The 144,179-nt window shown below is 43.3% G+C and overlaps 2 protein-coding genes across 2 annotated transcripts in view; both read left to right on the top strand.

Annotated features, from left to right (window-relative positions):
• Window positions 1-54,566: 54,566 nt before the first annotated feature.
• Window positions 54,567-112,441, top strand: LOC130206762 (collagen alpha-1(XIII) chain-like). The gene is made up of 3 exons (XM_056434860.1): window positions 54,567-55,669; window positions 66,894-66,963; window positions 112,198-112,441. The coding sequence occupies exons 1-3, from the start codon at window positions 55,367-55,369 to the stop codon at window positions 112,272-112,274; spliced, it is 450 nt and encodes a 149-aa protein (XP_056290835.1). The 5' UTR covers window positions 54,567-55,366; the 3' UTR covers window positions 112,275-112,441.
• Window positions 112,442-123,047: 10,606 nt separating this feature from the next.
• Window positions 123,048-144,179, top strand: part of col13a1 (collagen, type XIII, alpha 1) — a 61,958-nt gene continuing 40,826 nt past the window's right edge. The window contains exons 1-11 of the mRNA XM_056434859.1: window positions 123,048-123,073; window positions 127,353-127,388; window positions 128,938-128,964; window positions 133,000-133,050; window positions 135,525-135,560; window positions 136,345-136,371; window positions 136,658-136,684; window positions 138,768-138,794; window positions 138,902-138,928; window positions 139,318-139,344; window positions 140,864-140,935. Of these exons, the coding sequence (XP_056290834.1) occupies window positions 127,368-127,388; window positions 128,938-128,964; window positions 133,000-133,050; window positions 135,525-135,560; window positions 136,345-136,371; window positions 136,658-136,684; window positions 138,768-138,794; window positions 138,902-138,928; window positions 139,318-139,344; window positions 140,864-140,935 (342 nt within the window). The 5' untranslated portion in view covers window positions 123,048-123,073; window positions 127,353-127,367. The remainder of the gene's footprint in view (window positions 123,074-127,352; window positions 127,389-128,937; window positions 128,965-132,999; window positions 133,051-135,524; window positions 135,561-136,344; window positions 136,372-136,657; window positions 136,685-138,767; window positions 138,795-138,901; window positions 138,929-139,317; window positions 139,345-140,863; window positions 140,936-144,179) is intronic.

The raw sequence follows: 144,179 nt of genomic DNA, 5'->3' as shown, positions 1-144,179 counted from the left end.
CAATATTAAAAGAATAAAAGGCTTGCAATATTTCAGTTGATTTGTAATGAATCCAGAATGCATGACATTTTTGTTTTTTTAATTGCATTACAGAAAATAAAGAACTTTATCACAATATTCTAATTTTCTGAGACATTCCTGTATATATATATATATATGTATATATACAACATATATGCATACACAATACACAATACTAATGACAAATTAAATTAAATATAAAAATATTAAATATAGACAGTGTGCAAAATGCAAAGTGTGTGTATGTGTGGAGTGTAAATGAAATGTGTGTGTATGTGTGTCGTGTAAATAAATGAAATGAGTGAAGTGCAGATCAACAGAGCGACAGAGCGACGGATGGCAAGTATGGAGCCTGTACTATCAGTGTGGATGTTGGAGGAGGCAACCTGTTCGCATCCCAAGCTACACTGAGGTGGAGGACACTCCTGTTCATCCAACATGACGAACCTATTGGAGAGGGGGGCTCTTGTTCTGGGGGTGGACATACAATCATGAACCGCTATCCACAGTGGCGACCGTCTCTGGAATTTTAAAAGTCATTGGGCTAATTCACGTTTAAGTCCTCTGGTCTTCTTCCACAGGGGATTTAGAAGCTTTGGTCCATGGCATCAAGGTATCCATCGGTGATCCGACCTGCAGCAGCAGCCATACTGGATTAACATGCTGTTCGCGAGTTGTTCATCCTTTCCAATCCGGCAAAGAAATGAGATTAATTTGACCATTTCAGCAACTTTCTGGAACAACTAAAGGCAGGCAGGCAGCAAATGGGGAGGCGAGAGGTGGCATGGTGCCGTTGTTTTGATCTTCCGATTCATGGTTAGCGTTAGCTGCTAGTGTTGGGCGGAAAGAGCGAACAGCTATGTTTGCTGGCTAAGCGCTATGCAGCATACATATACAAATCATTTAAGATGTTAAAAGGTTGTCAATGAAGCCACCATCTAGTTTAGCCAGTAGGCAACACGCAAACTAAATCAACCTACCCAGCGAAGCTCGCAGCATTCCAGTCGGTCTGCAACATCCAACTGTAGGATGTGTTATCACCCGCTCTGTTTGTCTATGAGATTAGTTTATGTGCATCGTAGCCCCCTGTAGTGTTTGTAGCAAGTTCTGTCGGATTAGCTTGCTGTGTTTGTTGTCTTTGTAATTGGGACTCAGTAACTCTTTCCTGCAAATCCTGTCAATCTTTTTCTGATGCTTTTATTGTATCGTCTCTTTTGCTTCCATCGGACGTCCTGTGGCAGTGGTAATATGTTGTCTTTATTGCTTGCACACTTTCCAATTATATGACCATGCAACACTGCAACCACTGTGACCCAAAAACAAGAACATTATATGGCAGGTATGCAAACTACGGCCCGTCAGATATCGGTCCATATATTGGAATATTGGTCATATTGAGCGTGTTTTCTGCCGGCGTCTCAGGCTGTGATTCCCGCTCATTCCCCTGAACCACTCCCCCCATCTGTAACTGAGCCTAACCACGCCCCACCACAACAACCGCATTTTTTCCTGCAATACCGCAATCCGAACACTCTGGTAAGCCTTCATTTAAAAAATATATATAATGCTTTTTAAGTGTTTAAAAAAACAAAATCCAGAATGATTTTCCGATGCAATAATAAACGAGCATCAGACCCCAAAAAAGTGATCGATGTTCAATGTGATAAATCTACGGCAATCCCTTTTAGTCCCATCCTAATACCTAATGCATCACTTCCTACCACTGGTCCCATAGTAACTGGAAGTGTGCATAATACAAAGCAGTTGTATATATTTAGCATGTACTGGGGGAAAACAAGTCAGACCTCCTTGAAGATTGCTATTATTTGGGGAGATTATATAGTGTACAATGTCATCCACAGAATGGGCCTCCAGTGAAACAGGTTGAGGAATCAGAGTGAAAGTCCTGTAATATTTTAGGCCGCCACTGTGGAGGGATGAAAGATGAGGCAGACAGCCTTCTTGGATCTTCTGGTTTCCAGGCCTGGGTCACCCAGAGTGCTCCCCCCCAAAGGACCAGCTGGTCTGGCCTTCTATTTAAAACCATGCAGGCTGCGAGTATGAGAGAGTGAAGATCAGCATGTTTATTTCCTCAGGTTTTGGTAAGAGAGAGTGTGTGTGTGTCTTTTTTATCCATCCCTTGATTATTGCATGCAAAATTTAGCAATTTACAAATACTGTAATATAAATGCTTTTGATCTGTACTGCTCATGTAAAGAATGGCAGCAATGGCAAATATGTATTGGGCTATATTTATTATTCTCATATTAATTGGTCTCTTTCTACATATTCTGTCATGTCTACTTTATAACAGCAATGTAATATTCGTCCCTATAATATAGATAATCAGGCGTCAACCTCCAGGTCAGATGGGTGAAGCCAATGCGGAAGGGTTTTAAAACCTGCATTCTCTCTCCTGACCTGCAGGGGGCAACTCCTCCGGTTGCAAAGAAAAGTCTGATTGTATTGAAGTATATAAGAAAATGACCCTACTTCTCACCAGATTTATGATATAAGTAGACATTGTAAACATGAGTTTGAGGTCTCAATCTCTAGTTTTAAATCTTCTTCAATGAAACGTGTAGAGTAAGTAAAGTATGCTCCATTTATAGTCAAAGAAAGGGCGGGCTTACTGTGAATGAGAAGTTGCTGCCGCGAACCAGAGACGTTTACGGCATCCATACATCCCTTCTCTACATTCACAATATAGAAATTTGTTGCAAAAACAACAACATGGTGACAGCCATAATCCAAGATGGCGATGGTGAAATCTCAAAGCTTCAAACCGGCAGTCCACAAACCGATGAGTGACATCACGATGACGACGTTCACTTCTTATCATACAATCAATAATTTGAACACTCATCGGCTAAAGATTAAAAATTAAAAATAGATAACCTGAAGAGATATTGTTTCCACAGTCTTGCCAGATCCTCCAGAGCAACAGAAGAAATATTGAAGGACGAGTGAACCGACCCATGTAAAAGAGTCTTCAGTCTTCTTTTATGCACTCGGCTTCAAACGCAGCGCTGTTTGTTCACCAAACTCAAAATATTGATCCTATGCGCATAGACTTCTTATGATGCTCAGCTGTAGAGCAAGCCCCACGCAACCGGTACAGTCAAGAACTAGAACAGGCACTCGGTAGAGCGCATACCTTCGCATATCACAAGATTAGGCATTGAATTATGAACATTTTGGCATTAGTTGCATGCCAATTGGATAGAAATTGACAGCGCTATGGGAAAAAGAAGATGTTGACCTTTTCATGACCTTGACCTTTGACCCGATCGAACCCAAAATCTAATCAAATGGTCCCCGGATAATAACCAATCATCCCACCAAATTTCATGCGATTCGGTTGAATACTTTTTTAGTTATACGAGTAACACGCATACAAATAAATAAATAAACTAGAATGGGCACTCGGTAGAGCGCATACCTTCGCATATCACAAGATTGGGCATTGAATTATGAACATTTGGCATTAGTTGCATGCCAATTGGATACAAATTGACCGCGCTATGGTAAAAAGAAGATTTTGACCTTTTCATGACCTTGACCTTTGACCCGATCAAGCCCAAAATCTAATCAAATGGTCCCCGGATAATAACCAATCATCCCACCAAATTTCATGCGATTCAAGAAGATTTTTACCTTTTTCATGACCTTGACCTTGACCTTTGACCCGATTGATCCCAAAATCTAATCAAATGGTCCCCGGATAATAACCAATCATCCCACCAAATTTCATGCGATTCGGTTTAATACATTTTTACTTATGCGAATAACACGCATACAAATAAATAAATATATAAATAAATAAATACATGGCGATCAAAACATTACCTTCCGCATTTTCAATGCAAAGGTTATAAATAAATACACGGTGATCAAAACATAACCTTCCGCATTTTCAATGCGAAGGTAACAATGAAGGCAGAAAGCTCAGAGCACCGTCTCACAAACGCACAACAGCTTCTTTACCAAATATGCAGCCGTTTCCCACTCCAACATCTGTCGTCCAGGTGTTGCAGGTCGCCGACGTGTTGAGGCAAAAACAACGTGACATTAAAGTGGGCAGCAGGTGTGAAATACTGCTGTGGTGAACCAGTGCTGCACAGGAGGCAGCGGTTACCGCTTCAATGATACAACTTCATACATAAAAAGTCACGCACGGCTTTTCTAGATGTGGCTTTCATTTGTTCTGGTCCTGCATATCATATTCAAACGTTCTCATAATCATGACATAAGAGCATCTTGTAATAGACATAGAATATGATAATCGCTGGATTACAATGTACAAATAATTAAACTGGGTTTTTAAGCGTTCAGGTCCTCCAAGACATGAATATTTCATAATAGACAACATCAATGAAACACAATGCAATATATTCACGCTGAATTCAGAGTACACAACCACACACATTTATAGACTTCAAATCCACCTCTTTTTTTTCTGGAGCTTCCAAATCATAGATAATTGTTTTCACGAGCCCTTTTATTTTCCAGTGATTGGAGTTTTTCTCTCTCGGTGTTTGTTCTTGGTCGATCCCTCCCATTCATGTATTAATCATGTGCTTTATTCTACGATTCTATGATGACATGATTTGGTTTTCAACTTTTCTCAATGTTGCAACTTGCACCCGGCCATCTTACAACAAGAGTGCGGATATATCCTGATAATAATAATAATTAATAGAATAATGTATTCATATCAAAACCACTGCTAGTGAAACTAGTTAATATATTGATTAATGATTAATTACACTATAGGAAAATATACATCCCACACTAGATAAAACAAGACTTAACTAGAATAACTGGTGACTTTTATTGTGAAGGATTTATGTAAGTATGATGTGTTCATTCACTGTTTTACAGCCCTCTTTTGACCGTGAAAGATATCCGATCACTATCCGACCGGGCAGGTCACACGCAGGTGTAAAGTGTGGACACAGCTGGGTTCTGACCTGGCACAGCCAATCATAGAAGTGGCATTGACGAGTCCAACGCCAGACAGCTGGTTTACTGGTTAGTCGGAATCCACTTGACTATGTTGTAGCTCCCCAGAGAATATGTTATATTTTACACGCTGTGGAAAACACCTCGAGTTCTGTGTCTCCAGTAACAACTCACTTCACTCTCTGAGCCTTTCATTAGCTCTTCTTGGATCTCTCTTTGAATGCACTTTAACTCTGAACACACACATTCACAAGCTGTTTTTTTACTTTTACGACAAAGTCTCCTTTCTCTTTTTTTTTTGAGTGCCCTGACATCAGCCGTTTCAAGCTGTGATGCCTGCAGCAGGCACTGGACGACTTCCAAGAGGCTTTACAGCTCTCGTTGTTGACTCATTCACGGAAATATCAACGGCAAAAAAGAATGTTTACGAGCAAATGATAACGAATCCTCGTCCATCGGAAGTTGTCAAATATCTTTATTGCAGCGGTATTCATCCTCCACCTTGATGGCTAAAATTAAGAGCATTTTTTTCCAGTGGGAGGTCCTGTTCCTATCGGACATGTAGCAGCTTACAAAAGCATTTGTGCGATGAGAGTCGTGTCGGCCTGCACAGCTGATACCCATCATAACAACACGGGCGTGAGTGCTGGTGTTTACCTCCGAGTCCCTGATTGGGTGCCTCTTGCTTATTCTAACAGAGCTGGTCCTCATTAAACACAGTGTTCTCTGTGAGCCAGCGCCAGCAGCTAAACCCACAATTAGCCAGCCGCCTGCTAACATTGGCTGCATGAGGAACGGATTAGTCCAGAGCACATTTAAAAAACAGGTGCATGTTCAAATGGGTGTCACATGGACACATATACCACTTTGACACATGTACGATTTTAGTAGGGAGTCATTTTAGTGCTTTTTTAAAACTTGTGATCCATATATGAGTGGATGGCTGCAAGTAATTATTCTAATTCTTCCAGTCAACTGCATTATGCTCAAGTGCACCGTATCACCTGACTTCTCCCTGTTGCCCTTCAGAATAACTGGGCAGTGAAACTTCGTCCTTGTAGTGCAACACCCACAAGCTGTTTACTCCTATGGACTCTGGACAATGTCTTGAGAATTGGTGTGGACATTGTCCAGAGATTCCCCTTCAGCCATGTAGCACGCAACCAGAGACAATCCGTGTCAGACGTGTTCCCAGCTACTGGGAATACACCGTCTGCTTTGGCCGAGGGGATGGCGGCCTGGGAAGAGAGCTTAGGAAGCACGATCTGACGGCGGTTACACCGTCACGATCAACAGTCTCTTACCGTTCCCTGAATATTTCTGAAGATTTCAGGGTTTACCGTGAATGACAAGTTAAGTTCCCGAGAAGTTCCCAGAAGAAGTTCTCAAGAGAAGTTCCTCAGAGAAGTTCCCAAGTGAAGTTCCCAATTGAAGATCCCAATAGAAGTTTCCAATTGAAGTTCCTCAGAGAAGTTCCCAAGAGAAGTTCCCAATTGAAGATCCCAATAGAAGTTCCCAAGAGAAGTTCCCAAGAGAAGTTACTAAGAGAAGTTCCCAAGAGAAGTTCTCAAGAGAAGTTCCCAAGAGAAGATCCCAATAGAAGTTCCCAAGAGAAGTTCTCAAGAGAAATTCCCAATACGTACTCATCTTCTCTCCAGTTGCGTTAGTTAGGTTTTAATTTGCTGTCTTTGTGTAATTGAGAATCCTTTTTTCATCCTCAGATGTTTTCGTTCCATATTTTGACTGAATGAAACTGTCTAAATGGAATACTGTTTATTAAATACCCATATAAAAATGCATCACTAATCTGTGTATAGTTTAATTGCACTTAGGTGTTCTAAGTATTCAAATCCTCCAGATGTTGTACAGTTCATCCTGCCGACAAGGCGAACTTCGCATTCCATGATTTGCTGGTTTTATACCAGCCACATGATAGAAACGCCATCAACACGCCCGCTCGCTGGTTGTGAATTCCGGGGACAAGGAGCAGCTCCATCCTCACACGGGCTCAATGAGACATTACACAGACGGAAGCAGGATCGATACAGTAACCAGGATGTGCTGACCCGGGGGGTGACATGTGATCATGGCGAGTGTGATGCTTTTCCTGCCTCCTGAGGAAAACCTAAAAACAGACACAGTACTTTGACTCTTGACTGCGTGTCAAGCAACTTGTGTTAGGGAGCAGAGGTCAAGGAAGGTCAAAGGTCTGTGAGGGTCATGGCTCTCTCTACAAAAAAAACCCTAAGCAGCAGAACAACTGCCATGATGGATGTGTCCACACCGACAACTGAAGAAAAGGTCAAGGCCTTGTGCTGCTGACCTGCCTGTTAAACCACACTATCATGGGATCTGTGTTCTTTGGTTTTCTAGTTGGAGGTGTCTGCTCGGCATCAACAGAGCCGTCGGCGTTGTGTCCTTCTGAGGCCCTCGAGCTATCAGAATGCAGGGGTCAGGGGTCAGTGCTCCCTCTCCAAAAGTCCTGACAGTCGAAGTACTAACCATGTTATTATTACAATCATATGATAATAATAGGAAATAACCCCATGTAAGGTTTATTGTTTGGGGTTTATTGCCTGTTTTGTATTTGGTTTTGATGTATGACTAGATGATACTGTCTTGTTTGAAGAATTTATAGAGGCTTCATGCTACTTTCTCTCTTTTAGATAAATCCAACTTTTATTTTGAAAAGGTAAAAGGAATCGCAGATTTGTTTTACGTTTGAATGCAAACTTGGGGGTACGGCCACAGATCTTGTTACTGAAAGATGTGCATTTACACATTTAAAAAAGTGTAATAGTTTAATGGACCCGTATGAGGCTAACGCTCTTCCGGTGGTGATAGTTTACCAGTTTTATTAATATATTGTGACCCAAAGGAAGAAAATAAAGGAGTAATTTCACCAGCAGTGAGTTTCATGCCACTTCATATACAGGGATCAGTTCCAGTAATAAATACAGATGTCTACACCGTAGTGGTTCACACACTCTCGACTTGAAACTGCAAACAAAGCATGGCCTTCATCTGACTGACACATGTCAACACGGTGTGCATCGGTCTGTAACAATACCTCAGTAACAACAGCAGTGTGGTTGTTGAGGGGATCCACTGACGGAGGACTAAAGGTACCGCTGTCACGAAGCAGCTGCTCATTGGTTCAGAGTCGGCGTTCCCACAGCACGCCGCTATCCCACTTATTCAAAAGGACAACGTTATCGATGGTATCTAGCACCTGGGGCTTTCTTTTTGTTTGGCATCACCTCGGTCGAGGTTCCAAGCGAGCTGAGCCGATACTAACCCTTAAAACACAGACGACCACCAGGAGGATTCTCATTAGCACAACATGTGACATCCTTCACAAACCCGTGGTTTTTAAATAGCCCAACTACCGTCAATACGTCTGTCAATTTGTATTCACTTGACCCAGATTATAAAAATAATGTCACTATCCTAGGCAGTACAATTGTGCAGCCGTTCCTGCAGGTCCTGAGGGTACACATTGGTTGGTTTATGTTATGCGGAGGAAAAACACGATTTTTCTTGGATACAACCAACAATTTGGGCCTGATGTGGAAAAGTCAGGTGGGTCATGAAGACCCATCTTGTGGGCACCATACACATTCAAAGCAAATTCGAGAGAAATGTTGTCATTCGGAGAACATTTGTTTTTAGCATTGGAATATGTATGGCAGATTTAGGAATGAGGGGGACAATTTCAGTCGATAAAAATACACAGGAAGTCCTATTTTGTGTCCTTCAGGAACCAGCCTCGCCTCTTTTATGGCGGGATCCAGGCTCTTCAGATTAAGTTCCCTGCTGCTGAGCAGCTGTCTCTCTTTTGTTCAGGTGGATTGTTTTTCAGGGGCCGTGGTATGAGTGTGACTGTGTCGCCGCCTCTGATGGACTTTTAAAATAGGTTTAAAAATCATAGGGACATTTTCAGGTTGAAGTTGGCAAATATACCTTATTCCAAAGTGTCTCACGGAATATCTTTTATTGTGTATAAGCTTGTTCTTTATGGCGGCACTAGATTTGTTCTGACATTTTACTCAATATTCAGCCTGGTTATGGGATCTGTGGAATCTCTCTCTCCATCAGAACGCACATTTATTTCGATTTGTTTACAAAGACATCACAGATTTTTACGAACTGGCCCACCAAAGGGACACTACGGTTCTTGCTGTGGTTCTGAGATCGACCCTGACATGACCCTCTTTGCTCCGGTCTTTAGATATACATTGTTTGTATTGAGTTATGTCTTTCGCCGTATCCTGTTACTATTCTGGATCAGTGCAGTTTGTCTACAGGGATCAGTTTCACGTTACTCCTTGAGATGAATACAGCGATTGTGTGTGTCTGGGTGGAGGGTGAAGCGACAGGTAGTGGGCGGTGTATGATTTACATTATCCCGACCGGAGGAAGTGGATCTCTGGGTTCAAATGCTTAAGCTGTCAAAATCCAATTGATGGTTATGAACAATTCACTATCTGCCCACATCCACTGGAGCAGATGGGATGGAACCGGGGCCCTGGGATATTTAAGATGGCTGGCAAACAAAAGTATTGTAATGACACAAATACATCAGTTTTGTCTTGATAGCAGTGGCACCTAAGAATGACAATGTCCATCACTCAGCACCGTCTATCATTTCACCAACTTGGTCCCCAAAGCATGACTCTTGTTGCTGTGTTGTACTCTCAAATGTATCTTGGAAATGAATAGCCGGATATCAGCGAAGTGTACATTTTAGAGGGTGAATACCATGTTTTTTAAAATCTAGTCACACCATCAGGCTAAACTTTCCACGCAATTGGTTTAATCTGCATGTTGGCATTTTCTCGAGTCCTTTGGAGTTTAATAATTTGTATTTTCTTTCGCGCAATCCTAAAGATACGACTTAAAGTATTACCTCGCCACAGGTAAAACTGTTTCCCTCTATAAAAGATTTATTTTGTAGTGAGAAAAGTAAAGAACATTGCAGCTTCTCAGTCAGATCTGTATGCAGGCTAAATGGTAGCTGCATAGATTATTGTCTAACAGTTTGCAAAATATTTGGATGCTTCCATCACAACTTTTTTTACGATTAGGCTGTTATTTACAAGTGTCTCTCAGTTAAAGAAGATAGAGTGTACCCAGAAACTATATCAGAAACTTGTCTTTAGCATAAAAAACAACATGAAAATCAAGAGCAAATGATCCATGCTCACAAAAATTGTTTCAGGACGAGCTAATCCAATGTGGCGTCCCACAAGGATCTATTCTTGGTCCACCCCTGTTCAGTCTCTACATTGACGACCTTCTCTTTGTTTGTGAAGTTGAAACCAAAAGTATGCAGATGATACTGTTACAATTTTGTACTGCACTGTCAGTGTCTTCTTGGAGATTCAGATAGCATGAACCTTGGCCAATAGTAGCTGACATGAAAGAACAATTCAAACTTGCCCAAACTAATTTGTCTCTCAAAGTCCACTCTCCACTTTTCTATTGTCGATAAGTTACCTATGGTTAGATGACCAAGATGCCTTTTTTATTTCCTGGTGCACAACCTCAACCTCTTCTACTTTGTAGACCAAGCTAAGCTTAAAACAAGTTTATTCGCTCCAAAGCGGTTGATGAAAACATTTTAAAAGTTTGCTTGGCTTGAAAATACTATGGAAACATGGCTTATGTGTTGTTCGTTTGACATTTTTCACCTGACACACACTCCATGATGCTAAATATTTTAAGTGTGATGCACCAAGATGCCAATTAACAAAGTATGATCGAGAGAAATGTGAAGAGATTTAAGAAGATGGGAATATATCCCTTTTACCTATGCTTTTGTTTTTGTAATCAAAAAATATTCAATGTCCTCAAGAAAACCTTTACTTTATCAATGGACTTGAAACAGAGTCTAAAATGGCAAAATTAAGTCAAAAGAACTTGAAGTGAATTAGACGGCGCATATGTACTTGTCTTCGATCAAAGTTCTCAAGCCTTATCCTTACGTCACTGCAGTAATAATGTTTATCTGTGGGTTCTAGGGGGCATCAAGGTACTTGAGGCTTGTTTACTTCCCTTTGAGCCTCTTTTCCATCTTTAATGGCTCAGGCATGATTACAACCACATGCTCTCTTGACTGCCGAATGCTTCAAAACAGTCTTTGTTGTGTCTCGTTTCACATTGCGCCTATTATCCATGTACACAGCCAGCCATTGACGGAAGTCTGCTTCCTTTGTCATGCTCTCAGCAGAGGTCAACGATGACAGTGAGGAGTGAGAGGCAGAGTTTGTATGGGCAGGTGGTTGGAAGAAAGGGATGTTTGGGGAATGAAGCACCCCCCTTCCCTCTCCAGCTCTTCCTCCTCTGCAGGGCTGTATTTGAACCCTTGAGGGTACGCATCTCTATGACCCCTTAAATCCAGCTTCCTGTTCCTGCACTTGAGATTCTCCTCTGCTGTTGTGTGGAATAGTGGACCCAGACACACAAATACACACAGACATCCCCATAGCACTTGGAGCATTTGGTCTTCTAATTTTTTCTGATAGCTGCCAGATGATGAAGCCAGGCAGGGGGGCCGTGGTGTGACTGACTGACAGACTGATAGACCTGCTAGCTCAGCCACATTACTGTGGAGGGGACAGGAAGTAGATTGGTCTGCCAGAAGAGAATTATAGGGAGGTTTTCCGAAAACTAATTCCCTGAGTTACTGTCAAGACAACTGCTCTTCCTGCAGTATCTCCGGCCCGGTATCATCTGAGGTCTGTCTGTGATGGTACTCAGCAGAGTTGTTGAAAGTTGGAGGAATCGCAGAAGCTGAGTCAGTGAAATGCTCCGTAGTGTTCTTCTGCTTTTTCTGAACTGAAATCTGAATCAGACATTGTCGACATTTAAAATGTTCGTTAACTTTCATTAAAAACACTTGTAAGGCGAGAGTATGGACAACTCCCAGACCAGACAATGCCTTAGTATCGACCTGTCGATCTCAAGATAGCCCCGCCCTAAAGCATGCAATGTCTGTTTGACTATTTTTATGGGACACTACCTTACTAAATGAACCTCATGCGGCATTGACTTCTAAACATTCTGACTTAATTTACAATCAAAGGAGTCTTCCCCTTATGGCCAATAGAAAGAATGCAGGTTTAGGGCACTTTCACAGTGGCTTCACGTTTCAGACGGGGAGATGAAACCGTTAATTCTGGAAATACTTGGAGGTGTGGACGAGGTTTGAAACACTTTAGCGTCTGTCTTTTTAATCCCACCCATCAAAAAAGCTCATTCTGCTCTGATTGGCTTGCGAGAACAATACACAAAGGTGTTGTCAAGCTTTGGGTGGAGGTATTCATGGGGGGGGCGGTATATTCAGACTGAAAACGTGTTTTTTTATTATCTGTCCCGTTTAAGTTGAAATGCTTTACATTTTTGTTGTATATGGTCTGAATTTATTTGGCATTAGCCACGAAGTGTATGTGCTTTTAACTCTCAAAAGAGTATAGTTGTCATTGTTAGTGACAGAGTCCAATGTTAATGTTTGGGAATCAAAAAGCACCAGTTATTATTTTATTTTTCTGATATTGCTCTCTTGCGTGGCCCATCCACTCGTTTTTGTCATCTTAAAAGTCCACTTGTTGTCAGGGTGACCGATGAAAAAACATAACTTAAAATCAGTTTTGCAGTTTTGTTGCATCTAGATAACTTTGACCTTTTCAACTATCATGCAGTCCTATGTCATAAAGTCACTATTATCATTAAGGAATCTGTAATTGTTGACCTAATTCTGTTACTCTTCAGGGTTGCCTCTTCACCTTGCACATGCTGTCTTAGTACTCTCTACAGGTCCCTTGAGGTCTCAGTTAGAAAGCATAAAATGAGGCATATCTGATTTTCCCATGACTGACGGCTGTTCTGCAGCCCCCCCGTGTCAGGGTTGATCATGTGAACTGTGACCATGACCAGGAAGCAATTTGTTAGGCTATGTTAGGCCTGAAGCATAATGGAGGCCTCAGGTCTCACATATTTCCACTTAGCTCTATCTGGGGGGTGCAGACCTGCAGCGGTTTTACCTTTAACTGCCCCAGTGAGTCCAAAAGTATGTGTTGTTCCATCTCACTGTTTCGCGGAACACCGACGCTCTTTATCTTAATCCAACTGCTCTGAGCCCTTCTCATCACTCCCTAGGACAATTTTGAGGGAGTGTGGGGGAAGCAGAAGAGAGCAGCCGTCACTACGCCTCAATGCCGACAAGCTTTCTGGGAGTTCAGAGCCGCTTCATTCAGACTGTGACTGGAAGCTCTGGGTGGACGTGACCCGAGCAGCCCTTTAAATGCTCCAGCAAACAGGTTTTACGACACCTCACAGAGGAATCACTGTAAATCTAACAGCAATTGCAAAGTGCTCAAAAGCAGAGGATGTGAAACATTATTTGAAGGGTTGGTTCCAGATTGTTTCCTCGAAGGTTTTCTGGCTGTCCAGCAGCTGTTTTACGACACCCTGGATGGTCAACAATAGGAGCTGATTTATTCTATCTCTGGATAGGCTCTGGTGCCAGATATATTAAAGACTTTTCATTTACCGTAAAACAAACACCATGCAGCAGTAATTGCCACACTCCGGCTAATTTATTAAAAGTGTCTTTTTTGAGGTATGAGCTATTTCTAGAGCTTTCAACTGCATCTCAACCTCATCAAGTAAAATGATATTCACTTGGTATCCCATTTAGAGTGAAAGACTTAAAGTCAATCTGCAACTCTTAGTGAAGGTCATTCTGAGGCTGCCCATTTTTTAGTGGTCCAATCAAACAACAATAATCTGATGTAACTATAAACTGCCCAAATATTTCATTTCATTGGGGAATTACAGTCCAGAAGCTAAAGATGCACCGTTTTCGATTTCACGGGGACTATAAGATTGTATTTATTCATTTATTGTTATAAAAAATTCTTAAATGTCCCCAAGCAACCAAAGTTGAGTTTTCTGCAACAAGAAGACAATCTGACAGACGGCAATCAATGTGCCATGATCGAAGACATTAAACTTCAAAGGGACTTCGACTGAGATTTGATACCCAGCCGACAGGAAGTGCGTTACCCGGTTCAAACGGCTTCTGGTGCCTGTGCTTGTTTGCCAGTTTCCCTCAGGTTTGTTTGGCCGCTGTCAATCAAACTTTTGTGCAGACTAAACAACCGGACCAAGACCACCTGAAAAAGTGGGTTGCGGTCTGCTTAAGTGGTGTTCTGCGGTTTGTATGTGGGATGAGAGCAAAGGAGGCCATCCACAGGATGTTGTAATTGTGGATATGTGAATTTAGCATGAATTTCCAAAGCTAAACTACAATTACATCCATCTACGATCTGCAATCTGTAAAGATCATATGAATAACTGGGCTAATATGATGCAGACACACACGAATACGACGAACTTGGATACAGACAGTATGCAGACGCATCTTCCAGTCATTAGTTAGTAAATTAAACCAAATATCAAACATTATAATGACAACAGTGATCTATAATCACTATGAAGTTAATCAAGGCTTCTTATAGATATGGAGGATAAATCAAAATGTTTTGCACGTGATTTACAAATACGGCCTTTCCAATCCATCCAAGTGTCCACAGAACGTTGAGAGTAGCCCAGTTTCGTCAAACTGGCCTACGACACTGTGACGGGTTTCTGGCCGTCACCCGTGGGTTTCCCCCCCCAAGCACCAAGGATAGCCAGACAGCCGCGAGGTTCCGTTGGATAACATCCTTTTATTTAACAAAACGCACAACACCGAGCAGACCGCAACACTGTGCCTCCGCTCTCTTCCCTCCTCCCTCCAGCTCTGCTGCCCTTTTATACAAGCAGCATCGGCTGCTGACTGATTACCAACCAGCCAGCAGCCGAGGCCAGATTGGGGACAGCTGCCACAGACACGATCATTTGAAGTCACTAGGCATGCAAACACGACTCAATCACGTAAGCGTGCATATGCTACACTCAGAGATAATGATAGAGTATAAAAAGTGAGAAAGACTTCTTATGGGGACCTATCAGGTAAGAACAGGCAGATAGGTGCATTGAGTGTGACACTTACCACTCCTCACAGGACCATGGCCAACATGAATATCTAGACATGCTCCATTGACTCATGGTAGTGTAACATCAAACATCCTCTCAGAGGAAGTAGAGCAGTCTCAGAACATTTGACGGCAGGAACTTGGATCTCTTGGACAAGCTTAACCCTCTTGGACAAGGCAAACTAAAAGAAAGACACACTGGGGACATGAGGTTTGAGTCTCTCCAGTCATCCCACCAGTATTTTTTTTTTAGCCTGAGAATGTCCAGCAGAAAAAACCCTGATGTATCCACAGGCTAAAAACAGCTAACTGGACTGAGGGAGAGAGCCAGCATGGCTTTTATTTATTCATCGAAACATTAAAGGTTGGTGCATATTTTAATCTCAGTGTTAAAGTTCCGACAAATGTTTTTGTTTCAATGATTTTAGACATTTCCTCGATGTGAACCTTTTGAGATGTTGCTCAATAGGATTTAGCTGGATTGGAAGCAGAGGCCCTTGGATTGAATCTTATCTCATTCTGTTCTTCAGAGTTATAACTGCCATGCAAACTGTTAGCTGTTAGTCGGTAGGCCAGTTCACCTCTGATTCAGAAGGGAACATCTCCACAAATATAACATTTTGACATACATTCATGGCTCCTGGACTATTTGTCCTATTGGCATTGGTGACCCGCTGACCTTTGTTTTACTGCAACCAGCAACGTTCAGTTTCAGAAAAAAGGTCTCATCAACTGGTGAGCAGATTGTCATGAAATTTGGTTCCAACATATTTATGCACCACTGAACATAACATTTAGTAACTTTAGTGACGTTTCCTAATTACCTTCGCATTGAAAATGCCGGAAGGTTATGTTTTGATCGCCGTGTATTTATTTATTTATTTATTTGTATGCGTGTTATTCGCAAATCTCAAAAAGTATTGAACCGAATCGCATGAAATTTGGTGGGATGATTGTTTATTATCCGAGGACCAGTTGATTAGATTTTGGGATCGATCGGGTCAAAGGTCAAAGGTCAAAGGTCATGAACAGGTCAAAATCTTTCGCAGAACTCAAAAAGTATTGAACCGAATCGCATGAAATTTGGTGGGATCATTATTTATTATCCGGGGACCAGTTGATTAGATTTTGGGATCGATCGGGTCAAAGGTCAAAGGTCATGAACAGGTCAAAATCTTTCAGAACTCAAAAGTATTGAACCGAATCGCATGAAATTTGGTGGGATGATTGTTTATTATCCGGGGACCAGTTGACTAGATTTTGGGATCGATCGGGTCAAAGGTCAAGGTCAAAGGTCATGAACAGGTCAAAATGTTCTTGAATCGCCTGAAATTTGGTGGGATGATTGGTTATTATCCGGGGACCATTTGATTAGATTTTGGGATCAATCGGGTCAAAGGTCAAGATCAAGGTCATGGAAAGGTCAAACTCTTTTTTTACCATAGCACGATACATTTTTGTCCAATTGGCATGCAACTAATGCCAAACATGTTCATAATTCAATGCCCAATCTTGTGATATGCGAAGGTATGCGCTCTACCGAGTGCCCATTCTAGTTAATTAATGTGATTCTTGATTGTACAGGGAGCCAGTGCAGAGCAGCTAATACAGAAGTCATGTGATCTCTTTTTTTAGTTTTAGTGAGAACACGAGCTGCAGCATTCTGGAGGGACCTAAGAGACGTATTAGAGCACTCGATAATAAGGAGTTGTAGTAATGTAGTTTAGAAGTAACAAATGCATGAACCAGTTTTTTTCTGCATCGCTTTGAGACAAGATGTGTCTGATCTTTGAAATGTTAAGCAACCTCTTTGGGATGAGGTCCAGGAGACAGGTAGACGGTTTAGAAGTAGAAACTCCACTTAAGGATAGATTGGCACTGGTTAAGTGCTGGGCTGAGTATAGAATCTAACATTAGCAGAAGTAAAGAATGTGAAAATAAGACTGTTGGAGAGATCCAAGTGTTTAAATATTTAAGATGAACAGCAGGCAAACAGCCATAAATAATATCACACAATTAGCTTGGTTTAGCTGGAGCTGAGGAAAGCGAAAACAATGATATTCCCATCAGCCTCAGCTGTACTTTGCATTTCTCGTGTTTATGAGCAAATTAGCAGCATTACCGTTACCTGCTAAGTATTCAATTCAATTCAATTCAGTTTATTTGTATAGCCCATTTTCACAAATTACTAATTTGTCTCGGAGTGCTTTACAATCTGTACACATAGACATCCCTGTCCCAGAACCTCACATCGGATCAGAAAAACTCCAAATAACCCTTCAGGGGGAAAAAAAGGGAAGAACCCTTCAGGAGAGCAACAGAGGAGGATCCCTCTCCAGGATGGACAGATGCAATAGATGTAATGTGTACAGAAGGAATCATTACACACAAATTAAAACACAGTCACACAATCAATGAATATGACAGAGTGTATGAATAGTTGGTAGTAGGCATATTCCACGATGGAGACCTCCACGATCCATCAGGGAGATGGAGGTAGAGAGGAGGAGTGGGCAGAGTCTCAACAGTGGGCGGAGTCTCAACAGGGCCATGGCGTAGTTGGTAGTCGGCATATTCCACGATCCAGACCTCTATGATCCATCAGGCAGATAGGATCTATGACGTCTCATAGCGTCTGATGGACCCTATGAGACGTGAAGTATGTTAGCATTACTATTGTATCACTGCGGGTTCAGGCCTCTCAAGTTGGGTACCCCACGTTTTTAGCTTAATACGTCTGTTTGGATTCAACAGTACACGTCTCTTTACTGTAATTGTGTGCATAAGGCTGTTGTGCTCATGCCAACCAGTGCTAAGGTCAAAGGTCACTGTTACAGATTGCACAGGTCTTTTGTTCCTTCAGTGCTTTGATGTTGGGTTCGTACTAAAGAAAAGCTTCTGATGATTACTCAGGAAGCAGAGAAGGCTGGAACTTGAACACAAAAGAAGTCCCAAAGTAGGAACACAGGTTCAGAGTCATTAGAGAGTGCATTAAGGGCTAATGCTTTCCCCATGTGCCTAATACTGATACAAGGAAAACCAATGTGAGTTTACCTTGAAAATAATGCAGTGAGCTATCATCAGCACACATTTGTGCCCCATGTGAACAGATCTATTGGTCATTCGTAGGCCTATATGTAGTTAACAAGTCTACAGGCCACCCTTAACACTCCTGTTACCTTGAGGGTCAATTTGACCCCATTCAATGTTTAATGTCGGTGTTCTTTCGGGTCAATTTGACCCCAGGCTGTTTTTCACTGTGTCAAACATATAAGAAATATCAACTTTTTTATATATTTAAAGGGCTATTTAGGTAGTCAACAAACAAACATAAAGTACCTCACACTTAAACTTGGGAAACAATATTAATTCTAATAATTTTCTGGAGGTTTTAATTGCTGGGGTCAAATTGACCCCAAGAGTAAAAGATGTCAGTAAATATAAAGGTAACAGGAGGGTTAAACATTGAATGGGGTCAAATTGACCCTCAGGCAACAGGAGGGTTAACTAATAGTCTGCACCAAAGCAGGAGACAACCTTCAAAAAGGAAAAACCACGTATTGACAATGGATGAATGGATGGAAATGAACTTGGAAATGTCCCTCGATTGACATTCCTCCTCTCATTACACTTGCAGCGTTTGTTGCTTTAACTCGACAAACGCAAGACGGAAACCTAAGTTCGCAGTCAAATTACCTGAGTGTTATTTTATGGAGTCCATGCAGTTAATGCTCACGAATAGTTGATTAACCACGACGCCCCGAGTTCGACGACTCGCCATCTCGGAAAACGGCCCTCGCCATGTTGTTTTGTACTTCTTTTTTTATTGTATTTAGAATGCGGAGGAGACATGTAGAGACTCGAGATGGACACTAGAGCTTGAGACCATAACATCATGTTTACATTGTCAACAAAATCAACTTCTATACAATCTGACTTCTTTTTGCAACCAGAGGAGTCGCCCCCTACTGGTCAGAAGACAGAACAACGTTTCAAGATTATACCAGGATATTTGTACCATCCTCTTTTTTGGACAGAACCACCTTTTAATCAGTGGAGAAAAGGGGCGGCTTCTCGTGCTCGCTGTAAAAAGAGGCTAAAGGACAATAATGCTCGAAATTAAACCCCCAGGATAGATTTAATGGACTCTTCCAATCGTTGAAGCTCACTTTCTGCACTGTCAGGAGATTTTCTTGCTGTCAGTCCAGCGGTGTAAGTATTAAAATCTTTTACTTAGATTCAGAAATCAGACCATATTTATTGACTCCACACGGCTCTCAACATGGCAGCTAACTGTGCTAACAACAAACACGGTATATTGACCGAGCTCACAGTGTTTACCTGCGGGGGAACCGGAGGGAGGGTTCGACGCTTCCACAATGACGTTGTCGGGACGGTGTCATCAGCTCCGACCACTGGATGAGAGCAGTTAAAATCTAATTCAGCAACTTTTAAGTAAGAGTAGCAATACCACAAATTATGGTCCTGAATTAAAAATATTAAAGTCAAAGTACGGTGCAAAATATAAATGATCAAGCATCAGAGGAATACAAATACAATACCCATACTAATAGTTAAGACTGGTGTTTCATATACTTATTATAAACCTCAGTATTTTAAGATATTTTGGGCTATCAAACGAGAAGAGAACACAATGAGTGAGTATTTGAAAAGGAAATGATATACCCTACAGCTGCTGACTCCACCTCTGAACACTCGATAGTGGACTTAAATAGAAGTTGATCTGACCTCAAGTGAAAGACGCTTATGGTATCTCAGGATATCCCCATTATCAACACGAGCGCGGAGGATATCCAATGTTTGCTCACTGCTTTTGTATTGCCAAGGATTTTATTGTCTTTCAGTACGTCACATGCAGTTTTTTATGGATTCTTTTAAGTTATCTTCCTCAAGTCTACTGATATTGTGACCATTTGGAGACACAAGTCTTTTTGTGGGCACAAAAGGCGGCAGCTGCTCTTCTGTTTCAGGATAGGAAGGTTTATTTCTCACGGTCAGTTCAAGGACACGATGCACGACGCCTCTCAGGCTGCACCCTGGTTGTGCTGGTGTTTCTCATCTGTATACTGAGTGAACTGCACTAAAGAGGCTTTTTAATCTGGCAATAGTCCGTAGCTAATTTGTGTCTTTATTTTCCGATTTCAATTTATGGAATCGACCTGTCAGGGAAAATGCTTGTTTGTCAAAAGAAAACATGAAATGTCGCCTCACAGCAAAAGTACCCGCGTTGGGATTCGGTCTAAACGGTCCTTCTGTGTGGAGTTTGCATGTTCTCCCCGTGTCAGTGTGGGTTCCCTTCGGGTTCTCCGGCTTCCTCCCACTGTGCAAAGACATCCAGGTTAATTGGACTCGAAATTTCCCGTAGATGTGTGAATGGTGGTTTGGCGAACTGTCCAGGGCGAAGCTCGGCTCCAGCGCCCCGCGACCGTAAACAGGTTAAGCGGTTCGGATAATGGAATGGAGTCCGAGATGGTAGCCCACCTCTCTTGTTTCTGGGTAGATAATAGAAGGCACACTCAAATAAAAATATAACAACATTAAGATTTGATCGAAGGAAAACACAGGGAAAAGAAGAAAAGAATTGAAGCTGGTATAGATATTTGAGCATGGTTGTTTGAGACGTTTAATAAGTGACACAGTTATGTAATTAACATCCTTGGAGTCTGTGTGTGTGTGTGTGTGTGTGTGTGTGTGTGTGTGTGTGTCATCATGACTAAATATGTTCCTGAATGCACCTGCAGTCCACTGAGGACTTGGCTTTTTGGTAATATGTTATTATGCAAGTATAGAATTTTCCTTTTGCTATGATGTGGTTGACAATGTGAGCTCAACTCACTCGCTTTTTGTTTAAGTGCACTCATTAATTAAAAATATATAATCAAATAACACATACAACCAAAACCCGACGCCTCAATTACAATACAGCAGTGTTGTATATTTAACTAGTTTTTGGGATATCTGTCCTTTACTTTACTATTTATTTTTCTGTTTACTTTCACTTCACTACATTTTGCGAAGAAAACTGATCCTTAAAGCAACAACTCTGTAGATGTGCAAAACCATCGTTTATTAGGTAACTACTTGTATATTATCATTATTGTGATTTATATGATAAAAAGTGTTATTTTCCATTTCTATTCTATATATAATAATAATAATTATTATTATTATAATGATATAATACATTTTATTTGGAGGCCCCTTTCACATCACCCAAGGTCACCTTACAATAAAATAAAACAGGATAAAAGATAAAAGCATGAAAGATAGAAACAACATTAAATCAGAACATCAACATAAAGACAAGTGAAGTGCACATGGTCCAGTTATAGAGAGTATGCCAGTTTGAACAGGTGAGTTTTGAGTTATATATATATATATATATACTTCATAATATTTCTGTAATGTAAATTTTTTCCCTACTTTTACTGTTTATGCAGTACTTTATAGCTCATGTTGGCTGCTGGAGTTGGACTATGTGTATCAATCTATGATTGTAAATGTTTGTTTCTTGCTCATTATTCTTTTCCGTATTCTATCATTGTTCTTCTCTCATTGTTTTCTTGCCCTCCACATGTATTATTGCCCCGTGAAGCGGCTAAATGTCGCTGCACCGCACCGACTGGTGTGAAAGTTAGCTTAGCACTGTTTGCCTTGGCTCAGTGCACCAGTGTCCACTGTCCGTCCACACAGTGAAGTAGCTGGTAACATCATTTACTGGTTCATCAGGCGGTGGCTAACAAATGTCCGCTCTCCTCAGAGCTGCTGCCATGTCCAACAACGCAACGGCTCACACCGAAATGAGTTTATGACCTGCCTCGAGGCGCGAGAGCGGAAGAAACGGCTCCCTGTGCACCTGTCCCACCAGAGGACACGGTCCGTTTCCCAGGACTTCTGAACGCTGCAAAAACAACTCATTCTCGCCAATCAAAGTGCGATTACTGTTCACTTTACAAGGCCACTGAACTGAAAGACTGTATTGTACAGTATCCATCCCTTGATTTGTGTTCCATTTGGCTCCTAACTCTACGTCTAAAAGGGCCACATTCGTCAGAGATGCACTTAAGTTGTCACTCAGGGAGACACATGAATCGACCTGCCCCGGCCAAAAATTACCACCCACACACTCCTGCAATGGTCGTTAATAAGACGAACACCACCTGAGTCAACAGAGCGAGTGCTCGGCAGTAATGAGAGGCTTTCAGAGCGTCTGCCCCTCCGCGGCATGGATGCAATTAGTTGGCAACGACATTCATTTAACACGACTGTGCACAACCTCATGCAACTGCCTTCCATGTAACAGAGTGGACACGTTTATCCAGGGGTCGCTTACTGCTCTGGGAAAACTGTGAATTTGATCATTTACAGGTCTATAAATGTTGGGAATTATAACTGAAAGTCAATAGAAGAGGGCCCGGAGGGGGATGAATGTGCCTTTTTGGGGAGGTTATGTCTACATCCAGTGTATATAATATGTAAGATGCATTTTAATGGGTTTAAAATCTGTGGATTGTATTTTTTCCCTGCATGTGACGCGAGCATGCTCAAGAAAACATGACTTTTCAAGTGCTGGTACAAAGGTGCTTGATGCTTTAAAGATTTTAAACATATATAATCAAACACTTACATCCCATTGATCACCGAGACTCGGAAGACTTGGTGAGGCGTAAGCAGACGCAGCAGAGCAACATGTCAGAAAATTCTAAAAAATCTTCTTCACAATTTCCAGGAGGTGAAGAGGATGTCTTTAAATGGCTTGTTACAAATATATTGAATTTAATATAATAGAAAATGAAATAAAAACTGCAAATATTGACTCATGACAAACTAATAACAGGGATTTTTTTTTAAAAATACTTGGAAATTGCCTTATTATTTAATATGGTTTATAGTACATAGACTGTAATGCAAAGTAGCTCAGTGTGAGGTCGGTATACTATTCCTGGACGTTTCTCTGTGTGCATATCAGCTGTTCATCCCCGGCTGTATCCATTTCCGTCTGGGCTGCTTTCGCCCACATTGTTCTGACGGGCGTAAAGTTTCTGTTCATGTTGGATTGTCCCGCTCGATGCACGCCATCACTTTGTAATCAGGTGTTTGTTGGCGGATCGTTTAGGTAAGGCTTTAACTCTGAGTGTGTCTTACCCTTCAACCCCATCCAGGCCCCTGCTGTCCAGAGAGCTTCATGCTATACAATAACTGAACCCAACAACCCGAGACCCAGCGGGTGTTTAAGGAGAGGCCATCGTCATCGTGACACTGGGGTGTCAGGAGATAGAGTGCATTCATTTTGAACCAGAGGATTCAATTCAGTTTATTTTATACAGCCCAATATCACAAATTATGAATTTGCCTCGGAGGGCTTTACAATCAGTACACATACGACATCCCTGACCTTTGACCTCACATAGAATCAGGAAAAACTCCCAGGAAGTAGAAAAAAACCTTTCAGGAGGATCCCTCTCCAGGATGGACACAAGACATAGATGTCATGTGACCAGATGAACAGAGTTACAACACATTTAATGAATATGACAGAATGCATGAATAACTAGAACGGGCACTCGGTAGAGCGCATACCTTCGTATATCACAAGATTGGGCATTGCATTATGAACATTTTGGCATTAGTTGCATGCCAATTGGATACAAATTTACTGCGCTATGGTAAAAAGAAGATGTTGACCTTTTCATAACCTTGACCTTTGACCCGATCGGTCCCAAAATCTAATCAAATGGTCCCCGGATAATAACCAATCATCCCACCAAATTTCATGCGATTCGGTTTAATACTTTTTGAGTTATGCGAGTAACACGCATACAAATAAATAAATAAATACACGGCGATCAAAACATTACCTTCTGCATTTTCAATGCGAAGGTAATAAATATAGCCGTGGACCACGATCCAGACCTCAACAATCCATGGCAGGAGGCCGGCCCACCAGGCAGGAGGCATCAGACACAGCCGGGACCCAATGAGACATGAAGTCACAAAGACTCCGGGGTGGAAGCAGAGTTAGTCACAGTGTGTTTGCCCCAAGTTGGTTGATACCAATAGGTCTATCTGCACTAGCAGACATGGTTAAACTGCATTGTCAGCGGTACTGAGAAAACATGTTGATCTACCTTTGGGTAACTTCCTGTCATCAGTTTGTGGATGTTCTAGAACCTTTGTGATTGATTCATCTAGTCGTGTGCGTCATATCCACTGTCCCCCAACCCTCAGATAGCCTTTTGTCGTCTCTTGCAGCGTCTTTTGTCCCTTTTCCTGACATCCATACATTTACAACACGTTCTTGGAAGGAAAGCAGAAGATGCCCTGATAGGTTAAAGAATAAGGTTCAAGGAAAAAGCCGGTTATTCCGAGCTGGAAGGGGATATGACAGACAGTGGTACAGACTTCCTGATCCGAGCTTCCTCCCCTCTCGGCCTCCCACCAGGAAATGTTCTGCAGAGGAGAAGCTGTGTGGAGGTCCGATGTGCCTCCTCTTTAAATAACTAGATTTACAAAAGTATAAAATATCCACCCGCAAACACTAGACTCTCCCTTGTATTTGCATTGATGGATAAATACATTGCCAGAAACATTTTGAGATAATACATATATATATAATATATACAATATATACACTACCGTTCAAAAGTTTGGGGTCATCCAGACAATTTTGTGTCTTCCATGAAAACTCACTTTTATTTATCAAATGAATTGAAAATTGAATCGAAAATATAGTCAAGACATTGACAAGGTTAGAAATAATGATTAATATTTGAAGTATTAATTTTGTTCTTCAAGCTCAAAGGAAGGCCAGTTGTATAGCTTATATCACCAGCATAACTGTTTTCAGCTGTGCTAACATAATTGCACAGGTTTTCTAATCAGACATTAGTCTTCTAAGGCGATTAGCAAACACAATGTACCATTAGAACACTGGAGTGATAGTTGATGGAAATGGGCCTCTATACACCTCTGGAGATATTTCATTAGAAACCAGACACTTCCACCTAGAATAGTCATTTACCACATTAACAATGTATAGTGTGTATTTTTGATTAATGTTATCTTTATTGAAAAAACAGTGCTTTTCTTTGAAAAATAAAGACATTTCTAAGTGACCCCAAACTTTTGAACGGTAGTGTATATTTGGGGTCTTGGTCTATTTTCAGCCCATGCAGCTTTCAGAAGTTCAGTTTCGTGATGAGTGACAATAAAACACAGATTCTATAAGAGACATAACTGATAATAAATAGTGATATTTGTTCTCTGCCTTTTACTGGATTTGTTTGTTAGTATCGGGGACTCTGGGTTTTAATGGTATCTATTTTGCAGGTATTTCTCAGTTTGAGGTATTGTTGCTGGATTAAGCGCTCTCTTGAATCATAGAGACGTTCCCACCGCTTTGGTTCCTGACAGCAGAGAGGTCCTTCACGTCAGGCGTGTTGCCGTACCTAAACATGAGGAAGCCAGGTGTCGCCTCTGGCCACATGCGCGTGCAGTGACCATGACGACGAGCTGACAGAGGGAGATTAACAAATGCCACGGCCTCGGATGGGTTCATTCTCCACACGAGCGCCAGCTCCCATGCCCGGATCACAGAGGGAGGCGGTCTCGGGCACAGTGCATACCTGCACAGGGACCGCCGAGACAATGTGGCTCAGCAGGTTGGGTTTCACCGTAAACCTACACCACAACTCCACCGTTCTGCCCGCGGCACTAAATATAAACATAGACAGCTGAGGAGGGCAGGACCCGACGGCCCCCCTGGGGTTCAACTTGTGATTTATGCCAAAGAAACACCAGCAAAGCCTCTAATTGAGGGGTCGCTGCTGGCACTGGGACTTTATAGACTAGCTGATCCCAGACCAACTTTATTAACACACAGATACAGCTGTGCTGGTCTTGGGACACAAAGCTATTCCACTCCTCATCGTAGAGCCGGAACACACCATGGACATGAAGGCACTCATTAGACTGTCAGTAGACTGTCAGTAGACATACCAGAGTGGACATCGTTCGGTGTAAGAATAATGAGAAAAACTTCTGGTTCCAAGACTTTAGAGTCAACTTAAGCGGCTAAATTACCTGTTGCATGATGATCTTAATGGCTCATGTAATTAGAAAGCCATTGAGTTTAGATGTGTAGAATGACTTTCACAGCAGACATAGAGATAACAGACGCAGCATCTGTTTCTGTCCATCTGCATTTAAGACAAATCCGTTGAGCTGGACGTCCTCTACTCGGCCGAAAGAGGCACACGAGCGTCTTCCAGAAATATTAAACTACATTGGAGCTATTGACGAAAACTACCTTGTTTGCCCGATGAAGGACTGGAAGTGCGTATATATTAGTGCTGTGAAAAATAACGCGTAAACGCATTATGATTACATTACAGGATTAATTAGTTAATTTTTGTAACGCATTTAACGCATGCGCAGAATGAGCTTCCAATACGTCTGTTGTTGGTCGTCTCTAACCAGCAGCATGTCATTCTGTCTGCACTGGTGAGCAAGATATGTGCACCCCTGTGTATAGATGTATATATCCGTCTTTTGTCATAAATCTTTATGTTCTCACAAAAATATACCGAGAATATCGGTAATATGTGATTAATCATGATTAATCCTCAGAAACCTGTGATTAATTTGATTAAAATGTTTAATCGTTTCACAGCCCTAGTATATATATATATATATATATATATATATATATATTATATATATAATGACATGCACATCCTCAGAGCTTGGGAAGTTGAATGTGTATTGTTTTTTTTTGGGGCAATTAAATATATCTCTTGTTCTGCCTGTTTTGTGATATACATGCCTAAAAGGTGCCGAACATTTCTATACTGAAATAATATCGTCATTATAATTATTAGATCCTGGCCAACTCTGCACTTTACTTTACTTCATTTTCCCCCTGTATATTTTGTATTATTAGGAGTATTTAGTTTTTAGTATTTAGTTTTGTGTTTTATATTTATTTTCATTGATGCTCTCATGTGCACCGCTGCTGTGATTTTTGAAATGTCCCCACTGTGGGACGAATAAAGGAATATCATATCATATCATATTATAACTATGATGATTTCTTTAGTAGTAGTGTGCCGCGGGGAGTGTAAATAACGCCATGAAAGATTTATTGTTTTGTGTTGATTGCCTGTTTTTGTATTTGCCTTATTGGTTTTGATGTATGCCTTCTATATTGTATTATTTTAACAATTTAAAGACGTTTTAATCTCCTTCCTCTTTATAGTTAAATCAGACTTTTATTTTGATACGTTAAAAAGAAGCGCACTTTTATTCTATGTTGAAATGCAAACTTGACGGTATGGCTACGGATGGACAGATGGGCATTTTATTTAAAGTTTAATAGTTTTAATGGACCCGTACGAGGCTAACGCTCTTACGGTGGTGACAAGCTGGTGATTATTTAAGAGTTTTTGTTCATGTATATTCACCGAAAGAAAGAAAATAAAGAAGTTTCACCAGCAGTAAGTTTCACGCCAATTCATATACGGGGATACGTTACAGTTAGTCTTCAATGAAATGTTACCACATTAAAAGGAGGGCAATGTTTCATGGTTTCAAACATAAAAATACTCAATAAATATAAAAATCCAAGCGTTAAATGATAGATATGTAGCTTATGACATAATAACCCTGTTTTTTCAGGAGCTCCACAGTCAGAAAGATGTTAACCGTGTTAGGATCTGGAGTTTGTGTCTCGTTTTGTGTCTTATTTTGAAGTCCTTGTGTCATCTGTCTCCCTGTGATTGTCTGCCCTGGTCCTGATTGTTTCCTTCTGTGTGATTGCTGGCCCCGCCCTCATTGTGTCCACCTGTGTCTCGTTCCCCGTTGTCCAATCACCTCCGCCTGCCTGTGTATGTAAATCCTGTTCGTCTCATTCCCCAGTGTGGCTTCGTACCGTTTGGCGTTCTGCCGTTCTGCCGTTCTGCCGTTCTGCCGTTCTGCCGTTCTGCCGTTCTGCCGTTCTGCCGTTCTGCCGTTCTGCCGTTCTGTCTAGTTTGTGGAATTAAATATTGGTTTTGCAGTTATGTCTGCATTTGGGTCCTCTCTCCACCTCATGACAAACCGACAAAGATTTGACTCGGCAAACGGAAATCACAGATATAATGACATGCTTTCAACTCTAAACCCGCCAACCTAACTCGACCAGTTTAACTGAACGGGTTGGCTGCATGTGGAAGATGGATATCCATCATCGTCTACATTCTCCTTTGTGTTGCGTGTTCATCGGAAAGGCTATTGCATGTGTGATGTGGCTCTCGATCCAGAAATAATCCAGGAAACAAGACAATAAAGGGCCTCTCAGTGGACTCACACCTGCAGGGAGCTCTCTCAAGCTCTCAATTTAAGAAATGTACATGAGATTAGATCCCATAGTGCTGCCATATTTGAAGGCCGTATTGATGCCATGAGCTGTGTAGGAATGGGCCCCTGACAGATTAGATGGATGTGATGTGGAACAGAACTTCTGCAGAAGGACCACGCGTGCTGGTCGCGATGAAAAGTGGAGGGGAATGAAGTGGAGGAGGGTTGTCGACACTGAAGTGACAGACGGCTGCAGCAGAAAAAAACAAGGTTACGTTATTGTAACGTAGAGTTGCAAGTCTACAGGACTCTATGGGTAGTGCTTTAGTCGTGAGCACCCGTTTGCATGAGCGTAGCCAGCCAATCAGGTTGTGCGTACCAGAATACACGCAGACTTCACTGTATATGAGGCCGCGATAATAATAAGTATGTAGCAGTAGAAGCACCAATAGTAGCAGAAGCGATAAAAGAAAACTATGACGGCATGTTGGCCAACGACGTTATAAAAGCTGATCAAGAGATCAAGATACTTGTTATTGTCTTATGAACAGTTAACAGACGTTCAATGACAATCTTAGTTTGCTAGGTCCTCCATCCACACAGAAGTACAATAACTTAAACTTTAGTAAACAATTACATTTAAAAAATGGAAATACTAAAAAAGGAGGTGAATAAGGAAATATATCAAATATGGCACAGAAATATGAGAACAGTATAACACAATCAGTTTCACATTGAGTGTATAAATGCGCTATGCATTGTTGAAAATATTGATAGTATTACAATATATAACTAGAATGGGCACTCGGTAGAGCGCATACCTTCGCATATCACAAGATTGGGCATTGAATTATGAACATTTTGGCATTAGTTGCATGCCAATTAGATACAAATTGACCGCGCTATGGTAAAAAGAAGATGTTGACCTTTTCATGACCTTGACCTTTGACCCGATCGATCCCAAAATCTAATCAAATGGTCCCCGGATAATAACCAATCATCCCACCAAATTTAATGTGATTTGGTTTAATACTTTTTGAGTTATGCGAGTAACACGCATACAAATAAATAAATAAATAAATACACGGCCATCAAAACATAACCTTCCGCATTTTCAATGCGAAGGCAATGAGGGGGTGGCTTGTTCAGGGAGCTGATGGCCTGCGGGTAGAAACTGTTTGTCATTCTCGTGGTTCTGGACTTCAGACTCCGACCTTCATCTCTCTGGAACTGACAACCCGCCCACATCAACAGACTTTGCACCTGTCCATCGCCACATTCTCTCCCTCTCTACCTCCTCTCTGGCCTCCTCTGTTCCATCTGCCCTTCCTTCAACTGACTCCTTCTCACTCATGCATCCTAACTCTGCCACAGACACTCTCCTCTCCACTCCGTCTTTATCTCTTGATTCTCTCTGTCCTCTTAAGACACGACCGGTTCGCAAGTCCTCTCCGGCCCCGTGGTTGTCCGACTCGGTGCAGACGAACTGCTCGCGTATCAATCTCTTCTCTCCTTCTTCTCTGCCTCTATCTCTGCAGCCAAAAGCTCTTAATACCGAACCAACATTCAATCTACTTTCTAACCCCAAAAAACTCTTCTCTGTCTTTTCCAACCTCCTACATCCCCCTGTCCCCTCCTCCTTCCACCCTTCTACCAAGCCACTGTGTCAACTACTTTACAAACAAGATAGATGACATAGGTTCCTCCTTTACGAATCCATCTTATCTTACTGCACATCCACCAACTTCTTCTTCATCCCCCTCGCTTTCCTCTCTCACCCTTCTGTCTCCTAATCAGGTTCCTACCTTGGTAACCTTTGCCCGCCCAATAATCTGCTTCCTTGACCCTTATTTCCTCCCCTCAGGACCTGGGTATCTCAGCCACTGATCTCTCCCTTTTCTCATCCTACCTCAACGACCGCACTTACCGGAAAGCTTAGAGAGGATCTGTGTTTGAACCTTGTCCACTCACTACTGGGGTCCCTCAAGGCTCCGTCCTGGGTCCCCTGCTCTTTTCTTTGTGCACTAATTCTCTCGGTTCTGTCATTCGCTTGCATAGCTTTTCCTACCACAGCTATGCTGATGACACCCAACTGATCCTCTCGTTTCCCCATTCTGAAACACAGGTAGCAGCACACATCTCTGCCTGTCTGACTGACATCTCTCAGTGGATTTCTGCAGACGACCTGAAAATCAACCCTGACAAAACTGAACTACTTTTCAGGGAAAGGCTCTCCTACCCACGACCTGACAAACTGACTCCCACTTTCAACAACTCTGTGTTAGCTCCAACCCCGACTGCCAGGAATCTCGGTGTGACACTCGGTCATCTCTCTCTGACTGCGACAACACGTTCCTGTAGTACATGCTGCACAACATCAGGAGAAAACGTCCTTCTTCTTACTCAGAAGGCGGCACAGGCTCTGGTCCAGGCTCTGGTCCAGGCTCTGGTCCAGGCTCTGGTCCAGGCTCTGGTCCAGGCTCTGGTCCAAGCTCTGGTCCAGGCTCTGGTCCAGGCTCTGGTCCAGGCTCTGGTCCAGGCTCTGGTCCAAGCTCTGGTCCAGGCTCTGGTCCAGGCTCTGGTCATTTCATACCTGGACTACTGTAATTCCCTCCTGGCAGGTCTACCTGCTAAGGCCATCAAACCTCTGCAGCTCATCCAGAATGCAGCAGCTTGACGGGTCTTCAACCTCCCTAAATGGAGAGTAAATATGTTAATTATGTTGTGAGTGGGGACAGACTAGTTTAAAGTAGAGAGGTTTCTGTCACAGGCCTCTCCATCTCCATCTCCATCCCTTTTGGGAGAATGGATTCACCACCTTGACGCCAATGAAAGAAGGGACTAAGGATACAGGTGAGAGAGCGTCTTAGTCCAACCCTGAACCTTTAACAAAAGCTTCAACTGACATCAAAGACAGTGTCAAAAGTGACAATAAATCCTGAAAAAAAAAAAGTGAACCACTTCACTAATGAGAGTACAATTTACAATCAACACGCTTAGTTCTGGAAGTTTAGCGTTGTTACATTTAGGTTGAAGGAGGAAGTGTGGGATGTAAAGTGATGCTGTAGATGGTGAAAGTGAGGCAGAGACAGAGGAGGGAGCATGAGGCCGGTATTCACTGATCCCTGCCAGGCTAAACTGTTTCTCGGAGCAAGTAATTGCAGCGATTACAAGAAGGACTTTCATGTTTTTACAGCTGACAGTTAGCTGCAGGCCAGCATTTAGACCTGTTTGCGTTTTAATGGCTAAAGCATTTACTGGTATAGAAGGGATGAAAATAGTCTTCTGAGCTCACAGAGCAAACATGTTCATGAACTAGATTTTATCTGTTAATTTAGCAAAGATTTGAGCTTTGATTCCCTTTAGGTGGCTCTGAATTAGTCTTCTAGATATTTTAGCTTCAGCTTTTATCATCAGCTAGACTCAATGGCAGCTTATAGACGACAGACAGACCGGGAGGAGTGAGATTTCAAAGGGGAGTCAAGGACAGACGTCACCACTCCGGAGAGACTCAAAGAGCAGGTACATGACGAAGGACAAAGGTTGTTATTTCATGAAAAAAATACAAATCTTCTTTCACGTGTGCCCGTTAAAACCTTTGCAACCTTTGTCATGAAATGTGTAATTTCTGAGTTAAACGCATGTGATATAAATATATGTAAAGACTAAGGAATGATTCGATAAAATGTGAGCAAATTTAAAATGATTCATTTTTTATGGTGTTTTGGGGTACTTCCTAAAATGACTGACGCTGGCGGTCATCAAGACTTCGTCGAACCTTCATGATGGATGTAACTTTTGTTATATCATTCTTCCTGACCCCCAAGAAGGAGAGCATCTCTGTTTGGACAGGCGTGCTCTCTTGTGGCCCCATAGCAGACCAACAGGCCATCATAGTGGTCAAAGTGCCAAGTTACCGCTATAATGGGAGTCAAGGGCCTCACCAGGAAGAGTGGTTCTGACAAATTAGCTTCTACTTCCTGGAAGCATGAGGGGTCAGGAGCTTTTGGGCTGGAGCCAACCTCTTTGGGAAGAATGATGGGTTCAGGCAAAGTTATAATGCAGTCCAATCAACACCTTTATCATTAAGTTTAACAAAAACTGAACGTGAGAACCAAAACTGTCGACTGCATCGTTGTAGCTAAAAACTGTAGATATGGCTCACTGAGTCAGCATGTGTCAAATATTACTTTCCTGCAACTCAACTTTCTTCTGCTTCCTCCAGAACCAACGTGCAAACGCTTCTTTGAAAGACTTCATGTTTCAGAACTTGTGTTATTATAGAATCTGAATGTGAACATGTTGATGTGAGCCCATCGCTGTACGTAAATCAGCTGTGGATCCCCACATGAGCCACGTCAGAGCAGAGAGGGGGAGGGGTGAGATGGAAAGCACCCACAGGAGCATCAAAGCGCTTCCTCTTTTTTTCTTCTTCTTTCCTCCAGAAGGACACTCCAGCAACGGGCGCGAGGGAGGCAGCAGCAGTCGTCACGCTGCTGGGGAACACGAGCGGACGCTTCCTGCACCGACCCACAGGTCCTGACTGATTGTCCCGCTCCAAAGCTCCCCCCAGACCCCTGAAGCCGGCGGTGCTGTTTCCTCTCTTTCTCCAGCGCCGGGTGATGAGCGCTCCTCGTGCTCGGCTCCATCCAGACGAGCTTTGGACTTTCACACGGTCGTTTGCTGTTATACTTATGGACCTTAAAATAAAGTCCATCAGACAGTATGTTAACAACAAGGGACATGTGCAAGTCACATGTTTGTGGCTCGTAATATTCCCACTTTCCATGCTGTGTTGAGGAATTTTATATATACATTTAAATGTCGATTAAATTACATTATAATTATAGTCACTTTTTAACTGCAGTTATTGTACCCCTGTCCTAGTATTGTTTTGTATTTTATATATTGTTGTTTATTAGTTTGTTGCTTTATGGACTCATGAGTCTGGAATATAAGAACATATATAATAAGTAAAAGGGAAAAAAATAATTTGATCCAATGCAGTGCTAAAGCAGACGAACAGTCAGCAGTTTACAGACAGATCCTTTATGGTGTTTTGTTTTATGTTTGATATTATAATGCTACTGTTATTAATTAAACACATATATTGCATGTGTTTCACAGTAAAATGTCCTTTAATCTGGAGAGTGTAGCATTTTATTTATTATTTTAACAAGAAAATGCTCACATGGTAAGCTAATGAAAGAATAATAATGGTATTGGATATCATTCCAATTAATTTACATTTAATTTAATATATATATAGATATACACTCTCCAGAAATATCATGAATATATATACATATATATATACTCTCCAGAAATATCATGAATACATATACATATATACTCTCCAGAAACATCATGTATATATATATGTATATATATATTTTAAAAAAATATATATACATATATATATATATGCATACTCTCCAGAAACATCATGTATATATACATATATAGGTGTATATATATTTGTGTGCATATATATATATATATGTATATGTTTATATATATATATTTATATATATATATGGGTATATATATACCCATATATATAAATATATTTATATGATCGTACAGGTCAAGTCTTCCATGATCCTGGATCAGTCTCCAGACCAGAAAGCTCAGGAACTCCGCTGGAATCAGCTTCCAGGCGGAGTCTCTTTGTTGGAGGCAAACTGTCCGGCCAAATGTCTATAAATATCCTGCTGGCCGTGGATCTGACACCAGGCTCCTCTGGGTTTTACTCTACGATGTTACGACCAAGTGTACGATATCTGGCAACTGTCTCCTCTCTGGGAAAATAGACGGAAATCTTGAACCGGTTCATGTCACTTTAGAAAAAAAACAGAGTATTTTTTAACATCACGGCTGCAGCTAAATCAGAATGAAAAGCTTCCTTTCTCAACAACTAGATTACACATCTTCCAGACGAAGAATAGATCTGAATCTGTGTCATCTCTGCTGGACGACTCAGAGGGGAGTCAGAGGAGAACAGGGGCTTTGCCTGGTGTCGTTTAGCAGGCAGCTGGTACAGCGGGCCGAGGTGCAGGGTGCGGCTGCTCCGCTGATTAACACTTTCTGGCTTCATCTCAAGAGCTGCCCTCACATTCCCAAGACGCCTCTTCAGGCTCCTGCTCCATGTTTCCAACAAAGTTCCTCTCCTCCCAGTTGTGATGAGCAAATAGGTACAAAACACTGGGATCGTCCTCCTCCCATCCAAGAGAGACCTTCATCTCAAGACTTCGTGAATAAATGAAGCATTACGCAAATAATGAAGTGCTGTCAGTTTTCGTGCCCTCGCTGAACAAGAAATCCTCAATATATATACAGAAGTTTTCTTTTTTCCCATTATTTTTTACTTTATATTTGACCGACACTAATAATGTGGCTGTGGGAATGTCAACGGTCAAATTGGTTGGTTGAAGACTTAAAGAAATCCAGGCATCTTTTTCTATTTCACAAAGTTATACCTTTCTGTGTGATACTTTATTTAGTCAACGTGTATCAATTTTACCAAATTAGCTTTTTCTGGAATTACTCATGGATTCTGATCATGGGTTCAGTTCAGACTTGCTGTCAGAAACACAAAAGACTTCCTTTAGAGGTTTCTAGACTCCTGTTATGTACTTTTATCATGTCTTCCCTTTATTTAATGAGTACTAAAGAACTGAGGAAAAAGACTTCTCCGACAACGTGTCAGCATGATATGCTGTCCAATGGGCCAGTGGGAGAATGAAAAAGAGGAAGGGAAAGGGTAAAGGTCGCCATGTTCATGGATGATAGAGTGTAGTGTTGGGCGTGTCACGTTCCCCGGCGGCCACCTGACACATCTCAGGAGCTCACGTATTCCCAAGAAGAAGAAAAAAGCTAGCAAACGCACAAGCTAGCGAAAATGAGAGACAAAACAAACGTCTTTGGAGAGCTTGTTTGGCGAGGGGGAAAGGCCAATAAAGAGACAGAAGAAGAAGAGCCTCAAAACAAAAGCTGCATTCAAAGACATTATCAGGAGTCTTAAAGTTTGGGTTTATCGCTGCAGGCGAGTCTTAGAACTACGCGCCGAACCCGCTGTGCTAGCGGCTAATTTCAGTAACAAATAATCTTAAAACATATTCAACCTGCTCAATTAACTCAATCTGTCACTTCAGGGGAATATCAACTGTTTTCAAGTTGGCCGATAAAGTCACTGAATTTGTTGGGAAGACGAGTGAACAAGAATATGAGACATGTTTCAAACATCGACCAGGATTTTAGAAGAGACTGAGCCGTCGTTCTCCAGCTGGAGCTCGATCACCTGTCTTTGCTATTTAAAGAGTTCGAGCGGAACATCCCGACCACAAAAGACCCGACTGGGAACGAATGGACCCGCGTCGACCCATTTGTGAACAAACCCGGTGAATCGCAGCCCGTCCGAGCCAGAATAATATCAACTGCTGGAGGTCGCAAAACACGTTGGCCTTAAAGGGACATTTCACGGAACAACTCTGCCGATGTTCTGGATCAAAATCAAGGAAGAATAACCCGAGATCTGAAAACCCTGCTTCCACTTCCAACGTCAATGACAACGACCAGAACTAAGTTAGGGAGCAGACCGGACTAAACAAGCACACGCCAGGTGTCGTTGTCTCATCACCCCGGGATGGGACCGGTTGTTGCAGGTAAACAAGCTCAGGACTCCCACTGAGTTGTATTTGTATGCACTTTATGCCGGTCGTATAATTTTATTACGTTATATCTATTACGTTATATTTATATGGCCTGTCCCTGAAAATATTTTCGGACACGAAACCGGTCCGTGGCTCAAAAAAGGTTGGTGGACCGCTGCTTTAGGTGGACCTTAAAGTGTTGCTCTTTTCAAAATAAAACCTGCCTCATGTGACAATTATCCGCAATGCAAAATAGTCACAAATGTCTGTTTCAAGACGTCTTGACCATCCGCAAACCCCGGCGTGCGTGGTTGGCTGTGGGATGGTCTTTAGCCGTGCGGGTTCGGGCCCCGGTCCGGACCGGGCCAAACCCCAGCTTCTAAATCAGTCTGCTGACTCGCTCGGAGCATGTCTGCAGCCAGCGGGCATGACCAAACTAAAGTGGTTGGCGAGCAGGAGCTGGTGCTGAAGGAGCACTTTCAATCACGTCGTCAAAAATAAACTGTCCTGGTTGGACAAATGAAATGCCTGTTTGTTTGTTTTGTGTTATTGCTTTCGACAATATTTGCAAAGTAACTAAGGGAAAGATATGCCGACTATATGATTAAATCAATGGTTCAAAATGTTGGGAACATATGGTTGTTTGCTGTTATTTCCCCTAGCCAGAGACCTCTTTCCATCCTCTAAAGATCACTAACTAACACTACAAATATGAATAAAGGGTAAAGTCGACAAGTACTAACTTTACCAAGGTTAAGGTTATATAGTATAAACCCGCATGAAAGTCTATCCACCACCCTTACTCTCCTGTAATTAAAGAGATTTGGGATCTTCCATTCCATGGGACCCTGGTGCTGGATTGAGAGTAAGAAGCTGTCTCCATCCAGAGCATTACATCACATTACATTAGGGACTTATTTATAATGGACTCTATAAAGAACACAATAATAAGAAGCTGGGTCTGTCAGTGGCTGAGGTCAACGGAAACCATTTTGGTCTTCTCAATTATTGGACCAATTTCAAAAGCCAGTGTCCCGTTTGATCAGCAAGACACAAAAACATAAATGAATGGGTAAAAAAACACAGAAGGTGTATTTATATCGCACTTTTTACAGTAATCTAAGACACTTTACATTCATACACCGTAGACACGGCTACAGGGAGAAATTAAGGGTTAGGAGTCTTGCTCAAGGACACATTGACTCGGGCGGTGATTGAACCACCAACCCCCCTGATTGACAGTCGGACCTGCTAACCACTGACCCCCAGTCACCCCCAGGTCCATCCTCATGAGACGTGAGCCACATCGACCCGACACTCAAACGATTGCTGTGGAAATGAGCAGAAAATCATTTACAACCGCGGGAGAAAAATAATCAGCAGACAAGCGATGGATGAAACATTCTTACCGGTGACCGGCCGACGCCAGTCTCAGCTTGTCTCTGCAAACGGAGCTCCAGCGATCAGCCCAAATGCTTCTTATGAAAGAGATCTGTACTCCACATGTGTCTTTAACAACTCTCCACTTTCTGGAGTAAAACCTCAGGCGAGCTGTTTCTAATTTGTCATCCCTTCCGTGTTATTAACCATACAAGCCTCAAAGAGGGTGGTGGGGGGGGCGTTCCAACCCAAACTTCACCCACTAGCCAAATATTTACTTGGCTGACCTGGTAACCATCGAATGTGTCAGAAGCCACAGCCCAATTGATGTATTCACACTGGAGGTACAAAGTCGGCCATTACGAGACGCTTTCAGTCGTGTTGGCAAAAAAATATATTTCTCAAGGACATTTTCAACATTTCCGCAATAGAAAGACGTGAATCCCTGCGAGTCGCATGTGGAAGCAGGAATTGGCAGTGAGAGTTTGGCCTCCTCCTCGTTGTTTTATATCTGTTTTAACTGTTTTTACATGTAGACTGTTGAGTGACGTCATGATTGAGTGTTCCTCGAGCTGCCGAAGTGAACGGATCTTCTTCATCCTCTTGCTTTGTGGATTTAATTCTGTTCTTTTATTGTTCGCCTGCTATCCACCAGAGACGCGCTGCTGTAACTCAACTGTGAGCGTTTCTTTACTCGTGGGACAGATATCACAGTACGGTTACTGGACTTCCATTTTAGCATTGGCACATATAAAGACAACCATTCAGGCTCACATTCACACCTACAGGCAATTTAGAGATTCCAATTAACCTGAGCCTAAGCTGCATGTCTTTGGACTGTGGGAGGAAGCCGGAGAACCCGGGAGCCATGCATCGCTGTGTTGCATAAATGACAATAAATGATAGTTGAACTCTTGAATCCTAATGTTGAGATTTGATTACCTAATTTAAGAGTACGACTTGGCTTCTGAGACCGGTTGTGTATGATCACGTGACGCTCTCAACAAACATGGAAAGGAAACACTTGAGTTTAAGTTTAAGTTGACCAACAGGAAACACATCGGACATTGTTGTTTTATCGTTCCACCTGTGTATAATAGTGAAAGTCTATGAGAATCCTCATTATTCATAGTTTCCCTTGCTGCAGATGACACCCTGAGCAGATGTAGTGCTGCTCTGGTCTAGTGTCCAGCTGACTGAGAAGCTAGATGACCTTAGCAGACCTTATTTGAGAGGATGTCAGCAATACTTTAATATGTGAAAAGAAAACAACATGAAGGGTGGAGCGAGCAACTAATTATAGTCGAGTGAGAAAACCACTCCACCACCAGAGGCTTGGGGTGAAGACTCAGACCACTGAGGCAACATGATGTCAGGGCTCAAATCTATCCATCATGTCCTGAGGGGGAGGTTGTTTAAGACCTGTCGAAATGACCTTTAGTTTCAGGAACTCTGGACAGAATGAGTTGAGGAAAGGTGGATGTGTCAGGGATCGATAAGACCCATGGCACATTATTACCCCAGCAAATTAATTGAATGCTTAATAGTCTAAAAATCTTAAGAATCATACCATTCAAGAGATCCTACACATTATTTTCCCTTAATGTGAGGAGTGGAAGTTAAAATGTCACTCAGGAAATGAGTGATATTAGATATTGTAGCAGGTCTCACGTCGCTACCCGTGGGTTTCTCCCACCAGCACCAAGGATCAGCCAGGCACCAAGAGGCTTCGTTCGATGACATGTTTATTTCGGCAACACACACACCGAGCAGACCGCCACACTGCGCCTCTGCTCACTCCTCCCCTCCCTCCAGCTCTGCTGCCCTTTTATACAAGTAGCATCGGCTGCTGACTGATTGCCAATCAGTCAGAGCAGCTGACTGATTACCAACCAGCCAGCAGCCGACGCCAGATTGGGGACAGCTGCCACAGATATCTATATATTCATCCATCAATCCATCTATCCATCTATCTATCTATCCGTCTATCCATCTATCTATCAAACATATATCCATATATCTATCTATCCATCCATATATTAATCCATCTATCTATCCATCCATCTATCTATCTATATATCTGTCTATCTACCTATCCGTCTATCTATCTATCCATCTATCCATCAATCCATATATACATATCTATCTATCGATCTATCCATCTATCTATCTATCCGCCGATCCATTTATCTATCTATCTATTTATCTATCTATCTATACATCCATATATCCATCCATCTAAACATGCTTATTTTGTCAATATTAAGTCAATAAAACGAATAAAAACATAGTTCTGAATGACATATTCCATTCCTGCCAATGAATCTCCCGAAATCGACAAACAGTTGTGAAGACATTCACCAACGCATATCAAGGTGGTGCTGGTGGTAGATATGTTAGGACCAAGCCAAGAGATCACCAAAGTTATTCTATCACTTCATTCTGCCTGTACAAAATGTGAAGGCAATCCATCCAATAGCTGTTGAGAACGAAAGACAGGAATATTGAGCATAGAAAACGAAGAGGTGGAGGGGGATGCACTGTGGAACCTGACATGAACCGGGCCTCTCGGGGTCCAATGCAGGCTTCTGGTTCCCTTTGAACATGTGAAGCCCGCTGTATAATAACACAGCACCGAGGGAGAGAGGCTGTAATTTTGATATTCAAAAAACCACAGCTGCTTGATACTGTGGTGACAGAGGAGCAGATGGAGAAAAAAAACACTAGAAGTTTCCTTGAAGGTTCCTTGTGCTCTGTCCACCTCAACCGTTCATCTCACTTGGTTTCATTAGAGCGGATTAAAAGGCCAATTAATGAAACCGAGATAGAGCTTCGGTCTATTTCTGTGTTCTGTTTTAGACGGTGCATTCACAATTAGAAATAAAAAGGTTGATGCCGATCAACAGCTGCTACTTCAGAAATAAACGGATTGTTACCTTCGCATTGAAAATGCGGAAGGTTATGTTTTCATCGCCGTGTATTTATTTATTTGTATGCGTGTTACTCGCATAACTCAAAAAGTATCAGCTGGGTGTTAGAAAAGCGATACTAATGTAAAATGCATATGTTTATGTACACTTGCTAAAAATGTGTCTTAATTGTACTTCATCCCGCCGTGTGTCACAACCCGTTGACCCGTGTGAGTCAGAGCGGAAACCGACTGGGAAGTGACTTATGGTCCGGTGCTCACGGTGGTCCAATCAGGGGCCAATTATCTGTGAGCTCTGATGCTCGGTGTCCTCTAGTGGACACACCTGTGTCCACTTTACCAGGACAGGGCTCTTCCGGTGATGAGTGTGTGTTCACCTCCAGGGCCCGGGGCCATCCCTTTGACCTCGGGACATTCCCCTAATTTCTTGATTGATTGCGACAGTACAAACGCCTCAGCAATGCACCGGGGGCCCAGTGAGTGTCCTCCGTTAGGGCCCCAGTGAGTGTCCTCCATTAGGGCCCTAGTGAGTGGCCTCCGTTAGGGCCCCAGTGAGTGTCCTCCATTAGGGCCCCAGTGAGTGTCCTCCGTTAGGGCCCCAGTGAGTGTCCTCCGTTAGGGCCCCAGTGAGTGTCCTCCGTTAGGGCCCTAGTGAGTGTCCTCCATTAGGGCCCCAGTGAGTGTCCTCCGTTAGGGCCCAGTGAGTGTCCTCCATTAGGGCCCCAGTGAGTGTCCTCCGTTAGGGCCCCAGTGAGTGTCCTCCGTTAGGGCCCCAGTGAGTGTCCTCCGTTAGGGCCCCAGTGAGTGTCCTCCGTTAAGGCCCCAGTGTGTGTCCTCCGTTAGGACCCCAGTGAGTGTCCTCCGTTAGGGCCCCAGTGAGTGTCCTCCTTTAGGGCCCCAGTGAGTGTCCTCCGTTAGGACCCCAGTGAGTGTCCTCCTTTAGGGCCCCAGTGAGTGTCCTCCTTTAGGGCCCCAGTGAGTGTCCTCCGTTAGGGCCCTAGTGAGTGTCCTCCGTCAGGACCCACACATACCTAAACACACACATACCTAAACACACACACACACACACCTCCACATAAAGAGAAGCTCTAAAGATCCAATGCATGTGAGGTGAAGCTTCTGTAGTTCCATAATAAACTCGTTCTCCTCTCTCTCTCCGCCAGCCGCCATGACGGCGGATCCGGCGCTCTTATTCTGAAAGAATCCTGTGATTGCAACATAGTTACCTTTCCTGGAGAGGATGCTTCCCAACGTGTGTTTTCCAGCTCAGAGAATTCTCAAAGCCAGCTGGCCCCCGAGCCCCCGCTGTAATTACAAGGACGCGCAGCAGATGGAGCGATGACGTCATGATCCTGGCCCGCCGGGCCGCCGTCATGAACTTGCGTGGCATCGTAAGATGTGGCCGACGGTCGGGGGAGGGGCATCTCTCGGTCCGACCGCCATTACGGCGCCAAGACACGCACGGGAAATGAGCCTTCTGCGGCGGACGAGACCGCGAAGAGAGTTTTTTTTATCGACGCTATTAGACGGCACGCTAATAGCGTGTATATATAATAATAATAATAATAATAATAATAGCGTGTATAATAATATTATGTATTACGTGTATAATAATAATAATAATATTATATATTATTATAATATATATTATTATATATTATTATTATTATCATTATTATTATAATTATATAATAATTATAAATATGACAAATTATAATAATTTTGTAATTTTAAAAATGCATTAAATTTTTTTTTAACAAATTTAACAAAATAAATTAAACATGTTTTTATTAAAAATTATAAATATTATAATAATATTATTATTATAATATTATTATTATATATTATTATAATAAACACATAATAATAATATTACATGTATAATAATAATAATAGCATGTATATATAATAATAATACTAGCTAATAGACGGCACGAGGTCGACCGTCTCGATCGTGAGCGGACGCTCGATCGTCGTATTAGCGAGGGTACGGCGCACCCCTCAATTATAGGGACTAATCAATTCAATTCAATTCAGTTTATTTGTATAGCCCAATTTCACAAATTACAAATTTGTCTCGGAGTGCTTTACAATCTGTACACATAGACATCCCTGCCCCAAAACCTCACATCGGACCAGGAAAAACTCCCAAATAACCCTTCAGGGGGAAAAAAAGGGAAGAAACCTGGAGGAGAGCAACAGAGGAGGATCCCTCTCCAGGATGGACAGATGCAATAGATGTAATGTGTACAGAAGGACAGATTTAGAGTTAAAATACATTCAATGAATATGACAGAGTGTATGAATAGTTCATAGTAGGCATATTCCACGATGGAGACCTCCACGATCCATCAGGCAGATGGCGGTGGGGAGAAGGAGTGAGCGAAGTCTCAACAGTAGGCGGAGTCTCAACAGGACAGTGGCGTAGTCAGGAGCAGGAATTCCACGACCCAGACCTCAATGATCCATCAGGCAGATGGGATCTATGTCGTCTCATAGGGTCCGATGACCCCATGAGACGTGAAGTCAAAAGGACTCCGGGGAGAAAGCAGAGTTCGTAACGTGTGATTGAGAGATGAAAATTCATCCTTATGGAGAGAAAAAAGAGGAGATAGGTACTCAGTGCATCCTAAAACGTCCCCCGGCAGCTATAAGCCTATAGCAGCATATCAAGGGGCTGGACCAGGGCAAACCTGATTCAGCCCTAACTATAAGCTCTGTCAAAGAGGAAGGTCTTAAGTCTACTCTTAAACGAGGTGACTGTGTCTGCCTCCCGGACTGAAATTGGAAGCTGGTTCCATAAAAGAGGAGCTTGATAACCAAAGGCTCTGGCTCCCATTCTACTTTTTAAGACTCTAGGAACTACAAGTAGTCCGCATTTAGTGAGCGTAGCTCTAGTGGGGCAATATGGTACTACAAGCTCCTTAAGATATGATGGTGCATCACCAATCAAGGCTTTGTACGTTAAGAGAAGAATTTTAAAAGTGATTCTTGATTTTACGGGAGCCAGTGCAGAGCAGCTAGTGCAGGAGTGATGTGATCTCTTTTCTTAGTTTTAGTGAGAACACGAGCTGCAGCATTCTGGATCAACTGAGGGACCTAAGAGACTTATTAGAGCAGCCTGATAATAAGGAGTTGCAGTAATCCAGTCTCAAGTAACGAACGCGTGAACCAATTTTTCTGCATCTTTTGAGACAAGATGTGCCTGATTTTGAAATATTACGTAGATGAAAGAATGCAGTCCTTGAGATTTGCTTTACGTGGAGTTAAAGGACAAGTCGATCAAAGATAACGCCAAGATTCTTTACAGTGGTGTTGGATGCCAGGGCAATGCCGTCTACAGAATCCACATCACCAGATAATTGATCTCTGAGGTGCTCAGGGCCGATTAAAATTACTTGGTTTTGTCTGAGTTTAACATCAAGAAATTGCAGGTCATCCATGTTTTTATGTCTTTAAGACATGCTTGAATTTTACCGAGTTGGTTGCTCTCCTCTGGTTTCATCGATAAATATAGTTGAGTATCATCTGCATAACAATGAAAGTTTATGGAGTGTTTCCTGATAATATTGCCCAAAGGAAGCATGTATAAGGTAAATAAAATTGGTCCAAGCACAGAACCTTGTGGAACTCCGTGATTAACGTTAGTGGTTATCGAGGCGTCATCGTTTACAAATACAAACTGAGATCGATCTGATAAATAGGATTTAAACCAAATTAGTGCCGTGCCTGAAATGCCAATCGACTGCTCCAGTCTCTGTAACAGGATGTCATGGTCAATGGTGTCGAATGCAGCACTAAGGTCTAACAAGACCAGGACAGAGAGGAGTCCTTTATCTGCTGCCATTAAGAGGTCATTTGTAATTTTCACCAGTGCCATCTCGGTGCTGTGGTGTTTTCTAAATCCTGATTGAAATTTCTCAAATAAACTATTATGATGTAGAAAGTCGCACAACTGATTTGCGACCACTTTCTCAAGGATCTTGGAGAGGAAGGGAGGTTAGAGATCGGTCTGTAGTTAGCCAACACCTCTGGATCCAGAGTGGGCTTCTTCAGGAGAGGTTTAATAACAGCCACTTTGAAGGAGTGTGGTACGTGGCCTGTTAGCAGAGACACATTGATAATATCTAATAGAGAGCCGCCAATTAAAGGCAAAACGTCTTTAAGCAGCCTCGTCGGGATGGGGTCCAAGAGACAGGTAGACGTGTTCGAAGTAGAAACCGTTGAAGATAATTGGTCACGGTTGATGGGAGAAAAGCCTCCAAATATACACCAGGGCATACAGCGGTTTCCAAGGCCATTCCACTTGAGGACAGATTGGCACTGGTTATGGGCAAGAGAATATTAATCTTGTCCCTAATAGTTAAAATCTTTTCATTAAAGAAGTTCATAAAGTCATTACCACTGAGGTCTATAGGAATACTCGGCCCACAGAGCTGTGACTCTCTGTCGGCCTGGCTACAGTGCTGAAGAGAAACCTGGGGTTGTTTTATTTTTCTATTACTGATGAGTAATAGGCTGCTCTGGCATTACGGAGGGCCTTCTTATATGTTTTAAGACTATCTCGCCAAACTAAGCGGGATTCTTCGAGATTAGTTGACGCCATATGCTCAAGCTTTGACGTTGCTTCAGTTTGCGGGTCTGAGGGTTATACCAGGAGCAAACCTCCTCTTCCTCACTGTCTTCTTCTTCAGAGGGCTATCGAGTCCAGTGTCATTCTCAGAGAGCCTATGGCACTGTCAACAAGATGATCAATCTGGGACGGACTAAAGTTAGACCAGGAGTCCTCTGTTATATTGAGTCGTGGTATCGAATCAAATACAGAAGGAATCGCTTCTTTAAATTTAGCTACAGCACTGTCAGTTAGACATCTGGTGTAGAAACTTTTGACTAACGGAGTACACTCCGGTAGTATAAATTCAAAAGTTATGAGGTTGTGGTCTGACAGAAGAGGATTCTGTGGGAAGGCGTTCAAATGCTCAATGTCAACGCCATAAGTAAGAACAAGATCAAGCGTGTGGCCAAAGCTGTGAGTGGGTTTCTGTACTCTCTGGCAGAAGCCAATCGAGTCCAACAAGGAGATGAATGCAGCACTAAGGCAATCATTATCAACATCCACATGGATATTAAAATCTCCAACAATAATAACTTTATCGGTTTTAAGAACCAAACTTGATATAAATTCTGAGAATTCAGATATAAACTCTGAATATGGACCTGGTGGCCGGTACAGAATCACAAATCGAATTGGCTGTAGTGTTTTCCAGGTTGGATGTGAAAGACTAAGAACAAGGCTTTCAAATGAGGTGTAGTGTAATTTTGGTTGAGGATTAATTAATAGGCTCGATTCAAAGATGGCTGCTACTCCACCTCCTCGACCGGTGCCTCGAGGAATGTGAGTATTAATATGACTTGGAGGAGTCGATTCATTCAGGCAGACATATTCTTCATGGCTCAGCCAGGTTTCAGTTAGGCAACATAAATCAATGTGATTATCTGATATTAAATCATTTAGTAACACAGCTTTAGATGACAGAGATCGAATATTTAGGAGACCACATTTAATAGTCCTGTTTTGTTGCACTGCTGAAATAATGGTGTTAACTTGTATAAGGTTATTTTGTACGACTCCTCTTCTGCTTACCTTTGATTTATTTAATTGAAGTGGCCGTGGGACAGACACAGTCTCTACTCTAAAGTCATGGGTGGGTAACTGCTCGAATGGAAGAGCAGAGATGGGTGTTAAACTACAACTCTGCTCCCGGTTCATGATCTGAACCCTGGGTTGTCATAGATTAAGTCCGGTGATCAACTTGGTCATATTCGCAGAAATGAGACGCGCTCCGTCCAACGTGGGATGGATGCCGTCTCTCCTAATCAGATCAGGCTTTCCCCAGAAAGTCTTCCAGTTGTCTACGTAGCCCACATTATTCGCTGGGCACCACCTCGACAGCCAGCGGTTGAAGCGACATTCGGCTATACAATTCGTCTGTCTGCAAATTTGGGAGAGGGCCAGAGAAAATTACGGTGTCCGACAACGTCTTGGCATAAGCACACACCGATTCCACATTAATTTTAGTGAGTTCCGGCGGCGGGCTCGGCGTCATTACCACCGTGTATTACAATCTGACTGTATCTCCGCTATCCTTAGCCAGCAGCTTCAAACAAGACTCCACGTCGCCCGCTCTGGCCCCCGGGAGGCACACGACGGTGGTCCGCGGCTTCGCTATTTTCACGTTCCTGACTATAGAGCTCCCGATAACCAGGGTGTGTTCCTCAGCGGGTGTGTCGCTGAGCAGGGAAAACTGGTTCGAAACGTGAAGTGGTTGGTGCACAGCGGGCTTCTGTGTAGACTTACTACTCCTGCGAACAGTTACCCACGATCCCGGCTGCTCGGGGACCACCGGGGAACAGCTAACAGCTGACTGTAGCTCCGCGCCGGCTACGGGAGAGGGCGGGCTAACTAGCATAGCTGTCTGAGCTTCGATAGCGCGGAGCCGTGCATCTAACCCACTTAGACCTGCCTCCAACCTAGCAAATAAACTACACTTGTTGCATGTATCGTTATCATTAAGGGAGGCAGGGGGATAACTATACATGAGACACACTGAGCAAGAGGGAGCGGGAGGGAGAGAAGAAGAAGTCATGCTCGCTGTTGAGCTGGCAACCAGAGCTTACCGGAAGAGTTTCAAGTTTCAAGTTTCAAGTTTTTATTGTCACATCCACTTTTATACAAGTATAATCGGTTCGTGAAATTCTTATGTGCAAAACACCCGACAGCAGTAGCAGACTAAAAAAAGAATAAGAATGAGAATAAACTATACAATATCCACACAAAAAAGAAGAAAGTATTAACAATATATATATAAAACAATGTAATAGAATATACATCATGGCAATATATATATATAAAACAATGTAATAAAATATACACTTTTTTTGAGACTATATATATATATATGTATATACATACAATATATATATACAATATATATATATATAAACAATGTAATAAAATATACACCATGGCCATAGATATTCACAGAATATGTTCTGGTGTGTAGTGTTAATGAGGGTCTCAGTCCTTGTTCAGCAGCCTGATGGCCTGACTGAAGAAGCTGTCCCTCAGTCTGTTTGTGCGGCACTTGATACTGCGGTATCGCCTGCCTGACGGTAGAAGGGTGAACAGTTTGTGGCCCGGGTGGTTATTGTCTTTCATCATCCGTTTGGCCCTGGCCACGCACCGCTTGGTGTATATGTCCAGGATGGAGGGAAGCTCACCTCAACGATGTACTGTGCCGACCGCACCACCCTCTGTAGTGCCCTACGCGCCAGGGCGGTGCAGTTCCCGTACCAGACGGTGATGCAACCTGTCAGAACACTCTCGATGGTACTGGTGTAGAATGTTCTGAGGATGCGGGGGCCATGTTGAATTTCCTCAGTCGCCTAAGGAAATACAGGCGTTGTTGGGCCCTTTTCACCACGTGAGTGGTGTGCGTGGTCCATGTGAGGTCCTCGGAGATGTGCACGCCGAGGAACTTGAAGCTGCTGACCTCTCTACTGCAACTCCGTCTATGGAGATGGGGTGTGCTCTCCTCTCCGCTTCCTGTAGTCCACGATCAGCTCCTTGGTCTTCTTGACGTTGAGGACGAGGCTGTTCTCCTGGCACCACTGTACCAGTGATCCAACCTCCTCCTGTAGGCTGTCTCGTCGTCGCCGGTGATCAGCCCCAACACTGTTGTGTCGTCAGCAAACTTGATGATGACGTTGGAGCTGTGCATGGCCGTGCAGTCGTGGGTGTACAGGAGAGGGCTCAACACGCATCCCTGAGGGGCTCCCGTGTTGAGGGTCAGCGGCTCTGAGGTGGTACTGCCCATCCTCACCACCTGGCGGCGGCCCGACAGGAAGTCCAGTATCCAGCTGCACATGGTAGAGTGCAGGCCCAGACCTCTGAGCTTGGTGTCGAGCTTGGCGGGAACAATAGTGTTGAACGCTGAGCTGTAGTCCACAACCAGCATTCGCACACAACAGTTCCTCCCTCCAGGTGGGAAAGGCGGTGTGAAGTGCCATGGCAATTGCGTCGTCGGTGGATCTGTTTTGACGATATGCAAATTGCCATGGGTCCAGCGTGGCAGGCAACATGGAACAAATGAAGTCCTTGACCAACCTCTCAAGCATTTACTGACAATCGAGGTGAGGGCTACGGGTCTCCAGTCATTCAGGCAGGTTACCTTGGGGTGTTTGGGGACAGGCACAATGGTGGACATCTTGAAGCTCTCAGGAACAACAGCCTGGGACAGGGAGAGGTTGAAGATGTCTGCGAAGACTCCTGCCAACTGGTCTGCACTTGGTCTGAGGCGCGCCCGGGATGTGGTCGGGACCTGCCGCCTTCGGATGTCCACCCGCTTGAAGGCTCTGCGCACGTCAGCCTCTGAGATGATCAGCAGGCTGGTCTCCTCGGCGGCGCTGCCTTGGCGGGCTGCCGTCACGTCGAACCGAGCAAAGAATGTATTTAGCTCGCCTGGGAGGGAGGTAGAGGAGTTCTCTTCACCGCTGGTTTTCCTCTGAAGTCCGTGATTGTCTGTAGCCCTTCCACACACCTCTCACGTCATGGCTCTTGAGCTTTTCCTCCACCTTGTTCCTGAACTCCCGCTTGGCAGAGCCGATGGTCTTACGGAGGTCGCAGCGGGCTCTTTTGTATTCCGCCATATTCCCGAGTCAAAGGCGGTGTTACGCGCGGAGTGCAGCGCGAACATCGCCATTTATCCACGGTTTCTGGTTGGGATAAATCCGAACCGACTTGGTAGGAACAACGTCATCTATGCATTTCTTGATGAACCCGGTGACTGAGGACGCGTGCTCACTGACGTTGTTGTCCGACGCGACCCTGAACACATCCCAGTCAGCACGTTCAAAACAGTCCTGTAGCATAGACTCCGATTGGTCCGACCAGCGTTGCACTTCCTTCACAGCGATTGGTTGCTGCTTAAGCCTCTGCCTGTAGGCGGGAGTAGTTGGATGGAGCGGTGGTCCGATTTGCGAACGGTGGGCGGAGGAGGGCTTTGTATCCATCCGGGAGGGAGTGTAGCAGTGGTCGAGAGTCCACTCGGCCGTCGTGTTGGTTCTTATGTGTTGGTAGACCTCCGGGAGAACTTTCTACAGGTTCTCGTTGTTGAAGTCCCCGCCACAATGAAAGCAGCCTCGGGTGTGCCGACTCCTGCTCGCTGATCGCCCGTAGAGTTCCTTCAGCGCTATGTCCGTGTTAGCTTGAGGCGGAATGTACACAGCAGTTACGGTGACTGCTGTAAACTCCTGTAGCCAGAATGGTCGACACATGAGCATTAGGTACTCCAGGTCCGGGGAACAGAACGACTTGAGAGTATGTACATGACTTTGGTTGCACCAAGATCTGTTTATCATGAGACATACCCCCTCCACGATCTTTACCAGAGAGAGTCTTTGTTCTGTCCGCGGTGGACGGAAAATCCTGCCGCTCGATGGCTGAGTCGGTAACCTCCTCCGACATCCATGTCTCCGTAAGGCAGATGATGCAGTTGTCCTTAGTTTCCGGTGGAATTGAATACGAGCCTGTAGCTCGATAGCTTATTGTCCAAAGACTGTACATTTGCCAGTAAAATGGTGGGTAGTGGGGTCGATTGGCTCGACGTCTCAGCCTAACCAGCACGCCAGCTCGCTTCCCCCTCCGTCGGCGACGTTTGCGTGAGATCGCGCCTAAAATGGACGGAGATAGTTCCGCTACTGTTCCTGGCGGACGTCCGAGTAAGAGTTGAAAAACTCTGGTAGGCGGCGAGCAACTGCCGATCCAATCTCCAGAAGTGTGCATCTGTCGTACGTTAACTGGCTGCTAACGTTTTGTGCAAAAATAGTCGCAATAAGAAGAATAAATAACAAAAAACTACTACAAAATCCGGGAGCTCGCAACACAGCCGCCATCACGTACGGCGCCATATCACACATATGGCAGAGTGAGATGATGCGGCGTCCCGAGGAAACCACCACATGAAAACAGAAAGGCGGTGCATTTTTTATGGTGAATGGACTACCATCAAAATATGTGTGCGGACCATGAACACATGCTCAAGCTATCAACCAGCTGCGAATTCTCTCCATCAAAGGGTAACGTTGAAACAGTGGCCTCTTCTGTTCCGATTATCCGTGTGATTGATTTTTTCTTTTTTAGGACGACCCCAAAAGTGCCGTATTTCTTTATAGATCAACTGAATACAGTGGAGGTGGAGAATCTATCAGAACCAGAGTCGACTACGCACACCGGGCACGCTAACGGGATAATGAGGTGCAGATAATAAGGAAATATTTGAACATTCAGACCCGAAGAAAAAAAACAACCGCAGCCAACAGCCTGAAAAGAAGTTAACGTCACTGTTTTTCAACTGATAAGTAAACTTTAGTTTCTGGTGTCGGTGGAGGATGCAGCTTGACGCTGGAGATCGCTTTCTTAGGTTTCTTTGAAGCTTAACCAACGGCGTTGAAGAAATACTTCACCCGCAAAATGAGCGTTTGTATGTCAGTTACTCGCCACCAGTACAAGCCACCAGTACAAGCCACCAGTACTAGCCACCAGTACAAGCAACCAATACAAGCCACCAGTACTAGCCACCAGTACAAGCCACCAGTACAAGCCACCAGTACTAGCCACCAGTACAAGCAACCAGTACAAGCCACCAGTACAATCCACCAGTACATGCCACAAGTACAAGCCACCAGTACAAGCCACCAGTACTAGTCACCAGTACAAGCCACCAGTACTAGCCACCAGTACAAGCCACCAGTACTACACTCTAAAAAAAAAAAGTTGAGTCAACTTAAAAAAGTGAGGCAACCAGCTGCAAAGCCTTTTTGAGTTCACTCAACTAAGGGCTAATGTGTTGTGTCAACTTATGATAAGAAGTTCACTCAAAGTGATATCTTAAGTTTGTCAAACGTAACATTACTATTCAGACGTACTTATGTATTTAAGTTAACACTAGGGCTGTGAAACGATTAAAAATTTTAATCGGATTAATCACAGGTTTTTGTGGATTAATCATGATTAATCACATATTACCGATATTCTCGGTATATTTTGTGAGAACATAGAGATTTATGACAAAAGACGGATATATACATTTATACATTCTTCTATACAATGGTGCTGCAACTCAGCCGTTATTTAGCAGTTTTCTTCCATATGGAACATCAATACATCTTCATCCTAAACAGAATGTTTAACCCTCCTGTTACCTTTCGGGTCAATTTGACCCCATTCAATGTTTAATGTCGGTGTTCTTTGGGGTCAATTTGACCCCAGGCTGTTTTTCACAGTGTCAAACATATCAGAAATATCAACTTTTTTCTTTATTTAAAGGGCTATTTAGGTAGTCAACAAACAAACATAAAGTACCTCACACTTAAACTTGGGAAGCTATATTAATTCTAATAATTTTCTGGAGGTTTTAATTGCTGGGGTCAAATTGACCCCGAGGGTAAAATATGTTCGTAAATGTAAAGGTAACAGGAGGGTTAAACAGAGCATTTTTCATTTTCTCTTGTTTGTCATTCACTAACTCCTCCATGATACAATCTAAAGGTGGACATATTGACAAGTGACTTTTTTGCTCGGTCGATGCGCAAGACGGAGCTCTGTGGCGCGAGACGGAGATCGATAAGTGTTAACGCAACGCGAGAGACAGAAATGACATGCTGCTGTGGAGATACGATCAACAACAGACGCTTAGTTAAATAAAAGAACAAAGACGTGCTATAGAGAACATGTCAGGGGCGGGCCAATCTTTTAATGCCATGGGATCTACCGACACTACCCGCGGATCGACTGCCAGGTCGCGATCGACGTGTTGAGACCCCTGATCTACAGGAAGTAAAAGTCGTAACAAGGTTTCCGGAGGTGAACCTGCGGAAGGATCATTACCGATGAACAGACCGTCTGCATGAGAGCGGACAGAGTTCAGATTGAAGTGGTGGATTGGAAGTTCATTTTGCAAGTGACTTATTTTTCGTCCCGACGACCAACAACAGACGGATTGGAAGCTCATTCTGCGCATGCGTTAAATGCGTTTAAAAAAAACAACTAGTTAAACCTGTAATTGAATTAACTGAGTTAACGCGTTATTTTTCACAGCACTAGTTAACACTACTTAAAATATTGCATTTGATAGTTACATCTACTCATGTACTTAAGTTCAGAACACTTAAAATATTAAATTGGAGAAACTTTAAATTGTGTGTTCTTGTAGATTAAAAACATACATCAACAGCACTTAACATTTTTTGTTGAGAAATGTTTTGTTGAGAGAACTTATTTTTAACTTAAAATGTTTTGTTACTAAATTCCACTGCCCATTATTTGAGTACACTCAACATTCTTTGCAACGTTGCCTTCATTTAAATTAATTAAAAATGTACACCGTTTTCTTTGGAAAAGTCAACAGTTAAAGAAAACAAACTTCTTCAAACACAAAATGTTTATTAACAATAACTAAACATTTGTTTGCATAACTATATGAATTCCAGGTGTCAACACTTGAACATAGACAGCAGAGGGTCAACATCCTTAAAAATCAAAATGGCTGCATAAAGAAAGAAAAAAGAAAACATTTTGTTTTGTGAATCCAAAATCAAGGCCTTGAAACAAGCTTTGGAACATGGTTGTGACACGTGTAGTCACAGTAGGTTCCCCCCCTAAAGCACCAATAAGCAACAAGTAGCCAGAGGGATATTCGGTAATAAGGTTTATTCCGACAGCTGACTGTGTCTCTGCTCTCCACGCTCCTCTCATCTCCTGTCTGTCCAGCTCCTTTATGGAGACAGACTCAGATAACCAACACAGATCGTCATCAGCTGGACTGATTACCAATCTGATTACCAATCAGCCCAGCTGATGACAATCAGACACCGTTCCTGAACCACCCCCGCTCCACCACACTGCTGCAGCCGAGCCTTAACACCCCGCTGCCACAATGGTATATGATGGAACATATATACAACACAGAAGGACAATGGCATTCCTTGAAACTGGGCTGCTTGAGAAAACAAGCATACAGAGTCTATAATAAATATTCACCGCCTCTTTTAAATTTTCATTTTTTTCTTCCCATTCTGTAACAATACAATTTAAAAGTCAAAGACATTTTATGCAGATTTTAAAACTAAAATATACCACTTTCATACAAGAGTCACCTCCTACACATTAGTATTATAGTATTTCAATCTTCATAGTCTGTTAAATTAAATAAATAAATTGAGCAAAATACAGGAAACATTTGCTCTCACGGTACAGGCTCCCTTTAATTCAATAAGTGACAAAAACCTGAACTGGAGCAAATCTGCCATTAAACAATGGACAATATCCTTCCAAATCTAATCCATATCTAAATATAATAAACAAACAATGGTCTCAAAAACCAATGTATTTTAAACAGGGGCTAAAGAAAATATTTGTATATTATTTTATTATTTAAAATATAAGATTAAAGTAGTATATATATGTATTTACATATATATATGTATTTATATATGTATTTGTATATATATATATATATATGTGTGTGTGTTTACTGACATACATGCGCAGTGGCCTTAGTTACCTCAGCAGATGCCCAAACCACTATATTAAGTTTTCTCAACTTAACATTTTAAGTGGATTCCACTCTTTATTAATGAAATTGACATTTTGAGTTAGTTCAACTTTTTTCAAAGGCATTTGTTGACTCAACTTAAAAAAATGTGTTAGGACAACAAATGTGAAGTTGGGCTTTTTAGAGTGTAGCCACTAGAACAAGCCACTAGGACTAGCCACCAGTACAAGCCACCAGTACTAGCCACTAGAACAAGCCACCGGTACAAGCCACCAGTACAATCAACCAGTACAAGCAACCAGAACAAGCAACCAGTCCAAGCCACCAGTACAAGCAACCAGTACAAGCCAGCAGTACTAGCCACCAGTACTGTGAGTATAGAGTATTTCATCGCTGATGGCCTCGTTTCCTTGTGAGAGTCAGAGAGATTATATTTTACATTAATACTGGTTCATAACCAGAGAAAGAACTACCTCATACATGAGTTACATATGAGTGTAAGTATCCAGTATTTACAGCCCTCAGATTAATGCGTGAGTATAAAGTGCAGAATGTTTGTCTCTGAGATGAATTGCATTTCCACCTCTGGACACAGCAACACAAAGTAGGTAAATCCAGCCTTATAAATATCATCAATAAATAAATAAACAACCTCCAAGTGAAGCAGTCAAACAATGAAGGAGCAGTGGAGAACGGTGATTTCAATGTGCTGCAGGTGACTTTGTCGTCACGTGACAGCAGTGCAGCGTTGTTGTGGTTCTAGAGCCGAGACCGGTGCACACTGACAGCTCGCCGGCTCTGTGCGTCCTGTGCGTCCTGTGCGCATTTACGCGCCTCCGAAAAATATCCCTCGCCAAGCGCGCGCGGATCAATGGGGGGCAGCAACATTTAACCTAAAGCCTCTCAGAGGAGGAGCGTGTATACGCCGCGAGCAAAGGGTCCCGCGGCATCCAGGGCAGAGAGAGAGAGCGAGAGAGAGCGAGAGAGGGGAGGCTGGGCTCGGATTTCAGAGACGCGCAACTGTGGCGACCGAACCTGCGCGGCACACTGTTGGATCCACTCAGAGGAGAGACGCAGCGACTGGCAGGACGCACGCAGCGGAACACACAGAGGAGTACGAGTCCGTCCCTGTGGAGCAGGAACCTCCCCGACCCGCTGAGCACGCAGCTGCACTATGCCCCGCGGTGTCTGACGTTGACGCCGTTGCTCATCTGAGTGCCGCAAAGTAAAGTTTGGAGACAGTTTGGAGTGAAAATATACAGCTGCTTAAAAAAAAATCCTCCCTGCCCAAAAACACAGTCGAGACTTTGCCTCTCAGCTCCAACGGGCGCGGGACCTCGGGAGTCCTCTTCACCTGATGAATAGAGGGATTTCTGCGTGGATAACAAAAGTTCGAGTGGTTTGAACATGGATGAGCACCAGCAGCGGGGAGTCGCCGGTAAACCGGGAGAGGAGAGGCGGCAGCAGCAGCCTTCCAAACAGCCGCGCTGGAGGAATTGGAGAGATCTGCCGGGCGCGATGATTTGCATCGCAGCTTCTGTTCTGTGCCTCGGGCTGTGCGTCGTGGTTTTGGTGCGGACCTCGGAGCTGCACAGCCGGATAGTAAGCCTGGAGCAGCGGCAGCGGGACGCGCAGCTCTCCGCCTGGACGTTGTCCCTGGAACAGGTGGAGCCCGTTATCCTGGGCCGGCTGGACCAGATCCTGGAGGAGGTGAGGAAGCTGTTTTAGAATCAGTAATATGATCATAGTAATAATAATATTAATAATATTAATAAGAAGAACATTCATTCTTAATTCAGACTTTTCACGTGTCCAAAGATCAAGACTAATTAAGTAACTTTTAATTCACCTTCAATTCAAACGTCCTTAACTATCGGAAATCCTTTTATTTTTCATATCTCTGGTGGTTATTCATTTTATGTTTTTGGGGTTTGGGTGAGTTGGATTTCTTGTTTTAAGATTCTGCACTGTTTACGTTTTTTTAAAGGGCTTAAACCTCTACTGCATTCGATCTATTATAATCTTGTTATTGTTTTTTTTTATTTTTTTTTACCATACATTAATATCATTTTATAACAATTTCTACCCCCCACAAATCAAGATGAATTAATAACTAAATGGACATTAGGAAAAATAAAAAAGGGCTCCGTTTTATTCAGTGTCCTGCAACTTCTGATGGGACTTGTGGACTTGTGTGTGAGGAGGATATACACACATATATATATATATATATATATATATATATATATATATATATATATATATATATATATATATGTATTTATTTAGTTTTGATGAAACAATAATTAGAATTGGAATGCAAGCAAAACAATGAATAATAAGATTAAGAATTACGTTTAGAAGCCGGCCCGGTTGTGTTTCCTCAAACATGACGAAGCTTTTTATACTAAACAGAGAGAGAGAGAGAACTAAAAAAGGAGATATTAATGTTTTCTTTTCATATTTCTGTTCATCTTATTGTCGTCCTGTGTGAGTTGTGTTTGACTAATCTCAGTAGCTCACGCTGTGCTGTTTAATTTGATGTGAAACATCATTATATTATCTTGTGATTATTTTCCTGGTTTTACCACACACTCCTTTTTTGAATAAAGTGTGACAGATTGCTGATCAAATAACTCATAGCGTAGTTTATTTTGGCAAACCTCAAACCTGGTCGGCGTTAAACTGACGTGCGAAGCATATAGGTTATTTATTAATCGTCAATAAAGCAACCCGGTATTATTAATAAAGCGTGGAGTCGAGCTTTCCCTTTCACATCTGTTGCTCTGCAAGTCGCTGCACGCCAACAAGCTGCTGCTCAGGGACTGAAGGTAAAGACCGTGACCCGCTAGTCTCCTCCATCGCTTGCTTTGGCCCAACTTTCATCACCAGTTGGTCACCATTAAAAAGAAAAAGAAAGACATATTAAGGATGTAATAAGTGGCGATTGTACGTTTTACTATGACAGAGCAGTTTATTGACCTCTCCTACAGAGCCAGGAGGAGCCTAGAGCGCCATAGTGTAGAGCTGAGGAGCATGTAGTCCTTCATATGTCTTCAATAGCACACAGAGGTGTATAGATGTACTGAAGGACTCAGTGAGGTCCAATCCAGGTGCTGCTGATATCCAGTTCTCTCTGAGTGCGTCGTTCTGGAGCTCCTCCCTGGGGCCCGATGAGGAGGATCTCTCCATCTTCATCTCCAGAAGGGCCCGGGGCGATGCAGCCTGCCTCTGTGTTTATCTCTGCGTGTATACAGACTCGTTATTAATGGGACACAAGCACAGATGTGTCCCTTTGTTTGGAGAGGGGCGGAGACGCCTGTGATACTTTCACCCGACGCTACCCAGAGTACGCCTCCCCGTCTTCTCCAAAGAGGACCACCTTCCTCTGTTATGGAAAACGTGCCGTGTTATTACTCCACTCCAGTGTGGGCCGCAGTGTGAGAGTCCCTCATCTTCGAGAGTGTTGTGTAATCTACGCTGGATCTATTCATCTGTGTGAATCAGTGAGCTCCAGGTGTGTTGGTCGGTGTTGGTGGTTTAAAGGACCATCGTTGTGAAAACATTGGGTTAATGACACAGTTTAACCAGTAGAGTAGAGTATAATATAGTAGAGTAGAGTAGATTATAGTATTATATAGTAGAGTAGATTATAGTATAATATAGTATTATATAGTAGAGTAGATTATAGATTAGATTATAGTATAATATAGTATTATATAGTAGAGTAGATTATAGTATAATATAGTAGAGTAGATTATAGTATAATATAGTATTATATAGTAGAGTAGATTATAGTATAATATAGTAGAGTAGATTATAGTATAATATAGTATTATATAGTAGAGTAGATGAAAGTATAATATAGTAGATTAAAGTAGAGTAGATTATAGTATAATATAGTCGATTATAGTAGAGTAGATTATAGTATAATATAGTAGATCATAGAAGAGTTGATTATAGTATAATATAGTATAGTAGAGTATAGATTAGAGTATAGAGTGGATTAGAGTATAATATAGTATTTTAGAGTAGATAGTTTATTTTAGTGTAATATAGTAAAGTAGATTAGAGTATAATATATTAGAGTAGAGTAGATTATAGTATAATATAGTATAGAGTAGAGTAGAGCAGATTAGTGTAGTAGAGTAGAGTATTATAGTATAATATAGTAGAGTAGAGTAGATTAGAGTATATTGTAGTACAGTTGAGTAGAGTAGAATAGAGTATAGTATTGTAGAGTATATTATATATAGTTTAGTACATCGTATAGTAATAGTGAATAACGTTGTTGTCCACATTAAAGCTTTCTAGACACCGATCCCTGATAAACTGTTGGTAACAAATCTTTTTTGTAAATTAGTTTTTTCATCAATACAAATACAACCTGGTGTTGTCAGGATGATAAGCAGTGTACCTTTAAGAGGACAATCACAAAGTGAAATGATAACAACCAAACCGGCACAGAAACAATCTGCATGTTCCCATGTGGCTCGTCTGTCATGGCGGAGCGGCGCTGGAACCAACAGTCACAAGTAACAGTATTTACTCCAAGGCCAGAGAAGGAAGAGGGGCGGAGCCCGTGAAGACGTCCTCTGTGGGCCGGTGGCTGGTTGGGCAGCTCGGTGAAGCTCTCCAGGTGAGTCCAGGGGGAAGCTGAGAGGAAGTGGCTGGAAAAGAACAAGTTTACACACAAGAATATTTAAAAAAAATACAGGAGAATGTGAAGTGACGATCAAGCGTTGAGTTGAGGGAAACCTGAGGTAGATATGCTGCGAGGCCTAATGAGGGAATGTGTTTCATTATGTGTGCGTTGATTGGCAGCAGGAGGGTGACCGGAAGGCCACGCCCAGGCACACACACACACACACACACACACACACACACACACACACACACACACAACCGTTCAAAAGTTTGGGGTCACTTAGAAATGTCCTTATTTTTCAAAGAAAAGCACCGTTTTTATCAATGAAGATAACATTACACTAATCATAAATACTCTCTCTATATAGTTAATGTGGTAAATGACTATTCTCTGGTGTTTAATGAAGTCTCTACTAGGTGTGTAGAGGCCCATCTCCAGTGTTCTAGTGGTACATTGTGTTATCGCCTTAGAAGACTAACTGAGGGGTAGAAAACCCTTCAAAACCCTTTTTATGTGAGCGCAGCTGAAAACAGTTATGCTGGTAAGAGAAGCTATAAAACTGGCCTCCTTTGAGCGACAAGTTTGAAGAACTTTTAAATAAAAATCATTATTTCTAACCTTGTCAATGTGTTGAATATATTTTATATTTATTTAGCATTTCATTTGATAAATAAAAGTGTGAGTTTTCATGGAGAACACAACATTTTCTGCGTGACCCCAAACTTTGTGTACGTTACGTTATATTCATCCAAAACAACTTACAATCATGTTTCATTCATAACAAAGACTCGGCTACAGGGGGCAGTTCAGGGTTAAGTGTCTTGCTCAAGGACACATCGACTAAGGCGGGGAATTGAACCTCCCATACTCTCAAAGCCCCTGATTAAAAGACACGCCTGCTAACCACTGACCCACACACACACAGGACAAACAGGGAGGCCATGACATCACCAGGATTCAACAATCAATTCAAAATAGCGTCGAGCTCGGGAAGCCGTGTCCCGCCTCCAGCTCGGTGAGTAATCCTCAGACATGATCGGTATTAGGGCCGTGTGCATCATCGATTACAAAAATAACTCCGTTTGCATAACATGCGTCGCTCGGTCAAAGCGTTCCCCCGGAGAGCCAGCTGCAGCTAAAAGAAAAACTTGCCTCCAATACTGCAAAGTGCTGTAAAGTGCTGTAAAATGCTGCAAACTGCTGCAAAATGTTACGTTTGTGTTACCTGTGAAAGGGACTACAAGCCAGAGTTTGTCAAGATAATAAAAAATAAAATGATTTTTTTTAAAAATCAAATAACCACAGAAAGAAATAGTGTCTCTTTTATGTGATATTTCTTTGTTTTTGGAGAAAAGATGATGGAATACAATATTCATATGAATATGTTGTTTAGGCATCAGGATTAACAACTTGTTTCTGTTAGGGAGTCTCTTCAAGTTGTTCTTGTTTCACCATCTTCAGTCATCTAACTTTGCAATTTACATCTTTTTAATTGTGTACAAGTGAGAAAGGGGCTTGAACTAACCACATGTGTGTGTGTGTTGGTATGTTTCTGTTATCTTCACTGTATCTCCAGGGAGGAAATCAATGTCATAACCATTTTAGTACAAATTCAGATTCTCCACTTCTGAAACAAAATAACATTAAATGTATCATAGAAATCTATTAGGGCCAGTATTTAACTGACATCTTACAAATAGGATCTCTTTTATGTTATATTTCTTTGTTTTAAAGAAAATATGATGTAATACAATATTCATATTAATACGAATATACCAAATTATTTGTTAATATTAATGCAGAATTTAAAGATAATCTTCAGAATAATCAGCCAATTAGCTGTTTGACTGATCAACGAATTAAAACACTATGTTATTAGGTGCGACCCTAATAGTATTTATCGCCTATATGTTTCAGAACGGATTATATAGCGGATTATATAGCGGATTATATAGCGGATTATTTAGCGGCATTGAAGCATAAAGAGACCGGCGTCCCTGAAGATTTAATAAAATAGTATCCTCTTGTTCATCATAAGTTTTAAAAAACGCATCGCGGTCAAAATAATGTCTCTGTATGAGCAAAACATATATTTAAGAAAAGCAAAGAGCTGAAGGTGTGACGGTTCACGGCCTCGCTCCACTGCCAGTTCTCTACAGGTATCCAAGTTAAGAACGTTTTGTGAGGTCCTTGAAGGCAACTAAAACTCTCCCCGACACAACAGCCATAACCTCAACAACACCCCTGACAACAGCCCCGCCCCCTCTGCCCCCCCCCTATCACCCCGAAACGTCGCCCCTTTAACATTTACAATGTACCTCAAAGTGCTCTCTGCAGACCTTGGTGTGGGGAGCGAGTGCAGAGGCATGATGGGATGTGGAGGCCACGTCGGGAGGTGTAGAAACGTGAAAGTATATCCCCCCCCCCACATTCCCCCCCCCCCGTTTTCCCCATTCTGCTCCCCCAAGGTCAGGTCTATGCATGCATCCACACAACACAAATACATGCAGATCAACGGTCACTTCCTCTCTGATGTGTGTGTGTGTGTGTGTGTGTGAGTATAAATGACCCGTGTGCTAATCCGACAACCGAACGCAAACAGCACACTCAACTAGAAGTGCATGAGCCTCTGCACTTCATCAGAGCACAGTTAGTGATCGCTACACACACACACACACACACACACACACACAATAGACATGTACACACTCCTCCGAGTGACTATTTTGGCCCTCCTTGAAGGACGCATTACGGTCGAGCTTGAGACTCGACAGACCCGCTGACGGTTGTAGATATTGTAAAGATATCCAGCAGAAGCAGGAGAGTGTTTTTATTAATGAAAACATCGGCGTGTCAGACGGGAGAGAGAGAACGCCGACGCGGTATTAAACGCTGTCGGCCCGTGTGACGGATGATACCCGTGAGCTAATCGTGGAGCTGCTAGACGCATCAGCTGCAGTCTGAGGGGAAGAGAGAGCCCACAGGGGCCCGTGTGCCGGGCGACACGTAGAGGGCGCTCTCATCCACGAGCTTCTTCACCTCGAGACGAGCTTCTTTTCTTTCTCTGGTCTTCTGGGAGTTCATCATCGCTGAATGATTAAACTCTAATGCACAGAAAGTGGGACGTGTTGTCACTCTGAAAGACTAGACTCCCAAGAAGATGTTCTGCTGTGTGTGTGTGTGGGTGGGTGGGTGGGTGGGTGTGTAGGTGTGTGTGTGTGTGTGTAGGTGTATGTGTGTGCGTGTATGTGTGTGTATGCGTTTGTGTGTGTCTGGTTGTGTGTGTGTGGGTGTATGTGTGTATGTGTGTGTGTGTGTGGTGTGTATGTGTGTGTGTGTGTGTGTGTGTGTGTGTGTGTGGGTGTAGGTGTGTGGGTGTGTGGGTGTATGTGTGTGTGTGTCTGGGTGTGTGTGTGTGGTGTGTATATGTGTATGTGTGTGTGGTAGGTGTAGGTGTGGGTGTGGGTATATGTATATATGTGTATGTGTGTAGATGTGTGTTTGTGTATGATGTGTGTGTGTAGATGTGTGTTTGTGTATGATGTGTATGTGTGTGTGTATGTGTGTGTCTGGGTGTGTGTGTGTGTGGGTGTATGTGGGTGTGTATGAGTGCGTGTTTGTGTGTGTGTGTATGTGTGTGTGTGTGTGGGTGTATGTGTCTATGTGTATATGTGTCTATGTGTATGTGTGGGTGTGTAGATGTGTGTTTGTGTATGATGTGTGTGTGTAGATGTGTGTTTGTGTATGATGTGTGTATGTATGTGTGTGTGTGTGTGTGGTAACCCGATGCCAGTGTGTTGTAATGTGGTTTGAACATTCTATTTTAAAGGATGACTCCCCCCCCCCCCCTTTACTCTCCAGTGTTCTGATGAGCAGACCTGGCGCTGCCGCTCACACACTTCCTGTTATGGTGTTCTGAGTCCCTCTCTCTCCTCTCTCCTTGTGTCTGAGCGGAGCTGCGTCCGAAAATATCATTCCTTGGACGACATAATCAGCGTGTGTGCTCTACTCCACACACCGGCCTGTGAATAAACAAGAGTGTCTATCTTTTCCGTAATGCGCGGACCGGTCTCACATAAACAACGCGGTCCGTGAGAATCTGAGTCTGACCTCATTTTGTAGAAGGAAGAAAAAAAGAAGCAAAGTGGAATCTTGAGCTTGTTGTTATTACCGTATTGCATTGTTGGATCACACACACACACACACACACACAACCAGGCCAGCTGCTCTTCATAGACATCACCACCATGGTCCGTAGGGTACCATGGTAAGACCCTGACAACCAACACAGAGCATCTCCAGTGGGATGTAGAGTTGAATTAGTTCATCAGAAGTGATGCCATTGGTTGAGTTGACGCTCAGTGGGCGGAGCCTCTTCCAACTCGTCAAATGCCGACACTCAGTGACCCAGATCAAAAAAGTGTTCAGCGAGACGGGACGGCGGTCACCTGTACTGTCCAGCAACTCACGACCATGTGACCAACGACTCAGTGACCAACGACTCAGTGACCAACGACTCAGTGACCAACGACTCAGTGACCAACGACTCAGTGACCAACGACTCATGTGACTAACGACTCATGTTACTAACGACTCAGTGACCAACGACTCAGTGACTAACGACTCAGTGACCAACGACTCAGTGACCAACGACTCAGTGACCAACGACTCAGTGACTAACGACTCAGTGACCAACGACTCAGTGACCAACGACTCAGTGACCAATGACTCAGTGACCAACGACTCAGTGACTAACGACTCAGTGACCAACGACTCAGTGACCAACGACTCAGTGACTAACGACTCAGTGACCAACGACTCAGTGACCAACGACTCAGTGACTAACGACTCAGTGACCAACGACTCAGTGACCAACGACTCAGTGACCAATGACTCAGTGACTAACGACTCATGTGACTAATGACTCATGTTACTAATGACTAAGTGACCAACGACTCAGTGACCAACGACTCAGTGACCAACGACTCATGTGACTAACGACTCATGTTACTAACGACTCAGTGACCAACGACTAAGTGACCAACGACTCAGTGACTAACGACTCATGTTACTAACGACTCAATTACGAACTACTGAGTGACTAACGACTCAGTGACTAACGACTCATGTTACTAACGACTCATGTTACTAACGACTCAAGGACGAACTACTGAGTGACCAACGACTCATGTGACTAACGACTCATGTTACTAACGACTCAAGGACGAACTACTGAGTGACCAACGACTCATGTGACAAACGACTCATGTGACCAATGACTCAAGGACGAACTACTGAGTGACTAACGACTCAAGTACAAACTACTCAGTGACTAACGACTCATGTGACTAACGACTCATGTGACCAACGACTCAAGGACGAACTACTGAGTGACTAACGACTCAAGTACAAACTACTCAGTGACTAACGACTCATGTGACCAACGACTCATGTGACTAATGACTCATGTTACTAACGACTAAGTGACCAACGACTCAGTGACCAACGACTCAGTGACCAACGACTCAGTGACCAACGACTCAGTGACCAACGACTCATGTGACTAACGACTCATGTTACTAACGACTCAGTGACCAACGACTAAGTGACCAACGACTCAGTGACTAACGACTCATGTTACTAACGACTCAATTACGAACTACTGAGTGACTAACGACTCAGTGACTAACGACTCATGTTACTAACGACTCATGTTACAAACGACTCAAGGACGAACTACTGAGTGACCAACGACTCATGTGACTAACGACTCATGTTACTAACGACTCAAGGACGAACTCCTGAGTGACCAACGACTCATGTGACAAACGACTCATGTGACCAACGACTCAAGGACGAACTACTGAGTGACTAATGACTCAAGTACAAACTACTCAGTGACTAACGACTCATGTGACTAACGACTCATGTGACCAACGACTCAAGGACGAACTACTGAGTGACTAACGACTCAAGTACAAACTACTCAGTGACTAACGACTCATGTGACCAACGACTCATGTGACCAACGACTCAAGGACTAACGACTGAAGAACTAATGATTCAAGGACAAACTACTGAGTGACACCTCAAGGACTAACGACTCAGTGACTAACGAGTCAGTGACTAACGACTCAAGGACTAACGACTCAGTGACTAACGACTCAGTGACTCCTTTCTCGGCCCATGATGCACCTGTCTACCAGGCGCCATGGCAATCCGGCCAGTAGTTTCCCCACCATCCTGCAGACAGAAGCACGAAAAGACAAAATGACGTTTTTTGTCCTGAGAGGTCAGGATTAAGACACGGTTCCAGATTCCTGCTGGCTCACTAAATGTCTCCTTGGCTCCTCAGGTGAGGAGACTATTGTTTCACATGGACAAATCATTTAGGTAGCACAGCCGCTGGACCGTAGGGGGGGGGTTCAAGGCTAATGACAGTCTCTATATGGCCATTGCGTGTATCTCTCTCTCTCTGCTTCTGTTGTGGGTGTTGATGTTTTTACGAAGCAGCTTTTGTTCTTACTGACCGCTCCAGTTGAACCGAGTCTTGTCCACTCTGCTCCGCCTCCATTATCTGGTTTGGGGAATGAGCCTCTCAGACACGTTGCTTCAGGGGAGTTCTGGTTGCCGAGCTCTCCGGATCAGTCCGACTAAAGACTTCTCCAGTTGTGAGTGGGCTCTGCCAGTATCAACCAAATGAACTCCTAAAGGGATTCATGAATAATATGAAGTGGGTTGAAGGGAAATGTGCGCCTGAGAGTTCAGTTTGGTTGTGCAAGAGACTTTGGAATGACAACAGCACTGAACTTCGGAATTCCTGGTTATTTTAAGGCGGTTATAGATTTTAAAGAGTGTGTGTTCATGTTTCATAGCTAACCTCATATTTAGGGAAAGAAGGCCTCACGTAAAGCCTGTAGGATGTACATTTATTTTAGTTGTCGAGTTCTTTTCTTTCATTACCTTATGGCCTCAAGGCCTCAATGTGCTTCAGACTAAATGTTTCATATGAAAGCCCCAGCGGGATTGGGTTCAGGCTCCATCCATGTGAACTTCTCTTCACCCGAACCCTAACACACATCGTCAGAAGATACTGATTGACATTTCAAATGCACCTATGATGATCCTCCATGGTTTGACTCATGACCATTGTGAGGCAGGAGCCACAGGTGGATATATAGCAATATACATCCACCATATATATCAAATATAGCATTTAAAACCGAAAAATTAAGGAAAACAATTTGGAAATTTTTTAAGAAATTTGTGGACCCATAAAAGTGAAAACTCAACATGAATTGAAAGTGAAAGAGACCATGTAGGAAACAAAGAGGATAACACACACACACACACACACACACACACACACACAAAAGCACTAGAGTATAATTAGTTAAAAAAAGCAAAAACACAAACAAACTGATATATCCCAAAGCAATAAACAAAATCTCAACATGTACATTCTGATGTCACATTTCCACGAACAAACGTTGTGGACGGTACCAACAGAACCACCGCCGCCTAAATATGTATACGTTACACAAATGAGTTTGATGTGTGACAAGATACGTCTCATCATGTCCTCTATGTTCTGTGAGCTGTGAGCATGAGGTCAAAGAGGTCAACCGACTCAGTGAGGGGGGAAAGAGCTCTTGAGGGTGAACTATAGAAAGACCCCCCGGTGTTTGCAGGAGGGGTACCGACATTCAGCGGTGGTGTGTGTGTGTGTGTGTGGGGGGCAGCTATCCCACGTACCCAGAATACTGCAGCAGGTCTCAGAATAACAGGGCCTCCGTGACATCCCCTGGAGCACCTGCTGCGGGCTCTGAACAGGACACCCGGCAGAGGGGACAGAGGACGGAGAACGCACACGGATGCTTTTCTATTCTCTTCGGGGGTCACGTCACACATCACAACCTTTCGTTATGTAATGAGGTCCGCTGTCGCACTGTGATTTCCTCCTCTCTGACCACTCTTTAACCCTTCATGTCATCATTGAGGAACTACGGGAGACATTTGGGGTTAGGTGTCTCGCTCAAGGACACATCGACGTGGACTAGTGGAGCCATCAAAACCTCGACTCGTGGTCCACTCGGTCTCTCGTTCTGGAGCTTTCTCCCATAATATGGAGCTTTTCATCTCATTCAGATTCAGAGTCAATGTCGAGACTGTTGGACGTTGTTGTTTATGAGTATTAAAGGTTTAAAATGTTATGACACCAGGCATTTCACGCTAGGAGTAATTATCCGTGCGCTCTAACATGCTCCCTCTGTTCCCGCTCTGCAGAAGCTTGCAGCGAGACTACCGAAGACGCGGGAGTCGAGGGAGGCTCCATACAGCTGCCTGTGTCCCCCAGGTAAGACCCCCCCCCCCCACACACACACACATGCACAAACACACCATTTTATCAACTGAGGACGCTTCACCGTGTGAGAGCTGGACATCGAGCGTGGACCGGCCTGCGACCACGAGCCACGAGCTACGAACGCACCTCTTTTTTTGTATTATTTGCCCTTGTCAGACATAATTACGAATTCCAGGAGATTTTTGAAACTAAACTATTTTTGTAAAAGTTTTTTTGAAAGCAGCAGCGCTGCCGAGAGCGGCAGAGTGAGGTCACCTGTTGCTCTGCTGCAGGCTGCAGCTGGGAGTCATTAAGTCATCAGATTGACAGGGGGTGCCTCTGTGTGTGTGTGTGTGTTCACATTATGTGTGATGGATGAGAGATACTCGCATGTTTGGAAGTGTTCTTGGGTTCATTTATTTATTCATTCATTCGTTCGTTCTCAGGAACAACGCACATCGATCAACCGCCCTGTAAAGGTGCTAGCGTTAGCCAAAAGGTGCTAGCGTTAGCCAGAAGGTGCTAGCGTTAGCCAAAAGCCTAAAGTTCAACTGTGGTCCTGTGGTTTCCAGATGTTAAATTAGTCAGTCGAACAACGATAAAAAACACGCAACGTGTCACATCAGAGCTATAATAAGCAAAACCCGATCAGCTGAACGGGATGAAAAGCTCAGAGGGGCGATGCCGGGTTCAACCCCCCGTGGCCGACCGGCTCGCTTCACGCCAGGCATGCCGACATCATGCTGCCGAATGCTCGGAGCATCTGACTCTTTTCATTTGAGCCTGTGGTTTAAAAGAAAATCCTTTGTCAGGTGATCTTTGATTTATTAAATCGGCATGATTCAATCGTTGTCATATAAGTTTGGCCGAACATAGCTTGGATGATGAGGAGCGGGGGGGGGGGGGGGGGTGCTAGGCTTATGAGGTACACGATTTGAGTTGTACCAGGATGGGAGTTACTTGTCTGGAAAGTCCACCAATGCAGTATACGGTTATGTAATATACAAGATCATCGTAGCATGGATATACATCCAAACAGCATCAGGGGATATTAAAAACACATCTAAGATTGTTTATGTTTTTTGTTTTTTTCAGCAGCTTGCTTAAAACTTTATTTTTGTTTTATGCATTCATTATTTTCATCAATGTCACATAAAGAAAATATTAGAAATATCTCTGAGAACAACTTCACCAAACAACTTCAATAAACAATAACAAATGTAATATAGTCGAAGGAAACTCCTTTTCTTTCTCCAATGAAAGGTCTGTTTAGAGGACAGTGAAGCGGGGTACCGTTAGCAACATCTTTTTAGCAATGTTTCATTAGCAACGTCACGTTAGCAACGTCCAGTTAGCAACGTCACGTGAGCAACGTCATGTTAGCAATGTACCATTTGCATAATCCCATTAGCAATGTTACGTTAGCAATGTTACGTTAGCATAATCCCGTTAGCAATGTTCTGTTAGCATAATCCCGTTAGCAATGTTCCGTTAGCAACACCTGGAAGATGTAGTCGTTAAATACTGTTGTTTGGCTTAAAACATGGACAAACTCCAACTGTGTGTGTTTGTGTGTGTGTGTGTGTTTGGTGTGTGACAGCCTTGTGAGAACAGGGGGCGGAGCCAGCCACCACACATTAGTGCTAATTGGTCTGTTAGTGTTGTAACTCGGCGGTAAGTGTCTGTGAGTGTCTTTGCTCGCGGCTCCGGGGCCGGTCTTGCGGTCGCTGCAGGTGCGGAAGTCTTTCAACTCCGAGGGGCCAGATGGCCGAGTGCGTTTTACGGCTCCTTGTGACTTTCTGTGTCCCACAACAGGCTGAAGGTCAGAGTGTGAGTAATAACCGGCCGCCTAAAAGCACCATTGTCTTCCTTTCCTCCGTGGTGGATGTTGTGGTCATGAAACCAGAGTCAGGTGCCCATATCAACCTGATCCTTCCAATGCACACGGAGGTCCACCGTACGATACCTTCTGTCCACCGACCTGCAGATGCTGCCTCACTCCGGCCCGTGTGCTGCAGTGAATTGTGTGATGTATTCTGTTTATAAAAGGCCATGGAGCACCAAGCTTATGATTATTTCCAGTTCTGGCTGACCGAGATGGGGCCAAACTCCGATGATCTAGATGCGGCTCTTTGCCTGGTTTCATGCGACTCTTACGTTCATAGTGAAGTTTGTGTTTTTTTTAATGTGCGTGTTCGCTTCGCTTGAGTTCAATACGGTATTTTCGTCAAACCCGCATGTGCGTAAAATGAAAATACCGCAAAGTTTCCCAGTAGGGCAGGGGTCTCAAACTCGCGGCCCCCGGGCCAATTGCGGCTCAACGCAGAAATACCACATCCGAATGTCGAGCGGTCGTTCTACGGAGGGTTTCGCGGGCGTGGATGAAAGTGTCCGAAAATCCAACGCTGCACTTACGAACGCCGCATTTTGGGCAGCTGGATTTCCCGCACTGCGGCTAAAGATCAAAGAACACCCCGAGGTCAGAAAAGCTTGAGGTCAGAGCATTAGAGAAATTGAAGAAAAATATCCTGCGCTTTTATTTTGAAGGTTTCACATTAAATGGATTTATGTTAAAATACTAGAGTACAATATTATGTACAATATTTTCTACACTCAGATAAACCATAATCCAATGCAAAGAGAGTTATTTAACAATATATTTGATTAGTTTATAAAGTGTCTTAGTTAAAACCCTTTGAGGCCGGCCGTGATGCTGATGCCGGTCCGGTTTCAACCACCTCAAACCGGTTTTCACTTTGAGATGACACGTCCTGACCAATCAAACAGGAGCTACATCAGCAGCCCCCCTCACGGCGTCGCAACGCTAAATCCAGCTTGTATAGCTTTAGTAAAAATCAATATGACAAAGTGATTCATATAATATCCCGTGTGTTAGTAAATGAAGCCACTATAGTGCCCAAAAGACTGCGAGCTGACGCCGACCACCTGCAGGAGAGCGTTCGCTACGGGAGGTCACGAGGAGGCGAGGAGGCGAGGAGGCCTTCCGAGGCAACGAGGAGACGTTTTGCAGGAGAAGCTGACGAGTGAGCTGTAAAACAGAGTGGAGGCAGGGGAGGTCATTTACAGATTCTTTAGGGGGCAATTCTTTCCCCCACTGACTGAAATCCAGGAGCATTTAAGAATAAATTGGGGCACTTTTTGAAACCTGTGAAATAACATTTAACCTTCGTTCAGAAATAATGATTATAATTATTTAGGCTTACAGGATATGAGTAATTGTCATATAAATGGCAATAATAAGACTATTAGGCAAGAAAAAGACTATTAGGCAATAATAAGACTATTAGGCAATAGTCTACAGATTTAATGTGTTTTCTTCGGGTTTTTTAAACAGAAAACAACCAGAAAACATAAATCAGACAATCATATTCAATGTTATTCTTATTTCTTTGTGGTTATTTATTGTTATTATATATTTTTAAACAACTATTAACTTATAACTTATTCCTTTGTTTTTTTAAATAATTAAAAATAATATTTATTGTTTTGTGAGTGTACCGATACAAATAGGATACACACAACAAAGAACAAAAACCAAACGCTATTTAATTAGCGAAATAATGGGGACATTCCCCCCCCCCCCCCTCTCTCTCCTAGTGACATCAGGGGTAACATTATATTTCTTAGGGTCAGTTTTGACCTTTGCCCTCGTGTATTTCCGACACTGTGACGAGGTTTAAAAAATTACATAACAGCGTAAGGACCGACTACACGAACAATCAGACGAGGACAGAAAAACATGGACATGAATCCGCCTCCTCTATATTGAACTATAACAATTGGATTTAAATCATTCTTACCTCCATTTCATTTTCAGTTCATCCAGGCGATATTCATATCGGCTCATAAAGTTTCCAGTCATCTGTCATATACAAACTGGAACAGTTTTTGACATATTGGGAAAAATTTGTTACAAGCGTAACACCTCATAGCCCTGATTTTATTTTGATAAATGAATGAATGTACAATAGAGAATAGCTCACATTGTTTTCGTTTTGGTTTCATTCTGTCTTTTTGTTGTTGTTTATCCTATGGTTTTACACTTCTTGATATATGAATATGTATTTCACTAAAATGAGCATCATCTAAAAATCGTCACACGCAATGTCAAATGTCTGAAAGACAAACTGTACATGACTAATGGAGGAAGCGCTGTGCCAACGGCTGCTTGTTTCAGTAGTGGCGTTTTGCTTTTATTTTATTGTCTTTTTTTTGCACTTTTCCTCTCTTTTTCTTCTTCTTTTCTTTCACGTTTGTCTTAGTTACGGTCGGACACTGGACCATAACTACTTTTCTCGATACTTCTACTGTGGCTTTTGTTCACTTTGTCGTGAGTATCGGTGAGCCTCAGCATAACAATGACTGGGACCGTCGTCTACTCGCGCGCTCAGCTGATCGCGCTGTGCAGGCCGAAGCTTCTGCCTGGAGACAGACCTGTGATCCCGCTGGAGCTACGGAGGAGGCTCGCGGCTGCAGAGCGGGTGTCAGCGGAGGGCTAAAACGAGGAGATACAAACCCTCGGTACCGTCGATCATAACGGGAACGTGAGGTCTTTGGCGAATAAGCGGATGAGCTCGGCGCTGGTAATGACCGAGAGGGTCTTCCGTGAGTGCAGTCTCCTGTGCTTCACTGAGACGTGTCTGCACGCGGACTATCCGGATCACAGCGCCTTTGCCCGGCTTCAGGACTGTTCGGGCTGACAGAGCGCCACACAGAGCGGTAAGAAGAGGGGGGGCGGGATCGCTGTTTATGTGAATGAACGGTGGTGCCACCCGGACCATGTGTGCGTGAAGGAGCGCTTCTGTAGCCGAACATTGAACTGTTGGCCGTGGGGATGCGCCCGTACTATTTGCCGAGAGAGTTCACGTCCGCCATTTGGTTGTCGTGTGCGTGCCGCCATCAGCTGGCGCTGAGGAAGCTGTGGACACCATCCACTCCACTGTGTCTGCTCTGCTGAATCATCAGCCTGGAGCATTCATGGCTATCACTGGTGACTTTAACCACACCACACTGGATAAAGCTCTGCCAACCTTCCATCAATACATAGACTGCCCAACTAGGAACAATAAAACTCTGGACTTGCTGTATGCTAATACTAAGGACGATACAGCGCCACTGCCCTTCCCCTCGGCAGGTCTGATCATGACCTGGTCCGGCTGACACCCAGGTATGTTCCTCTGGTGAAGAGCCTCGCGGTGACCACCAGGACTGTCAGGACGTGGTCTATGGAGGCTAACGACGCTCTACAGGACTGCTTGAGTCAACGGACTGGGATGTGCTGTGTGGACCCATGCAGGAGGACATCAACAGTATGACCGACTGCATCACGGAATACATCAAGTTCTGTGAACACACCACCATCCCATCACGGACTGTGCGCTGCTTCCCCAACAACAAGCCCTGGATCACCAGGGACCTGAAGGCGCTTCTTAACATGAAGAAAGCTGCTTTCGGGTCTGGAGACAGGGATGAGCTGAGAAAGCCCAGCGCAACCTGAAGGTGAAGCTCAGGGAGGCAAGGACTCCTACAGGAGGAAGCTGGAGGCCAAACTCCAGCTGAACAACACAAGGGAGGTGTGGTCTGGCATGAAGCAGATAACTGGCTTCAAGGTGGGAGGAGACAGCCAGGGGCTCCTGGAGAGGGCCAACGAGCTGAACTGTTTTTTCAATAGGTTCAGTTCACAGCCCTCCCCTCCTCCACACATCACACCTCCCAAACACCTCCTCCCCCTCTGTCCCCCCTGCTGAGCTGCACATCCACCGAGCCCTCAATAACAATGGGCTCCTCCACCCTCCCTCTCTCTGTGACGACTGACCAGGTGAGAAGACAGCTGGAGAAACTACACCAGCGCAGAGCTGAAGGTCCTGATGGCATCAGCCCCAGGGTCCTAAAGACCTGCGCCACCCAGCTGTCTGGTGTCCTGCAGCGCCTCTTCAACCTCAGCCTGAGGCTGGGGAAAGTCACGGTGCTGTGGAAGACGTCGTGCCTGGTCCCTGTCCCAAAGAAGTCAGCACCATCTGGCCTCAACGACTACCGACCGGTCGCCCTCACCTCCCATGTGATGAAGGTGCTGGAGAGGCTGGTCTTGGCCCACCTCCGGCCGAGGTGAAATCATCGTTGGACCCTCTGCAATTTGCTTACCAGCCTCATGTGGGAGTGGACGCGCCATCATCTACCTGCTGCTTGAGCTCAGTCGCACCTGGATGGAACCGATGTCTCTGTGAGAGTCACTTTCTTTGACTTCTCCAGTGCATTTAACACCATCCAGCCACTGCTGCTGAGTGAGAAGCTGCAGGTGGCGTGTGGACGCGTCCACCATCTCCTGGATCACTGACTACCTCACAGGCAGACCACAGTTTGTCAGAATGGGCCGTGTGCTGTCTGGAACGGTGGTCAGTGATGTTGAGCCCCACAGGAACTGTTCTGTCTCCTTCCTCTTCACCCTGTACACCAGTGACTTCCAGTACAACACGGAGTCATGCCATCTGCAGAAGTACTCTGATGATTCTGCAGTGGTCGGGTGTATTAGGGATGGACGGGAGGAGGAGTACAGGGCAGTGGTGAGTGACTTGTAAAGTGGGCGATGAGAACCACCTGCGGCTGAACGTGGCCAAGACCAGAGAGATGGTGGTGGACTTCAGGAGGAAGGCGACAGCTCCTACACCTCTGAGTGTCCTGGGAGTGGACGTGGACATGGTGGAGGAGTACAAGTACCTGGGCGTCTCCATCGACAGCCGACTGAACTGGAAGGCCAACATCAACGCTGTGTACAAGAAGGGGATGAGTCGTCTCTTTTTCCTGAGAAAGCTTCGATCCTTCAACGTGTGCAGCAAGATGCTGGAGTTGTTCTACCAGTCGGTTGTGGCCAGTGTGCTGCACTTTGCCATTGTCTGCTGGGGGAGCATCGGAGCCGGTGACACCAGCCGTCTTAACAAACTGGTTAGGAAGGCTGGCTCCATCATCGGCTGCCAGCTGGAGCACCTGGAACAGGTGGTGGAGAGGAGGTTTGAAGAAACTGGTGTCCATATTGGACAACCCGGACCACCCTCTCCACCACCTCCTACAGGGACAGAGGAGTACTTTCTCTAGACGTCTCCTCACGCTCCGCTGCCACAAGGAGAGATACAGGAGAACATTCCTGCCCGGAGGGCTCACAACAGTTCACCTCTTGCCAGATCACTACTTTCTTATATTTTTTGTTTTGTTTTTTATTCTTGTGTGCTGCTACTGACTCGACAAATTTCCCCTTGGGGATTAATAAAGTATATATCTATCTATCTATCTATCTATCTAATCATCACTTTTAATGAAAAAATAATAATAATTTTCGAGTCGTGCCAAAAGCTGAGATAGAAGACATCCGTCTGTTCTCGTGACGGTGGAGCGCCGCAATCTCCAGTACCGCAGAGTCTGTCGTCTTTTATTTCTCGAATGTTTATCGTGGCCCCACGAAACCGAGCACAGGGTGTCCGCGGGTCCTTAAAAAGTCTTAAATTGCTTTTCCTAAAAATAAGGCCTTAAAAAGTCTTAAATTGTCTTAAATTCAGATTGGATTGGTCTTAAATTTTTGGGTGTCATGTCCAGGGTTTTCCTGGGTCAAATGGGTCTTGGTGCTCCCAAAAAATATGTTGGCGCGCTGCGCGCGCACCGTCTATTTGTGCAGGTCGGGCTGTTGAGTGAGTGATCAGCAGCTGTCCGCTCGGTCCATTCGCGTACCTCACAGTTGCGTATTGATCAGACAAGAAGACACGCTTATCAACTCCAGTGTTTCCCCTATAACAGGGTGAAATCCCCCCCCGTCAAACAATTCTCGGCTCGCGCGACAGAGCGATGTGCGCGCCGGCATCGAAGCTCTGCCGTGATGCGCGCACACGGGTGAGCACCGCGTATATGGTCCTATCAATCCCCTACAACGTGAAGTATCGGCTACTTTAGAAAACATGGCAGGATACAAGTTCAACAACGGCTTGAAAATGTTTCTGGTCACGGTGGTGAAATGCTTCTGAAGCTGCGTTATGTGTCGCGCTTTTCTTTCTCCAATGAAAGGTCTGTTTAGAGGACAGTGAAGCGGGGTACCGTTAGCAACATCTTTTTAGCAATGTTTCATTAGCAACGTCACGTTAGCAACGTCCAGTTAGCAACGTCATGATAGCAATGTACCATTTGCATAATCCCGTTAGCAATGTTCCGTTAGCAATGTTACGTTAGCATAGTCCCGTTAGCAATGTTCCGTTAGCATAATCCCGTTAGCAATGTTCCGTTAGCAACACCTGGAAGATGTAGTCGTTAAATACTGTTGTTTGGCTTAAAACATGGACAAACTCCAACTGTGTGTGTGTTTGTGTGTGTGTGTGTGATTGGTGTGTGACAGCCTTGTGAGAACAGGGGGCGGAGCCAGCCACCACACATTAGTGCTAATTGGTCTGTTAGTGTTGTAACTCGGCGGTAAGTGTCTGTGAGTGTCTTTGCTCGTGGCTCCGGGGCCGGTCCTGCGGTCGCTGCAGGTGCGGAAGTCTTTCAACTCCGAGGGGCCAGATGGCCGAGTGCGTTTTACGGCTCCTTGTGACTTTCTGTGTCCCACAACAGGCTGAAGGTCAGAGTGTGGTTCTCGGCGTGTGAGTAATAACCGGCCGCCTAAAAGCACCATTGTCTTCCTTTCCTCCGTGGTGGATGTTGTGATCATGTGCGTAAGATGAAAATACCGCAAAGTTTCCCAGTAGGGTAGGGGTCTCAAACTCGCGGCCCCCGGGCCAATTGCGGCTCAACGCAGAAATACCACATCCGAATGTCGAGCGGTCGTTCTACGGAGGGTTTCGCGGGCGTGGATGAAAGTGTCCGAAAATCCAGCGCTGCACTTACGAACGCCGCATTTTGGGCAGCTGGATTTCCCGCACTGCGGCTAAAGATCAAAGAACAGCCCGAGGTCAGAAAAGCTTGAGGTGAGAGCATTACAAAAATTGAAGAAAAATATCCTGCGCTTTTATTTTGAAGGTTTCACATTAAATGGATTCATGTTAAAATATTAGAGTACAATATTATGTACAATATTTTCTACACTCAGATAAACCATAATCCAATGCAAAGAGAGTTATTTAACAATATATTTGAGTAGTTTATAAAGTGTCTTAGTTAAAACCCTTTGAGGCCGGCCGTGATGCTGATGCCGGTCCGGTTTCAACCACCTCAAACCGGTTTTCACTTTGAGATGACACGTCCTGACCAATCAAACAGGAGCTACATCAGCAGCCCCCCTCACGGCGTCGCGGCGCTGAATCCAGCTTGTATAGCTTTAGTAAAAATCAATATGACAAAGTGATTCATATAATATCCCGTGTGTTAGTAAATGAAGCCACTATAGTGCCCAAAAGACTGCGAGCTGACGCCGACCACCTGCAGGAGAGCGTTCGCTACGGGAGGTCACGAGGAGGCGAGGAGGCGAGGAGGCCTTACGAGGCAACGAGGAGACGCTTTGCAGGAGAAGCTGACGAGTGAGCTGTAAAACAGAGTGGAGGCAGGGGAGGACATTTACAGATTCTTTAGGGGGCAATTCTTTCCCCCACTGACTGAAATCCAGGAGCATTTAAGAATAAATTGGGGCACTTTTTGAAACCTGTGAAATAACATTTAACCTTCGTTCAGAAATAATAAATATAATTATTTAGGCTTACAGGATATGAGTAATTGTCATATAAATGGCAATAATAAGACTATTAGGCAAGAAAAAGACTATTAGGCAATAATAAGACTATTAGGCAATAGCCTACTGATTTAAAGTGTTTTCTTGATTTTTTTAAAATACAGAAATCATAGATCAGACAATCATATTCAATGTTATTCTTATTTCTTTGTGGTTATTTATTGTTATTATATTTTTTAAACAACTATTAACAATTATAACTTATTCCTTTGTTTTTTTAAATAATTAAAAATAATATTTATTGTTTTGTGAGTGTACCAATACAAATAGGGTACACACAACAAAGAACAAAAACCAAAAGCTATTTAATTATCGAAATAATGGGGACATTCCCCCCCCCCCTCTCTCTCCTAGTGACATCAGGGGCAAAATTAGATTTCTTAGGGTCAGTTTTGACCTTTGCCCTCGTGTATTTCCGACACTGTGACGAGGTTACAAAAATTACATAACAGCGTAAGGACCGACTACACGAACAATCAGACGAGGACAGAAAAACACGGACATGAATCCTCCTCCTCTATATTGAACTATAACAATTGGATTTAAATCATTCTTACCTCCATTTCATTTTCAGTTCATCCAGGCGATATTCATATCGGCTCATAAAGTTTCCAGTCATCTGTCATATACAAACTGGAACAGTTTTTGACATATTGGGAAACATTTGTTACAAGCGTAACACCTCATAGCCCTGATTTTATTTTGATAAATGAATAAATGTACAATAGAGAATAGCTCACATTGTTTTCTTTTTGGTTTCATTCTGTCTTTTTGTTGTTGTTTATCCTATGGTTTTACACTTCTTGATATATGAATATGTATTTCACTAAAATGAGCATCATCTAAAAATCGGCACACGCAATGTCAAATGTCTGAAAGACAAACTGTACATGACTAATCATCACTTTTAATGAAAAAATAATAATAATTTTCGAGTCGTGCCAAAAGCTGAGATAGAAGACATCCGTCTGTTCTCGTGACGGTGGAGTGCCGCAGGCCTCCGAGGTACCGCAGAGTCTGTCGTCTTTTATTTCTCGAATGTTTATCGTGGCCCCACGAAACCGAGCAATAAGGCCCCGAAATGTGTGCAACATACGTGTCGCCTTAAGTGGATGGAGATGAATCCCCAGACACATTGCTCAGGGCTGAGTGGGCCTCGTGTCAACAGTCTGGGCATGTTGTGTATGTGCAATCGCCACATGGCCTATTAGGGTCGGGCCGGGATGAAGTTTTAATAGAGCGGCGGCTGTGAGCCGGCATCAGACGGACGACTGGAGCTCTCTGACGCTCGCATGTGACACATTCCACTCCGTACATCACACATGCAGCCCTCTCTCTCTCTCTCTCTCTCTCTCTCTCTCTCTCTCTCTCTGCTGGAGGAGATGTCGGTGGTCAGTTTTACTCTCAGAACTGCATCACCTCTCCTCCACAGCTCATGTACTTGTTAACGCATGACGGCCATCACACATGTTCTCCGGAGGTTTTTTTATTCATACGACGTGAGACCCCAGAGGTTTATTGGGATGTTTGGGAGATGTTTGAAAAGAGTTCAAATAGAGCCGGTTCACAATAACCTGCATTTAGTTCTCCATACGGCGCCAAGTAGCTGCAGACAATTGGTCTGAAGGAAGACGTCACATATCTAATATATCCTATTTTTAATGGGTCTGGTTACTTTCCAAAAAATCTTTCATTATACGGCAATCATAAAAAGTGTTTATCTGAAGTATTTAAGGACATATTTCCCCATATTTTGTAGGAAATTATATATTTCTCTCTGGGAAATGTATCGTGAATTCTTAGAAAGTAATGGACATGAACAGGGCATTTCGACGCTGTACCTTTAAGCTCACTGACTCCTTAAGTTATTGTCCTCTGCAACTTTGACAAAGGTAACCTCAGCCATGAAGTCCTAAAATTAAAGATATTAAATGCCCAATCAGAATGTAGAATACTTTGGGTCAGCAGTGCCCTAAAAGCAGACATCAGCCTAAAGTCCTTTATACACAGTTTCCAGCTCTAAAGCTTTGGTAGATCGGCCATTGTCGTGATTCAGGACAAAGGACACGGTGTGTGTACGTTATACAGTGATTTATGGGTGTGAACACACACATCCTCGTCCTGTCGTAAACAATGTTTGCATCTGTTTGTTTAGAGAGAGACAAAATGACAAATTCCCCCGACTGTTAACTCCGAGCAAAACAAGTACAATGCCATCATTTTGTAAACAAGCCTGATGAGCACGAGGATGAGAAATGACTCATGGTTGTCAAGGAGAGGCTGAGGGGGGAAAGTATGGTGGACCACCGACACCCCTCCTCCCTCTGCTGTCCATCACAGCAGAGAAACCCTGACGCACAGGATGGAGTTGCTTTGTGGCACAGCGTCGTGATGCCGATGGACCTGGAGCTCTGGGGGAGGGGCTACAGCCCTCCATGAAGGATCTGGAGAGGGTCCACGAAGAGCCACGCCGAAGCCCGGACATATGTGGGGCTCTGAGGGCAGTTTGGGTTTCATGATTTCATCTATTTTGTGGCAGCATTCATTGATTTATTCATATTTTATAATAACACCGGACCCATTGATGATTTTATGAATCTTGGGATGTGGAATTCAGAATATAGGAAGAAACCGGGGCAGTGGAACCAGTGAGCGGGTGGGTTGAACGCCCCGAAAAGTCTTCCACGTCTTCAGGAGGAAGTTCACCTGGCTGGGATCCCAGGAGAACAGAATCCGAATCCTGAGGCCCCCCCCCCCCCTCCCCTCTCTCCCTGCCAGTCTGGCATTGTTCGCATAATTCAGGCTTCAGACCTGTCACTCATCCACCAAAACACATTCACTAGAACATCCAGTGCTGGTGTTGTGTTCACCGCGACTGGAGTCGGGAGGCGACCACGGAGGAGGTTCTGAGGACTCGTATGCCCGTCTCTCAGGTTGAGGCGCATGTTTTCACAGCGCTAGTCGCAAAACGTTACAGGTTGTAGTCGAGATCAGAGTGTCAGTCCCCCCGTTGGAAGACGGGGGTCCAAACAAGGGGACTTGGAGGCCCAAAGGTCTCTATGCATCAACCGGTTTGACTGGGTCAACAATTCCAATAAATCTTGTTGCTAGGTGAAGCATTACGTCGGATAACAGCACGGTAAGCCACAAGCTCGCCTTCGCTCAAAGTCGCCGAGCAGAAGTTACATCACTGTGAGATCAGCGGGTGTGGACGGACGTTGGGTATAAACGGACGGTACCGACAGTATTTTACCCCCTCGAGCTTCATCGGAACAATTCTAACGCGATCTTCTCACCAGCAGAAGTGGCTTCACGAGAATTCCAGAGGAGCTTAGCTGTGCCCGTCTCCGTGAGATGTAAATAGCCCACTTGTTAGGACCGTGCCATGCGGCAACAATGAGACTCTTTTATTGCCCCAAAACACAGACCCTGACTGCATGGTGCAACGAGAGGGCATCTGGATCTCAGGGCAATAGAATCCTCCACTGAAAGAAATGCAGCCTGGCGTCTTTATATATCGCAATTATAGTGTTGTTTTTTATAACCGCACGTACAATATGCCAGTCGCACCGCAAACACTTCATCTCATTTAAGAGGGCGACGATGACAGCGACCCTGGGGTGATTAACGCAACAACATTTCCCACGAGTCTATCCCGTGGCAATTCAATTCGGTTTATTTTAGATCGCCCCAAAATCACAAATTACACTTTTTTTCTCAGAGGGCTTTACAATCCGTACACATGCGACATCCCTGACCTTTGACCTCACATTGGATCAGGAAAAGCTGATCAAGAGATGTCATGTGTACAGAATGAACAGCATTAAATGAACATGACATAAATGTATGAATAATTAGTTGTAGGCATGGACGACACAATAGGCACTACCTATTAATGCATGGTAGGGCCGTTGCTGGTTAAAAAAAAAACCAAAAGCACATGAACACAGCATTTTTATTTGCTGTGTTCAGGGGAATTACTGTTTAAAAAAAATTTCTGGATAGTGGACGGCATGGATCTTAACCCTTGTGTTGCCTTTGGGTCATTTTGACCCGATTCAATATTTAACCCTCCTGTCGCCTTCGGGTCAATTTGACCCGATTCAATGTTTAATGTCGGTGTTCTTTCGGGAGTCAACAAACAAACATAAAGTACCTCACACTTAAACTTGGAAAACAATATTAATTCTAATAATTTTCTGGAGATTTTAATAGCTGGGGTCATATTGACCTCAAGGGTAAAATATGTTAGTAAATATAAAGGTAACAGGAGGGTGAAACATTGAATCGGGTCAAATTGACCCGAAGGCAACACAAGGGTTAAGCCTCCAAACCAGCATCACGCCAGTGGGTCAAAACCAATAGAACTTTATGTACAAGTCCAAATATCAAAGGCCATTGAATCTGAGCTCGTTAATATTAGATTGCAGCTGAATCATTGGTATAATCGTGTCTAAATATTCTCTTTGCTGAAGATACTGTTGCAGCTAAAAAAGAAACAACATGATGCCCTTGTAAACAAGAGACTTCCTCTCATGTGGGCAGCTGGCGGGGGGGGGGGGCAGTTATTTAAGGAGTCCCCCAAGTTCACCTTGACATCTGTGCTGACAGGAAGAGAGCATGGCAGATCCCCTTTCTTGGTTCCCGTTGCAGCTGCCAGTGTGTGGCCATACTTGGAGGAATGTGGAAGAGGCAAGAGGAGACGGGACACTCGACGGTCCAGCAGACAAACGAGGAGGAAGAAGGAACAAGTGAAAGAAGAAGGGAACAGAGACTGTGACCTTTATCGCCCCCTATCTGTGATTTGTGGAATTTACGACATTGACGTCTTTCTGGCATTGCAGCACACGACTGCCTGTATTCAGAAAAACTACAGCCGACGATGACCTCAACAGAAACATGTGTTGGTGATCAAACACTGTATGAATAATAATTAGCTTTATGTTTTTACGTCGCAACATAGCACTTCACTAAACCGAACATGATCAACTCAAATCGATTTTAAATAATTATTACGAACACTGAGTTTGTTTCTTGTTTGTTGTAATGCAACAATATTATCTCTGTCTATCAGATACTAGACGAGGTTCAGCTTTTGGACCTAATATTAGGGATGGGTATCTTTTTTTTCTTCTTCCGATACCGGTGCTAAAACGGTACTTTTTAAACGATACCGGTGCCTAAACGGTGCCTGAACCGATACTTAAAAAAAAAAAAGCACAAAACGACAATTGACAATGATGACATTAAAAACCTCTTTGGCCATATTCCCTGTTATAGCCGGTCACATGGCCACACTGACAAAAAACGGATATCAGAAAGTCTCGTAGCTAGCGCGAGCTACGAGCGAGTTTAAATATGGTTACAATGGCTAATTCATTATTTGTTGGCCTACTTTTATGAATGCAAGACTTGGAGTCAACGTTACGGTAGTTATCTGAGTAAAGGCTGCTCTTGTCATCATCATCTACGATCAAATGCTGTTTCTGTGTACAGCCTTTCTCTGTATCGCTGCGTGAGGATGCTTTAGAACAGGAACCGACTAACGATGTCATCATCGAGGCTATCGGTCTACATTCTGACAAAAAAAGTCGTAAAGTGCGGTCCAACCTCTGAACTTCAGGCGAGGACGTTGGTGACGGTGGGAGCACCAGCCGGGAGACTTTCGCTCGGTCTCTCGCGGACAGTCGGGCGCTGAAGTGGATGAAGTGAGGGGAACTCCATGCGAGCCAACTGATACTGAGTCCCGAAGACTTTATTAAGTGATATAACAGTTTGCGGCACATTTCTGCGTGTCCATGTGTACGTACCAGACGGATCGTAGACGCCACCGTGTTGGAGAGCAATGTCTCAGAACGCTGAACGTCCTAACAGACGCCGCCTCGTCCCTGGTCGTGATGATTTATCGTGGCCCTCGTGGTCCCAGATCCACAACGACGACGAGTGCTGCGGGGTTAGGAGCCCTCGGGACATGAGGCTACCCAGTTGGTTCATTCATATGCTTTATTCATTTAGTAAACTGGTATCATAACCGCCGGTCTCGATTGGTATTGCTCTCCTTTTTGGGACCTGGAGCCATAGGGGGAGGGTCTACAGCCCTCTATGAAGGGTCTGTAGAAGGTCTACGAAGCCTGGACATATGTGGGGCTCTGAGGGTAGTTTGGGTTTCATGATTACCTTTGAATTCTGCGGAAGGTAATGTTTTGATCGCTGTGTATTTATTTATTCATTTGTATGTGTTTTTGTGTGTTATTCGCATAACTCAAAAAGTATTAAACCGGAGACCATTTGATTAGATTTTGGGATTGATCGGGTCAAAGGTCAAGGTCATGAAAAGGTCAAAATATTATTTTTACCATAGCGCGGTCAATTTTTATCCAATTGGCATGCAACTAATGCCAAAATGTTCATAATTCAATGCCCAATCTTGTGATATACGACATGTCATAATGACGGCATTACATACAGTCCCAATTGTATCAAGTACCACTACATGGTTTTCTTTCTAAATCAATAAATCCAGGCTGATGTTCATACATAATTCTTTTGTGATGTTTACCACAATATCCGGTATCAAGCTACATCAATTTACAGTTCCCCACACTCTCATGCCAAGTACCAAAAAAGTGGCTGCGGCGAAGATATGCGCTCTACCGAGTGCCCGTTCTAGTTTCATCTGTTTTGTGCCAGGATTCATTCTTTTATTCATGTTTTATCATAACACTCGACCCAGAAGGGTGAACTAAGTGAAACCCCGCTGATGAGGCCTCGCAATGAGTCACGTAACTCAAACAGCTGATGAATGATCCTGTGATTTGAAGTGTGACCAAAACGCCCTCCAGAGTGGGTACAACTTCAAACGCCCGCTTGGAGCGTCAGTGTGTACGGAGGGTTAACGGAACTTTTCCAAAGCGATGATATAAAGGGAGGCTCATGTCATTGTTTTGGAAACAGCTCTGTGAGGGTCACACAGTTTGCCACAGTGGCAGTTAAGTTCAGTCACCTCTACCTTTCTCCATCGACCTCCATTTTAAATGCCAATATATAGCCGAAGACACAGCAGAGCTAACGAGATTTTTACATGAATAGGTTTACAATCCGATGACAGCAGCTGGTTAACGTGTCATGTTTACGGGCCATGATTCAATCAATATTTCATACTTGTTGTGTTGTCTGACGACAGAAAGAAAGAGAACACCATGTGAATGAGAACCTTTCTATTGTGAATTTGGCTGTATGGAAACACGAGGTTGGTGATCACGGAGAGCAGGAGCACAACGTCAGTGACGGCAACGTAAAGGATCCAACTTCCTGTCTCCCTTTAAAACATCAGTCGGGCCGATCATAGGCTACGGCACAGCTGGTGTCACGTTAGCTTTAAGTTTCCTTAGCTTAGCGGTCTGTTGACAGGACGCGACCAAACCAACCTGGAAATACAAACAAGCAAAATGGTCCATCCTTCAGATTATTGCAGACACAGCCTGACAGTCACGGGGAATATGACGATGTTAGAACTACTTCCCTTGGAAACTCTCAGACATCGACACAGTTTAGGCTCCTCCCCTCCCGTGGAGCGGCGAGGTGGAGATATCGTTGTCGGTATCGGTCGGCTCGCTGACAATTTTTTTAAATTAATAAAGCATTTGTGAAAAAGTGACACATTTTATTTTTCAATCATTTGCATGTGTTGAATGTGAGAAGAGCATTTAGTGTAGTGTTGTGTTTGGACCAGTTTGGGGTCAATTCTAAATGTCCTTATTGTTTCAAGAAAAGCACTGTTTTTTTCAATGAAGATAACATTAAATTAATCATAAATACTCTCTCTACATAGTTAATGTGGTACATGACTATTCTCTGGTTTTTAATTACATCTCTACATAGGTGTATAGAGGCCCATCTCCAGTGTTTTAATGGTACATCGTGTTATCGCCTTAAAAGACTAACGTAAGGTTAGAAAACCCTTGAAAACCTTTTTTATGTGAGCGCAGCTGAAAACAGTTACGCTGGTGAGATAAACTATAAAACTGGCCTTCTTTTGAGCGACAACTTTGCAGAACAAAATTTATATTTCAAATAAACATCTTTACTTCTAACCTATTCAATGTATTAACTATATTTTGTATTCATTTTGCAATTCATTTGAAAAATAAAAGTGTGAGTTTTCATGGAAAACACAACATTTTCTGGGTGACCGACCACAAACTTTTTAACGACAGTGTATGTTAAAAGAAAACATGTTGTGTCAATGTGATCATACTGTTCAGAAACTTTTTTTTTTTTTAAACATCAAAAAGATATCATGATATAATATTATATAACAGTCTGCCCTTTAGAATGTGTTAATCCCCGCCGTCTGAATGGTGTGCAGAGGAGGAAGCTCGCCTGAGGAGTACAGTAGGTGAGGGAGGAAAACACCATCTGGTTTCCTCATGATACATATTGGAGTGAGCTATTAGCCACCTGATCTCCTCTTTCTCCCACTGTTCCAGTTTGAACACACACATACACACACATACACACACACACACACACCGCTCACATCCTAAACGTGTTAGCATCTTGTTTGGAAAGTCTTCACAGCCAACTCTCAGAGAAATATCACTTAGCCTCCTGCTAATTCAAGACTGAATTGGAGAAATGCTCATTTGTACATGTCCACATTTAGAGATACACCTATAGATATATTAAGAAATACATTTATAGTTACATTTATAGTTACATTTTGAGATACATTTAGAGATGTATTTAGAAAGACATTTATAGTTACATTTAGAGATGTATTCCGATATACATTCCAATATACATTCCGAGATACGATACATTTAGAGATAAATTTAGAGATACGTCTAGAGTTACATTTAGAGATACATCTAGAGATACATTTTGAGATAAATTCCGAGATACATCTAGAGATACATTTAGAGATACGTCTAGAGATACATCTAGAGATATGTCTAGAGATACATCTAGAGATACATTTAGAGATACATCTAGAGATACATTTAGAGATACATCTAGAGATACAGTTAGAGATACATCTAGAGATACATTTAGAGATACATCTAGAGATACGTCTAGAGATACATCTAGAGTTACATTTAGAGATACATCTAGAGTTACATTTAGAGATACATTTAGAGATAAATTCCAAGATACATTGAGAGATACATCTAGAGATACATTTAGAGATAGATTTAGAGATACGTTTAGAGACACATTCAGAGATACATCTAGAGATACATCTATAGAGTAACATTTAGAGATACATTTAGAGATACATTTACAGTGGGCGCGACGAGGAGGATATATAACTGATCTTTATTTTCAAACCAAATTGAAATATTAAAAAACCTTTCTTGGCCTCTCGCATTATGCGAACCCACCCCCGAGAAGAGGTGAACGTTCCCTTGCAGGAGCATCGGGAACAAAGACCTTAGTCTCACGCCTCCGACTGTATCTTGTTTCATGTTGGCCCGCTCGCCGCATGTTTGTGTGAACGGCGTTCAGGAAATGCAGAGCTGACCGCAAACAAGCGGCCATTTCTGCTCTTCCAAAGAAAAAGCATGCTGGTGAATACAGCGAGGTGAAATGAGAGGTAACTGGAACTGACCTCTCCTGAGTGCTCCCCAATCCCCACAGAGCAATTACTCTTACGGGAAAGAGGGGTTCCTAATGGAGCCCGGCTGTATTGGCATACTGCTGCTGCCCCACGGGGTTTAAACGTTTTCTGACGTGACTTTTCGAGGTTTGTTGTGTTTTAACACATTGACCGCAGCAGGTTCACGTTACTGTATTTGTACCCGTAGGTTGACTCGGTTTGCAATGTAAAGTGAGGCATTCATCTCGACACATGTTACAATCAACACAAACAACAAAGACAGACACGATGATACAACTACACAAGTCGGTGTTATAATTCTAAGTGGTTCAACCTGCATGATGGCTGTTGGAAAGCTGTTTTTATACCGCTTATTTTTGCACTCTGGTCATAAATACCTCCGTCTAGAAGATCGAAGAAGCTGAAATCCCCTGTGCAAAAGGGTGGGAGTCATACTTTAAAATCTGTTGTAACTGTAGCACAGCTGAGACTCACCAATCAGCCCGCTAGACAATTTAAAAATGTAGTGGTCCAGTTCCATTGTGGGTATCCTAGGTGCCATCTTTTGAAGACTGCTTAGAATAAAAACACATCTCTAGTCCTGTTGCATTGATTTTGATATCCTGTTTACCGTGAGTGGTCTGGGTAACCTCCTCCAGGACGGTTTCAAAAGGATGCTAGCTCGGGCACAAGAAGATAATGCTCCCAATAACAATCATAAGATACAAGACCGGACATATTTGAATTTCTGCCACAGACGACTCAGATTCAGTTCAGAGGACTGGAGACAATGACACAAAATGTTCTCAGATCTGAGAATCTGGTAACATCGCTAGATGATTAGGTCAGAAAATAGTCAGATTACAAGTCAATATGTGATGAAATGCAACATGTGGACCAGTCAAATTCTACCACAGTCAACAAACAGTCGTTTGTTGGCGCACGAGTGGAGGATTTGGCTGAAAGCGTCCTCACAATCATGCAGGCGAGGAACTGAGAGTAAAGAACTTAAGTATTTGAACTAAGAAACATGTTTGTTTGCGTTGGATGAAGCCACACATTTACCTCGGCTTCATTATCAAAGTCAAATGTTATTCTCATGGAGAGCAGAGTTCTTCCAGATGGTCCTGGAATTCCCGTCTAAACAGCTTACAGGTTTCAGGACTACTTTTACTGCTGGTTGATGAGCCAGTATGATTCTTCTACATTGTGGTTTACTGAGAAAGTCCATCTTGACCGGCTATGAGCGCTCATCAGTAACCGGAGAGTATAAAGGCAACAGCTTTGTTGGATAAGTTGATCCAGTCCAAACAAACTGTGTTTGTTGAATTCACACATTGTCTAATTTTCACACATTCCAGGCTTTTCACAGTGTTAATAAGTCCCCTTGTGAACTACACACTCGCAATTTTCCCACCATCGCAATTGTAGCGACAGCCTGTACGAGCCCTTTAAGCCAAAGTCGCCCCTTTCACACATGGTCTGCAGCCCCGAGCTCATCGAAGACATTACCTCGAGGAGCCGTATGTGCGAACGCAAACACCCAGATCAGTTGAACGGGACATTAGACAGACGTTAAGCGGCCAGCTCCCGACTACAAAGTCCATGTCATGTGTAATTGAGCCCATGTGAGGACAAAGCGGCTCCTTGTCCACAGAATCGCCATCGGGCGAGCGGGGGCGTCGATGGCGTGGACCGGTATCAAACCTGGAAGAAAACAAAAAACACCCGGGGCGATGAAGGGTCAATTACACGAAGACGGCAGTTAAATAGCCCGACCGGACAGAAGACGGTATTTGGGAAAACGGTGAGAGATTCGGTTGTTTATGACCAAATAACAAACCGTGACATGATGTTCGCCACGTTCGTCACGCTCTTCCCAGGCGCCATCCCTCGCCTCTCCGGTCGGTGAGAATGCGTCTGACACGGATTATCTCCTGTGCTACAAGTGTGAAGGGGAAACCTCGATTACATGTTTGACATGGATATGAGATATTTAAAAATCATTAGAGTTATGCCGCGTTCACAACGAAAGCGACGAGATTTTTTCGCGTGACGAGATCCCTTGCAAAGTACAGACGAGCCATTTTTCCGGGTCGTTTTGAGCGAAGCCATTTTCGCCCCTTGGGCCAATCAGCTCTTGAGTTGCTCCGCGTGTCATCACTGTCCCACCGTTGTTGAATCAGAACAAGGAGGAGAAACTTATCGTTGCGGTTTGCGGGCACCCGGAGCTCTTTAATACCTCTTATGAGTACCTGACTCGCAGCGAATAAAACAGGCATGGGTGATGTTATGTATGAATATATATATATATATATGATATAATGTTATCAACCCAAACACGAGGGCGTTAGATGTTCCGACGTTTGTGGGACGTCCACAACAAGTATAGAGCAGAACTAGTGGTTAGTTCTTCCGTGGTAGATGAAGGAGATGATAACTGTTTTTACGGAGGCAAGCCACGGAGATAAGCCCCGCCCCTTGCGTTTTGTGCGACGCGGAAATCGCGTAGCTTTTGGTGTGAATGTAGCATTAGAGAAACTTTTCACAGGCTACTTGCTCCACATACTGGACGGGGGTCCAGATTCAGGGGTATTAGTATTAGGATGTTTGGATGTTCATAACAGACTCCTGAGATGTTAAGACGTTAACTCTTCATTAGTCTTGTTGGAATGCTCAGACACACTTTCCACTGTCTACTCTGGAGAGCACATTAACCAGACAACAGCCTCATTTCAGGGTTTTTTTGTAATAAACTGCCGTCGCTATTTCACATAAAGATGTTTGAACTTAAAGTTCAAGTCTAATTTATTATTCCCACCAGGTGGAGGTTGGTTGCAGACCAGGTAACCAATCACACTCATCGTAAAAAAAAACATAATCACATAATGCAACAATCTAGACGGATCACAAAGAGCATATGAAAGCGTTTAGTTGCCGAGCTTACTTTTGCAAACAAGAGTTCCTTTTATATCTGTTCTGTCTTCTGGTCAGGAACTCTGAAGGTAGGAGCTCAACCCTCTCAGTAGCAGGTGATCAGGACCGTCAAGTAAGACCCGGGTCCACAATGACCTCATTGGCCAGACCTGTTGCTATTGGCCAGAGTCACGTTCCCCAAACCGAGCCAAAATAGACGAGGACAGAACAGACTCAAGGAATCCTCATCATGACCATAACTCTGCTGCATCACACAGGAACATATCGGTATCGCATTATGAAATGACATATTGTGACTTCATTTGGCTCAAGAGCTGATGAAAACACACAATTACTCTCATTTTATGGGACATTACCAATTTATTAATCAGACTCGCAGAGCACATAAGCGGCGCACATCGCATATCACAAGATTGGGCATTGAATTATGAACATTTTGTGTATGGTTGCATGCCAAATTGGATGAAAATTGGCCGTGCTGGATTTTTTATTATTTTGACCTATTTTGACCTTGACCTTGATTGATCCAAAAAAAAATCAAATGGTCCCCCGGATAATAACCAATCATCCCACCAAATTTAATGCGATTCGGTTTAAACTTTTTTTTTTGCGAATAACACGCATAATAAAAAAATAAAAATAAATACGGCAATCAAAAACCTTCCTTCCGCATTTTCAATGCAAAGGTAATAATAATAATAATAATGCATTCTATTTGTACGGCGCTCTTCATTCAATAATCTCAGAGTGCCACAGTGCCAGTACAGAGTTAAAACTAACTATAATAGAAAAAGGAATGGAACTCAAACGCCTTCCTGAATAAAAAGGTTTTTAGGCCAGTCTTAAAGGAGTCCAGTCTCTGTGTTGCCCTGAGGCGGGCAGGGAGACTGTTCCTCAAGGGGGCGCTGTTGAGCAAAAGGCCCGGTCGCCCATGGTGCGGAGCTTCATGTTGGGGACCCGAAGGAGCCAGCTGGTATAGATCTGAGGGCTTATCGTTGGCGTAACACACACAGTGTGGCGCGACCAACGCCTCGCTCCTTCTTTGGCATTCATCTGCCGTACAGAATCACCTGGAGCTACCGTGTCACCACATCACTGATGACGGGAGTTATTACGATACATTCATCCAATAATAGCTATTTACAGGAAACACTGAGCCAGAAATGATAGACTGACACACACACACACACTGCCAGTTTGGCATACAGTCTGTGAGGCCAGTGTTGCTTAGCTCCAGACATCCTGTGGGTATCGGAGTGATTTAGCAAACCCACAGGGAGCGTGCTCTTACGCTAACTGACCTGGGCCGCCTGCCAACAACAGCACGTTCTGAAGGAGACAGTTCCAAAAACGCAGTTGAGAATCAGGTTTTTCTTCTCCCTCCCTTCAGCTGGCTGCAAGAGGGCACGGGGAATGGTAGTTACAATTGCAGTAGCTCATTTGCAAAAGGTCATGTATCACCTTCAGAGTTCAGTTGTAGCTAATTAGAGGCACTTGTCAAGACTGGGCCCAAGAGAACACACACACACACACACACACACACACACACACACTTTGTTTTGTTAGCTCTCTCCACAAGACAACGTGCAAATCACTTTTACAATGCTTGTTTTCTGAATGGACCCTTGGCTAGCGAGAGCATAGCGGCTAACGCTGACCAAGTTGAGATGGAGTTTAACGGTATAAACTAGGGTGACCAGACGTCCTCTTTTCCCCGGACATGTCCTGTTTTTGAGACCTAAAAAATGCGTCCGGCAGGGATTCCAAAAACGTCCGGGATTTTGCTTCGTCGGATATTTGTGTTTCTCTGGGTCTTTCACAAACTAGTATTTACACCTTACAAGTTTTGGAAATGGTATCTCCCTTACGTTCCACCTTCTTGCGCGAGCTCTGACGGTATAGAGGACAGTCATTGGTCGACCGATCTCAGGGTTGCCAGATACACGATAATTATCCTCCAAATACAACCATTTTGAGCCTTTGGTACGATACTTCGCCATTTCCAATCTGGCAACACTGAGCACCTTGCCGCCTCCACTAGTTGGCAGAACAAGAGAGATGTTTAATCTCAGCCCCCCCCCCCCAAGACGAAGTGTCCTCTTTTTCACAAACTCAAATCTGGTCACCCTATATAAACAGGATCTAGTACTGAAATAGATAATGTAGCACTTTAGAGTACTTATTTTTAGAGCTAAGTTATAGAATGATAACTTTACTTTGAAGTTAAATGGACTGATGTTTTTATCAATCCACTAACAGGTGGCCTGCAAATACTGAATGCTAATGTTAATAAGGGATGGTCTTCTCTGGATCATCAGATGATTGACTTAAAGGACTAAAAAACTTCAATAATATGATATCAAATGTGTTCCTCTCCACAAACTGCGGTCCAGGAAAAGGATTGTTTTCCTCTCGTCCAGCTGTAACACCAGCAGTCAGTTCAGGAGGAAAAGGTTTATGTCCCGTGGTGACGTTGATGGATCTTTGTTCTCCATGTGAGAAAGAAGAGCAGTTTTTCATGAGATGTTTCAGCTTCGGTCACATTATGTCAGCTAACCCGAGGCCTGAGTATCGAATAAAAAGCTGCCTCGGGTCTCTGTGGTTTGCTTATTGGGTGTTTTTGGACAGATTTCTCTCGGTTATAGGATTTCTACTCAGGTACTTTCTCTCTGCATTTAAAGAACCGGTCCGCATATTTGGCTTTCGAAAAAGAGTTGAGGAATGTGGAAAGCTGAAACCTGGTGGACAGGGGAAAGCAGCCGGGCCAAACGGGCCCTCGATTGTTCAGCTTCGGCATCCTTCTGAGTGAAGCGTGAGGGTTTCTTGGTTTCCATGGACTCCCCCCTTGTTTCAGGTCTGAAACCAACAGCATCACACTTTGAAAGACTCGAGCAATTATTAACTCAACTAAAGTTTCCTTTTTTACATAAGGCATAGATATGGCCTCGTGACATTTACTGAACCCAAATCGATTTCACGTTGGCTCCGTGGGAAGAAATCAAAAGTCTTTGTGTTAGTTCATTGATGTTTCCGTGCTCACCGTATAGCGAGTGAGAGGAATCAGGTGTAAAGTAAAACAGGTGAGCTCATAGACAGACTGGGAGCCTTCATCAGTCACTGGAGATGCTTTTCATGTGTCTCCCTTTTTCCCCGTTACATTTTTTTTAGAGTTTTTCCTGATCCGATGTGAGGTCAAAGGTCAGGGATGTCGTATGTGTACACACTGTAAAGCCCTCTGAGGCAAATGTGTACATTTTGGGGGATACAAAAAGAACTGAATTGAGTCATTGTGTATTGATACATTTGATATAATTCAATTCAATTCAGTTTATTTTATATCGGCCAATAACAAAAATTGAAAATTGGCCTCAGAGGGTTTGTAATGGAAGCCAAGCTCGACTCTTCTAGCTGTTCTATTAATTGCCTTTCCATCATAGGCATGATGCAGTTGAAAATGAAGGAAGAAATCTAAGAAACGGACCATGGGTTAGACATTCTGCCACATGTACTAAACCCAACATCAAGAATACACGTCCATGCTCACAGTGGTTCAGAATAAAGTACTGCAGCCACAGCTTTAACAACCAGTGCCAAGAGGTTTCAACAATGCTGTTTGGACATCATAGAGAATTCCTTTGTCTGATATTTCAAAGGCCAAATCAATGCAGAGATCAGTGGATGTGAGTAAAACCTCTGCTTTTATGCTTCCTTTTATACTACCAAGGACTTTTCCAGATGTATGAGAGTATGAGAGTCTTCACCCACGGCTGGTTTACCTCTTGTGGCAGACATGCGGCTCTCATTTGTCCGATTTGGCCTCGAGGCTGAGCTTATTCTATTTCCCCTCACGCTCAATGGACTCTTCATATGAAGCCGTAAGCCGCAGGGCATGTGGGGCCACTTCTTGCAGAGCTTTTTTCCTCTCCTATTGACTGGCAGGCGTACCATCCAAATCCAACTGGAGGTCTTTGAGATGCACGCTCCATCGGCTCGACATGAGAACTCAAAGTACTCCAACAAATATCAGCTCAGTTAACAAGCAAAGGAAACGTTTTTTGCATATCGAGCAACACCCTCGAGAATTCTACTGACCAGAATCACTGCGGTGAGAGCTGCTGAGCAAGAACTGTGAGACTCTGAAATGCTTTGGGGGTAAAAATACACTCTTCATTTCAGGAAATCCTAGACAATGAGAAGAAAGCATGATGGGCGGCTTCAGCAGAATTTATTTACCACCCTTAACCCCCTATACTGCCCCCTCATTAATGGACCGCCATTTACATTTTTTCTTGCTTGAGACATACATTAATTACAATCTCACAATGTTCCTGGTTGGAGGCAAACAGGATATTGCACGGTACTTTTTGGACCACATATATTTTTCTTATCTCCCGGACTAGACAGAGGAAGGAAAAGCGTTCGGGGCGTCTCACACGCCGTGACTTTATGACGCTGTGGAAACAAAACAGCGATGATGAATGGCAACGGTGCTCTTCCTCCTGAAGGTACAAGGGCCACTCCCAGTTCACTTCTGCTTTTAGGGAAAGGTGGCTTTAAAAAATGACACAAACAACCCAGAAAGTCCTCTCTCTTGGTCTATATCTTCTTCCCATTCATTCCTTTTTAATGCCATCCACTCCACGTACGCCATCGGAAAGCTCTCCTTTCAACAGGGATCTTAGTTGTTGTGTCAATTTGAATGTCAGAAAAGCAAAAGTGCGTCAGATTCCTCTGCAGCGGCCAAAGAGTGAGCGGCTCCACGTAGGAGCTTCTTGTTGTCTTGGAAAGACGTTAGCGCGTCAGGTCTCTGAGGCCAGTTGAAGAATGCAACAGGAGCTCTATGGCTTTACCAGAGACACTTCAGTCTCGCACTAGTCAGAGAAAAGCTAGAAGAAAAACCCGGAGCAGTGGAACTGAGGAGGACTGGATGATGAAGAAGTGGGAGACGTTGAAGCACTCGGGTTGCATGCGACACTCCGGCTACTGTGGAGATTCTCTCCGCACGAAGAGTTCATTGCAGGAGTTCTCCGACGCGGCGAGTAACCTCATCGATCCGTCATTCTAACGCCTTGGAAAAGACACCCACACACGCTCCTCCATCCATCTTTCTCTCTCTCTCGGTCCTCAAACACTATAGCAGCCCGTCTGAAAAACGCACACACACACACATACACACACACACTTTGATTTGTTAGCTCTCTCCACAAGACAACAAGCAAATCACTTTTCCAATGCTTGTTTTCTGAATGGAGCATATAGTTCATACACACAGTTTTGTCCATTCTCTACTAATATCAGGTATCATAGCTCTGGTGAAGACATGCAGTGATGACAGCAGGAGCATATAATGACAGATAAACTTCAGCTTCATGCACCTTTGAATGTGCTTTGTATGTTAAGTTCATCTACTGCTGCCTCTGGTGTGAACATGACATGACGCTAACCCTTGGCTAGCGCTAGCATAGCGGCTAACGCTAACCAAGTTAGTTAACCAACCTGGCTAAAGTCAGCATAGTTAGCTAACTATCTAACTACTTACCTAGCTGGATACATACTTACCTAGATAGCTAACTACTTACCCAGCCTAACTAGCCATATAACTAGAGTTAATGTGTCAATGAACATGCCTGAAGACTCATCTTTCTCTCTCGGTCTCAAACACGATAGCAGCCCGTCTGAAAAGCGGGGGGGGGGGGTTTGGTTCTTCTACCCGGCAACACAGTCATCTGGTAACACTGTGGCTGCAGTCCGGTTAAGCTTTTCTCCAGAGCTGACACAATCCTGACCCCCCCCCCCCCCCCCCCATATCTAAGAATAGCGTAGCATTAGCTGGGCCGCATGTCTGTCAGACTTCGCGGCTGTCGGCTGACGGAGGCCTTTCCCAGAGTCTCTCCATCCAACCCACTTCAAAAGACGGACAGAAAAACGCCTGCCGGACTGGGGCCGGCGTTTTAAGAGGGCCGCGGAGGGGAAGCCATGTAAACCTATCTGTGACACGCCGATGTTAATAATAACCGAGCACTTTCAATCATACAAATATCATGCACCCGGGCCCCGGCCTGCCAAAGCATGTGTCCGTCAGACGGGGCTGATCACTGAGCTCTTCCTGAGGAACAGTGTGTGTGTGTGGGGGGATGGGGGGGGATACGTAGAGTTCAGAAACAGCAAAGATGTGTGTTCTCATCACTCTCTTTGCATCGGAAATAACATTTCAGTGACAGAATTAAAACTAATGTGGTGAACAAAATGAAATTACCACGAGCCTTTCTCATAAAAGAACACTTACATCTTATTTTATTTGTTCTAAACGCTGCAGCAAAGCTTTCATCTTATTTCATTTTATTTCATGAATTTCACGTTATTCTTATTTAAAAGGTTCCTTTTCACATTGGAATAGTCACAAAATGACCACATTATAAATTATACTATATTTAGTCCATATGTATAATAAAGTGCAAAGTGCATTTGGTTTGTGGAAAATCTAGTAGCTGTTTGGAAATCTTAAAAAAAAAAAAAAAGACCATTATAAATGTTATTATATATAGTCCATATATATAATAAAGTGCAAAGTGCATTTGGTTTGTGGAAAATCTAGTAGCTGTTTGGAAATCTTAACATTTAAAAAAAAAATGTTGTGGAGTATATTTGGCAGAAAACATTTACTACTTGTTTACCATTACATAAACATAAAACATAATGAATTGACTTATTCCCTTCATGTCTGCTGACGCCGTGGCTGCGCTGCTGCTGGCTGGAGGTGAAGGGTTCTTACCGACGGGGACCTGTAGTTAGCAGGCCTCTCATCTTACAGAGGTCAGAGGTCAAACCTGTTGCCGACTCACCCCGAGGCTGAAGGGGCAGATGATGGCGATACCATGCGTCTGTACCACTTCCCCAGCTGTTAATGAGAGAGCGCTGTGTGGTAGTATTAGGGGTCGGGGGGGGGGGGGACCCACAGTTGGTTTGCTCATCTAGCTCTTCACCAGCCGTTTGATGTCTCCAACATAAACAGGGTTATTTACAGAGGAGGTGGAGGTGGAGGTGACAGACCAAGTGGGTCATCTGCCAAATGTGTGTCCTACTCCTTCACGAGGAGAAAGTTGACGGTGCTTCCTGCTGTTTTGTGGGTTTTTCACGTCGCTCTTTTTACGGCCTTTAAAAGCCGGGGGGGGGGGGGCACTCGGGTCGGATTTCCACCGCACGGTACGGCACGGCTCACTCTGATCTGTGGATAGTACCCGGGACGTTTTCTCTTCAGTCCCAATGCGGTTACAAGCGAGATGAGCCGGTAGAGGAGGAGGAGGAGGAGGAGGAGGAGGAGGACATCCTGCGCCGTCCTGTTTTTTTACAGCAGCCAGGCTACGGCGTTATTTTGTGTTTTCTCTTGACTGAGATTTATTTAACTTTCTCTTCACACGTCTTTTCTTCAGGGTTGTAATGTTTTAATCAACATTAAAGAATACTTTTTATAGTACAGAATTCCCACAGAATCGTATACTCAAAGCTCCAACACTAACCGACGTGATGAAAATGAAGCAAACCAGTACGCATGACACCAGGGTAGGAAATGTACATATTTTTGAGGGGGCAATTTTTTTTAAATGGCAATAATAACACGATTAGGCAGCAATAAGTCTATTAGGCAGTAGTCTACAGATTCAAAGTGTTTTCTTGGATTTTTTATATCATAAAACATAAATCAGACAATCATATTACATTTTATTCTTATTTCCTTGTGGTTATTTATTATTACATTTTTTAAACAACAATTAAAAATTATAACTTAATTATTAGTTATTTTATAATTAAAAATGTCAATTCAATTCAGTTTATTTGTATAGCCCAATTTCACAAATTACAAATTTGTCTCGGAGTGCTTTACAATCTGTACACATAGACATCCCTGCCCCAAAACCTCACATCGGACCAGGAAAAACTCCCAAATAACCCTTCAGGGGGAAAAAAGGGAAGAAACCTTCAGGAGAGCAACAGAGGAGGATCCCTCTCCAGGATGGACAGAACAATAGATGTCATGTGACCAGAAGGACAGATTTAGAGTTAAAGCACATTCAATGAATATGACAAAGTGTATGAATAGTTGGTAGTAGGCATATTCCACGATGGAGACCTCCACGATCCATCAGGCAGATGGAGGTAGAGAGGAGGAGTGGGCGGAGTCTCAACAGTCACAACAAAATTATATTTATTGATTTTTTTGTGTGTACCTACCTAGTACAGGAAGTACAGAGAGGACACACACAACAAAGAACAACAACAAAACGCGATTAAATTATCTAAATTATAGGGCATTTTCTCCTAGTGATATCAGGGGCAAAATAAAATTTCTGAGGGTCAGTTTTGCCCTTTGCCCTCGTGTATTTCCGACGCTGCATGACACCAACATGCATTATGATATGACTCCTCCCACCTCGCGTGGGCATTGGCTGCAGCTCGGTGGGGTCCATCTGGTCCTCCTCACCACGGCGGTGAAGGTCAAAGTGTCTTTGAGTGAGACTCTAAACCCAAGTTGTTCCCATCAGCTCCTCCGACACCGAAGACGGGTGAAGTGCAGAGTTCACGTTTTATGTCTGCGCCTTAATGTACCGAGTAATAAAGTTGAAGGTTTTCTGTACGTACTGAAAAGGCCACGCAGGAAGAACAGAGCTTTGGCCTCACATCACACGCCTGAAATAACCCGATGTCGTTATTTGTGGCGTGCACCTCCCAGCATCGTGTGTGTGTGTGTGTGTGTGTGTGTGACCGTCTTTATAGCAGCTGGTATGAGTGAGGCTGATGATGGTGATCAGCGCTTTGAGCCTGTCAAGGCCCCCTTCGTCGTTTCCGCGGCTTAATCCCCATATGTGTGCGTGTGCGTGTGTGTGTGTGTGTGTGTGTGTGTGTGTGAGAGAGAGAGAGAGAGAGAGAAACCATGGGGGGTGAGTGTGTTTCAGTGTGAGTGTTGTTGTTATTGTTTAGCTTGAGTCAACATCAGCTCAGCAGGGAGGTGACGACTAATCCAGAGAGGTGGAGCGCGAGAACTGATGCTCCCTCTCTCATGGCCCCCTGCAGTGTGTGTGTGTGTGTGTGTGTGTGTGTGTGAGTGTGTGTTAACATGCACTGAATGTTCCATTAATAACTTTGTGTTATATCAAAAGGTATTTCTATACTTCTTACACTCTTTTACACGATTAGTATTTGCATATGATAATGACGTCATGCATGAATATGTTTCAGTATTCAAGTCACTGTTTTTTATAATGCAGCTAATGGTCGACTTACTTAATTCTCTTTTGCTTTTAACTGCACAAATATGGCCAAATTCATAATCACAATTATTTTTTTAATCAATATTGATATGAATATTCATCGCTTTAGGGAAAACATAGAGGTTTTTTCTATTTTCTTGGGAGTTTTTCCTGATCCGATGTGCGGTCCTGGGACAGGGATGACGTAAATTTGTAATTTGTGATATTGGGCTATACAAAATAAACTGAATTGAATTGAACATATATGTGTTTTATTTTCACGCTGTGCTACTTTACTGCTTATGCACACATCTCAAAATAAGACTGCTCCTTATTCACGTGACTCATTGGACAATACGTATTATCCTGCCATCACCACTGTATATCTGTATGTTCCATCTGTATATGGCTTTGCCTTTTTTAGAGTTCATATACAGCACATTTCGCACCATTTTTTACTTTAATGCAATTGCTTTTTTGAACATGGGCATTAATCCGAGCTGGCACTTTATACCCATCTAATCATTGTAGGGCCAGCGCTCTCTCCCAGGGCCCCGGGGCCTCCATAGGTTTATTGTCTCTATACTCTATATACTACCCAGAGATACCTGGTGGAGTGGGGAGGGGGATACCTGTGAATTATTGTTGCCATATCAAATTCAAACCCAGACTGAAGGAAAGAATACAACAGGTGTATCACGACTGGTCACTTTGAACACGCCCACCCACCAGCTCCCCTCCCCCCAAATCCCACCCATTCATCTGGTCACCGGTAATCATATCTTCATTCAATTCAATTCAGTTTATTTTGTCCAGCCCAATATCACAAATTACAAATTCCCCTCAGAGGGCTTTACGATCTGTACACATACGACATCCCTGACCTTTGACCTCACATCGGATCAGGAAAAACTCCCAAGAAAATAGAAAAAACCCTTTCATGGAGAAAAAAAGTGAAGAAACCTTCAGGAGAGCAACGGAGGAGGGAATTAGTATAAAGTAAAATACTCTAAACCTATGAGAATCTACTAACAACTAAAAACAAGACTGAAAGGAAGACCTTTATAAAACATGTTGAGGTCTTGTGAAATGCCCTGCAGAGACCATGTGAATGATGGGGCCCTACAGCCGGCAGGTGCCTGCAGCCAACAGGGCCTTTGTTATTTTGCTGTTGCTGGGTGGCTGCTTGTGGTAGATGCTATACACACAGTGTGTGTGTGTGTGTGTGTGTGTGTGTGTGTGTGTGTGTGTGTGTGTGTGTAGGTTTATCTCATCCGGTCTTTCTGTGACTTTAACCTGGAAACGTACAAACTGCTGGACCGTAATCTGAAGATAGACAAGAGGCGAAGGTTACAATACCAGGGCTCTCAAGTGTCACGCATTTCAGTCTTAAGTCACGCACTCCCGCCACACATCGTATTTCTCACGCTGAAAAAAACTCTCAGCTATTTAATGTTTGAATGTGCCGCAGCGCGCAAACATGGAGGAATCAAGCGCTCCCCTGGAGTTCTGCTGTGAGGAGCCACTTATCAGCCAATCAAAAAAAAGAAATGAGCTACACAATAGCCAATCAGAAAAAAACCCCGTATCTGTTGTATCTGTGTAAGATTTAATCCAGCAACCAATAAAGCATCCTGGAATTGCGTGCGACTGACTGATATCCGAAAATGTCGTTCTACAGAGGGGGGTGATGGAAATGTCACTCTTGCCTGTCTTCAAAACTTGAGAGCCCTGCAATACACAGGTGCACTTGTCCCGTTAGCTTAAAGCGGTTGCCCGCGATTTAACGGTCAATTCATCAGGAACAACTCAAACTCAGCCAGGAGCTTTTTCAAAAAAGCTGCTCGCTCTGTTGCTATTATCTTGCTCATAATGTATTCGGACTTGTTATGGAAAAACGTCTCGGCTACAGCCAACGGTTGAATCATGAAGGGACTTGAAGAGAATATGGTGGCAACAACACGTCGGCCTCGCTGCTTCTAGATAAACAGATGATAACGAACTGACAACAGAGCGGGGAGTTGGAGCTGGATTCATAAGCGGGCCCTGTACAACAAGCGCTGAGGAACGATCCCAAACAAGCCGAGGCGGACTGACACACCTCTGCGGTTCGCCCCGGTGAGATCATCGGCGTGGACTTCTGTGCGTCCCCAGCTGATTGTTCACGAAAGTCCCCAGGATGTGGTCTTCAGGAGGGGAAGTCTGAGGATGGTCCCGGTTCCCCCGGTCCGACATCTCCTCACATCCTGAATTACACATTCCGCTCCCGGTCTGTCCGACAGATCGATTGGAAAGACAGACGGACGGACTGTCGTACATTTAAAATGTGTAATTGCGAGTCCGGTGGAGACCCCTCGTCCACCAAGGGGGCCTTGCTCTGGACCACTTCGTGATAAGATCCCTGTTGGAGTTCAAATCGGTAAACCACCTTCCATTGCGCCTCGGAGTTCGGCGAATGGCAGCTCCCCATCGGGGGTCCTCGGTGTTTGCTGTCACGGTTGACCCACTCCACTTCACGTGTGATGACATGGATATCCCAGATGATGAGGCCTGATGCCACCGAAGGGGGTGTTCAGAGAACCAGTGTGTTGCCACGGTGGCTCGGTCTCGCTCCAGCGAGCCCAAATGGACCCCAGGGCCCCCTTTGCTGTGGCCCCTCAGTTTGCTCGGAGGTTCCACTCTGCTGATCTGAGACACACTTTTTGTTCCTCAGGTGACAATCGAATAGCAGATGGTTGATCTGGACCAACGTGATCAGCACTGGGAAGAGGCCAAGTGCTCTCTCTCTCTCTCTCCGAGCTTCCTCTGTCCGGAAACCCCAGATATATTGTTTTATCATCACCCCATAGGAGTGAGCGGACATTTTGAATTGTTGAATTGGATTTTGTGACAGGAGTGAGATCGCTGTTTTGAAAGCTTTGCAGTCTGTAAACCCAGAAGGAGCGTGAACAGCGGCCACCGTAATCTTAATCTGAATCACTTGTTCGGAAACGCAGCCCTAAAGTATCAGACTCTTCATTCATTGGCACATTCGGATTAGTCGGCTTTGGTGATTTTGGTATGGAAAGCCTTCTGGTTTCCGTTTGTAGTGTGAGTGGTATCGACCAATCACGGTCGAGCAGAGCTAAAAGTGCACATTTAAGAACTCATTTAAGAACATATTAAAAAACTTAAGAACCTATTTAAGAACCTATTTAAGAACCTATTTAAGAACTCATTTAAGAACTCATTTAAGAACTCATTTAAGAACATATTTAAGAACTCATTTAAGAACATATTTAAGAACTCATTTAAGAACATATTTAAGAACTCATTTAAGAACATATTTAAGAACTCATTTAAGAACATATTTAAAAACTCATTTTTGAACTCATTTAAGAACATATTTAATGTCATTCTTTTAAGTCAACATAAACATTTAAGAACACATTAAGAACATATTAAGAACTCTGGATTTAATTGAACTCATTTAAGAACAAGGGTAAAATTTAAGAAATATTTAAGGTAACAGATTGATTCGGGTCATAATGACCCTAAGAACACATTTAAGAACATATTTAAGAACTCATTTAAGAACATATTTAAGAACTCATTTAAGAACATATTTAAGAACTCATTTTAGAACTCATTTAAGAACATATTTAAAAACTTAAGAACACATTTAAGAACACATTTAAGAACTCATTTAAAAATGTAAGAACTCATTTAAGAACTCATTTAAGAACTCATTTAAGAACATATTTGAAAACTTAAGAACTCATTTAAGAACTCATTTAAGAACAGATTTGAAAACTTAAGAACCCATTTAAGAACTCATTTAAGAACTCATTTAAGAACACATTAAAAAACTTAAGAGCACATTTAAGAACTCATTTAAGAACACATATAAGAACTCATTTAAGAACTCATTTAGGAACACATTTAAGAACTCATGTAAGAACACATTTAAGACAAAGCAAGGTGTTTCTGTTTCATATGAGTTTAATTTGTGTTTCTACAATAAAAGAAAGTATAGAAGTGACACTACGAAAGAATGCGTCGTGTCTCTCCTTCCTCCTGCATCCAGTCTCTGATACCCGCCGGCTCCACAGGAACCCCAGAAATGCAGCAGCTGGCCCCCAGGGGCCTCTGCTCGTCAGACTGCTGTACGATGGTTCAGAGAGCAGTTGTAATCACCGCGTCCACTGTCGCTATTAAGCTTCTAAATGTACCATGCAACCCAAATATTAGCAGTTTCAGTACTGCCATTTAACGATAGGGTTAAGTCAACATATCGGCCATTGTCGTCATCATTACAGTCTTTCCAGCTCATATTGAGAGGATGAAGAGTCCCAGACTAGGAACAATAAACATCTTAAAATGAATACCTTCAACTTGATTCCCAGCTGTAGCTTTATCTTGGTTTTCTCTGTAGTTTAGGTTTAGAACCTGGGTGGCATGCAGAGGTGTGTGTGTGTGTGTGTGTGTGTGTGTGTGTGTGTGTGTGTGTGTGCGTGTGTGTGTTTGACTGTAGATCTGATAGGCAGATGTGTAGGATACTCAAGTAGATCCGATCTGAGTGTGTGTAGATGGGCAGAAGACATCTGGAAACAGAGGACTGATGTTTATGTGACGGACACAGAAGGACAGACTGACGTGGGAAGAAAAACAGAACTGAGCTTTTCTAAAAAACTGCTTCACATACTTCCAGAGAAAAAAACACCCAGAGATGAAAGGAGAGTGGAAGGAGAACATCATTGAAAGAGATTTCTTAAGAGTAAGAGATCTTCCAGCGAAAACTTCTGGGTCTTTCTGGTAAACAAGGAGTTGAAGATGCTTCCCCGTGTTATTGCAACATCAACATTATGTCACCCCGTCTCTTGTTTCCCTCATTCGCTGTCACATCGGGAAAAAAAGCAATTCAAAAATTCGAAATACAAACATTGTTGAACCCATTACAAAGAAATATGGGTACAAAAGAAGTTTTTCAATGAAAATTATACAATTTAAAATAATTGTGTATGGTTACTATTACTATTGGTGATGTCCAAAAGCTTAAAGACGTAACTGACTATCGTTGTTAATATTCATATCAAAAAGTTGCCCTCCATATACACATTTAAACCCTGGCTCTCCATCCTGAATGCCCCACATAAGCTGATATGGAGAGGTAAACAAGCGTCATCTGATATTAACAGGTACATGCACGGTGTAAAGTTGGTTTCACTTCATGAGACTTTTCTGAAGATGCCACAAACATGTTGACGCTTTAGCTCCGACATCTCCCGGATAGTTTACTCTGCGATGTATCGCTCATGATCTTTAGAAGCTTTGATGAGCCACTGACTTGTCATCTGGTAACATCATCTGGCCTTTTGTCAATCCAGCTTCAGCTGCCCTCACTAATCCTACAAAGGGGACATTTAAACTCTGGGACGTTGACATATTTGTTTGGTCAGAATGTTGTTCGAACATTTCCCCCCATGACTTCTCCTCTAGAATATCTCTCTAGACCAACAGCCAACTCCATACTGTATAGTTTAAGGCAAGGAAATCCGAAATTACCCTAGCATGGGGTGTCACGCATCAACGCTCAGCTTTAAAAGCCCCACAAGAGAATATTCCCCCCCCCCACCTATATTCTGTTATCAGAATGGTCTGTTCCGGACGGTATAGCGGGGGTCGGACACAAGGAAGTGCAGAAGGGGTCGCTGGTGGTGAGATGAAGGAATGTGAGAATGTCCTGTCAGTCATAACTCTAAGCTGGAGGTAAACTGCCGTCTTTGCGGCCGGGCCTGTTTTTCTCATTACTGTCTGCTCCGCGTGAAACACGATCCCGTCGTTTCATTTTGTTTGTCTTTGCCGTGGACATGCCATCCCTCATCAGACGTTACTGTTTATTTTGATTGGCTGTTTGGGGAGGAGGAGCGAGACGATCCGCTGAGCGTTGACCTGAAGGTTTACCGCAGGAATTACAAAGCCTCCCCTGTTGTGGGGTCGGATCCTCATTTACCGTCGGTGTTGGAGTGGCCTCACCTGTGCGCCACACGTACGTATCTAGAGATAGTGGGAGCGCAATGTGGCGACCGTTCACAACCCAGAACACATTCAGCTTGAATTGAACACAAAACGTCCTCCCAATAGAGAGCTTGGTCCGGAGCCAGCATCTTCAGCAGCTTCCTTCACTTCACAGAAGATGAACTGAAACTTAATTATGTAGGGATTCTGTGTGCTATTCTAAAGTGAGTGTTTACCCCCTCATGTCTCCATTTGTGCCTGATTCATTTGTTTTGGAAGTGAAAGAACCAATGTGCTTATTTCAGTGTGAAATATTATTATAACAGAGACGATCCTAAAAAGGTTGTTAAAACCGGTAAAAGTTCCTTCACAGCTTGCTGATTTACTGGCTAACACCAGTGATCTACTTTTAACTTCACTACATTTGATAGAGATTCCTTGCCAACTTGTCTGTTCCATATGTATTTTAAACGTATTAAACAAAATGTTATCCCAGCTGTGTGGGCTGGGTGCAAAGATCAGCATAGGAAAAGACATTATCGTCTTTTATGGGCTCGAACAGGACTGAATTTGCACTTGACTCGGTTGTGAATTGCTCTCGTCTGCCTTTGGACTCGATTAAGTGGGTCAGCATTCCGGGATTCACGCTTTGGGCATTCAGAATTCCACTTCAAGTGAAGTCCAATGCATCATATTTCCAAAAAGTGACCCGAGCCATGGCGACCTCCTGGCTGCACGAGTCTGTCACTGTGAATAACAAATGGTGCATTTCCTTCTCCCCACAAACACACTCTGTTCATTCATCATGGCACTGACATTATATCCTGAGTCTATAGGGGTTTCCCTTTTCACCTGAAGGTCATGCAGGGTTTCTGTGTGCTATTCTAAAGTGAGTGTTTACCACCTCACGTCTCCATGTGTGCCTGATTCATTTGTTTTGGAGGCGGGAGTCCAGCCGACTAATGTCTCTGATGAAAGCTCCCATTCCGAGCCTGGCCACATGACATCCAAGAGGACCAGCTAGTGACAAACAGCACACTTGAATATGATGCTGGAGGCTGTTTTTCAGCTAAAAAGACTCTTTTAGAGGCTTTAGGACCCTGACAAATGCATGGCCTTAAATGCTGTATTTACTTTATCGTAAAAATAGGACAAATATTTAGATCTTAGTTAAGGGTTGGGTGGATGTCTAGATACATGGTCCACTATCTGATGCAAAAACATGTGTAAATTCAGCTGCGAATTTATATTTATTCAGCTCAGACTTGGAAAAAAGCCTTCAGTAGAGGGCGATGAGGAACCATATAGTGGGTAGAGGATGATGAGGAACCAGATAGAGGGTAGAGGGGGATGAGGAACCAGATAGTGGGTAGAGGATGATGAGGAACCAGATAGTGGGTAGAGGATGACAAGGAACCAGATATTGGGTAGAGGGGAATGAGGAACCAGATAGTAGGTAGAGGATGATGAGGAACCAGATAGTGGGTAGAGGATGATGAGGAACCAGATAGTGGGTAGAGGGTGATGAGGAACCAGATAGAGGGTAGAGGATGATGCGGAACCAGATAGTGGGTAGAGGGGGATGAGGAACCAGATAGAGGGTAGAGGATGATGCGGAACCAGATAGTGGGTAGAGGGTGATGAGGAACCAGATAGAGGGTAGAGGATGATGCGGAACCAGATAGTGGGTAGAGGATGATGAGGAACCAGATAGTGGGTAGAGGATGATGAGGAACCAGATAGTGGGTAGAGGATGATGAGGAACCAGATAGAGGGTAGAGGATGATGAGGAACCAGATAGTGGGTAGAGGATGATTAGGAACCAGATATTGGGTAGAGGGCAATGAGGAACCAGATAGTGGGTAGAGGATGATGAGGAACCAGATAGTGGGTAGAGGATGATGAGGAACCAGATAGTGGGTAGAGGGTGATGAGGAACCATATAGTGGGTAGAGGATGATGAGGAACCAGATAGTGGGTAGAGGGTGATGAGGAACCATATAGTGGGTAGAGGATGATGAGGAACCAGATAGTGGGTAGAGGATGATGAGGAACCAGATAGTGGGTAGAGGGTGATGAGGAACCAGATAGTGGGTAGAGGATGATGAGGAACCAGATAGTGGGTAGAGGATGATGAGGAACCAGATAGTGGGTAGAGGATGATGAGGAACCAGATAGAGGGTAGAGGGGGATGAGGAACCAGATCGTGGGTAGAGGGGGATGAGGAACCAGATCGTGGGTAGAGGATGATGAGGAACCAGATCGTGGGTAGAGGATGATGAGGAACCAGATCGTGGGTAGAGGATGATGAGGAACCAGACCGTGGGTAGAGGATGATGAGGAACCAGATAGTGGGTAGAGGATGATGAGGAACCAGATAGTGGGTAGAGGATGATGAGGAACCAGATAGTGGGTAGAGGATGATGAGGAACCAGATAGTGGGTAGAGGATGATGAGGAACCAGATAGTGGGTAGAGGATGATGAGGAACCAGATAGTAGGTAGAGGATGATGAGGAACCAGATAGAGGGTAGAGGATGATGAGGAACCAGATAGTAGGTAGAGGATGATGAGGAACCAGATAGTGGGTAGAGGATGATGAGGAACCAGATAGTGGGTAGAGGATGACGAGGAACCAGATAGTGGGTAGAGGGCGATGAGGAACCCGATAGTGGGTAGAGGGTGATGAGGAACCCGATAGTGGGTAGAGGGCGATGAGAAACCAGATATTGGGTAGTGGAACCAGATAGTGGGTAGAGAGTGATGAGGAACCAGATAGTAGGTAGTGGAACCAGATAGTGGGTAGAGAGTGATGAGGAACCAGATCGTGGGTAGAGAGTGATGAGGAACCAGATCGTGGGTAGAGAGTGATGAGGAACCAGATAGTGGGTAGAGGGGGATGAGGAACCAGATAGTGGGTAGTGGAACCAGATAGTGGGTAGAGGGGGATGAGGAACCAGATCATGGGTAGAGGGGGATGAGGAACCAGACCGTGGGTAGAGAGTGATGAGGAACCAGATCGTGGGTAGAGAGTGATGAGGAACCAGATCGTGGGTAGAGGGGGATGAGGAACCAGATCGTGGGTAGAGGGGGATGAGGAACCAGATCGTGGGTAGAGTGATGAGGAACCAGATAGTGGGTAGAGAGTGATGAGGAACCAGATCGTGGGTAGAGAGTGATGAGGAACCAGATCGTGGGTAGAGAGTGATGAGGAACCAGATCGTGGGTAGAGAGTGATGAGGAACCAGATCGTGGGTAGAGGGGGATGAGGAACCAGATCGTGAGTAGAGGGGGATGAGGAACCAGATAGTGGGTAGTGGAACCAGATAGTGGGTAGAGGGATGAGGAACCAGATCGTGGGTAGAGGGGGATGAGGAACCAGATAGTGGGTAGAGAGTGATGAGGAACCAGATCGTGGGTAGAGAGTGATGAGGAACCAGATCGTGGGTAGAGGGGGATGAGGAACCAGATCGTGAGTAGAGGGGGATGAGGAACCAGATAGTGGGTAGTGGAACCAGATAGTGGGTAGAGGGGGATGAGGAACCAGATCGTGGGTAGAGGGGGATGAGGAACCAGACCGTGGGTAGAGAGTGATGAGGAACCAGATCGTGGGTAGAGGGGGATGAGGAACCAGATCGTGGGTAGAGGGGGATGAGGAACCAGATCGTGGGTAGAGGGGGATGAGGAACCAGATCGTGGGTAGAGTGATGAGGAACCAGATCGTGGGTAGAGAGTGATGAGGAACCAGATCGTGGGTAGGGGGGGATGAGGAACCAGATCGTGGGTAGAGGGGGATGAGGAACCAGATCGTGGGTAGAGGGTGATGAGGAACCAGACCGTGGGTAGAGGGGGATGAGGAACCAGATCGTGAGTAGAGGGGGATGAGGAACCAGATCGTGGGTAGAGGGGGATGAGGAACAAGATCGTGGGTAGAGGGGGATGAGGAACCAGATCGTGAGTAGAGGGGGATGAGGAACCAGATCGTGGGTAGAGGGGGATGAGGAGTCAGATCGTGGGTAGAGGGGGATGAGGGCCTGTCGTCCCACCATCAGACTGCTAGAGAGGGGTTGCTTTATCTCATCTTTCAGCTTTGTGGTGCCACAAAAACACTTCAAGTGAACTTGGGTGTGCATTGATGGCCAAATATTATGAAATGCTTGATCAGGTGCCCGGGCCTCCCGTTTCCTCTCAGTTTATATATTCAGGCCTGAATCTAATCTTTTCCATTCATCATGCCATCAAGAAATGCTCAAATCATTTTGGATTTTTTTTTCTTTTCGTCCTTGGAAAGTTTCTTTGTTTTCTCTTCACTTCCTCCTTTTCGGTTCGGATCAAGCCGATGTGATTAGAGCCAGACCCCCTTGGCCGCCTCTCGTCCGTAAGCCGTGTGATGTTTATGTTGGTGGTTCTGCTTTTGTTATTAGCCTAACAGGCCAGAGCTGTGAGAGAGAGCCCCTCCGTCTTAACACGAGGAGCAGTGCGGAGCGTGGACCTCCTCCACCACATGGCAAACGCATCGACTCGTCCTCCATTCATTCCAGCAATCTCTCTCTCCCTCTCTCTCTCAGTCTGAGCTTCTGTTTTAATAGCTCGCATAGCGTAGTGTGGCGGCTACCATTTCTCCTGCCTGGAAACTCTATTCAAGAATGAATCACCTCTTTAAATCCTCGCAGCACCTCATTCTTAAACTTGGCCAAAGACGAGCTCATGAAGTCACACGGGGTACGGAGGTTCCAACCCCGGCCGGTCGTCAGGGAGAGATATCGTGACAAAGCGAGACTGAAAGTACGAAGAGGACACACAGGGGAAGCCCGAGTCAATCGAATCGGTTGCTTTCGGTCGTCTTCAGACTGCAGGGTGTCGGCAAAGCAACTCATTGTCGTATAAATGTCATCTCGCGATTACATTCCTCAGAAAAAGTACGACGCATGTCAGCGGAACAGCCATGAATAACACCGAGGAATTATATCACGAGTGTAAAATGTTGGCTGGTAAAAAAGATTCCTGCAGCGTGTGACTCTAAATGTGTTGGCGGCGCATTGAAATCTATTCCGTATGGTCGATAAATGAGATCCTGCAACAGAGGAGCTGATGAATTATACACCTGGCTCACAAAAACTAGAGGTCAACACAAAACCAGAGAAAAGATGCAAAAGGTAGAGAACCTCTGGTGTAAAGCACTTTATTTAAATGTCACTCTACACGTGAATGCACCTTATTGATAATTATGGAGGTTGGGATATGATTTAACCCTCCTGTTACCTGAGGGTCAATTTGACCCCATTCAATGTTTAATGTCGGTGTTCTTTGGGGTCAATTTGACCCCAGGCTGTTTTTCACTGTGTCAAACATATAAGAAATATCAACTTTTTTATATATTTAAAGGGCTATTTAGGTAGTCAACAAACAAACATAAAGTACCTCACACTTATACTTGGGAAACAATATTAATTCTAATAATTTTCTGGAGGTTTTAATTGCTGGGGTCAAATTGACCCCGAGGGTAAAATATGTCAGTAAATATAAAGGTAACAGGAGGGTTAAACATTGAATGGGGTCAAATTGACCCAAAGGTAACAGGAGGGTTAAGATGATGAGAAGTTGATCTGTACACTGTGATGGATGTTTATATTGGATTCTTTGAGTTTCCATGACATGTTCATAATTGGAACGATAGCCTAACTATGAGAATAAGATCCAAGTTGTATACAGTGGAACTTTAAAAAAGCGTGCTATAAGCAATGAGATAATATATGTCATTGCTGCTTGTTGACGTGATTTTCCTGGCTTCACTTCTTCTTGTGTCATCATTTCATCCACCAGGTTGTGAGAGGAATAAAAGTATGAGCGTAAAGTTGTAAAAAGGCCTCTCAATGAAGAAGAGGGTGACAAAGTGCATGCTGGTGTCTGAACCCATACATAAAACACTCCTCTGTGGATTTGTTGTTTTTACCTTCACTGAGTAATGTGCCGAAGGGTCAGGCGGAGGGAGGCGGGGCCCCATCGCGGGAGGAAGAGAGCGGCGCCTGGATACCGCTCCCGTTGGATGAATAATGTTGTCGTGTCCTAGAGATGATTTAAGGGCAGGATTCCTGAAAGTCTCGAAATATATATGAGGAAATTGGATAATAAGTTTGAAGGAATGGAACAGAATATTGTTGGACCCGGTCAGTTGACGGTACCCATCATGTCACGACTGTTGAAGCCACAGAGAGAGGACAATGTGCCACAGAATATGTAATCTTCTTAACTCTTACACAATAATAATTGTAATTGTTGACCTGTTAATAAAAATAACAGGTCAACAACACACAAACTAAACAGTACAAACCAACACCGGGGAATGAGACAAACAGAGTTTAAATACACAGGGTAGGTGCAGGTGATTGGACACAGGTGGAAACAATCAGGCAGCCAATCACAGGGACAGGAAGTGCAGGGAAACTTCAAAATAAAACAGGATGTCACCGTCATACGTGTCTGGGGAAACAGCGACGACGGTGATGTGTGAACGCTTCACCATGTTTGTCTGGTAGCCCCTCCCCCTAAAGTCACCTCTGAGGGTCTGGTAGCCCCTCCCCCTAAAGCCACCTCAGAGGGTCTGGTAGCCCCTCCCCCCAGATCCACCTCAGAGGGTCTGCCCGTCCCGTGTCATTCCTTTTCTTTGTGCTCACCGGTGCATCAATCAGTAACTAGAAGTGATGAAAAATAAACAAAATATCGACATCATAGAACAGGATGGATGCCAAATCCGGTCAAAATTATTTTGCAATGCGCGTTGATTTACTTCCTGTGATGCATAACTGACGGTGAGGCGAGGCAGCGCTCATCAGATGTGAACGCCCCGGAGACTAAAAGGAGCATCTACTGCTGCCAGGATACTGGGAAGGTTTATGTTTATTAAACTTTAATTTGGCTCTTTCCGTTGAGTGAAAGAAGTCATAGAAACATCAGGCAAAAGGTCTTTTATCCAGTTAGAGAGGAGCACATGACAAATAATCCAAACATATTAATCTTTAGCAGACAAGAGAAAATGAAGATGGACACTTGGCATCGTTTTCCGCGACTCTGTCGAGCCTGTTTACGTTGGAGAGGCCTGAGATGGCTGTCTCGTTATCGGACTCCCTTCTGGCCCCGCTTCTTGCCGGTTTAAAGCCTCTCCACCCAGAGAGCTTTTCACTTCCTCTCCCGCCTCAGACGTCCACCCGGCACGCGGCCCGCAGCTCCGAGACGCCGTTTTGAAATCAATCTCGTTTTTTTTTTCCCAACTCAAAGCAGATGAGCTGCAACTGCAATCTCCCGTTTCCACACACACTCCTTCAGGCTCCGGACATCGAGCTGGATGACACGTTGCCTTTTTCATGACAGGGGCCCGTGTTCTTATGCAGGTTATTGAAATGCAATTGGGCCCTCTTGGGTTACGGTGTGGGAGGCGGGTGCATCCGAGCCAAAGCCGCTCAGAAGAAGAAGCCTTGTTCCGGTGCTTCTGTTCGGAGCTTCTTCTTCTTCTTTTTTCCACTCTGAATTTCCCCAGGTTTTCTCCCGCATAATCACTCACTCTTTAAAGAGAGTCTGTCCCTGGCTCTCTTTGGCACGTCTTGAGGTCTTCCTCTTTTTGCTTTATTTGTTGCTCTCATTTATCCGCCGGCATCTCGTATTTTCCGCCCTTTGCTTTCGCTGGAAACCGGCGGAGCCCGAAGACCTCAGACCACTCCGCTTGGAAAAGTCAAACTTTTTCGTCTCCTCCCACAGATCTTTTGTGGCCCCCGTTGGTTCCCGCCGCCCCGAGGGCCGAACAACAGATCACCGTGTTCCAAAGCAGAAGTTGAATGAAACCCTCGGGGCGCCTGAATGCAACCCCAACATTAAGTCAATGAAAAGGAGCCGGGGCGACGTGCTCATTAAAAGCTCCGGCCCGGTTTGCAGAAAGGCGCTGACTGTGCATCTCTAGAGCGGAGATGAATTAGCGAGTGGAGGAAATGTGACCTTGTATCCCGGGGCTCTGATGTTCAGCCTAATTTCCTAATTATGGACCCCGGGCTTTACTAGCTTCCCAAGCTCTAAGTGAAGTGTTTATTGTATGTGAACGTGAAACTAATGCAGTCGATGATTTAGAGGACATTTGTATATAAAGTAAATATACTATTTCTTTCATCACTCAACTGGCTAAAACCACAGAGCCTGCTGTTGTACGTTGGATTTTGGACTTTGCTGCGGTTGCAATTAAATTATGGGTTTCATTTAAAGCGGAATTAATCAATATTTTCATATATAATAGATCAAATGTTTTTGTGTAATGTGAAAGGGTTCAGCAGCTAACTCAGCTCGACAGAGCTTTTTGGCCCTTTTTATGACCACTTGTTGTTGTTGTGTATTTTATTCAGTCAATCACTGCAATATAATACAATATTATTCTATATAATATACAAAACAGAAGGACTGAAAAAGTATAGGTAGAAGCAAAGAATGCTTATATATTCTTATCCTAAATTATTATAATCAAATAAATCAGAAATTTAATATAAAATAAAGGAAAATAAGAAAGAAAAGAACAAAATTATATATATATGTATATACATATATATATAATTTTGTTCTTTTCTATATGTACAGGACTGTCTCAGAAAATTAGAATATTGTGATGAAGTTCTTTATTTTCTCTAATGCAATTAAAAAAACAAAAATGTCATGCATTCTGGATTCATTACAAATCAACTGAAATATTGCAAGCCTTTTATTCTTTTAATATTGCTGATTATGGCTTACAGCTTAAGAAAACTCTAAAATCCTATCTCATAAAATTTTAATATTTCCTCAGACCAAGTAAAAAAAAAGATTTATAACAGCTGAGTGTTTGTCAAGGCTCAGGAAACCCTTGCAGGTGTTTCGAGTTAATTAGACAATTCAAGTGATTTGTTTAATACCCTACTAGTATACTTTTTCATGATATTCTAATATTTAGAGATAGGATATTTGAGTTTTCTTAAGCTGTAAGCCATAATCAGCAATATTAAAAGAATAAAAGGCTTGCAATATTTCAGTTGATTTGTAATGAATCCAGAATGCATGACATTTTTGTTTTTTTAATTGCATTGCAGAAAATAAAGAACTTCATCACAATATTCTAATTTTCTGAGACAGTCCTGTATATATATCCACATACATCTTGTATATATATATATCCACATACATCTTCCATATACATATGTTTCAATCACACTTATAACCCTCAAAAATAGTTTTATAAATAATCCTTTTGAATAAATAATCCTTTGAAGCTGCAGTTGTTAATTTTAATAAATGAGCATGTTTTCAAATATTTTCTCAAATTTACACAAAATCCTGACATTACAATCCGGTTCCTCTGATTTGATCTGTCGTCTTCTACGTCAGTGGAGTGGAGCGCCGGATCTTTTGTAATACATGTGTTTTCCTCCTCCTGAGAGCAGTTTCAGAGAATACTTGTTGAGTCAGGATAATAGCAGCTTTACTGGCACACACAATGCCATTTTTCATCCGCTGGAGAGGGAGCTGCCGGGTGATTATTTAATCCCAAATTTAGCTTTTTAGTTTTTTTGGTGTAATGCCTGATGGAAAATATTCCAGACTCTCTACGAAATGATTTGGCATGCATAGCAAAACACACACACACACACACACACACACGCTCACCTATTTCCCATTCATGGATTGACAGGATTGAGATGAAACAGCTGTGGGGAGTTTGATGGAATTAAAGGTTGTTTGTATAAAACAGGGCAGGTTATCTGGCCTCTAATTGATTTAAGGCATCAGATATCCTGCAAAACGCTGCGTTTACAGTCTGCAGATGGAGATTTCATCAGTGTCGTTCCCCACCCTAAAGCACATTGGCTCCACAGTCATGGGCTCTCAACGTGTCAAATCCAAAAGAGGGATGCAACACTTCTTCCTGACCGTGAACCTCCCTCTATAAAGTCGATGACACAGAGGAGGTTTGACGGGTCGTGCAGGTTCAGCCGCTGTCCCACAGCCAAGAGAATCATTCACTTTACGAGTATAAGAGGCCACCTTTTCATAATCCCCTTTTCTTCACATTTTACATTGTTTCATCGCAAGACCTCAAGTTAGCATGAAGCCAAAGAAATCACAGGCAGCTTTAAAGCTATAAGTGCTCCGTGGTAACGGCAGAGCTGTCTTCTATATACGTAATAAGCAGAGGATGAGGATGAAGAATGGGAGCCTTTGTCCTATCTCTGTCTGCTGCTCGGGATATTTCTTATTTTAACTGAGCCTCTCTTTTTACTGGAAAGGCTGGACACGAACAGAGGAAATGGTGTTTGATTAACTTTTATTTTTATATTTTTTTAAGGTCTAATCATCCCCATGTACCCATAACGTGAATTATACCATTCAATGGTTATAGACTTTGTTGAAGTTGAAGGTAAGGTAAGGTAAAGTGAGGATTAGGCTGGATTATGTCAAGTTTAGGGTAGGTTAGGTTAAGGTTAGCACCAGACAGCAACCTGAAGCCAAATATGAAGAGTCTTAAACTCGCATTCTCTCTGCTGACCAGCAGGGGACATCTCCTCTGGTTGTAAAAATAAGTCAAATTGTAGAGAAGTGGATGAGAAAATGGTTTATTGATTTATTCCCTCACATTGTAAAACGTATTTTATGGTATAAATCTCTAGTTTTCTCTAAGTCTTCTTCAGTACAGCATGATGTTTACATTTAGTAAAATGTGGTCAATAAGACCATAAAGCAGGGTATGCTTAAGGGCGGGGCTAAATGATGATTGACAGGTTGCAGCAGCGTGCAGAAACGTATACGATGTCCTTATGTCACTTTTCAGCAGTCCAAATATGGTAACTTCCTTTTATTAGCCATAACGCAGAATTGCAGTCTTACAAACGGTCTCATCAAAGAGGACCTTTTTCCTTTTTTCTGGTGACGTTGGCCTTTTTACTCACCTCACACCACCCGCACAATTCTCCAGGCTACTTATTGGTCCAAGCTGTTTGATTTGTTTGAAAAATCGCAAAACTGACCCTAAGAAATAAAATATTGCCCTGATAACACTAGAAAAGGAGCAATTTCTTTAATTAATATGATACTTTAATAGCGTTTTGTTTGTGTTCTTTGTTGTGTGTCCTATCTGTACTTCCTGTACTAGATACACAAAGAACATTAATAAATAGAATTTTGAATTATAAAAAAACAAAGAAATAAGTTATAATTGTTAATAGTTATTTAAAAAAAGGTAACGACAATAAATAACCGCAACGAAATTCGAATAAAATGTAATATAATTATCTGATTTATGTTTTCTGTTTTAAGAAAACACTTTGAATCTGTAGAGGACTGCCTAATAGTCTTATTATTGCCTACTAGTCTTATTATTGCCATATTTATGGCAATTGGTCATATACTGTAAGCCTAAATAAGTATTTTTATTATTTTTATAAAGGAACATTTTTATTTTAAAAGGTCCAAAAAGTGCCATCAAGTCTTTTTATTTTAAATGCTCCTGGATTTCAGTCAGTAGGGGAAAAAATTCCCCCTTAAAGAATATGCAAATGTCCTCCCCTGCTTTCAAATGTCCGATCCGTCAACCGTCTTCCAGTATCTCCATATTATATTATATTTACATAGAAACGCAGTCTTTTCTTGAATCAGTTTTTGGCGCTCACCAAAATGGAATCCTGGCCCCCAAAACATTTCCCCCCCCCCGGCTGCTGCTTTGTGTTTACAAGGGCAACCGGAGAGGCGACGGCAATCGGAGAGAGCAGAGGTCAACGAGGAGGCTGCGGTGGGTTCGGATCTGGATATTTTCAGAACTGAAATTCCACAGGTTATTCCGGGACCGAGTGGGAGATCGGTGTGGCGGGCAGGTGGGCATGCCATCTTGAGACCGTTTACTCTTTGTAACACAAAAGGTAAAGAGAGCTGACTCTAAAGGGGCCGTCACAGTGGTTGATCTGAAGGTTTATGACTCTTGCAGACGCAGAGATGAAAGTATTCTCGCACTAAATGTTGAGCTTACTCATTGTTGATACAGCCAAGTGTCCTTGAACCGCGTCCTGGAGTTGCATAATTGCTTTGAAAACATGCATAAGTTAGTGTAAGTGGTTCTCAACATGTGTATTCCCTGTGAAATATTGTTTCAGCCAAAATCATTTTGGGTTGAACAAATTATGTAATACACAACAACATCAGTCTCTGATTTAGTATAGGATATCTAAAATACAGTTTCTAAACTTACAATTACATTTTATTTTGAAAGGATTTTTGAATTGATGCTAATTTCATATATATTTTTGTACAAATCTCACGTACCCTCTGGAGTGCCTTCGCGGACCCCCATTTGAGAACCACTGAAGTAGAGCACTTCCTCCAATAGGAGAGGAAAAGGGAACGCCCATGACTTTGCGTGTCGGCGTCCAATATTAGATCTCCATTTCCGGCCCACGTCTAACTAGCGCTGTTACATAAGCAGAAACAACAGGTGTCTGCAATGGTTTGACGGCAATGACATCGATGCAGTGGAGCTAAATCCCTTTTAGTGTGTGTGTGTGTGTGCGTTTACGAGCGTGACGTTTCTTTCATGTTGTGCCCGCTGCTTGTTGAGCTGTTGCTTCGCCGGCTCTGCTCCAGGCGCCGCTTCGTACGCTATATTTGAACCCCCCCCCCCCCCCCCGGGTCCCTCCCAAAGTGCCTTTGGATCAAGGTGCTCTGCAGTATGTCCCTTGGGTGAGTGATCCCAGCCAACAGGATGTGATGGCAGGCCCAGAATGCAACAGGAATGTTGCTTCCATGTTTGCTTTTCCCCCCTGTTGCATTCAAAGACGGTCTAAGTTTACCCTTTAGGGGGTGGATGGCAACCGCAGGAGAGACTCGGCAGATCCCGTCTCATAACAGAGATCGTGCAAGCGATGCGATTGTGGGCGCTCACATCGTGTACCAAGAGTAGATGAAAGTTATAGTCCCTCCCCCTGTAGGTGCATTTAACGAAGTAATACAGTCGAGGTTCAGATGAGAAGCATTGACCAATGGGAGCAGTCAATGATGACAGGTGAAAGAGAGGTGCTACCAGTTCTCTTTCAATGGATTGATGACGTAATAGAAACACGTATACGCTACGGGATGAATGCTATTCCCTTGTGTGTATTTTCTTCGATGCATGTGTGTTAATCTGTTGCCTATATGAAAAGTATTATTTCCTCGCAGGGCACTAGGGCCATACTATATGGTAGCTTTTATTCAGTTAGCCCTCCTGTTACCTTTCGGGTCAATTTGACCCCATTCAATGTTTAATGTCGGTGTTCTTTGGGGTCAGTTTGACCCGAGGCTGTTTTTCACTGTGTAAAACATAAGATATATCAACTTTTTTATATATTTAAAGGGCTATTTAGGTAGTCAACAAACACACATAAAGTACCTCACACTTAAACTTGGGAAACAATATTAATTCTAATAATTTTCTGGAGGTTTTAATTGCTGGGGTCAAATTGACCCCAAGGGTAAAATATGTTAGTAAATGTAAAGGTAACAGGAGAGTTAAAAAAAGACAAATATTCTTGCTCATCCTTGAACTGCCTGAGTGAATGTGTGGCAATGCATGCTCCGCAGAAACTATTACTGTTGTGCAGTGCCTTTTGGGGAGTATTTAGAAGAATGTTTTTCTCACTGAACTTAGAAGACTTAGTTAAAAGACTTTCTTTGACATTTTGCCCTCGAATCTTTCTGATGTGAACGGCCCTACAAGAACCGAACGACATGACGAGTTACTCCCATAGAATCTCTGATCAAATCAAACCAATCCTTGGGGACTTGAGGAGTTAAGCCAATGTCCTCCACTTCCTCTGGTCAGTTTTATGAAATTGAAATCCATGCTGAGCCTCTCCTAAAACCTTGTCCGTTCCTCGGGTTTGGGGGTATTAAAGTAACATTCATAACATCCGTTGACATTACAACTCTGAACTCCTACTTCATTCTTTTTCTGACCATATTTGAGTTTTTTATAGGAGTCCTTCCTCCCCTTCTCTTTTCCCGCTTATACGAGGTCGAAGTGTACAGATGGGACGGACCAGACTGAGGAGCAGCAGTAATAAACCTGCTCAGAAGACAAAGCGGGGGATTTGATTCGACCTTTCACAGGACAGATTGGGCATTAGTGGTTTTCCCCACCTCGCTGCGATTGACGTAACAGCCTCTTTCGTGGCCCTCGTCTGGATTCAGCAGTCATTGATTTTTTTTTTGGATCACCTCATCGTGCTCGTGATAAGGTCAAGGGGAAGCATATTGTTTTTTTGTCAAAGGTCTATTGGTTTTTTACAATCTGAAATAAACAGTTTTGATAAGGTTTCCGTGTCTGTGGATGCTAATAAAACCAACCAACATGACAATTGAGTCTTTTATAGAGGGGATTTCACGTCATTGAAGGGCTCCACCAAAGTTGTACTTCTTGGGCCAACTAAGTGTCTTAGTGAGTTAATTTGGACGGGACTTTGTGGAATCGATTCTCCTTGTTTTTCGATCCCAGACTTGTCTGGCATCTCCATCAATCCCGGGACACGGTTGTCAGGTTTCACTGTGGCAGAACCCCGGGGACCAAACATGAAGCTTTTCAGAGGCGTGGTGATTTAGACCCCAACAATTTAAAAAGTGTATACTGTGGTTTATGTCTCAAATGATTGAACAAGACACGTCCTTTAAAATATGGCCCAGCCAGACTGTGCATGGTAATACTTCCGAGTGTCTTGTTCTTATTTGAAGATGCAGATAAAAAGACAGTCAGATAGAAATGAACCAACAAGACGGAGAATAAACCAGCAGGACACTTGCTTGAGGCCCCAGACCCGTCCCCCTTAGCTCTGTGTGTGTATGCAGGATGATTGTAAGTCCGTTCATGCATGGGAGCCTTTGTGATCATTGATGTGTTGGCCTTAAACTTTTCTTTTGCTCAAGAATTTGCCTCAAGCACCAACTTTTGCGTCATATTTCCGACAAACCGTATGCACTTCGTAACAAAGGAATTTAGCATTTATGCTATTTAGAGAATGTCAAACTGATTGATGAATGCAATGCATGAATGTGGCTCGTCTAAAAGGGACAAACAACAACAAATTGACAAAATCCTCCGTTTCTGCGGTAGCATTTCTATCCATCCGCAGAGATATGTATTCTGTTGTTGACCAGTAGGGGGCGCACTCCTATACTATACAGAATCACGGACACGAAACAAACAATGTGGACACGATGGCGTTACGGGCAGAGAATGTGGCCCTGTTCCAAGCAATTATTACATTATGAACCAATCATAAGAATGGCATTTGACGTATTCAGACTGTCTGTACATGATCTATGTTGTATGAATCTAAAATCCCTCTCTCTCTCTTTCTCTCTCTGTCTTACAGGACCTCCCGTAAGTAGACCAGACGCCGTGTGTGACCTGTATGTGGTAAAGTGACTTTGGTGTGAAGTGGATAAACTGTAAGATCCCCTCGAACAAACCTCTTCCCAACATGTTGCCTTGTGTGAGTGATAATGCATCCAGTGCTTTATGATATGCCTCATTGGAAGTGTTTCATTAATTCATCGTATACTTATACTATCGTCCACACAGTGCAGATTTCTATAAATCTTTGAATATTCACTGTGTGAATGAACACTTACGTTAGCTGGCCCCTGCTAGTGTTCAGTAAGTGGTGGCTTGCAGGGCTTAGCGCTGTAACCTTCACGGCCAGCTGGGGGTTTTCTGTGAGGAGGGGGGGGAGGGGGGGGGTGTATTGGTCCCCTCCTTGTCTCTGTGGCTATCCTTGGAAATGAGGTCCTGCATGAGTGAACCCGACTGAATCATCGGCCAGTCGTGTGACAGAGTCCCCCGTCTGCCTCTCGCCCACTGAGTGCTGGATTTGGGCTTCGGCCCGCGCTGCTCTGCACACATCTTACAGCTGAAATCCAGCCTTTGGTTGAAAAGAAAAACCTCCGGACTCCTGTGCACGTCCATGGCACAACCTTTTCCAAACATCTGGCCCGCTAGGAGTTTGACTTTTTGTCCCGCCGTCAGCTTGAAATCACCTCGGCCAAAATATCCCTCCGTGGAAAAATGTTGATTGATAGCTCCTACTGAGGAAGTTTGAAGGGGCACGAGGTCAGACAGCGAGGCGGATTTTCCACTCTCACTACGCTTCCGTCTCCACGGGTTCTGAGCCTTTCAAACTCCAAGACGTGGTGGGATTCCTCGTCGTCTCTTAAGTCTTCCTTGAAATACAATGTGCCGAACACCCCGACATTGATCGGGCTCCAGGATGCTACAGTTGCATGAAGGTTGTGGCCCTGAGAGCTGCAGGGAGGCCAATCCAGACGTTAGCATCACTCTGGTTCCTAACCCAGACGTTAGCATCACTCTGGTTCCTAACCCAGACGTTAGCATCACTCTGGTTCCTTCCACTTAAAAAGATCCATTGGATCTGGGGATTATTACATAAATAAACTGTGGCAAACATCGGTCTATGTATTTATGTATTGTCTTCACCAATGAACACAAAGAACTCGGAGAAAAAAACAGATTTGTTTTTGCTGTTCTAGATTCATAAATGAGTCATGACAAAACCATTTTTTTTTCTTCCTTTACAATTGTGGATTCCCAATAGAAAATAGAAAAGAACCAATTAATATTTTTCACAGGTGGAGCACATCAGCTTCTTTGTAAAATAATCCAATAATAATGGAGTAAATCAAACCTCTTTTCTATACATCCCCAACTCACTTGTTATTGAACAGAGGAGTACCCGGGGGACCGTAGACGCCACGGCCCACGGCCAAATAGACCCCTCTCCCACACCCCCACCCCCCCACACCGCCTCCCCATTCATTCAGCAGCACTTTGCCAAATGGGAGCCACATGTTGGAGGGTTACTGTGTAATTCAAGTGAAGGGTTCCTTTCCGGCAACGGGTGACCTCTGCCCCCCTTGCAGGCGGCCCGTGGAGGCCCAGTAGCTAACGGGCAGGCCCTTCCACGCGGCGTGTTCACACTCAGCACCTGGCCGTGCAGCTTCATGCACTGCCAGCCTGCTTTAGTGGAAGCCATGCTCATCTTGTCACACTGACCCAGAACCCCTCAACACTGAAATACGTTTCTATCACGTGGATGAGACCTTACCAAAAGCTAGAAAACTGGTTTTGGTTCATAAATCGGAAATACCAACACCACTGGAGCCACTCAATTGGGTCTAATATTGAGTTTAAAGGGATTGGCTGTTAGGTATATATATATTTTTTTATATACAAATAGAAGCTATTTATAATTTGTACAACTCCTACTTTGACAGAGTTTCTCTACTATCCATCCACAACAGCGTGACATCCGGGTCCGGCCCTCACCTCCCTGGGGCCCCGAAGCTAAATTCTGACCCGTGAGCCACGTAGCCCCATTTGCCCCCGGTCACACAGCCACAGTCACACCTGACGCCGCAGGGTGAAATCCAGGAGCATTTAAAAAGAAATTGGGGGCACTTTTTGAACCTTGTGGGGGGGGAGGGGCTTGCATCATTTGGGCGAGGGGGGGGGAGGGGAACCAGCCACAGTCGGCTTTGGAGACATGGAGCATAAAAGGGGTGTGACACAATGACTTGTATCTAGCAACAACTCTCTCTCTCACCCTCTCTCTCTCTCCCAAGTTTAGTTTAAACTCGTCATAGTGAGACACCACAAACCTGATCTCGGCCTGCGCGTCGTGCGAGAAGAAAATCTCCAAGCGGTCGCTCCGCTGGGTCGTCTCTCTCTCTCTCTCTCTCTCTCTCTCTGTGTGTATCTCTCTCTCTCTGTCTCTTCTCTCTCTCCCTCTTCCCCTCTCTGTATATCCTTCTCTCTCTCTGTGTCTCTCCATCTTTCTGTCTTTCTCTCCATCTCTCTCTCTCTCTCTCTCTGTGTCTCTCCATCTTTCTGTCTTTCTCTCCGTCTCTCTCTCTCTCTCTCTGTGAAAGAGAGGACTCATGGAGGACTATCGATGCCAGGCATTCAAGAGCATTTTAATTCACTCAGCAGCTCTTTGGAAAAAGTCAAGAGTTCCTGTTTTGCCTTCCAACCAATTACCGTTCCGTCCTTTTCGTTCCCGTTCCATCCTCTTCTTGAGAGCCAGAAGAAGCCTTTGTGTTCCTCTCGCTCTCTTTCAACGTGAAACAAAACACACTTGACTTCTGTCCGTGTCCTCCTTCTGGTTCCTTGAGCGTAGCTGAAAGCCATTGTGTGGTACATCCTTTGGGATTTGTTTCTGATGGCAGCCGCCATGCTGCCGTGTGGTCACATCCGCTTTAGGGGAGGTCAGCTGGGAGGTTTGAATAGGGGCACTTACTCGTGAACACGCATGCTTTCTCCCAAAAAATCCCTCTTTGCATGCGTCCTTGTGGTGAAATGAAGCAACTGTGTGTTCGTGTCACTGCATCACTTCTGTCTCCGTAATGAAGTCTGTTGATATGAGATACGCACTTCCTCAAATCTCTCCCATTCATTTTGATTTGGCCCGGTGTCCGTGCAGACATATTTCATTCTGTGGACTTCATCTGTAAATTCACTCTTTCCCTCTTTGTACCAATGTTCTCTCATTCCCTTTCTCAGGGTCCTCCTGGACGAGCGGGCTTTCCGGTAACTGTTTTTTGAACTCTGTGTACAGTGTTTTGCATGAGTAGTTAGTTTTTCACTGCAGCATTGATCTCTCACCGGCTCGCTACTGAGCACTTTGTTGTCTTTGTTTGGAGTTTTACTGATCACAGATTTTGTGAAATATAATATATCGGCGATTATTACCAGATGATAACCATTTTCACTGTGCAGATATCTCCCCTAAACAATTCCATCTATATTCTACTAATTTGTTTTGGAGGAAAACATATTTTTCTGCGTTGCTTACATTGAGGCGATGCGCCTTTTGAAAGACGATAGACTGCAAACTTATAATAAACTTTAGAAATGAAAGTTTAAATTCCAACTTTAACTACTTGATCTAGGAAAGAAAACCTCATGGTTTGGGTTAAAATAACTACTTTGTCATGTAAATACATAGCCTATCCGGTAGCCTAGCTTTTATTAGAATTAGTAGTAGTATTATTTAGTAAATGCATGTAACAAATAGCTACATGTAGTCTTTAAGTAGGCAACAGGTTGGCGCCTGTCTAATGTCTTAAGTTTAATTTCAGCACTCAAGGACTCTTAGCTTGTAGCGTAGCTGTGTAGCTTTATTTGATTTGCTAAATCCAAATATAAATAAAACGCTGAAAACATTTTTTATTACCACATAAAGTGCAAAAAAAGACTTGAAATTCAGAATCAACAAACAAAACGGTTACAGCAAAAGAGGAATGGAAATTGTATCGACTCTTACAACATGTACATAAGCACATGTGTATCTGTGAATGCCATTTATTTGGACAATATGCATAAAACACATCAGATCATACATGCCATGTAAAGAACTAACTGATTACACTCCAAACTCGTCAAACATCGACGATCCGCCCACATGGATTAGTGATGGATGGACCTTCATCCAGGACCTTCATCCAGGAGACCGATGTGCTCTCAAATATGTTCAAAAGTATTTTCTCTTGGATTACGTTTGCAGTTTAAAAAGGTATGAATGTTATTTTTTTATGAATCGAAAGAGAACTAAACGCAACAAAATGGCTGCAGCAAAACTAACATAGCATATAATGTCAGTCAGGATTAGAGGGCCTCAAACTGGATTACCAAATCAAATCAGCAAATAACTAAACTAGGACTAGGTGGAGAAGTTACAACTGACTCAAGAGACTGAAACATATGGTAGTCGGGAGAATATAACAGTTTTTGGTTAATGGTCAATGTTCAAAAGTTATTAATTGATTGTTCACTGGCACGGAAATAGCTGATAATATTTCTATACTTTTTCAATAAATATGTTCACGTAGGCATAAAATCGAGGCAGAATTATGTATTTCTCAAGAAACCTCGTTGCATTGAACTCTAACTCTCCATCAAAGGCTTGTTATGGAACTTTAATGTGTCCAGATAACCTCAAGAGAGAAGTGGAAATAGTCAAACAATCTGATATACTGTATATATATTCTTGTAGCTTTAAAACCTTAACACTATACATTCATATAACACCATGAGCTGCTGGCTGGATTGTGTCGCGGCCTTTTTTGATTATTTCGATTCAAATTCTGCTCCAGCTTGAATGTAATGCTTTCACCAAATCTCTCTGACATAAATCTGCTTCTGTTTTATCCCTCTGCCCCTTGGAGTCCAACACTCCCCTCCTCTTTCTGCTGAGCTAACACTCTCAATATGTCACAACCACACATGGTTCCCATCATGACAACAGGTGGCCATCTAGTATCTGACCTTTGTCCTGGAAAGCCAGTTACAACCCCCCCCCTACCTACCCACCCATTAGGTTCTGACCAACTCACTTGTGACACAGGTCCATTAAAAACAGTCGCAAAGCCAAGACCCGTCCCATGTTTGGGTTTTCGCCGAGCGTGTTGGTGTCAAAGAGATTCCTTCTCGGATGTGTGATTGATTACATCCGTCGAGCGGAGGGGAATTAAATCCCGAGCAGCTCTGACCTCGACGTCAGGGGCTGGATGGAGGATGTGGTTTTCAGAAAGAAGGCCTGTCAGAATTGACAATGAGGGAGCAGTGTTTCCCTGGATTGTGGTTATTTCAGAATGAACAAGGATAGTTCTTCATAAGCAAAGGACGATAACGGATCACAAACACATTGCGTTACCTCCCACGAAGCACAGTGTGCAGCATTCCTCTACTTCCTACTCACTCAATTAATAAATCATCCTCTCATAATTGAGAGAGGCTCTTCCTTTACCGACGCTTGCTCAGTGGCCCATTGGGTTCCCCTCTAGTGTCAGTTCTCGAGTACTGTCTATTCAAAACGATCTTCCATCTTGACAGGAAGTTAGGTTAGGGCTGCAAGGAAAAGGAAATTACTGAGTGAAAGTCCTGTGGTTGTATCACCCATCCACCACCCAGACTGAGAGGACCATCAGCTGCAGAGCGTCTCATGATGGCGTGGATGGGTTCACTATTGGAGTCCGTTGAAGGCCGGGTGCCCCTCTCAGACACCAAAGGGTGTCTCCTTGCGCCGGTATCAGACGCTGAGGGGAAATGACCGAGCGTCGGTATTTGAAGTGTTGGGCGTGAGACCGGGTTGGATATCGGCCTTCATCTGATCCACTGTAAGACTATATCACCACAAATATGGTCTCGTGGGCGTTGTTCTTCTGATGGCAAGTCGAGGATGGTGCGGTCTGTGTGTGTGTGTGTGTGTGTTCGTCGGCACAGTAAAAACAGCCTACCCTACCTTTGCTGGTAAGAAGCGTCAGTGCAGCAGATATCTTTAAAACCTCGTTCAGTTCACACAGTCGACTCTTTTCGGCTGTAAAACCGTCTTTGGTGAACATTGTATTTTGTGGTCTCATCAAATAATCCCGTGAGGTGCTTCGTAAAATCCCCAATCCCTGGATTAAAACCATTTTTGGCGGGGGCGGATTCTCCCCGATGCCTTGATTTAAATCAAGACCTTGGACAGAACTTCAAGGAGCCCAGATGAGGCCTGATAGTAGTTAAAGGCTTAAAGAATAGACCACGTACTAATGACAGAGATACCAACGCATCTGATGTTTCAGGACGAAAAATACAGCTGAACATACATGACAGTATGTGTCCAGACTCAGGGAGGCCGGATGAGAAACACACGACCGTAGAACCAAGTCAATACTGACTATAGTTTAGTTCCGTAACCCCAGTTCTACACTAACGCAAGTTACGTAATACACACATTTATTTTAATGACAACCACAATCGTTTCCTCAACCTACGTTGGAGGTTTTATTTTGAAAGGATACTCTATATAATAAGCAGGAACTGTATGTTTTTTGTGAGAATGTGTTGGGTAAAAAATGAACCGTTCATATTTCACTCAGAAATCAACATGAACCATTCTAGCATCTGATTGGCCCTCACGGCCCAATCATTGGTCTTGGCTTTAAACAGGCTTTTCAGGTGTTAACTAAAAATAGGTTTCTGATCAAATAATAGCAAATAAATTTACCATACAATATTAAAACCATGTACACTGCCCGTCAACACTGATTGGTTATGTCAATATGAAGCAATACGTCAACATATGTCTAGAAACTGGCTGTAAGCTGTCACACTTTTCTGTTGCATTGCTGTCTCTGTGTTTGCTGCCCTCAGTTGTTCAGAGCTGATATTTTATAATTAACCTGAACAAATATTTCTTAAAAATACATATGCAGAGTGTGAAAGGTTTGTGTCATTGTGTGTTTCTGCAAAGCAATATAAAAGGCTGATACGAGACGTAATAATAAACGTTATTTGTCGTTATTTTTTAACGTATTGTGTTTGCGGAAACGTACAATGCCCCAAAAAACACCTGCCCGCTTTTGTCATTATTGTGCTTATGGTTGTTTATGAAGCATTGGAGCGGGGCCTTCAGGGAACCGGTCATTGGGTTGGGCATGAATGCAGCACACCGTTCTTTTCTCTTCACAGTATCATGGAATGCTTGTGTTGTAGTCTCAGCATCAGGCATGGCATGTGTTACTGAGCCCTCTTATCACAAATGATTCAAGCCCTTAAATGGATACCATGGCATTGGAACTTTCACAAACCCAAAATTCTTATTTATATGACTATCTCTTTCCCACTTGGAACACCAAAAAGGTTAATTCTACCGATGTTCGAGATCGGTAATATCTTGATTTCAATTAGATTCCATTTGATCAGATGAGGTTAGATTTATGTAATGAGTAAAGTCTAAATGTCAAGGTATCCCTTTAGGAGTTAAATTCAGTCTAACCTTCTCATTGACCTTTGTTCCTTTTGAATTTGCGTTGGACAATAGGGTGACAAAGGAAACATGGGGATTCCTGGGAGAATGGTGAGTGACTTGGGTTTGTGGATCAAGTGCACTTTATTAATGGTGGTATTCATAATGACATAAGCAACATAATCAGCTCTATGGAATGCAAGTAGAGCTACGGTCGACCCACCCTCGGGCCGGGTATCGTTTTAAAACACTACAATAGCAGTCCCCTGAAAGCGATCGCGATATGATGACACCTTTTTATTCCTATACTTACTTTGATGCCCACCGTTAGAATGAAAATACCACCGTCACATGTATTTTGATTGGATGTTTTTCAGAGGTTTTGGGGGGAGGAGGAGGGGGGGGGGGGCTACCCTCAGACTGTACTGTTCCTCAAAAGTGTATCTCTGAACTAACTTTATAACCAAACCACACACATTTAACACATCTAAGGTATTCTATGTGATCGCTTTTTGATTACAAATGCAATAATCACATATTTATTTTAGACTACCATTTACTGGGCCCCTCCTGAAATCCCCGGTGGCCTGAACCTCTCCGAAAGGGTGTCACGCCTAACAGAGTGGGTGAACTGCTAATGCGCAGCCTTACAATCATATTTTTGTTTAAATACATAGTGATACTGCCATATTCTCATATGCACAGAGTAACACAAACCTCTAAATGTGTCTTGAGGGCCTTACAGCTGTCAGTTGTGGACTCTATAATAAATTCTTCAGCTCGGTCTTGATATCCCTCTCAGCCCACCCAGGCTGCAGTGCAGTAGTGTGACCACAACCAACAATTTGTGGACCGTTAACGGCCTGTAATTTACAGGGTAACCGCTCAATTTATTTGATTAGTTTCTTTTGGATACGCCATATTTCAAAAGTTTTAGCTCTGTCACATGTGGGTATTATGAATATGTTTTACTCATATGACACTGTGGTATTCATAGCTCACAGGCCTCTCACCTGGCTAAGCATTGCAGGTGTTTATCTTATTTTAAACGAAAAGCCACTAATGGAAAGGCCTCGAAGGAATTGAAGCGACGTGTTTAACCCACACTCAATAAATCACGTATTTGTGGACAACATTTGGACAGTCTCTTTAGAAGTATGCACGATAAGCGTTGAAAGAATGTTCTGTTTTAAAAGGTTAAAAGTCATCTATGTTTTTTTGTGGATGTTATATAACGCCTTTATTTTTAGATTAAAAATATCTTAGCCATGATGGCAGTTTCCACATAAAAACACAATTCAGAGTAAAAAAATAAATGCAAATGACATCACATAAAGAAGAAGCAGTCTAATTCACGCCCAGGACGTGTGCATTCATTAGTCAAATAGTCTTTAATCCTCTTTTTAACATCTTGCATGCTGAAAAGATAAATTAGTCCATCAGTAGAGAACATCAGACAGCTGATCCGACCAGCACGCTGAGGCCTTTATCTTCCACTTTAACTCACACATAGATATTCTTTCACCACCTCCTCATCACTAGCCCTAAATATGCTGCATGCCCCAAAAACCCTCTTCATATCTCTAACCCTGGTTCCTCTCTCTTTTGTGTCTCCTCCCTTCACACCCTTTTTGCATGCGACTGCTGTGACTGATCCCAGGGCTTAAAAGGACACACAGGGAAAAAGGTAAGTTTGAGACCACGTGTCATCGGCAAGATTACCTGACAAACTTTGTCCTTTAAAGTTTTTGTCTTTGAGTTGGTGTCCTTTCCTTACGTTGGTCTTCTCTGGTCAAACCAGCGTGTTAAGCGTGAAGACTCTCAGGCTGCTCGTTTGAGGCGTGGCTAACATGTGACTTGGTGGTGGTTACAAGTGCAGAGCTGTGCACTGCACGGGTAGCATGAGATTTATCTCAGGGACTCAGGTCTGTATTTTCAGACAGCGTGAGTGTCCCATTCTGTGAATGGTTTCCCACCCTGGTTGGATTACCTGAACTCTTTACACCATGAAACACAATCGTTATGATTTGTCACATAAGCGTCTGAAAGTTCAAATTTAAGACTCCCCAAAGAAAGTGGAGACATTTTTATAGAGGCCTCAGCAGAGTTGGGGGGGCTTCTCAAAGAAAACTTAGAATGAACAGAGTTGTTCACTGAGATAAACACAAGTTGTTTCTGGTGCGTTGTCTTACAGACGATATCATGATATACAGGACTGTCTCAGAAAATTAGAATATTGTGATAAAGTTCTTTATTTTCTGTAATGCAATTAAAAAAACAAAAATGTCATGCATTCTGGATTCATTACAAATCAACTGAAATATTGCAAGCCTTTTATTCTTTTAATATTGCTGATTATGGCTTACAGTTTAAGAAAACTCAAATATCCTATCTCTAAATATTAGAATATCATGAAAAAGTATACTAGTAGGGTATTAAACAAATCACTTGAATCGTCTAATTAACTCGAAACACCTGGAAACACATTTTCAAATGTTTGATTTTGTTTTGCTGTTATAAATCTTTTTTTTTACTTGGTCTGAGGAAATATTCAAATTTTATGAGATAGGATTTTAGAGTTTTCTTAAGCTGTAAGCCATAATCAGCAATATTAAAAGAATAAAAGGCTTGCAATATTTCAGTTGATTTGTAATGAATCCAGAATGCATGACATTTTTGTTTTTTTAATTGCATTACAGAAAATAAAGAACTGTATCACAATATTCTAATTTTCTGAGACAGTCCTGTATAAGCCGCCAGCTGGGAGAGAAAAGATTGATATTGGCCTCGAGGTGGAAATTACATGTAAGACAAATTTTTACTGTGGGCTTCGATATCTCCCACTTGGCTTCATGAATTGTATAAGTGTGTCAGCAGAGAGAGTAAACATGCAGTAAATCCGTCATGGTCAGCGGCACAGGCACATAAAAACATCGAAACGATCACGTTTATTCTCATCAATGAAGTGAACTCTCACCGCAGAAGCAGTGTATCGATGTCCGCTGCAGTTTGCTGAAGGTTGAGTTCCTGAAGGAAAAATGAACTCGGATGTGGAAGTTACATCAGGTTACACGCGCATAGCTTGCTGACAAGTCAATGTGAACCTTTAACCTGCGGACTTGTGTTTTCTCAGAGCGAGTCCCTGTTTGCTTGGTTCTTGTGTGCACATAGATGCATGTGCATGATGCAATACCAACGGTTTTTACCCCCAGTTCTAGCAGGGAAGACGACTGCTAGCTTGGAAATGTGTGTAAACAACGCTGGTTTAAAAATCGCCTTAGCAAATGTTTGATGATGAATAACATGCACTCTGCAGTGGATTTGAACGGGAACTTAGTTTACAGGAAAACTCCCCAGGGCATCTTCCTACGATAGCCGACAACGCATGGTACACTTTCTTCAATCTTTAGTTGGCTCAGCTTTAGAGATAACCTGAAGGTTCAGGAAGGAGGCGAAAAGGAAGAAGGCTAAAAGGAAGGAGGCTAAAAGGAAGGAGGCTAAAATGTGTTCAGAAAACTGAATGTGTGAGTGGATGGTCATGTTGTTGCTTTCTATCCGCAACCTAATCACTAGTTGCCACTAAATATCTCGCACTGTTGCTTTATTAAGGTATCTACCAATTCACCTCAACATGTTGCCAAATGCATGAGCCTGTTGGATTTGAAGCCTCTTCCTCTTTGACCCTTTGCTAAAGCATCTATCACCTGTATCAAAGCCGGAAACAGCAGATTTACCGATGTGTTCTCGTCATATCGAACAGGATTTGTGATTTAGCTTTCAATGAAAAGGAAAACTCTCAGCACAATCTTGATTGTCATATCACAATGAGAAGTCTGGTAATTAGCCAAGCTACTTTGTTAATATTGCTCAAGCCTCAGCCTGACTTGTGTGAGAACAGAAATAATAACCCGGCAAGCTGACAGCGTAATGGTGGATTTTTGGATCACTCTACAGATCCACGGCCAAAATAATCAATTGGTTTACTTTTGTTTCCTGCCAGGGAACTCATTGCAATCGTGCGATCCGGTTTTCCCCCATGTGGATTAGTCTCTTAGAGTAGAGAACAGGAATTACTCACAGCAGACCTGGCCGTAGATCATCTCACTACAACGGAAGCATCTTCCCCGTAAAAAAACGAAGCGTGAGGCAGATTTAGAGAGAATAAATGAAGACACGTTTTTTCCAGAAAACGGCGCTCTTCAAACAAGTGGCTTCTTTGGGTTTAGTGGGATGGTTTTTGGGGGCAAGAGACTGGCAAAGTAAGCCAGACCAGGAGGGGGGGGGGGGGGGGAACGAAACGCATGATGGATTGGTTTTGCAAAAGAACCACAACAGATGGACGCTCTACTTTTTATGAGCCTGAGAAAATTCCATTAAGAAGGAAATGAGATCTACATCGTTTTGTGTGGTTGGGTTCCTCAACATATGCATGGCTTTATGTGGGTGTATTAATGGGTGCCGGTTTTAGTTGTGATTCTAACCTTGCCTCGTAGCCTTGACCTCATGCAATCAAGGTTATTCAATCTGTGCTTGAGTGTGTCTGTAGATCTTCACTTGTCTAACCTACTAAAGCTGTAGAAAACCATTGAAGTAACTAAAAACTGCCTCAGATGACAGGAAACCTCTTTTTCCACAATTACTTTTGCCTTCTGGCCCCCGGGTGATACAATATGTCTTGACATTAAACCAAGTGTGAGAAAACAAATGGTTGGTCTCCTAAAGTTCACGAATATTTAGTATCACCTCTTCTTTGATGGATGACCATCAGATATGTCCCCGAGATAGCTTCTGTCCTCCTGAAGGAAACCCTAACAAGGAAAGTGCTGGAAACCTCAGTTGGTCTGTGTGGCCTCAGTGGTTTGTGGGATTGAGCATGGTGGGGGGGGATCAAGAGGGGTGATCTGGCCACCGCTCTCTCAGTGCAAATCAACTATCTTGGCCCAAATCCAGATCCCAGAGGCAATCCACTGTTTATACAGCAGCACTGCTGACCTTTGTTACTCTGTCAAGTTAAGAAGCACCGTCCTGCTACCAGTTCGTCTGGGATGAAAGTGATTGCCCATCTAAATATGTGAGGCCTGTTCTATCAAGCGTTTGAGAAAAACTTGATTTTCTTTGCAAGGGCAATGCCAGCTAGACGAGTTGAGGTAAAGTCAATCGAAAATAGTCTTTATATTCCATTCTAGTCATTGTGACAGAATAGCCAAACTAGTAGCCAAACCAGTTTCCAGCTGGCTAGCTTGTTAGCAGTTGGTTAGCTAGTTAAAGTAGCAAACTAACCCAACAAATAGTCACCAAGCCTCTAGCACCAAGATCACATGGTTCAACTTCACTGAGGAACCTTCTAATGGACCAGAGCTTTACAGTGTTAAGCATGTCCATCACGGTTGTGTGAGAGCAGGTATTAGGAGACGGATGTAGCTCATGGGGAGAGAGTTCATCCCCCAACCACAAGGTAGCCGGTTCAATCCCCCGCTCTCCCCATAATTTGCATGTCGAAGTGTCTTTGGGCAAGACAATGCAGCCCACTGCTCCTCAATAACTAAGGATGGATCAAATGCAGAGAAGAATTTCCACAATAAAGTATATATTTGTGTGTTGGGATTAGACACATGTTTTGACAGATGCTTGTGGGAGGATTAGCCTCCGCAAAAACTATTTACTTTTGGATGCGCTGAATTTCTCTTATAATATCTTCATATTTCTTCCTCTCTGTCACTAGGGAGCACCAGGCGAGCCAGGTCTATCTATCATTGGTCCAAGAGGACCTCCGGTAAGTGCCTCCACCTCTCTCTACACCTCATAAACCACTAATCTTGATACAAACCAAGCATTTTATGAGTCCCCTGCTTATCACATTAGGGTTCACATTAGGGTTCACAACAGACCTTCTCTTCCGTAGGTTAAACTAGTCAATTGGAGATTCCGGCCAATCACACGAACGCACCGCACATGATAGAATAATGCTTAATAATTACAGACTGTGTGGGAAACAGCAGCGTTTGGCAACATGTTGGATCATTTAGTCATGCCTCCTTTATTTGGGAGGAAAGTGTGAAAATCCATCCTGGTCCAACTGGGCTCAATGTTCACTATCCAGACACCTATTGCTAAGAAATAAATGATCTTCTTATGAGGCCAAATGCTTTCAGTGTCGGTTTCCCGTCTCCTTTTCAGTTTACAGGTGGACAATGTGGCCTCGAGTACCATAATATGCCTCTTTTTTTCTTTTCTTTTTTTAAGATAGCTTAAGTCTAGCCAGTTTAAGTGGAGCACACATCTGTTCTTCTAATTTTGGGATTCTTACAATATGAACCTGTGTGTGCCCACTCCTGCTGGATGGTTGTATGCACCTCTAATGAATAACAGGCTGTGCAGGAGGAAGCTATGTGCAGTAGGAGCAAAGCTCTAAACTAAGAGGGCCAGTCAGTCAGAAACACTGAGAAGCTGGTTTAGCACAGCGGGTGAGATTGACATGAGAGACTCCAGTCTCGACCTTAGATGGACAAGCGGGGTAAATCAACAGAGAGGTGAGGAAAAGGAGAGTGACTGACAGCTGAGGCAAGTCCTCAACGTCTTCTCTGCATAGTCCTTTCATCGGGTTTGATGAGTGCAAAGATGTTCTCCCCTTTGAGGCCATGTGCTGCATAACACTCATTATATTGATATACACTACCGTTCAAAAGTTTGGGATCACTTAGAAATGACTTTATTTTTCAAAGAAAAGCACTGTTTTTTCAATAAAGATAACATTAAATTAATCAGAAATACACTCTATACATTGTTAATGTGGTAAATGACGATTCTAGGTGGAAGTGTCTGGTTTCTAATTAAATATCTCCAGAGGTGTATAGAGGCCCATTTCCATCAACGATCACTCCAGTGTTCTAATGGTACATTGTGTTTGCTAATCGCCTTAGAAGACTAATGTCTGATTAGAAAACCCGTGCAATTATGTTAGCACAGCTGAAAACAGTTATGCTGGTGATATAAGCTATACAACTGGCCTTCCTTTGAGCTTGAAGTTTGTAGAACAAAATTAATATTTCAAATATTAATCATTATTTCTAACCTTGTCAATGTCTTGACTATATTTTATATTCATTTGATAAATAAAAGTGTGATTTTTCATGGAAGACACGAAATTGTCTGGGTGATCCCAAACTTTTGAACGGTAGTGTATATATATATATATGTGTATATATATGCAATACTTTAATAGCACCTGTTCTATGACTTCCTAACTAAATACAGGAAACCATTAAACAAGAAATTAACATATGAGAGATCTAAGATTACAGCATGAAAGTGACTTAACTCAAGAAAAGAAAATTAGCACTGTTTTGCAGAGATTTTATCCTTTTATGATGCACTATTTATTAAGAATTAACTTATTGCCAGTGTTGAGCATGAACATTAATACTTGATCAGAAAATAACTGACATAAAGGTGCTCAAACTTACTTTTTCACTGGCAGAGAACGCTATTTTAGGATGGCCTCTTCTTGTTTCGCATTCATATTTAGCTTGAAAGTACATTATTGATTTTGGAAAACGTTCTCCAAAACATTTTTTTTTAATCGAGGATAACTTTTTTTTAGCTTTTCATTTGACATTAATATATAATTATACCTTTTTTTTTAGAACTAGTAACCACAGGTAGTTTTGTGAGTTTGCTCACAAGACAATGATGAGTTTGAAATGAACATAGGACCTTGAGTTAAGATGTATATTTTTGTAAAATTATTTTATCAGGTATAAATGGAATATAATCCATTTAAAGCTGCCAGTAACAACCTGTCATGAGTCATGTTCACCACCTTGTAATTTTCTTTCTCTACATCTTTGTTTTCACGTCCTTCCCAGGGATATATTACATGTCTAGTTTGAAGAGCTACGCTGAGATATCCTGGCTAATTGTTATGGACATACACTCATTGAGCTCATTATCCTTATCTCCCTATAGTCCTACAACGTTATCAGATTAGAAGGCTTTTACTCGTTTGTGTTCCATTTCAACATCCAATTTTCTCCTGTGCAGAGAAGACACACTCACACACACACTGCAAGTGTCCCCAGAGTCCTTGTGTCAAAATCAATGTTAGTTTTAATACCTCCGTGCTGCGGAGGGAGAGAACTGGTTCCTCTTCCACTGACTTGTTTCCAGCTTTCAAATCTGGTTCTTTTTTAAACCGGATTTTCAGAAAGACAACAAACACACTGAATGTTTTTTTCTGTTTCTCTTCAGGGACAACCTGGGACAAGAGGATTTCCAGGCTTCCCCGTAAGTCATGGTTGATTCTGTAAATGATGCTTCCCTGATTGGTGAAGAAGCTGGATAATTCGATTTTACTTAAATAAACTAAAGACAGCAGAGCGTAATTACTAAATAATTATTAGTGTCGATGGAAAAAGTAAGACACTAATTTATGAACAATTTGTGAATAACTCTTGAATATATAGTAATAGGAGACTGTGAATTAAGAGCTAGATGATATGCTACAGAGCAGTATGTTCCTAGATATCTGTAAATCGGCATTCTGAATATCTTCCTAATATATTCCTGAAAAAAGGTGAATCAGCTGCCAATATTATTACTATATCACTTCTTTATTACATGCTTGATTAGAAGAAATTAGAAAGTACAATTCTAAATGAGTAGACCGAAGACTAGAAAAGATATATACAAGCACATTTAAAGAAACAAAATAAAAATGTATTCTATAAAAGACTAAACAAGCCAAGAAAGATCAGAAAATGTTCCTCCACTGCCCAAAGGCAGAAGGTCTATGAATGGTAATATTATTTTCACCACTAGCATTGCTGCAATATAGCTTCTGGCCACCAGCAGCAGTAGTGAGCTGTTCTCAACCATACTCAAGTTTATTTTATTACCTTACAATCAAGCAAGATGGGCAGGTAAAGTACTAAGACGTGTTCCCGAAAAAGGGTTTATCGTAACCTACATCTCACTGATTTGTAACAGGCCATGTGCTGCAGTAGTAATGTGTCACTTGTTGCTGATCTCCATAAGTACTAAAACATTCCCTTCTCTTCTCTTCTCCTAGGGTCCAATTGGGTTGGATGGCAAGTCTGTGAGTTTGGCCAGGTTTCTGTCATAAAGTGAAACAAACGAGTAATTGAGTGTTTCGTCAGTACCCAGAAGCACTCAGTAATGATAATGAGCGTAATTAAACTAAGAATGATTATGCTCATTATTGTAATACAATCTCTACTACATTACTGGTGTTATCGGGCACGGTTAAAAACACGCTATACATATTTGTCGGAACTTTGTACGAGGAAATGAAGTGTCAGTATCTGATTCGATTGATGCAGTTTATTATACCACCTGCACTCACTGCTTTAATGTTCACACAGGGGCACAACGGGCCGAAGGGAGACGTGGTAAGCATTCCTAAATCCGTCATAAACATAGTTGCACTATACTTCCATTCCCTGCGGTCATTTGAGCTCATAACATTTTGAGCATGTTGTATGGAATTTACACCAACAAGCCAAAGCAAATATGAAATGATTGGCCTGATTTATACCACACGGTGATGGGCTAACAGTGGGTTGCATGCCGTAGGGAAAGACCGAGACAGATGGGAGCTGTAAGCCACACTGGCTTTCAATCAGGGCTGGTAGGTAAAACTCTGACCCAGTGAAATGGGTCCAAAGGGATTTACACTCACTGAGGCTGCAGGACATTTAAAGGCTGAAGCATTCTTTATTCCCAGATCTCTTGATTCCTGTGCCTGTGGGTTTTGAATGGGTTATGAATGTGCATACGTCCTGATGGGCAGGTGGCACCTTGCATGGTAGCCCCCTGTCATCAGTGTATGAATGGGTGTGAATGGGTCAATGATGACAAGTAACCACAATCTTAAAGCACGTTTACGTGTCAGAACGTAACCAAATTTGCCATAGCATTGAATCTTTCGGTGTTTTAACCACACTGTTGATGCCAGGCATAATTATTGCAAGAATAAGAAAGAGACAAATAAACATTTGAACATGAAATAAATATAAATATTGGACAATATTGTGGAGTCATCCAATATGAATTCTCTTCCTACCAAATGTGGATCACCCTACAGCTTCAACACAGTTTTGCTGTAGGGTAGGGGTTAGGTTTAGGTATTAGGTGTTAGGCGTTAGGTGTTACGTGTTAGGGTTAGGTGTTAGCGTTAAGTGTTAGGGCTAGGTGCTAGGGTTAGGTGCTAGGTGTTAGGGTTAGGTGTTAGGGTTAGGTGTTAGGGTTAGGTGTTAGGTGCTAGGTGTTAGGGTTAGGACTAGGGGTTAGGTGCTAGGTGTTACGTGTTAGGTGTTACGTGTTAGGTGTTAGGTGTTAGGGTTAGGTGTTGGGGTTAGGTGTTGGGGTTAGGTGTTAGGGTTAGGTGTTAGGGTTAGGTGTTAGGGTTAGGTGTTGGGGTTAGGTGTTAGGGTTAGGTGTTAGGGTTAGGTGTTGGGGTTAGGTGTTAGGGTTAGGTGTTAGGGTTAGGTGTTGGGGTTAGGTGTTAGTGTTAGGTGTTAGTGTTAGGTGTTAGGGTTAGGTGCTAGGTGTTAGGGTTAGGTGTTGGGGTTAGGTGTTGGGGTTAGGTGTTGGGGTTAGGTGTTGGGGTTAGGTGTTAGGGTTAGGTGTTGGGGTTAGGTGTTAGGGTTAGGACTAGGGGTTAGGTGCTAGGTGTTAGGGTTAGGTGTTAGTGTTAGGTGTTAGTGTTATGTGTTAGGGTTAGGTGTTGGGGTTAGGCGTTAGGGTCTCTGTATGTGTACAGATTGTAAAGCCCTCTGAAGCAACTTTGTGAGTTTCTAAATAAATTCAATGGAACTGTTGCCATGTGTACGTGGGTCATTTCGATGTCGTCCAGCTGAGGCTGGCGCTTTTATCTAGCCAACTGCTTCTCACACACCTTTGTTTTCTAAAGCACGGGGACGGCTCCACTGAACCACACGCCAGTACAAATGTCACAATTTCCAGGAGGCCAAGTGGGGTTGGGTACTGTTGAAATAATGTTTAATGTTGAATAATGGGGCCCTAATGAGCTCCTGTTACTCAGTCTCCTTCCTGACGGATGTCAGGGAGCATTTAAAAAGAGCTTTGAGGGCTGGTCTGCTCGATGTATAGAGATGTTGTTGCCTTCACAAAGTGCCTTTGGAGCTGCCGAGCCTGTGGGGTCAGCGGCATGGGGTGAAGTGGATGTGTCCGACTGGGCCCTCTCCCCGAGTTCATTAATCAACCAGTCGCTGGGCTCTGACAGCTACTTACACAGGGCACACCCCAGGGCCTGCTGGGAAGTCAAACTGAGTGACTTCACCAACAACAAGTAATTGGAATAGACTCCTGTAATAGCCAATTCATCAGTGTGATTGATACCGTGGCATGTTCCATCATGTTTATTGGACCCATTTGTGTTCAGTCAAATGAAATCTTTGTGGCGCTGTAAATCTAAGGCTGAAGACCGACTGTGCTGCTGTTGTCTTTCAGGGCCAGCGTGGTATTAAAGGAGTCCTCGTAAGTTCCTCAAGTCGTATATATATATATCTGTTTCCTGAGAAAATAACCTGCTAAATGCTGAACCGCTCACTTATCTCCTTCACCTTGTGTTGTTTCTGTTCTAGGGGGAACCTGGACCCAAAGGGGAGAAGGTGAGGCATGGTTTGAAGTAGTTTGAGGAAAGAAAGGTTCAGATGTTTATTCTCTGTAATGGCACAATCCAGCTAATTAGCAGAGCACTTTCTTAAAGTTATGTTTGGGAGCTGTTAAAATAGTAATTGCGTAAAAAGTTCAAAGCTGAAGCAGCAGAGGTCGAGATATCCTGACTTTGAGTCCCCGGTATTATGGGCCAAGCAGCGAAACACGTCATGCCCTACAATAATTTTTCAAATGAAAGCTGCTTTTTGTGAAACCCTCCTTGCCTTGTAAACACCTCCTTTTAGATGCATTTCCCTAAGTCAATAACATAGACTGTCTGATATGAACCTCTGAAATACTCTGCGTTTTCTTTTTGATGAACCTTTTTTTCTGCTCTCTCCAGGGCGTAGGCGGAGACTACTCACACCGGGTAGGAAAGCGTTTCTGTTCAACTCATTCTTTGACACAAAAAGCATGCAACATTTTTTTTGTTATCCTTGTTTACAGTATAAATATTCTCACGAATACTCAACCTGTACTATTGTCCCTCCCACAGCGTACAAGCGCTCATCTCTCACAAGCTCCACATGTATGTAGAGTGTCTTCATGTCAGACAGGGATAGAAAAGGGAAGCTGTAGGAATGGAAGTCTCTGCAGAAGCTAGACACAGTGAAGGCAGTGAATAGCACATGCAGAGAGCTCTGTGGCTCTGGGGCTCGACTAGTTGAGAGAAAACAAGGCAATTAGCAGGCGGCCTGCTGGAGCACTACGTGATAAGAGCCTGTGTGTCGAGTGCCAAGAATAAGAGTCTCCTGTGTAAAGAGGGATTTTTCACATCTAGAGTCCATTTCCAGCGTAATTCAAGCTTTCAGTTATTAAACTGCTCCTGCTAAAAGGATCAAGGTTTTTTCTCGTCATGACATTCGCGACCTTGTTTAAAAAGCAATCTAAAAAAATAACAGCACGATACATGACATGTTTTTTATGAGCTGTTATCGACAATCAACCATGTGATAGGCATCTCTGGACAGGAAGTGCTTTAGGCCACATACACTACAGAGGAAGAAGGAACCAGAGATCATTTTGCGGTTTGAAGTCTTTAGCTTGCAGTACGCCTCTTGAATTTTTGTTTTGCATCGACTTCTCAGAGCCGCCTGCAGCAAGTCTGTATGGGAGGTTCACTCCAAGAGTCTGCTCACACTCCATGCCTCAATCCCATATGATGCCTTGTGGGGCTCGGGGGTTAGGTGGAGGTAAACTGTTCAGTGGAGAACGAGTCGGAGGACAAAGCCAGCAGTATCAGCAAATATGTCTTTATATAATATGTGTTTGTGTTAATGTGTATTTTAGCAATGGTTCAATATATTGGGAAACATGCTTATTTCCGTTCTTCCTCAGAGCCAGAGGATTGAGATCAATCTCACATACGTGTGAGTACGGAGCTGGAGTCAGGGTGTGCTTAGCCTAGCTTAGCATAAAGACTGGAACCAGTGGGTAGCCGCTAGCCTTCCTCTGCTACAAATATCGTATGTCATTTCAGTCAGACCAAAACAAATGTAAGAATGACAGTTGTGGTTCTGGGGGTAGTGTCTTGTCCACAGTTTCTTGATGGACCATAATGCAGGTTTTTTGCAACGTCAAATACGTCTTAAATATGAATTACTATTTAAATGTTCTGTTCAGATGAAATCGAAACCAAACAAGATTTTGTCGTTCTCATTATGCGCAGATCCAGGTTAGCTGCTTCCAGACTGTATGCCAAGCTAAGGCTAACCACTTCTTCACTCCCGCTCTGTCCTTGACACAGCCATGTTAGATTGTTAGATTGATATCCATCTGATACGGGATCTCACAGCGGAGCTATTGTTGCTTCTTGAGCTGAAACCATCACGAGACGTGACCAGCGTGACCAGCTCTGACTGAAACCACGGCTTCTCTGGTGTGTGTAGGGCCTCTTTGTGCAGGACCTGCCTCTGAAAACCCTGGCGGCCTTGCGCTCCAGTCAGGCTCTGATGTTGAAGGTTTGTGGGTGCCAACACCCAAGACGGATAAATCGAAGCAGGGTGTCACAAAGTCGTGCCGCAAAGAGAGCCGGTGTCCTGTAGAGCCGAGGCACCCCCCCTCCAACCTCTGCTCTCCACACACAAAAAGACAAAATAGACAAGACGAATGTTACGTAATATGCACTTAGCATCTCTTTGAATTGTTACAGAATTTGGGCATTTCAAATTATATTCCATAATAGTTACGCCAATGTTGTGTGGCGGTGGACAGCTGGAAATGGTGAGGGACGAAGCAGCACACTTGCCTACTTACTACATGTATACCCCTACTTATATCTACTTTTTAACATTCTGTATATATTTCCATATAAATAGTACTATTGCTATTTGGGGCTTTTCAACTGGTGTACAATGAAAAGAAGTATGTTCCAAGAATGTAGTAATAATGAATACTTCTTTTGGGGTTTCAGGTATCGGGTGAAGGTATCTTTTGCTTTAAAGGTTGCTGCGTGATACAAATTGTGGAAAAATGTACGTTATGTAAAAAGTAGGCAAGTTGCTTGCAGCTGGTTCTACTCTGGTGTCAGTGGGGGATAACGTACCTGAAGCGTCCTGTCCGAAACTGTATCTGATCCTTGCTGGTCGTCCCAACAGAAGCGGCGTATTGTACAGTCGCGTGTTGGACAGTTGGCCACAGTAAGTCCGGATGTGCAACGTAACGTTACTGCTGTACTCTCTTTGTGGCAAGACTGGCGCCCACCTCTGCTGCGCTGCAATCTAGGGGCCTGGCTCACTGCTAAAGGGGACATTGATGCACATCAATCCTGCTTCACCTGACACTCATTTTGAGAATTTCAACGCCTTCAATTTCTTTCGTTTTTTCAAACAAAAGAACCAATGACGGTACATCAACCATCCCCTTTGCCACTCCACGCCCATAGTTTGCTGTGCCGGTGCCTTTGTTTGCCTTGTTTCTTCCTCTCCTTTTGCCCTCCCATGTCCTTGCTCTGATGTTTTATTTCTCTTTTTCCTACATATCTCTCCCTTCCCCCATCTTTCCTCCTGGTTCTACCCTGTTTCCTCTCTGGCCTCCTGGTGACCTTTGGCCTGTGCCCCTTTTTGCACCGCTGGGCCACCTGTGTTTTGTGACTCTCCCCTCCCCCCCACCCCGGCAGATGTTGCCCATCACCGTACGCAACATGCCCTCAATAAGCCCTCTAATCCTAAAACGCCTCAAGGTACAATTCTCTCTGCCCCTACCTCCCCTCCCCCCCCTCCCCCTTGCTCTCTGCTCGCCCTGTGGATGCCAACCGCCATCATCCGTCGACCAAAAACCTCCCCGACCCTCCTCCGCCGCCATGCTGAAATTAACCAACTTTATGCTGCTACTGCTTCTGAATGTTTAGGCATATTCAAAGCTTTTTCTGTCACGATGCGTGACAGTAGTAGTGTTCTAGTTTCAAGCAAATCGCAAATCATCATGTTAAATTTAGAGCTTGTTTCACCTCAGGTTTTTTTTTTTTTTTTTATGACGGTAGTTAAAACTATATATTGAGGTTTTAAGTGGACGAAGCAAATGGCACGAAAAGAAAAGAAAGATGAGAACATGCAAAGTAGATTCAATAAATAAGTTGTTATCAAATTTAACAATCCTCTTATACAGCGTCAAACCCTGTCGTCCATCCTCGTATCTTCATAAAGTCCTCCAGATATTCATCTTTCAAATGAAGATTCATTATTGATTGATCTTCAGTGACAACATTTCGAGGCAACACAGGCAAAAGTTGTGTTGCAGCAAAAAAAACAAAAGCAAGATTTTACATTTCCCAAAATGCAACTTGGTGGCATCTCATTGTCCGACCCTTTAAAACTTCAAACCCCCAGTTTGTAACTGATGCTTTTTTCTTTCAAGCTAAGTACTCCCAGAGAGAATAATCTGACTTTTCATTTTAAAAAGATTTTAGAAGAAGTACTAAACAAACAAAAACATCGACTGTAAATATATATCAGATTCAGAGACAAATTTTGCTCATGCAAAATCGACCCTATTACCGGTCGGTGAACGTTGATATTAATGATCCTCCTGGATCCCTGGTTCATATCTTTATACAATGCATTAAAACTATGTTAGCGAAGGATTGTGGTTATGGTAAATACCGTACAGTTAAGGTCCGAGGTGCTTCACACATACACAAAAAGCCCTGTGGCTTACTTTGAAAATTCCAAGATGGACTAAGAAACCGTACACAGTTCATATTGCGCCCCCACCCCCTCATCAATCAAATATCAGCCAATCAGTATTGACCATCTGATGAAATGAGGTTTCCATCATGATAATAGAATTATGGCAGTTTAGTTTTTCCTTTTAGAATTTCCTTTCATGTGGTCAAATTGTGAAGAACAGCACATCGGTGGCAGGACTCTACCAATAACCCCAAAGTAAATCCCAACATGTCGAAAGACATAAATCACATCTGGACACATTCTGAAGAGGAATATATGGATCGAATATGGACAGATGTGTTGTCCAATATCTTAGAATAGAAGCTTGGCAGAGCGCTCTGGTCCTGGGCTACTGTACATGTGTGTTCTCCTACAATAACACCGTGATTGCTGAGTGACTGAAGGAAGGCCAACTCCTTGTGTTAGGAACCTCTCTAAGTCGGAACACATGTGCAAATAAATCATTCACTCGAGCGTAATGCATTCAATTTCATGCACTTGTCACCCTGTATAATACATATGAAGTGTCTTCACTAAAAATTATTGACTGTAAGAAACTTATGAGCTCCAAACAGTGAATAGCGGAAATTATTTTGAGCAGGAGACAAAGGTGGAGCAGATTCTGGACGTGTAGCTGCCAGACAAATTGATTTCACCCGCGGAGGTGTATTTATTCTCTTCATATCCTGAGCTCCTTTTAACTGTTCTGTATTTGATTTAGTTCAGTATTGGCTTTGGTTTGAACCAAATCCCCAGGGTTCTGGCGTTCTAGCAAAGTAGCTGCAGGAAGAATCAATGTCAAGATGACATTCATTCATTTCAATTATTATGATTCGCACGTAAAGCTAAACTTATACAAGCTGGAGTCCATTTGACGGCAAGTGTTCCAAGAGATCTAGATCATTCTATGAGAAAGATCTACATCAGTGTCACACATTTCTCTTATCAAAAGCAGCCTCTAAAAAGAATGAAAGAACCTTTCAACTCCATTTGCCTCATTTGCCTTTGTCAGTGCTCCGGTGACCTAAATACCACCTTT

Source organism: Pseudoliparis swirei, chromosome 17 (assembly GCF_029220125.1).
Source record: "Pseudoliparis swirei isolate HS2019 ecotype Mariana Trench chromosome 17, NWPU_hadal_v1, whole genome shotgun sequence".
Classification (NCBI taxonomy): domain Eukaryota; kingdom Metazoa; phylum Chordata; class Actinopteri; order Perciformes; family Liparidae; genus Pseudoliparis; species Pseudoliparis swirei.
The sequence above is the reverse complement of the archived record's forward strand: the minus strand, read 5'-3'. Positions and strand labels throughout refer to the sequence as shown.

Bases quoted from the DNA above. Each gene is read 5' to 3' on its own strand.
- LOC130206762 (XM_056434860.1), top strand. From the start codon at position 55,367: ATGGATGAGCACCAGCAGCGGGGAGTCGCCGGTAAACCGGGAGAGGAG. The intron at 55,670-66,893 runs GTGAGGAAGCTG...CCCGCTCTGCAG, and splicing joins TGGACCAGATCCTGGAGGAG to AAGCTTGCAGCGAGACTACC. The intron at 66,964-112,197 runs GTAAGACCCCCC...CTCCTCCCACAG, and splicing joins CAGCTGCCTGTGTCCCCCAG to ATCTTTTGTGGCCCCCGTTG.